The sequence below is a fragment of the Electrona antarctica genome (assembly GCF_951216825.1).
Source record: "Electrona antarctica genome assembly, chromosome: 21".
Taxonomy (NCBI): Eukaryota; Metazoa; Chordata; class Actinopteri; order Myctophiformes; family Myctophidae; genus Electrona; species Electrona antarctica.
This window is the reverse complement of record NC_136802.1, coordinates 39,496,542-39,640,720: the sequence shown is the minus strand read 5'-3', so window position 1 is coordinate 39,640,720 and position 144,179 is coordinate 39,496,542. Positions and strand designations below refer to the sequence as shown.

General features: G+C 45.2%; 2 protein-coding genes and 1 long non-coding RNA gene across 3 annotated transcripts; all 3 read left to right on the top strand.

Moving 5' to 3' along the window:
* Positions 1-75,406: 75,406 nt before the first annotated feature.
* rwdd (RWD domain containing 4) lies at positions 75,407-101,798 on the top strand (the record flags this gene model as incomplete). Its single annotated transcript, XM_079491370.1, has 6 exons — positions 75,407-75,600; positions 78,352-78,432; positions 79,208-79,317; positions 86,615-86,765; positions 88,354-88,468; positions 101,701-101,798. Exons 1-6 carry the CDS (start codon positions 75,577-75,579, stop codon positions 101,796-101,798), a joined length of 579 nt encoding a protein of 192 aa, XP_079347496.1. The 5' UTR covers positions 75,407-75,576.
* Positions 93,068-95,254, top strand: LOC306913772 (mRNA export factor GLE1-like; the record flags this gene model as incomplete). The annotated part of the gene is made up of 1 exon (XM_079490584.1): positions 93,068-95,254. One exon carries the CDS (start codon positions 93,068-93,070, stop codon positions 95,252-95,254), a length of 2,187 nt encoding a protein of 728 aa, XP_079346710.1.
* A 4,885-nt stretch (positions 101,799-106,683) lies between the features above and the next one.
* Positions 106,684-107,951, top strand: LOC306914109. Its single transcript, XR_013788645.1, has 2 exons — positions 106,684-107,129; positions 107,238-107,951. It is a non-coding gene; the product is annotated as an uncharacterized lncRNA (long non-coding RNA).
* The last annotated feature ends 36,228 nt before the right edge of the window (positions 107,952-144,179 follow it).

The window sequence follows — 144,179 nt, the reverse complement described above, 5'->3', positions numbered from 1 at the left end:
AATTCTTGGGGAGAATACCTTGTCGTAATAGGGTGTCAAGTTACAATACAAGACAAGAACAGATCTACAAGCTCGCATCGCGTCACAACAGCTTGTAGATCTTTCCTTTTGAACAAGCGACACACAGCAGAGCGATACGCTTCAAGAGTACGAGCTTCGAAAGCCGCACGAGCGGTATTGTAAAGTACTCTGTAAAGTACTTTTTTTGGGATGCAGCATCTCATTTTAGAGGGGGTCATAATAGCTAAACTACCCTATGTTCAAGCTCACAGCACTTGCATAGTGACAAGTGAGCTTGTAAAGAGATCTATTTTTAGGTAGTTGAAAATATCAGGATATGTCACTCCTCAATTTAATTAGGTAATTATAATTATTTCCCCAACTATTATCGGGTTGTATTATTGAGAATTCCACCCTTCAAAAAAAAACCCGTAAGTCTCCCCTCTGTTAATTATGTTAACATAATGGATAACCCATTCAAGTGGTAAATTAAATGAGATACACATCCTCTAATGGGAAAATATTTTGCAGATTTGTTGACACTCCATACATTTGGAAATCAATCAAATCAATATAGTATTCAGTTCATTTCGTATTATTTTTAAAGGTAGGCTAACTACAGTTGAATTTCAAAAGGCTTCTATATGGCTGCAGGCCTGCAAGGACATCGCAATTGCATTGTGAGCTTGTAGATTGAGGGCTGTATCTTGTGTGGCTTACCCCTCATCCCCAAACCTATTTGCCATTTTGAAAAACTTTTTTAAAATAGTCCAAATAAAATGTCTTTCAAAATAGTCAAACTAGTCCTAGTGAATTCTCCAGGTTAGTATTAATTTTAGTCTAGCAAGATGCTGCTTGGGTAATTTTCTACAAATAAGTAAATAGCCTGTAAAACAAAATCGTGACGCGATCGTGACGTATACCAGAGGTTCCCAAATTGGGGTCCGGGGACCCCTGCTATGATGGATAGTTAGGAACCAAATGGACCCATGGATCTGTAACTCTGAGAGTGTACAAATAGTACAAATCCATTTGTACACTCTCAGAGTTAAACTAGCAGTGATTTTACAATATCAATAAATTGGTGTTCCAGAGATAGAAATGCCATTAAATGGGGGGGGGGGGGGGGGGGTCCGTAGACTAATGCATGTCAAACTGGGGGTCCTTGAAATTAAACGGGCTGAGAATCACTGCTAGAGCCGTAAAAAGTATGGGAGTCCCTGGCATATCTTTTCAAATGGGGGTCCGTGGTCTAATTAGTGTCAATTTGGGGGTCCTTGGCAGTTGGCACAAAATCATTTGGTAACCACTGGTGTATATGAGATTCACGATGCTAGCAATTTTGACACACTGGTGGATGTTATAGTTGTATTTATATCATTTATCATTTTGCGAATTACAATCACAGTCGCAACACTGACACCTTGTGGTTAATACTCACAGTAGTACAGGTGGGAAAGTAACTACAGTGTGAGGCCATCGATATTGTCCTTTTCTTTTTGCTGAGGTTTGCGTGATCTGCGCAAAAGGACAGTTAACCCATTTTGGGCGGGAACCCCTTTTGGTGTTTTAAACATTATGTTATAATTTAGTTATTGAAAAATAGCAGATCTACAAGCTCATAGCGCGCCACCGAGTGGCGCGCTATGAGCTTGTAGGTCTGCTATTTTTGAAAAATCGTGAAAATATTTATTTCAGAAAACTGGAGGATTTAGAATGGGTCAAATGATAAGGGACAATATCGGTGGCACCCAACTGTACATACATTTAATATAGTTACGTTCCACCACTGCAACCTGCACTGTGCTTAAGTACACTTTTGAGGTAGGCCTACTTTTACTTTACTAAAGTGTTTTCAAATTTCAATACTTTCGCTGCTATACTCCACTATATCTCAGAAGCAAATATTGTATAGGCTACTTGTAGTTTACACATTTATTTTAAAACGTTTAGTTTAGTTACTTTGTAGATTGTGATTATTACTGCATACGCACGCACGCACGCACGCACGCACGCACACACACACACACACATGTATAGAAAATAGCTACAAGTACATTGTGAGATTTTAGAACTGGATTTATATACATTTTATAAATTTGAAAACGTGTGAAATGGGAAATTCTGCATATTGAGTACTTTCTAGATTTTGTTACTTTAAGTACATTTTGAAACCAATGCTTTTGTGCTTTTACCCAAGCAAAATTTTTAATTCCGGACTTTGATTGATACTTTTACTCAAGTAACAGATGTGAGTACAGTACTTCCACCACTGTCAATGTCATCGCAAGCCGTCACCCGAGAACACACTTGGAGACAATGCGTGTCAAACCACCTGGACCACAATGGAAACGAGCTTCTGCTTTTATGTGTTTAATCCATTTTGGCGCTTTTCATTGCTATGGAAAAATGTCCAATCACACAATAGCCTGCGACCTGCGTGGTAAAAGAAAACATCAAATCACGCAACCGTGTTCTTCTCACAACATTGAACCCGCCACAAACATGGACACAGCTGTCGCAGCCCATGCAAGACCCGGTGATTTACCACGTCCAAATGGTAGTTAAGCATTTCAAAAAATATACACAACTTAAAAAAAACTTAAGTACTGAGTTAAACTACTGGCGGCATGCACAAGAACTGTGGCACCGATCGTGTCCAACGGGGCGTGTGGGATTATCCTCGGACAAAACAGACATGCATGCATGTGTGTGTGTGATCCTGTACGACGTGTTCCAGGACACAGGAGGCTACGCTACTGCATGTCCTTTCTCTGGCATTGGAGACACTGAGGAGTCAACATGAGACTACTGTATGTCTTCTCTCTGGCATAGAGACACTGAGGAGTCAAAATGAGACTACTGTATGTCTTCTCTCTGGCATAGAGACACTGAGGAGTCAATGGTCCAGCACCAGATTGCACAGTGGAGGGGTTCCGTGAACGCACACTCGTAGGTGTACAGGTGCGTCCGCCTGTCAGAGGAGACACAGTAGAAGGACAGTTTGCCGGCGGGCCAGTCCAGATACACCCCGACTCTGTTGGAGCCAGAGGGACTGACGGCGAGTTCCTCTTTGTGGTTGTTGTGGCGGACCGTGTACTTGTTGCCTCCGGGGATTCTCTGAGCCCCGTAACAATCCAGACTCCACGACTTGTCGTTGAACCCGAGCAAACCGATATCGGCGTGACCTCTCCGCGGTATGCCTTTGTATGCAACTGCTATAGAAACCTGTAGAGTCCACTCTACCTCCCAGTAACAGCGTCCAGTCAGACCCTCTCTACACATAACCTGTGACCAGTAGTCAAATCTGTCCGGATGATATACATATGACTGATTCTCTGGCACATTTGTCACCCTCCTGTTGTTCTCGGACAGAGAGAGGCGCTTGCTTGCCGTGCATGGGTCCAATGTGAGTTGACAGAAATGAAGCATCAGGTTCTCCAGCTCAATATCCTGCATCTTCTCCTCCACTTGTAGGTGCTCCGTTGTATGTGTCTGCACGTTTATGTCTTCATCGTGCTCGGCAGTGAGCTCCCGTTGGGAAGAGATCAGTTGGAGACTTGGAGACTCTCCTCTCTGCTCTTCCTCCATGTTCTTGATCTTCTCTTCGATTTTCTGCACGTTGTGAGCCATGGTCTTCATCTCGTCCTTCATGTGTTTTTTCCTCTGCTCAGCGGTGAGCAGCTGTTCCTTCATGGCCTCCTTTTCTCGAATCAGCTGTTTCATGTCAACCACCGTCGCCGTAATCTCGTCCGCCAGAGGGTCTCCCTCTGCGGGGGCGAGTTGGAAGGTCTCCTCCCTCCTCTTATTGCCCTCCAGTGCCTTCAGCTCGTTCTTCAGGGCTTTGTTCTTCTGCTCGACAGAGAGCATGTGTGACGTCATGGCTTCCTTTTCTCTGATCAGTTGGTTCCTGTCAAACATTGCCTCGTTGTCCCTGTGATCCGTCGTCTTGTTCGGCACGGAAAAATAGGGCGTCTTGTTCGCGTGAGGACTCTGCTCTGCGGGGATGACGTGGGGTCTCTCGTCCTTCCACGTTCTCCCCTCTTCCCTCGGCTCTTCCTGCTCTTCCGTTTTCTGGACCAGTCGTTTCACACCGAGCGCCGTCGCTGTCTTCTCCTCCGCCTTCAGGACCTTTGTCTTGTTTGGATGGTCATCATGCTCTGCAGTGAACCGTTGGAGTCTTTTGTCCGCCCCCCTCCTCCCTCCGTGCTCCGAGACATTCTTCTCTGTTGTCCTCGTTCGTTTTGGTTTAGCCACCGGTGTCATATCTTCTGATCCCGGAAACTTGTTCTCGGTCGTCTTGATTGGCCCTTCTTTAACGTCTCTAAACCTCTGGACATGTTTCTCCGGTCCCTGAACCCTGTTCTCTGTTGTCTTAACATGTTTCTCCAGTGTCTTTGTTTCTTCTATCCTGGGCTCAGGAGAGGGCGCCGGTCCTCTAAAAGCCTCATTGTTTCTAATCCTTTGTTTCACGCTAACCGGTGTCTCCTCCATCTCGGAGGGGACCGGCTGTTCGAGAGAGGGCAACTGTTTGTTTCTGATCTGTTGTCTCGCCAACCACATTGGCGTCGTCTCCTCCTCCGACTTCGGGACCTTGCTGCCGCCCTCTGTTGTCTTATACGGCTCTTCTTTAATGTCTTTAATCTTCTCCATGTCTTCATTCCGCTCGGAGAGCAAATTGTCTGCCAAAGTCTCCTGGTTTCTAATGCGTTGTCGCACGCTAAACGTCGGAGTCATATCCTCTTCCTTGCTCTTCCTAGTCGGCTCTTTGTTGATGCTAAACATCGGAGTCGTCTCCTCTTGCTTGCTCTTCCTAGTCGACTCTTTGATGTCTTTCATCTTCTCTTCCACTTTGCGCATGCTTCTTGCAGACTTCATTTCTTCAATCCTGGGCTCAGGAGAGGGCGACGGTTCTCTAAAAGCCTCCGTTCTTCTAATGATTTGTTTCACGTTAATCAGGGGCATCTCCTCTTCTAATTCAGATTCCTGTGCCCTGCTCTCTGCTCTCTTCATCGGCTCTTCCTTCTTCCCTTCCGTTCTCTGAACATTGTAATCCCTCTTCCCTTCCGTTCTCAGGACGTTGTAATCTGCCATTTCTGGACTTGGCTCAGGATAGGGCGACTGTCCTCTTAAAATCACATTTCTTCTAATAATTTGTCTTACGTTAACCGGAGTTGTTTCCTCTCCCCTGCTCACTGTCGCCTTAATCGGCACTTCCTTCTTCCCTTCCGCTCTCAGGACATTGTAATCCGTTGTCCTCATTTCTGGACTCTTGGGCACAGGAGAGGACAACGGCTCCGCCAAAGCCTCCTTTTTTCTGATCATCCCTTTCACGTCAATCATCGGCGTGAGCTCTTCTGGTTTCTGGAACTTGCCGCCCTCTGGCGTCTTACTACGCTCCTTGATGTCTGCAAGTGGCTCCTGGATTCTTGGGACGTTGTAGTCTGCTGTGGTCGTCTTCTTGAAGTCGTACCTCATCTCCAGATGTTTGGGCTCGGGAGAGTCCGACCGTTCTCTCCAATCCCTCCGTTTATTCATGCGTTGTTGCGACGTCACATCGACTATGGGCGACATCCGCTCCAGTCTCTGCACTTTGCTCTCCGTTTTGATCAGCTCCTCCTTGATGCCTCTGATCTGCTCTTCCATCATCAGGACGCTGTCCTCTGTGGTCTTCATCTTGTTCTTCATGTCTGCGTTCTTGTGCTCGGCGACGAGCAGCTGTTCCCTCAAAGCCTCCTTTTGTTTGACCAGTTGTTTCACCGTGTTGATCTCTGTCATCTCCTTCCCCTCCGCCACATTCATCTTGTTCATGTCGCTCTTGTTGTGCTCTTCTGGGATTTGTTCCCGTCTCTTCCGCTGATCCTCGTCGTCCTTCGCCCCCTCTAACCCTAACCCTCTCTCTTCCACGACTGCTGTAATGTCCTCTTTCATTTGGGAGAACATTGTCTTGATTCTGTGGACCTGGTTCACTGTTGTCTGCATCTTGTTCATGTCTCTGCCTTGATCTGTGGAGATCCGTTGGAGTCTTTCCTCCACGGTTTTCCCCATATCCCTTGGCGGTTCTTCCCTGGTGTCTTTAAATGTGGCTTCCTGTTTTTTCGTGTCCTCCGGTGTCTTTGTCTCACTCTTCGTGTCTTTAGTCATCTCGCTGGTTTGAGATTTCTGCTGTGCCAAAGCCTGCTTTATTCGTTTTGTTTTGGCGGTAACCACCATTATCATTTCCTCTTCTATCCTCTTCACCTTGGCCTCGGTGGCCCTCATCTTGTTGACGTAGTTGATCTGCTCCTCCGTGATCTGCTGGAGCTTCTCCTCCCACCGCCGGCGCTCCTCCCTCCTCTCCTCCTTGAGGAGTCTGATCATCTCCTCCATCCTCTCCACGTTGCTTTCCGTCGCCTTGATCTTCACTCTCATCTCCTGGTTGTGGTGCTCCGCGACGCGCAGCTGTTCCTTCAGGGCCTCCTTGTCCCTCAGCAGTTCCGGCACGTTGACCATGGTGCTCACCTCCTGCTCCATGCGGTGCACCTTGGTCTCGGCCGTCCTCATCTTGTTGATGTAGTCACTGTGCTCCGTGGAGATATGCTGGATGGTGCCCTCCCACAGTTTGCTGTCGTCCTTGATGTCTCGCAGCTCCGCCTTCATCTTCAGCATGCTGTCCCCGCTGGCCTTCATCCGGTTCTTCAGCTCCTCGTTGCGCTGCTCGGACACCGCCTGCTGTCTGACCATCTCCTCCCTCCTCTCGCCCTCGATGTCCGCGTGCGCTCGCGTCGTCTGAACGTGGTCCTCTGTCGTCTTCATGCCGTCCTTGAGCTCTCGGATCGTCTTCTCGGCGTTGAGCAGCTCCTCTGTCATCACCCTGTTCTCTCGTATCAGCTGTTTCATGACGACCGCGGGCCTCTCTTCGTCGTCGTCGGCGTCTTTGATCTCCTCTTCCCTTCTCGTGACCTCCGGGGTCTTCGTCCTGTTCTGCTCAAAGGAGAGCGGTAGCCGTCTCTCCTCCCGCCTGTATCCCTCTTGCCCCCTGACTTCCTTAATATCTTTAAAGTGTTCTTCCCTTTTCAGGACGTCCTTCTGTGGTGTTGGTGTCGGTGTCCTCATCTCGCTCAAGTCTCTATTCTTTGGCTCCGCAGGGAGCGTGAGTTCTTCTGCCATGGCCTCCTTTTCTCTAATCAGTTGTTTCACGTTAACCATGGTTATTGAAATTATGTAGCTATGAACACATGTGGTGAAAACTTCCTAATGGCCCATTGCAGCGTCGACCCGTCTTTCTTATACCGACAAACTCCCGGGTTGGTGCGTCCCTGCTGTGCGCTGATTGGGCACAGTATTTTCACGTCATCGTGGTTACTGTGGCAGCAGGGATCAAATGGGCAGTTTGTTGGGCCTCTATGGTGCAAACAGTCTAGTTCACGTTCAGTCTAGACCCCCTCAAAGGTCCAAAGACCCTTAAGGGGCCCACCAGGGGTGAATACAGGGTCTGATCGGATGCTGTTACTGTGTGGTATAGAGTGGACTCTACAGGTTTCTGTAGCAGTTTCATACAAATACATATCACATAGAGGCCACTATGATATTGGTTTGATTGGGGCGGTAGTGGCTCAGGTAGAGTGTCCTTGAGAAAGACACTGAACCCGTAATTGCTCCCGATGTGCAGGTTGGTGCCTTGCATGTTTTCCTCCACCGTGTGTGTGTGTGTGTGTGTGTGTGTGTGTGTGTGTGTGTGTGTGTGTGTGTGTTCGTGCGTGCGTGCGTGCGTGCGTGCGTGCGTGCGTGCGTGCGTGCGTGTCAATGTAAAGCACCTTGGACAAATTTACAAATGTACCATTTATTGGATTCAATAACGAGTCGCGGAGTTTGGATTGTTACGAGGCTCACAAAGACCTCCAAGACCCCAGAGGCAACAGGTACATGGTCCACGACAATGACCTCAAACACCGTTGACTCCTCAGTGTCTCTATGCCAGAGAGAAGACATACAGTAGTCTCATGTTGACTCCTCAGTGTCTCTATGCCAGAGAGAGGACATGCAGTAGTCTCATGTTGACTCCTCAGTGTCTCTAATGCCAGAGATAAGACATACAGTAGTCTCATGTTGACTCCTCAGTGTCTCTAATGCCAGAGAGAAGACATGCAGTAGTCTCATGTTGACTCCTCAGTGCCTCTAATGCCAGAGATAAGACATACAGTAGTCTCATGTTGACTCCTCAGTGTCTCTATGCCAGAGAGAGGACATGCAGTAGTCTCATGTTGACTCCTCAGTGTCTCTAATGCCAGAGAGAGGACATGCAATAGTCTCATGTTGACTCCTCAGTGTCTCTAATGCCAGAGATAAGACATGCAGTAGTCTCATGTTGACTCCTCAGTGTCTCTAATGCCAGAGAGAGGACATGCAGTAGTCTCATGTTGACTCCTCAGTGTCTCTAATGCCAGAGAGAAGACATACAGTAGTCTCATGTTGACTCCTCAGTGTCTCTATGCCAGAGAGAAGACATGCAGTAGTCTCATGTTGACTCCTCAGTGTCTCTATGCCAGAGAGAAGACATGCAGTAGTCTCATGTTGACTCCTCAGTGTCTCTAATGCCAGAGAGAGGACATGCAGTAGTCTCATGTTGACTCCTCAGTGCCTCTAATGCCAGAGAGAAGACATGCAGTAGTCTCATGTTGACTCCTCAGTGTCTCTAATGCCAGAGAGAGGACATGCAGTAGTCTCATGTTGACTCCTCAGTGCCTCTAATGCCAGAGAGAGGACATGCAGTAGCCTCCTTTGTCCTGGACGAACACACACTGCTGCTGAAATGATACTTTACTATGTACATATTCATACACACATGCATGCATGATATCTGTATGTCCGAGGATAATCTTACACGTCGCTGGACCAGATCAGTGCCACATTACGCGTGCATGCTGCCAGTGAAATAGAGTAGGGTTTAATAGTTAGGGTTTTCTTTGTACTGTATTTAATTTGTAATGCTACAGACGTTTGTGTACAGCAACACTATTTGAAAACAAAATGTTGCATTGTGAGTTTGAGCTTACAGGCTCCTTAATTGTCAATCAATCAAGTCACCTTTAACTCAAGTGGCAGATGTAGTGGCAAAAATAGTTTTTTTGAGTGGTGTAAACCACTCCTACAACTGGCTTTGTTAGTCTGTGCAGAAAAAATGAGCATGGTTGCTATGTTCACCCTGTTCACCCGGGTGTGATTTCATTATTGAGTGGTGTAAACCACTCCTACAACTCGCTTTGTTAGTCTGTGCAGAAAAAATGAGCATGGTTGCTATGTTCACCCTGTTCACCCGGGTGTGATTTCATTACGTCAGACATGATTTCATTACGTCAGACAGGCTATATAAGACCTTACACCACTCAGTTCACACGGGTGTGATTTTTATATATTTAAATTAAATATGTCCTGTGATCTACTTTGTGATCTACGGGTAGATCGTGCTCTACCTTTTGGGCACCCCTGCTTTACAATATTTCTCTTTACGCTGTATATTTGAGAGGCGCTAGCCCCTCCAACGTCTGGCTTTCGGGCAGCCAAGTCTATGGACTTTTAATGTTTTGTCTTATTCATGCCTCCCCAGAAAACAGCAAGCCCCCCAAAATCAACATGCCCCATCAAAAATCAGCATGCCCATGTGAAAGGCAAACGTAAAAAAATCCATATACTTTAAGGACATTTTATGTTTGCTTTAAGGTGCACACACATAGAATAAAATCACACCTGTGTGAATATCTTATCATCACACATCATCTCACTCTGGCCAATCACAATTTGCGCCCCCATTTTTGTCTTTGATGTATGTGTTTACGCAATGTTTGTGTTTACACAAACCCTCAAAGCTGGACATAGGAGGGACGAGCGCTCCTCAAAAATCGAAAGGCTTTATGGACTTTTTCTCATACATCATGATGGAAGGCGCCCCTCACTTAACGGAAGTGTGATTTCTTTGTAAAATAATAATTACTTTAATTTTGTCATGGTCAATCATCGGGGCTTGCACTTGCTGGGACTGTGTCCACGTTTGTGGCTGGGTTTAATAATGTTGTGAGAACACTATTGTGTGATTTGATGTTTTCTTTACCACAAAGGATGATTGGATGTTATTGATTGATTGATTGATTGAAATATTTATTAACAGTTTGCAGAATTACAGTACATTTCAAGTACAAACTCAATACAAAGACTGTTAACTGTGAGTGGACGACCCAATTAAGCATTACACTTGTTTACAAGGGGGTCCACCTTGTTCAATTCATCAAAAACATTTAGAGACGTACAAATAGACACTTCTATATAGTCAAAGAACAAAACAGGAATTCATCATAAAAGAAACATACAGGGTGGGGGGGGGGGGATTCAGATTGTACGGGGGCCAGTTTCGAATTGCAGCCGTCCGTAGTTGCCCTTTGAGAGCGGTTTTGAAGGAGTCAAGGGATTTGCATGTCTTAATGACTGCGAATCCCTTGACTCCTTCAAAACCGCTCTCAAAGGGCACCTATTCCAATGGTTTTACGGATGTTTTTTATCTGTGTTCTTTAGGGGTGCATGTGTTTGGTCCGACGTACTAACAGTCCTACAGCCATTAGTCGGACTAATACCCAAAACCCAACCTCACAGGAAGCCACGGGTTAGTTGTAACCTGCCACACATGTCGGGAGCTACGGGTTAGTTTTAACCGGCCGTGCATGTCGGCAGCGACAATGTATGTCTAACAAACGTATGCACCCTGTTTTTTAGTGGCTCCGCCACAATTACCTATAGCCTTTTAACCAGCATATTTGTACAAATTACCTCCTTGTGGTTCTTAATAGGCCTATCTCACAGCATTTCCCCGCCCCCTTTCTACGCCCCCTTTTGTTGATAGTGGTGTTATTTCTTTTGCGGTCCATAGGCTTCCATGTTAAAAGAGGTATTTTCACAAGCCACAAACTACCGTTTTGTAAAGGTAAGGTTTATTCTACTTATTTGAGTTGTTATACCATTGTGTTTTCTTCATATTATTATCGGTCTTTGACATTTTAACATTAGGGAATGTACTTAGATTCTCCAGAGGAAAAAAGTGGTAATGCCTAATGTTAAATGACACCACTATCTACCGGAAGTGGGCGTGGAAAGGGGGCTGTGAGATAGGCCTATTGCCAGAAGTGACAACGCCTAGTTAAGCTTCCTTTTTACATTTTGAATTGAACAGTTGACATTAAATGTAATATAGTTTTGTTTTTATGCCATGAAAACGTCCGTCTAGAAATAACCCACTGAGCAAATTGTTGGCTTTTAGACGTCTAAATGAAAAATTAACGTTTTTTTAGCAGTCTAGGCTTAGATTAGACGTTGAAACAACGTCGTTTCAACGTCTATATATATATATATAGACGGTCTACATTTAGACCTTGATTAGCCAGGCTAAAAAAACGTTTTTTTACCCCAGTTTTTAGACCATTTTTGTTGGCCATTTAGTATATTAGACTACAAAAATGCTCATTGGGAACGTTATCTGTTTATTAGCAACAATAACATAATTGCACCGCTGGTAAAAGGTGCATTTATATAGCACTTTTATCCAAAGCGCTTGTGCATTACATTCCCATTCACACACATTCATTCATGCATACACCGATGGCGGAGGAAACCATGGAAGGCACACATCAGGAGCAATTAGGGGTTCAGGGTCTTGCTCAAGGTCACTTCGACACTAACTCTGGGGGGGCCCCAGTTCAGGATCGAACTGGGAACCTCACGGTTCCCATCCGGCCATTGCTTCTAGCGGCCGCTGTACATCCTCCATCTGACACAGGGACACCGAGGAGTCTGCCATCCAGCACCAGAACGCACAATAGAGTGGTCCGGTGAGCGTGGTCCGGAAGGTGTGCAGGTGCGTACACGCGTCAGGGCAGACGCTGTAGAAGGACAGAATGCCCGGCGGGCCAATCCACGTACACTCCAACGCTATTGTTGCCAGAGGGGCCGACGGGGATCTGAATCTTCGTTCTGTCGTGACGGGCGATGTACCTTGCGCCCTGGAGGCCTTCGTAGCAAGACTTGCGGACCTCGTAACAGTCCAGGCTCCAGGACGTGTCGTTGTATCCTAACAGACAGTCGTTGCCACGTCCTCTCCTTTTGATTGCGCTGTATGCCAGCGCTATGGAAACCTGTAGACTCCACTCTACCTCCCAGTAACAGCGTCCGGTCAGAGCCTCTCTACACAGAACTTGTGACCAGTAGTCAAATCTGTCTGGATGATCGGGATATGACTGATTATCACGCATGTGTGTCACCTTTCTGTAGCTCTCGGACACGAAAAGGTTGCTGTTTGCCGTGTTTGGGTCCAGTGTGAGTTCACAGAACTGAGTTGTCCGGTTCTCAAGTTTCAGGACCTCCACTGTCTTCTTGTTCCCGTCGTCATTGTGCTCTGCAGAGATCAGTTGGAATCTATCCTCCTCCGAACTTCCACCCACCTCTCTCTGCTCTTCCTCCTCTTTAAACCTGTCCCATTTTGGTGACATTGCTCTCCGTTGTCCTCGTTGTGTTCGTCATGTTTTTATTCTTCTGCACTACATTGAGCAATTGTTCGGCCACTGCCTCCTCCTCTCTTATAAGTTTGAGTCTCTCGACTTGTCGCTTCTTATCCTCCCCGTTTGGTTCCCCCTTGAGGGATCCAATCGCCTCGTTTGTCCACTTGCACTCTAGCTGAACATCCCCCATTAATTCTACATTCAGTACCTTGATCTTCAACTCATTCTTTGTGTCTTCCTCCCGTTTGTTGATCTCTGTCCTCTCTTCCTTGGGGGCCGCAAGCACCTGGCAGATCCTTTTCTCCTCCGCTTCCAGTTCCTCCAGCCTCTTTTCCATTCCCAGGAGCTTGACGTCTCGGGTCTTCCTCTCTTCCTCCATGTCTTTGACCTTCTCTTCCTGCGAGAGGAGCCTCTCGATCACTTTCTCTTTGGTCTCCTCCCAGTCGTTCTTCTCCTTGCTGAAGACCCGGTCAATGTCCTCCACGGCCTTCAGGAGGGTGTTCTCTTGTCTTTTTTCTCCTTTGTGCTGCCACCGTAGACACGGCACCAGCACTGAGCCCTTTCACGTTAAACATTACTGTCGCTAAGTTTCTATGCTTTGGGGGCTATCACTGCATGTGCAAACCTATTAATAGTAGTTAAAAGTGTCCTTGAGTGGGTTCCGAATGGCCCTGTACGGGTGTGTAACTCTCTGTAAGTTATGGGGGTCCTTGAAATGTAAATGTTTGAGAACCACTGTACACTAAATGGAACAGAGCCTTAATTAGTATCCTTGGTAACACATGTGAAGGAAGTCTGAAGAGGCCCAAATGTCCTATGTACTATGTGCATAAAGCCTAATAGTCGGGCAGCAGACAGACTTATTTTGTTTAAAGTGGGAAATTTGGTATATAGTATTTTTTATTGGCCTAACATATTGTCTATGTACATGAATCCACTTGCTGACCGGCTGTCACTATTGGGCAATTTCTTTTTGAGTGGTGCAAACCACTCCAACAACTGGCTTTGTACCCGTGTTGGTTCGTACCAAAAAAACGAGCATGGTTGCTATGGTTAGTGTGTGACGTCACTGACATAGCTGATCAGACTATATAAGACCTTGCACCACTCAGTTCACACGGGTGTGATTTTTTCATTAACATCCTACGGCAGGCAAAATTGCATGTGACATGTCAAACTAGGGGGTTTTCATGATTCAGAGTCCATTCCAAGCATTAGTTTTGCACAAAAAACACTCCTTGAGTTAGAAATAGCCATAGGCGTCATGACAAATGTGATGAGGTCAGCACAAATATGATGAGGTCAGCACATTTTGGGCAAGTGGCTATGGCTGTTTTTACCCAAATTTTGTGCAAAACTAATGCTTGGAATGGATTCAGAATCATGAAAACCCCCTAGTTTGACATGTTACATGCTACTTAAAGCAAAAGGAAAGTTTGACATTTGTGCCTGCCATAGGATGTTAATGGTAGGGTCACAAGAAACCCATATAAAATAATTGCCCAATACCGACAGCCGGTCAGCAAGTGGATTTATGAATATATTATATAGACAATATTTTAGTAACTAAGTACATTTACTCGAGTGCAATTTTGAGGTATGTTTTGATATATTGAAATTCTTTATTTGGAATACCCCTTGAGATACAATATCTCGTTTTCGAGAGGGTCCACACGTATACAGTCCATAAACGGTAATAACAGAAAGAAAAAAAAGAACATCAAAACACAAATCAAGCGGTTAAAAGACAACAAAAAAAACAACACAAAACAACACAAAACAGGGTATTACACTAGACAAGCAGAGTACAGCAAGATGGATCATTTGTTCCGTCAATATCATTGTCACTACCACAGGTCAGCTAATAAAATGGAGTGAGATGGTCATGTAGAGGTCGAAGTATAACATATTAAAAGATGAAATGGTTCGATTGTGGGTTGGTAAATTGTTCCAATCAGATCACAGCACAACAATGTAACAAACCAATGTCCTCTAAATATAAAATGATTATAGTGTAGGAGTCGGACACATTGCATGCAGCACAAGCATGCATCAGGTCATGATATCCATATACTGTAAACTCTATATTTGGAGACGTGCAACTTTGATCTGTGACGCACCGTTCCTAATCTCTGAGTATTGGATGAGAGAAAAGAAAGAAAGGAATTTATAAACAAGAATTGTTGACATCAATTAATTACCAGCTGCTGCCTTATATCCATAGAGTATATAAAGGATAGAGGCCGAACTGGAGCACTAGCCCCGCCCCCAAGCTATTCATTTCGATGAAGTTGCTCAGTGGCGTTTTGAAGCACCCGGAGGACTGCCTCAAATTTGAGGTCCGGGGTGACGTATGGGTGACGTAGGGAGTGATGGTCCTACGTGTCCGCCTGCAGTCCTTCCTCTTACCACTAGGGCCCAGAGCTTCAACGTTGGAGCGCCTCACTGGCCCCTTGCTTATATCCCATGGCTGAGAGGCAGAGGCAAAAAGTGTGTGGTTGCTTAGAGACGAGGCAGCCAATCAGGACGATAGGTTGTCAGTACAGCCAATGAGAAACAGGTCTCAACTACAGCAAGTGAGCGTGAAAGCACTGCAGAGAGAACATTGACCAGCTGTGTTTACACAGCAGCTGGTCAAAAAGGAATGGACACAGCGATGAGCATGTGTGAGAGACTCAATGAAGTGAACAGGAACCTATGGCTCATGCGTCTGTTCCTTCTATCCAAACCAAGCCCCCAGAATGGCTGGCCAACGTTGAAGCACTCGGCCCTACTGGTCAGAGCTGGGACTGTGGGTGGGCCTGTATATTTAGCACGAGGAAACTCATGCAGCTGGGGTTTAACATGGAGCACTTCCGCATTTTGGGCAACAGATTTTGGTTCTTCCGGGTGCTTCAAAATGCCACTGTGCAACTTCCATCAAAATTAATAGCATGGGGGGCGGGGCAGTCCGCCCTCTATCCTTTTATAACTTTATGATCCAAACACTCTGTGTCTATGCGCATTACGTACATGACGCAAGCTTCCTGTGCCTGTCGCTTTTTTCTTCTATGGTCCCAATTAGGAGATATAAAATGGTAAATGGTGCATTTATATAGCGCCTTTATCCAAGGCGCTTTACATAGATTGTGCATTACATTCACCCATTCATACACCGATTGCGGCGGAAGCAATGCAAGGCACCAACCAGCACATCGCGAGCAATTTGGGGTTCAGTGTCTTGCCCAAGGACACTTCGACATGTAGACAGGAGGAGCCGGGATTCAAACCGCTGACCCATGGATCATTGGACGACCTGCTCTATCTCCTGAGCCACAGCCGCCCCATAGGTATGCAGGCAAACATTTGCAAGAGGCTCTCCCTGGTGGAGAGGTGGAACATAGTGTTGTGAACACACTGTGTAGAGAGGGAGATAGTGAATAGAGGAGAAATATATATATTTTTGAGTGGTGCAAACCACTCAAAAATATAACAACAACCAGCTTTGTCTGTATGTTTGTGTACCTGTGTACGTGTCCGTGCACCTGTGTACGTGTCCGTGCACAGGTGAGCATGGTTACTATGGTCACTGACATTACGTCAGACCACAGCTGATCAGGCTATATAAGACCTTGCACCACTCAGTTCACACGGGTGTGATTTTTTTATTACAACAAAGATGGACCATTGGCCAAGCAGCGCAGTGATTTTGGATGGTGACGTATTCACCGCCTCCCCAGAAGCGGCAGAGGTTTGAATGCGTTGTTATAGCAACCACAGATAGCACTTATGTGTGAACCTAGAAGGATCTGACCATGCAAAAACTTTTACAAAAAAAATGTATAAAGAAAAATACAAGCATAAATAACTGCATAAAGCTGAACATCTTGAAGTTTGAAATAGATTTCTACCACAAAGTATGTGGAAGTAGTTAAATGCCAAAAAAATGACTGTTGTGAACTAGTGTGTGCTAACAGTCTCTGATCTCTGCAATTATTTTGGGGGGGTCACCAAATTATATAAATGGTGTAAGGTCTTATATAGCCTGTCTGACGTAATGAAATCATGTCTGACGTAATGAAATCACACCCGGGTGAACAGGGTGAACATAGCAACCATGCTCATTTTTTCTGCACAGACTAACAAAGCCAGTTGTAGGAGTGGTTTACACCACTCAATAATGAAATCACAAATGAAATGAAATGAAATGATTACTATATTTACCCAGGGTATCTGGGCTAAGCTCAAGAACTTGTTTCCAGCCAGGCCCTGCTCATAGAACATTTCATCGTAGTGGTTCAATGCCTTGTTCAAGGGCACTTCAGCGGTGGTAATTTTAATGTGTCGGACCGCTGATTCGAACTGGCGACCTTCCGGTATCAAGACCGCTCTGCAATCCGTTCGGCCACCGCTGCCGCTAAACACCCGGGTGAACAGGGTGAACATAGCAACCATGCTCATTTTTTCTGCACAGACTAACAAAGCCAGTTGTAGGAGTGGTTTACACCACTCAAAAACAAAAAGAGACATGGCCAAAGCATTTCCGAGGGTCCCCAACCAAAAACGTTGAGAACCCCTGACATGGCAACCGTGATGTCATCATAATACTCAGTGTGCGTCTGTGATGCACCAACTTGAGAGAGTCTGGGGATATTAAATAATCGTGATGGGTCATAAGTAGGTTTGCACCGGTAACGACACCCGGGCTACAGAAATATAGTAACGATGGTTAGTGTGAAGGAATTGATTAGAGAAAAGAATGCTATGACAGAACAATTGCCCACTGCCGGGCATAGACATACAGACATGAAAAGGATAAAGACAACAACGAAAAAGGAAGAGATTACAATGCCAGTGGCGAAAAGGGAAGAGGAGACGACGGAGTCGAGTGTCAAGCGACTGATTAGAGAACAGGAGGCTATGAGGAAAACGTCGTTCCCTGCTGAGCAGAATGTTAAGGAGGAGAGGAAGGCGAAGGGGAACAAGTGGAAAGTGGAGAAACTGCAACAGCCCTCTGGTGAGCGGGATAAAGACACAAAAAAGGTGGAAGGGGACGTGACGTTAACGATAGTTAACATGAAACAACTGATTAGAGAACGGGAGGAAGGGAAGCCTGCGAAAGCCGAGAAGCTCCTCTCTGCCGAGAAGAAGGAAACGAAGAACCAGACGAAGACACAGACCAAGATAGAAAGCAAGACAATAGAAACTATTAAAGGCATCGCAACAGAAACAAAGGCCATTCGAATGGAAGGGGAGATGACGCCAAAGGTTAACATTAGACAGCTGATTAGAGACAAAGAGGCCATCATAATGAATAATGAGATGAAGACGACCGGCAACCAGAAAATCAAGCACAAGAGGACGGTGTTGAGGAACAAATGGGGGGAAGTACACAAAGATGACGTGAACATGAAGAGGACAGTGGAGAGAGAGGACGAAGTGAAAAGCACGACTAATGTGAAACAACTGATAAGTAGAACGTCTATGGAAGAAGAGTTGCTCCCTTCCCTGAGGACAATGGAGAGTACCATCCAAAAGATCAGAGAGTCGGTTAAATGCAACGTGAAACAGCTGATCAGAGAGCGGGAGGCGATGGATGAGGAATTCATGAAGAACGAGGTGGTGGACGCGAAGGAAGAGAGGAGGGAGGAGAGACACCAACAGGTCTCCGCAGAGCAGAACAAGGACGCAAATAAGTTGAAGAACACAGAAAAAATTGAAGAGGATGTGAAAACCATAGTTAACGTGAAACAACGCATTAGAGAGAAAGAGCCTTTGACGGACCACTCGCCCTCTGCTGAGCAGGAAAGGAGTGAAGATATTAAGAAAGAGGGGCGGAAGAAGAGACTCCTGTGGATGCCTGTACAGCAGAACGGTGATGTGAACAAGACCAAGTCGACAACGGAGTGCGGGCTGCTGCGGATGGAAGAGGAAATGACCCAGATGAGTAACGTGAAACAACTGGTTAAACAAAGGGAGGCCAAGCGGCTCGCTGCCATGAAGAACAAACAACGCATGGAAAATGAGATGAGCATAACGGAGCACAATGTTTCGAAAACGGAAGAGAAGGTTACAGATATTATGGAGGAGAAAAGAGAGGAAGATAACGATGGAGAAAAGCTGGAGACCAAGATGGGGACAATGGGGAACGTCCTGAAATGGGATCCAACAGTTAGCGCTGCATCACTGACTGGAGAAGGGGAGTCTACAATGTTACCCTCCTCTGCTGAGCAAAATGAAGACGCAAGGAACAAAAGAAAGACAAAAAAACTAGAGGACGATTCTGTGAAAATGGAATGTAAAATGAAAGACGTCAAAGAAGAAAGGATGGAGGAGTCTGAAAAATTGGATGAGATATTCGATCTGATCTCTGTGGAGAGACCTAAAGACACGAAGACGACAGAGGCAATTGAAGAGGAGCTGACGATCATGGTTAACGTGATTAGAGAAGAGGCGGCCAGGACGGAACACTTGAATAATGTCGTGGAGAACGACAAGAAGACTACAGAGTATGACAGTGGTGTGAAAACCGAAGAGTCGTTTAAAGACACGAGTACTACAGAGACTGACAGTAGTGTGAAAACGAAAGAAACGTTTGAAGACACAAATACTAAAGAGATTGACAGCGGTGTGAAAACAGAAGAGACGTTTAAAGACATGAAGGAACAGCGGAGGGAAGACGAAGACAAACGGGAGGAGGAGAGACTCCAACTGATCTTTGACATGAACAATATGACAACAACACAGAATGAGACATTTCTGAGAATGGAAGAGGACATGACGACAACAATGGCTGACGTGAAACAACTGACTGGGGAAAGGGAGTCTGTGATGTTACAGTCCTCTGAGAAGGAGAATGGCAATGTGCAGAATGAGACGAAAACAACCGAGGACGCTTCTGTGAAAATGGAAGAGAAAATAAAAGACCTCAAAGACGAAGGGAGGCAGGAAGCGGAAGAATCAGAGGACAGACTCCATCTGATCTGTGAAGAGCAGAAGAATGCCATTGACAAGATGGAGACAACAGAGAACATGGACCCAAACAGGGAAGGGGATATGGGAACGACGGTTAACGTGGTACAACTGATTAGAGAAAAGGAGGCTTTGACGGAACAACTTATCTCCACTGTTGACGTGAAGGTGTTGAAGACAACAGACAACAATGTACTGAGAATTAAAGCAAACACTGAAGACATGAATGAAGACAGGATTGAGGAGGGGAACAAATGGGAGGGGACACTCAAACTGGTCTCATCAGTGATTAAAATAGAGGAGATTGAAGAAAAGGCGACTTTGAAAGATCAACCAATTGAAGAAAAGGATAAATTGATAAAACAACTAATTGAAGAAAAAGACACTTTGAAAGAACAACCCATTGAAGACAATGTGACTTTGAAAGAACCGATTGAAGACAAGGCGACTTTGAAAGAACCGATTGAAGTAGACACTTTGATAAAACAATCAATTGAAGAAAAGGACACTTTGAAAGAGCAATCAATTGAAGAAAGGGACACTTTGAAAGAACAGCTGATTGAAGAAAAGGAGAAATCAACAGAACAACCAATTGAAGAAAAGGACACTTTGAAAGAACAGCTGATTGAAGAAAAGGACACTTTGAAAGAACAGCTGATTGAAGAAAAGGAGAAATCAACAGAACAACCAATTGAAGAAAAGGACACTTTGAAAGAACAGCTGATTGAAGAAAAGGACACTTTGAAAGAACAGCTGATTGAAGAAAAGGAGAAATCAACAGAACAACCAATTGAAGAAAAGGACACTTTGAAAGAACAGCTGATTGAAGAAAAGGACACTTTGAAAGAACAGCTGATTGAAGAAAAGGAGAAATCAACAGAACAACCAATTGAAGAAAAGGACACTTTGAAAGAACAGCTGATTGAAGAAAAGGACACTTTGAAAGAACAGCTGATTGAAGAAAAGGAGAAATCAACAGAACAACCAATTGAAGAAAAGGACACTTTGAAAGATCAACCGATTGAAGAAAAGGAAACTTTGAAAGATCAACCAATTGAAGAAAAGGTGATTTTGACAGAACAACCAATTGAAGAAAAGGATAAATTGATAAAACAACCCATTGAAGACAATGTGACTTTGAAAGAACCGATTGAAGGCAAGGCGACTTTGAAAGAACCGATTGAAGACAAGGCGACTTTTAAAGAACCGATTGAAGTAGACACTTTGAAAGAACAATCAATTGAAGAAAGGGACACTTTGAAAGAACAATCAATTGAAGAAAAGGACACTTTGAAAGAACAGCTGATTGAAGAAAAGGAGAAATCGACAGAACAACCGATTGAAGAAAAGGAAACTTTGGTAAAACAACCGATTGACGAAATGGAGACGTTGACAAAACAGGTGCTCCGTGCTAAGCAGAATAATAAAGATGTGAACGACCAGATGAAGACGACAGAGGACAAGCTCCTGGAAATGGAAGATAATATTGCAGACATTAAGGGGGAGAGGGCGCAGGGGCTGAACAAACAAGAGATCAGGGATATTGCAGACATTAAGGATGGACAGAAGGTGGACGGGCCAGAATGGGAGGAGACCCTCCAGCTGATCACTGCAGAGCAGGACATGCACACGATAGAGATGACAGAGAAAAAGATCCTGGAAATCGAACAGCAGGTGAAGAGGACGCAGCAAAAGGTCCTGGCAATGGAACGACAGATTAGACACATCAAGGAAGATCAGAGGGAGGAGGAGGACAAGTGGCAGGAGAAGAGCCTCAAACTGATCTCCTCTGCAGAGCAGAATAATGACATGAGCACCTTGGACACACCAGAGGATAATGTCCTACACACAATCACCTTAGAGACACCAGAGGACAGTGTCCTAGACATGAACACCATGAAGACACTACAGGACTTTGTCCTACACATGATGAAGACACCAGATGACCTGAATTGGCAAGAGGAAATCGCAACAGTGGTCAATGTGAAACGACTGACGGGAGAAAGGGAGTCTATGCCAGAACAGCTCTCTGCTGAGCAGGACGAAAGCGGCGTGATAGCCAAAGAGAAGTTTAAAGACGCAAAGGAAGAGAGCAGCGAGGAGGAGATACTCCAACTGATCTCGGAACAGAAACTGAAGAGTCTGGACATGGAACAGGAGATGAGAGCGATGGTTGACGTGCTAAAACTGATTAGAGAACGGGAGGCGATGGCAGAACGGCTGCTCACTGCTGAGCAGAAGATCAAAGACCTGAAGGGCTCCAAGAGAACAGAGAATAATGTCCCGAAAGTGGAAGATGATTTTGAAGACATTGCGGAAGAGATGAGGGAGAAGGGGAACCAATGGGAGGAGAGACTCCGGCTGCTCTCTGCAGAGCATAATAATTACATGAACCAGATAAAGACAACAGAGCAGGAGGTCCTGAAAATGCAAGAGGAAATGAAAATGATTGTTGACCTGGCACACAAGATTAGAGAACAGGAGGCCAGAGCAGAACAGTGGCTCTCTGCCGAGCAGAATGTCAAAGGCCCGAAGAAGCATGAGAAGGAAGCAGAGGACGGTGTACTGGCAGAGGAAAAGATTAAAGACATTGAGGAAGTGAGGACAACAGAGGAGGCGAGCCTCCAGCACCAAGTGATCGGAGAAAAGGAAGAGACAAAGGAGAACCAGGTCCCGGAAAAGGAAGAGCTGTTACGACTGGTCACAGACGACAATGCTATGACAGAGGAAAGGATTCAAGACATTGAGGGAGAAAGGGAAAATGTCCTGGTGGAAGGAACGATTCAAGACATTGAGGGAGAAAGGGAAAATGTCCTGGTGGAGGGAAAGATTCAAGACATTGAGGAAGAAAGGGAAAATGCCCTGGTGGAAGGAACGATTCAAGACATTGAGGGAGAAAAGGAAAATGTCCTGACGGAGGAAAAGATTAAATACATTGATGGAGAGAGAATGGACTTGGAAAGCGAAAATGTCCTGACAGTGAAAAAGATTCAAGATATTAAGGGAGAGCGGACGGAGGAAGAAAAGGAAAATGTCCTTGTTGAAGGACTGATGGCGGGAAAGATTGAAGACATTGAGGAAGAGAGGATGGAGGAGAGCCTCAAGGAAGAGAGAACGGAGAGCAATCAGACGGAAAAGGAACAGACGTCAATGGAGGGGAATGAACAGGTGGAGGCACGCGGACTGGTCCCATCAGTGATCAACGTGGAGGAGACTGATGAAACCAAGATTTTGACAGAACAAGCTATGGGAGAAATTGAAACATTTACAGAACAACCGATTGCAGAAATGGAAACATTGACAGGACAACCGATTGAAGAAGAAAAGGAAGAGACAATGGAAAACCAGGTCCTGGAAAAGGAAGAGGCGTCAATGATGGTCAACGTGGTAGGTCTGACCGGAGAGCAGTTGCTCTCGGCAAAGGAGGCGCACACATTGGAGCAGGACAGCCTCCAGCACCAAGTGATCAGAGAGAAGGAAGAGATGTCGGTGGCGGTCAACGTGGAACGACCGATCACGGACGATGAGACCGTGACAGAACAGTTGCTCACAGCAGAGCAGGAGAGTGTCCAGCACCAAGGGATTAGAGACGAGGAGAGGTCAGAGAGTAAGCAGCTGGAAAAGGAACAGTCAACAATGATGGTCAACAGACTCAATGTCCCCCACCAAAACGATGTACCCCCCGATGAAGCGGGTACCCCAGACGTGGGTGAATCAAGTGGAGGGGCAACAGGAGGTTCTGTCACAGAGCTGGTTGACGTGGTACGACTGATCACAGCAGAGGACCAAGTGCTTAGAGAAAAGGACGAGACAACGGAGAACCAGGTCCTGGAAATGGAAGAGGTTAGCGTGATACGACCGATCACAGAGGCCATGACAGAACAGTCACTCTTGGTTGAGCAGGAGCACAAATGGATCTCCGGAGAGCAGACCAATGACACGGACGACATTCAGACGACAGAAGAGCACAAGCTCCTGAACATCAATGCGGATCTGAGCGAGGCTACCCAACTGGACGAGAACTGGACAACTCAGTTCTGTCAACTGACGCTGGACCCGAACACGGCAAACTCCTCCCTCGCTCTTTCCGAGAACGACAGGGGGCTAAGGAACGTGAGAGACGAGCAGCCATATCCTTATCACCCAGAGAGATTTGACAGTGCAGCTCAGGTCCTGTGTGGACAGGGTCTGACAGGCTGCTGCTACTGGGAGGTGGAGTGGAGCGAACAGGCTTCTATAGCGGTGGCATACAGAGAAATCACCAGGACAGGACACAGTGACGACTGTCTATTAGGATACAATGACATGTCCTGGAGTCTGGACTGCTACGAAGTTCATAGGTCCAGCTATGAAGGCCTCCAGGGTAACAGGTACATTGTCCGTCACAACGGGAACACAACCATTGTCCCCGACGGTATAGTGGTCTCCAACCGAGTGGGAGTGTATCTGGACTGGTCCGCAGGCATTCTGTCCTTCTACAGCGTCTCCCCTGACACACGGACACACCTGTACACCTTCCAGACCACGTTCACCGAACCACTCTACTGTGCATTCTGGTGCTGGATGGTGGACGCCTCAGTGACTCTGTGTGAGATAGAGCAGTGATTCTTTCAACAAGACCACAAAGGAAATGTTGCCTATTTAACTCCATTGATGCTGGCACAACTGTGAACAATGGATGGTGTCTACTTTTTCATAGAATTGGCTACCAGCACTTCTAAAAGGCGTGTCTTTCTGTCTGTCTGTCTGTCCGTCCGTCCGTCCGTCCGTCCGTCCGTCCGTCCGTCCAAAGATAATCTCTCAAACTGCTGCACCACATTCCTTGTGCATGCTGCCAGTAGGCCACCTTTTTGTTAATATTGTATATATCTTTTTTGAAATATTTAACTTTAACGGAAGTCATTGGGGTCCGAAATGTGCCCCAAAAACTATTTGGTAGAAAACAACCCATGAACACAAGCATCCTACATCCCCAAAATTGTAATCACACATTTGAGGGGCCTCTAAACAATGCCTAGCCAAAAGCAATTTCACTTCCACTCATAGGAGGATAGGACAAATAACAAATACTACACCGTCACTGTTTGGTGCGAGTCATGTGACTATGACCATCAAACTGATTTTGGTATTCCATAATTCTTGGCCTTAATTGCCTTCAACTATTTGCGGACTGGACCGCAAATAGGACACAGCCCTGGGTAGGCCACCCAGCCTGGTGAAGACCTGAAATGCACCCTGTCGAGCTGCCAACTTTCGCATTGCACACAAGTATGGCCTACTTGTGCGCAAGCGGAGAGTGCCATGAGGTGCGCTCACCACTGCTGGTACGACTGCTGCTCTGAGTCCTAAAGCTCTCTGCTTGAAATACAGCAGTGGTCAGTGGTCCCTCATTGCCCGGTGGAGTACACCGTCATACACACATACCCCCTATTTAGTACAGGAAATCTATGGAAAATACAGGGTCAACCTCAATCTAATTGCAAAAAAACCAAACTCGGCTGATTTTGCATCTTCATTATCCTGAATAAGGTTGCCTGGAATTGTCTGAGGGGAAAGTGTTGAAAATGGCCTGTACAGTATGGCCACCATTGACATCCTATTATAAGGCAATATTTTCTAAATTTCCTTATGCTTTAAGTAGCATGTGACATATCAAATTTGGGGGCTTTCATGATGCTGAAGCCATTCCAAGCATTAGTTTAGCACAAAAACACTCATTGGGCTAGATTTTGCCATAGCAACTTGCTCAAATGTGATGATGTCAGCACATTTGGGCAAGTTGCTATGGCCAAATTTAGCCCAACGAGTGTTTTAGTTACGTAATCGAGAACAGTGGTTTCTCATTGGCTGGGGGAATGTACTGACATACATACCCAGCCGATCGCTGTTCTTGGTCCCTGATTGGCCGAGCGACGCCACGGGCATACGCCGCCGATTACAGTACTTGCGTGCTCTGCTTGCACAAGTAATGATAGTCATGAATCATGCCAGCCGCATCATGCCAGTCATAAATCGTGCAGACCTTCAGAGCAGTGCTTTCTGTTGTCGTCAGCGGTGGATGCTCCGATGGCCATGTAGGGCTGATCGGCGTTGTAGCTGGCGTTGTAGCTGGTGTAGCCATCTGGGCACCCTAGCTAGGCTGGTAATCCAGCCGTGTCGCAGGTTCGACTCCCGATCCTCACTTTTGTCTTCAATGTTTGTGTTTACAAAAACACTCAAAGCTGGACATAGGAGGGGCTTGCGCCCCTCAAAAGAAGTGAGGGGAGTCCACTGTATTTATATCGGCCACATGCCGTCTTACGTCGTGATTTAGTGCCCTAGACAAACATTAACGTCCATAGACCTGAATGGCGAACCACTTACGTCATAAGCACTCTAAACAAATAAGTCCATAGACTTGGCTAGCAAACAATTTACATGCTCTAAACATAGAATTCCAGTACAGCACCGTACACAGATCACTTTTTAGTGGGTAGAGAATCGAGATATTTAATGGCTGTTGGTAGGCCATTCCATCTATATTTAAAAAATTACACCTGTGTGAAGTGAGGGGCGCTCTTATCATCGTACATCATCATGCATCATCTCATACTGGCCAATCAGAATGCCTGTTGAGGCCTGTGAGTGGTTAGCTGATGTGCTTGTTTACATATGACGTACATTTTCAATGTCAATGGCGTTGAATGTTTAATTTACGTCATTTGACCTAATTTCTCAGTTCATTGTCAATGGCAAATCTTGAGACGTGTGGGAACAAAGGAGGGCGGAAAAAATTACACTCTGGGGTGGAAGTGCGCTGGAAGTGTGGAAGGCACGCTATCACGCTGCCACTCAAGTGACTACTGGCCAAACACACCGCATCTTTTCCGGGACTTGCTTCCGCTATGCTTCGCAAGGAATCTCGGGAAAGCTTTGACCCCTCTCGAGAACACACGCCCCAGAGCCGGAAGAGGCATCTACCTTTAAATGTCTATGGGCCATTCCACATTTTGGTGGCAGCACAGTAGAATGCAATCCCTCCCCCCACCCCCCCCACCCCCCCCCCCCCCATCTCTGAGCTGAATCTATAGGCGAACAAGATCAGAGTAGCTCCCTCTGGTGGTATGACCAATGGGCATCGCTCACTCTAGCCCATTGAGACCTGGTGCCACCTTAGCTTTTAACTACTTCAACCATTATTTTAAACTTCAGCTGTTGAAAAATAGCAGATATACAAGCTCATAGCACGCTTGTAAATCTGCTATTCGTTTTAAATTGTAAAAATGGGTGCAAATCATTGAATATATACTTTCCCAGCGAGCGTTTTTAACTAAATTATATTTTATATATATATATAATTGGCTTCATTGACATGAACACGCTTGAGAACCACTGACCATTTCTTTCTTTCAGGAAACTGGATTTAGAAGACTTTTATTCTTTATAGAATTGGCCTCAGGTCCTAGTGGACTAGAGAACAAGGGCTCTGTTCCTTTGACTATTTTAAATAATATATATAAAAATCACACCCGTGTGAACTGAGTGGTGTAAGGTCTGTCTGACGTAATGAAATCATGTCTGACGTAATGAAATCACACCCGGATGTGATTTCACAACTGGCTTTTTTTGTGCAGAAAAAATGAGCATGGTTGCTATGTTCACCCTGTTCACCCGGGTGTGATTTAATTACGTCAGAAATTATTTTGAACATAGCAACCATGCTCATTTTTTTCTGCACACAAAAGCCAGTTGTAGGAGTGGTTTACACCACTCAAAAAAGCACTACTTCTATGCCATTCCTTCGGTGGGAAGGCACGGCATGGAAGGAGGAAAAAAAGAGGAGCCCAGGCGGGGCGGGAGGGGAGGGGAGGGGAGGGGGGGTTCGTTTGCGAAGGTGTGCAGAGGGATATGTATGTGTCCATGAGAAAGTTCATGTGTCTATGAGGGTAAGCCTTCATTCATTCTGGAATGAATGCCGGGTCACGTTGTCTCAGTCCACGGTGTCAGTGTTGGAAACTGCTATGGAAACGTCCTTGATCATGGCCCCAGCCCAGAGACACAACATGAAGAGCCATGAAGAGCAGGGGATGAGGGCAGAGGAGCTTTCTTTCTGCGTTGTCTCTTCTGTAGGAAATGTTGCCAATGGTGGGGGGGGGGGGGGGGGGGGGGGGGGGAGATTAGATTAGATCCAGGATCGTTTTTAGAGCGAGGGAATCTTTGTCTCTCAACAACAAAGTTCCTTTCAGGGCAATGAGTCGCTCCCAGCTAGTATCCAACTTGCAATCCTGGGCATTGAGTCTGTCTGAGATGGTGTCCAGCTTCCGATTTATCTCCGTGATCGCCACAGACTGAGCTCCCACTGCCCTGCTCAGCTCAATTATCATGACGGGCAGCTTTGGGGCTGCCGTCTTTCCAATTTTCCGATACACAAGGGCGATGCCCACGTCAATTAGCAAAAGCCCTGTTATCATAAAGCCAAATAGATATACGTCCTCTATGTCCTCCACAGACAGAACAGCCAGGCACGCAACCCTCCACTTATCGTAGTAGTCCATCATGTATCCGGCCGCAAACGTCCCGGGTAGCGTCGAAGTCGCTTTCCGAACCTCTGAATGACGTCACATTGTAGTCTGGACCAAACTGACTTAAATTCGGCTTTAAAAGTGGGGTATGGTTCAACCCCAAGTGGTAAGTAAGTAGCCTTGGGAACCAACGGTTCTTAAGCCATCTGGTTCAAAGGCGACTTACTACTTATCTTAATTACTACTTACCCCGTCCAATCAGCACGCAGTGGTGACACACCAATTAGGGAGAGCTTGGTGATGTTAAATTAATGTGTCAGGTCTGCAGTCCACATTAGTAGATTTGCACCAGCCATGGATGCTGAAACGCCCGGAAATAACAATACTGACCACAACAGCAACGACAACAGCAACAACCCTCACCCCAAGAAAATGGTTAATGTCAAACAGCTGATAAAAGAAAGAGAGGAAATGGACAAGCTCATGATGGACAGGTTGATGAAAATGCAGACTAAGACGAAGGAAATGAAAAACGAGATGAAGGTGACGGAGATCAATGTCTCGAAGATTGAGGACAAGATTAAAGGCATCAAAGAAGAGCGCAGGGAGCAGGGCAAGATATGGGAGGAGAGACTCCGACGCCTCTCTGCCGAGCAGAATGGCGGTGCTGTGAGCACCGCGCATGAGCAGAGGATGGAGAGGAAGATCGCAGACCTTACACGAGAGCAGAAGGAGGAGGGCGGGAGGTGGGATAAGACGCTCCAGCAGATCGACGCGGAGCGGAGGAAGGACATGAAAGTGATGAAGCTGACGGAGGACAAGCTCGCGGAGATGCAGAACAAGATGGAACAGCACAGGCAGGAGGTGAACAAACTGAACAAACTGATCAAGCACGGCGATGACACAGACCCCACGAACGCAACGGAGGATGCCGTCGTGCCCCTGAAGACTACTGTTAACAGGAAACAGCTGCTAAGGTTGAAGGACGCCATGTCGGAGCAGTTGCGCTCTTCTCGGAAAAAGTACGACGAGCTAAAGAACGAAATGAAGTCGACAGAGCACAAGGTGCAGAAAGCTAAAGAGGAGATGACGACAATTAATAATGTGATACAACTGGCAGAAGAGTTGCTCTCTTCTGAGCAACATAAGGTCACGAGGACAGCAGAGATACATGGCGTGAAAACCGAAGAATATACTTTGGACAGTATTAAGGAAGAGAGCGGGGAGGAGGAGGCACTCGTCACTCCTGAGCAGAGATCTGTGGCCAAGGAAACGTTAGGGATGAGAAAGACAGATAAACTTGAACTCATTAGAGAGAGGGAGTCTTTGCCAGGGGAACCGATGAAAAGGACAGATGAACTTAAACAACCGATTAGAGAGAGGGAGCCTTCGACAGACCGCCTGCTCCCTGCTGAGCCGGAATGGAGCCATGTAATACAGAAAGAGAAGACAATGGAGGAAGATGTCCCAAAACAGAAGATGAAAGGCTTTAAGGAAGAGAGGGCGGGGAAGCAGAAGCCGGAGGACGTCCAGGGACACGGGGACCAGATTACAATGGAGGACAAGGACCCGAAAATGGCCAATGTGTCTGAGAAACTCCAACGGATGTCTGCCGAGCAGCTACCGAAGCTGGGGTCAGTAGTGAAAAATGACATGATGACTATATACAACCAAGTGCAACAACTGAAACATCTTCTGCTGAAAAAAAGTTTTCAAATGGACAAATGCAGAATTTCCGTGGACAGAGACATGAGGACCAAGGCCAAGTTGACATTGGAAAAGACGCTTGAGCAGACCAGGGACGAGATGACATTGGAAAAGAAGGTTGAGCAGACCAGGGACGAGATGACATTGGAAAAGAAGGTTGAGGAGAGACCTCAAGTGACCCCTGCCGTGCTGAAGCAGGAGAGTCCAATATGTGAGGAGAAAACCCAAAGGAACCCTGCCGTGCAGAAGAAGAGGACAACAGAGACCAAATTCCTGAAAAAAGCAGAGATGTTTACTGACGTGAAGGAACCAATCCAAGAAAAGGAGACTTTGCAACTTCTGCATTCCGTTGAGCATAGAAGGAACATCCAGAAGCAGACATGGATAACTGAACACAAGACGACGGAGATGAGGCAGGGTTTGGACAAATGCGAGAGAGTCCAACCGAGTCCAACTGTGGAGCGGAAAGTTAAAAGGGAGGAGAGAGTCCAACCGAGTCCAACTGTGGAGCAGACCAGTGACTTGTGCAATTTGAAACTCCAGCAGATGGAACTGGAGGTAAAAACCATGGACGACAACAAACTCCAGCAGATGGAACTGGAGGTAAAAACCATGGACGACAACAAACTCCAGCACATGGAACTGGAGGTAAAAACCATGGACGACAACAAACTCCAGCAGATGGAACTGGAGGTAAAAACCATGGACGACAACAAACTCCAGCAGAAGGAACTGGAGGTAAAAACCATGGACGACAACAAACTCCAGCAGATGGAACTGGAGGTAAAAACCATGGACGACAACAAACAAGTGACCAGAGAAAAGAAAGAAAACATGACGGCCAAGCGGTTGGACTCCGCCAAGGAGAGGAATAAAGATATAAAGGCGACCAAAGTCAAATTGTCCAAAGTGGAGCGGAGATTCAGAGACCTTAAGGAAGCGGGACAGACACTTGGAGAAAAGTCTGACGCTGTAGGCGCGGTAGAGACGATGGAGGATGAGCTATCGCCAATGGCTAACATTAAACAGCGGAATAGTAAAATCATGGCTATAGCAGAACAGCGGCTCAGAGAGCAGAAGATTGTGACACCGAAAGCAGCGAGCCTTGTCCGAAAGAAGGAACCGAACAGGACTGACATCAAGGCTCCTGCCCAAGTGGAAGAGGTGAAGGAGAAAGTCCCCTGGATGCTACGATCCCCTAGAGGGCAGGAGACATCGGAGCACAAGGAAGAGGAAAATAAACCCATGGCTACTAAGGAACCACTTGAACGTCTGCTGTTGAGACGTGAGAGTAAAGACAAAGTGAAAGAGGGCATTAAAGACATTAAGGAATACAGGACAGAGGAGAGACTCCCGAAACAACAGATGGAAAAGGAACCTTTGCCAAAACAATGGATCGAAAAGGATACTTCGTCAAAACAGCTGAGAGAAACTGATACTTTACAGCGGAACAAAAAGGAGACTGTTAAGAAACAAAGAATAGAAAAGGAGACAACACAACCGAAAGAAAAGGAGTCTTGGACAAAACCGATTGTACTAAGCGAGACGTTGACAGATCAGCTGCACCGTGTTGAGCGAAATAATAAAGACGTGAATGACCAGATGAAGATGACAGAGGACAAGCTCAAGGAGATGGAAGATAAAATTGCAGACATTAAGGATGAATGGGAGCAGGAGGTGAACAATCAAGCGGTCGGGAATATTCCAGAGGGGGTGTTTGGGGCAGAATGGAAGGAACCCCTCCTGCTGATCACTGCAGAGCATAAGAACATGGACACGATAGAGATGACAGAGAGAGCGAGGGAGCAGGAGCTGAACCAACAGGGGGACGAAAAGATTGCAGAAATGTCTGCAATCTTCTCCGAGCAGAACGATGACATGAATGTGGATGAACGGAAAATGGAAGGCATTATGGAAGGACAGAAGGAGGGAGGGGATAAGTTGGAAGGTGAGAAGGAGGGAGGAGAGAAGGAGGAAGGGGATGGATGGGAGAAGAGACTCCAGCAGATCACCGCAAAACAGGTGAATGACATGGGCATTTTGGAGAACACCGCAAGCAAGGTCCGGGCGATGGAAGACAAGATGAGGCACATCAAGGAGGAGAGTCTTGAGCGGATCGCTTTAGAACAGAGAAAGGACATGGACGTTTTGGAGTTTACAGAGAAGAAGGTTGAGGCTATGGAAGAGCAGATTAAACGCATCAAGGAGGAGGAGGAGGAGGAGGACAAATTGCAGGTGATGAGCCTCACATTTCTCTCTGAAGAGCAAAATGAAATGGCAACAATTGTTAACATTGAAGAACCGATTGTAGAAAAGCAAACATTGACACAATCGATTGAAGAAAATGAGATTTTGACAGAACAATTGACTGAAGAAAAGGACACATTGATGACTTTCGTCAATTGTTCCATCAATTTGACAGAACCATCGATTGAAGAGCAGAAGGATAAAGATGTGAGGATGACTTTCGTCAATTGTTCCATCAATTTGACAGAACCATCGATTGAAGAGCAGAAGGATAAAGATGTGAGAGACCAAATGAAGACAACGGAGGACAAGGTCCTGGAAATGGAAGAAATTGTGACGCAGGAACAACATAAAGAATTTTGGCTGGGCGGAACGAGTAAATACACGAAGAACGAGATTAGAACTGAGAACAAGAAAGACATTAAGGAGGAGAGGGCGAACGACAAGAGATTACAACCGTATGGTGACGTGAGCAAGTTGAAGACAACAGAGGAGAAAGAAGTGAAAGCGGAACAGGAGCTGATGCCAAGGCTCAGCGTGAAACAACACAAAATTCTGCCGATCCGAGACGTTAAGGCGAAGACCGACGACGTGGAAATGGAAAAGATTAAAACCAGTGCCGAAGAGAAGGAGGACAGGAGACTCAAACCGATCCAACCGAATTATGACATGAACAGGACGAAGACAAGAGAGAGCATGGACCTGAAGAAGGAAGAGACGAGTAGACAAAAGAGACCTTCTACAGACCAGTCTGCTGAGCAGAAGATTGAAGAAACCAAGGAGACGAAGCTGGTCGAGATGACACCAATGAACATGAAACGAGTCGTTGCAGAAAAGGAGTCTACGGGAGAACAGTCACACTCTGCTAAGCCGGCCATCAGAGGATGTTGGCCTATGATAACAGACAACAGCAATCCCATGTGGAAAGCGGGCCCTAAGAAAGAGAGAAATCAGGTGAACAGGGTGGCCACACCCGAGAACACAGTCCGGACAATGGAAGAGGACACGAGTAAAGTATATAACGTGCAACAACTGATTAGGTTACGGGAGGCTATGACAGAACAGTTCCTCTCTGACGAGCGGAAGAAAAAGGAGCGGAGGTGACCATCTGTGGTAAACGACCGATTGTGTTCAGGGGAGGGTGTGATAGGGTGTAACAGGGGAGGGGGGAGGGAAGCAAATGGAAGGATAGGAGACACGAGACACCAGTACCAGACGGTAGCGTAGCACTGGTCCGAACACACTGGTCCTACCCCAAACCCTTACCTTAACAGCACGCGGACGCCACAGGGTGAGTCTTACCCGGCCATGGGGTGAGTCTTAACCGCCCACATCATAGTCGGACTAACAGGATGTCGGACTAATGCACACTCCCCGTAGTGGACATGAGCAAGACAAAGACAAACGGAGGAAAAATACTGTCAAAATGGGAGAGGAGATGACATTGGCGGTAAACAGCTGAAAAGTAGGCGGGCAGTTAATCTCTGCTGAGCAGAAGATTGAAGAAACCAAGGAGACGAAGCTGGTCGAGATGACACCAATGAACATGAAACGAGTCGTTGCAGAAAAGGAGTCCACGGGAGAACAGTCACATTCTGCTAAGCCGGCCATCAGAGCATGTTGGCCTATGATAACAGACAACAGCAATCCCATGTGGAAAGCGGGCCCTAAGAAAGAGAGAAATCAGGTGAACAGGGTGGCCACACCCGAGAACACAGTCCGGACAATGTAAGAGGACACGAGTAAAGTATATAACGTGCAACAACTGATTAGGTTACGGGAGGCTATGACAGAACAGTTCCTCTCTGACGAGCGGAAGAAAAAGGAGCGGAGGTGACCATCTGTGGTAAACGACCGATTGTGTTCAGGGAAGGGTGTGATAGGGTGTAACAGGGGAGGGGGGAGGGAAGCAAATGGAAGGATAGGAGACACGAGACACCAGTACCAGACGGTAGCGTAGCACTGGTCCGAACACACTGGTCCTACCCCAAACCCTTACCTTAACCGCACGCGGACGCCACAGGGTGAGTCTTACCCGGCCATGGGGTGAGTCTTAACCGCCCACATCATAGTCGGACTAACGGGATGTCGGACTAATGCACACTCCCCGTAGTGGACATGAGCAAGACAAAGACAAACGGAGGAAAAATACTGTCAAAATGGGAGAGGAGATGACATTGGCGGTAAACATTGGCAGTTAATCTCTGCTGAGCAGATGGATGTCCGAACAAGATCAGAAAACAAGGTCCTAGAAAAACAACAACTTTGGAACGAGTGGAAGTCCGATAACTTGTCTACATTTGCATGCAAACAAAGGGTCAAGCAGTTGGCACTGTCCGTAAAGGCTCTCTGAGGCACGTGTTAACCACCGTGCGCTTGTTTGTGTGTTTTCCTTTTGTTACTATTCTTACTTTTTGTTGCTGCTGCAATACATGAGGACCAGGAAGTGGGGAAAAACACTAGTCTCACACTGAACGCTGTTATGAAGTCCGCAAGTGTCGTTATGAAGGTATCCTAGGGTAACGGGTACAGACGATGTACAGTGGGAACACAGCTATTGTCCCGGTCATCCCCAACAGAGTAGGAGTGTGTCTGGCCTGCTGGCCTGATCTTTCTACTAAGCAAGGTTCGTGACATGAGATTTAGCCAAATTAGTATTTTTTGAAAGTTCCTTGGATTTTGGACATGCAAATCGCCATGGCAGTATTTGATAGTTTTTTTTTGTTGAAGGGTGAGAATGGTCTGTCTCACTTTGTTTCTGGCACCCCTCCAAATAAATACATAAATACATAAATAAAACAAAAAACACAATGAGATAGTTGAAATGTTTTACCATGGTACTGTTGCTTTATGTATGTCATTCTTAAGTGATGAATTGTAATTTAATTAACTGCCCAAGATGGAGATCTCCGTCTTTTCAAACTCATCTGTTGACTGCCCAACATGGAGATGTCTGTTTTTAATTGTTTGCTATCGGCGAGTGACACACTACTGTCTATGAGCGTCTATTGTGCTAACTTTCGAAACTACTTCCGGTTGGTCCGGCAGCAAAAGTGTTCCCCCTCCATTATAATGAACGGGAGCCATAATCTTCTCAGATCACAGATTACGATTCTAATCAAAACATGCATTTTAGAGGTTCTTCTGGAGGCTGGAACCTTGACAGTCAAACGTGCCATTGAACTAAACGACGATATAGTGGCATCACAAATATCATCCCCTCCCCCTTTATTATCATACAACCACAGCTGTGAGTGTGGCTTCAGTTCAGGTGGATCACTAGGCATAGGCTACTTAATGACCTGGTGGGTGTGGCCACATAAAAACAACATACTGTACACTTAAAAAACAAAAACAAACGTCCTCCTTATATATACAATAATAATAATACGCAATGATCATGTTTAGGGTGGAAAAAAATCATGGCACCCCATCTTTAACAGAATAACTCCAGTGAGCCATAGTTTAGTTTATTTATTTAGCACATAAAAAAAGAATAGAAAATACATATCAAAGAACAAAAATACTGTGCAGGGAAAGGAAGAAGCCAGCTTAGGAAAGTTGCTTAGGTAATGAGCAACATTGATTGATTGATTGATTGATTGATTGATTGATTGATTGATTGATTGATTGATTGATTGATTGATTGATTGATTGATTGATTGATTGATTGATTGATTGATTGATTGATTGATTGATTAACAGTTTGCAGAATTACAGTACATTTCAAGTAACAACTCAATACAAAAACTGTTAACTGTGAGTGGACGATACCATAAAGCATTACACTTGTTTACAATGGGGCCCACCATTTTCAATTCATCAAAACATTTAGAGACGTACGAATATACACAACTATATAGTCAAAACAGGAAATCATCATAGGAGGTAAAAAGGACTGGTCCGAACACACTGGTCCTACCCCAAACCCTTACCTTAACCGCACGCGGACGCCACAGGGTGAGTCTTACCCGGCCATGGGGTGAGTCTTAACCGCCCACATCATAGTCGGACTAACAGGATGTCGGACTAATGCACACTCCCCGTAGTGGACATGAGCAAGACAAAGACAAACGGAGGAAAAATACTGTCAAAATGGGAGAGGAGATGACATTGGCGGTAAACAGCTGAAAAGTAGGCGGGCAGTTAATCTCTGCTGAGCAGAAGATTGAAGAAACCAAGGAGACGAAGCTGGTCGAGATGACACCAATGAACATGAAACGAGTCGTTGCAGAAAAGGAGTCCACGGGAGAACAGTCACACTCTGCTAAGCCGGCCATCAGAGCATTTAGAGACGTACGAATATACACAACTATATAGTCAAAACAGGAAATCATCATAGGAGGTAAAAAGGGGGAAAAAAACATATACAGTGAGGGGAAAAGGGGTGGGTGGGGGATTCAGATTTTACGGGGGCCAGTTTCGAATTGCAGCCGTCCGTAGGTGCCCTTTGAGAGCTGTTTTGAAGGAGTCAAGGGATTTGCATGTCTTAATGACTGTTGGTAGGGCGTTCCACATTTTGGTGGCATAGGAGCGAAATTAATTTAGTCCCTTGTTTTTTCCGAATCTGGGTTGCACATGGTTTGGTGAACTCCCTCTGGTGGACTTCATTGACATTAAGGAAGTATTTAGACAGGTACATGGGTATCTTAGTGAAGTATTTTAGACAGGCACATGGGTATCTTGGTGGTGTAGCGAATCTTGTGGACCAGACCCATTGCAAGATGCTGTACTCTGTCGTCAACCCTAAGCCATTCTAGCCTGTCAAAGTGGGCAGGGGTGAGGTCGGTTCGGGGAGTGAGGCCAAGTAGTAGCCTGACCAGTTTGTTTTGGGACGTCTGGAGCCTTTTTTAAGGGCCTTAGAGGTGCTGTGGTACCAGGAGGTGCATGCATGGTCGAAGAAACCTTGTACGAGGGCTCCTGTTAGGGTCTTCGAGGTGTTTTTGTTGACCAGTGAGGAGATCCTGTATAGGAATCTTGTTCTTTGGTTGACTTTTTTGATTACGTTGGTGGCCATTTTATCACCGGAAAGATTTGCCTCCAGGATGGAACCTAGGTAGGTAATTTCATCTTTTCGTGTGATAATATTGTCACCCACTCTAATCAAGAAGTCATCAGCCTTGCTGAGATTACTATTTGAACCAAAGAGAATGGATTCAGTTTTTCCCAGGTGTAGAGATAGTTTGTTATCAGCGAGCCAGGTGCAGATTCTACCGAGCTCAGAACTGAGGGCCTTTTCAACCTGCAGCTTGTTCCTGTCCGAGACCAGCAGTGCTGAGTCATCTGCGAACAGGAACAAGTTGCAGTCACAAGCTGATGTCATGTCGTTAACATATATTAGGAACAGTAAAGGCCCTAGTATGCTTCCTTGTGGAACGCCACAGCTCACTTGGAGGGTGGGGGACAGTATTCCGTTCACCTCCACCATCTGTTCCCTCCCCTCCAGGTAGGATTGCATCCAGCTCACTGATGTGCTATCAAAACCAATTGCTTTCAGCTTGTTTACCAGTATGGAGTGGTTCACAGTGTCAAATGCCTTTTGGAGGTCCAGCATGACCATGGCGCAGTATTTGCCAGCATCCACCTCTTGTTTGATGTGGTCGCTCAAATAGAGGAGGCATACATTATTATTTTTGTGGCAAGATACTTTTCAACCTGTTCATAGACAATTTTTTCCATCACTTTTGAGATGGAGCTAAGAATAGAAATAGGGTGGTAGTTGCCAGGGTCTAATTTGCTCCCTTTCTTGTGCAGGGGGGTTACTTTGGCCAGTTTGAAATCTTGGGGGACCTGTCCCTGTTTGATGGAGAGGTTTATTATGTGGGTGATGATTGGAGCTGTGGAGATGGCCGAGTCTCTGAGAAATTTGGAGGGAATATTGTCATGGCCAGTGGCCTTGTTGAAGGGCACACAGTCTTTTAAGTACGTCCTCAGTTGTTACCATTGTCAGTTTAAAATCATCTTTACAAACACCTAGGTTTTTGTAGAAGGCTTTGATGTGCTCTACACCAAAACGCCCAGAGTGGGAGGGCAGTTTGTTAACCAGCATTGTTGCAATGTTTGTAAAGAAGATGTTTAAGTAGTTGTCTACGTCAAGCTTGTCAGTGATGAGGGTGTCATTCGATTTTATATTTATGTTAGTAAACCTGGTTTTTAGTTTCTGACCGCAGCCTAGCTGGTTGTTTAGTAGCTTCCAGAGCTCCCGAGGATTGTTTTTGATTTCCTCTGCCTTATCATTGATAGAGTTGCTTTTAGCGGATTTAGTCATGGTAGTTACAATGTTTCTTAGCTTGTTTCGTTGTGTTTTTAGGATGCCCAGTTGGGTTTGGAGATCACTGTCGACGCGCTTGGCTAGCTTGGACTTGCATTTGAGAAGTTCAGAGCATTTTTTGTCTCGAATTCATCCATGGTTCCGAGCGGGTTTTGACCCTGATGGTTCTCAAAGGAGCCATGGTGTTTAGTACTGATTTGTTTTTGAAGCCAAGCCATGCTTCTTCGACTAGTGTGCTCCTGAGCTCAAATCCAGACTCTCCAGTTCAATGTTAAAGGCCTCGCTAGAGTAGGTTTTGAGGACCCTAGATATGACTGTTTTGTGACAGCCTGACTTTTGTTTTTGTTTTTTGCGGGTACAGAAAATCATAAAATGATCACTAAGCCCGCATACAATAACACCTTTCTGAATTTGTCCGAGGTCAGAATGAGATCAATGACAGTTTGAGAAGAATCACACACTCTTGTGGGTTGGGTAATTAGCTGACTGACACTATGCAGATCACAGAACCTACTGAATGTACAGTTGCTTCCTTATGTTGCATGTCTGTATTAAAGTCGCCAATCAGGATTTTCTCTACACATTCCTCCCCAGCTAAGCACCCCTCAAGTATATCATAGAACCCAAGTTGGGCAGGCGGTCTGTAGACGGTGCCCACTAATACCGATTTAGCATTTTTGAACCCCACACAGTTTCAATTTCATCATGCTATAAGTCAGTACGAGTAACATATTCAGTGTCTTTGTGAATATACATGCACACACCACCACCATGCCTGTTTCTGTCGTTTCTGATGATAGAATAGTTCTCTATTTCAATTTCTGGATCTTTGGTAGACTCATCAAGTTTAGTTTCAGATAAACGATTAAGTCCATCTACAGCCGTGTTGTGCCCCCTGGATGGAAGTGGAGACTCTTCTTCACGTCTGTAGATGGTGCTGTTGACTGTGTCGTGTGCCTCGTTAGCCGTCGACGTTAGTTCCTTCTGTTAATTCCTCCTTCTCCTTGCACGGGACGCGATGGTCTCCTACGGATCCAATATTCGCGACCGGGACCTCGAGTAGGTCTCCGTGTATCTCCGCCGTGGATGTGCAGGTTGGCTGGGAAGGAAGGAAGCCAGCGGTGTGGTTGATGGCCGTCGCCTGGCTAGTGGAGATCATTGTTGAAGTTGTTGTGTCGACGGAGCCTCCATGGTTCTCCGTTACCTGTCCACAGATGAGTAGCCTTGCCGCCTGTAGACGTGTCGTCGCGGGGCCAGGATTCATCTGGATGTCGCCAGCCAGTAGTAACAATATAAGACAGAAAGATCTTCTTACGTTATTGCTAAGCTGGGGCCTGTTTCGTCGGGCTAGCAGGGAATGAATTGCTCCAGTGCCGTGCCCAGGATGCTTTCCCGTGTTGTCTTTGTTGGTGGCGCTACTGCGGTAGAAGTCACTATGGGAAAGTTGTTGTAATTCCCTTTTTACCGGTTCGTTTTTCTCCGTATCTCCGTCCCTTGGGTGTATTAAGGTAGGTGTGTGTGTGTGTGTGTGTGTGTGTGTGTGTGTGTGTGTGTGTGTGTGTGTGTGTGTGTGTGTGTCTGAGACGAGTTAAGGAATGTCGTTCCCATCGCGATGCGTTGGGAATGTGTTTAGTTATATGAACGTGTTGTTTATTTGAGTAGTCAATATAGGTTTGTAATTATTGTACACGTTGAGAACGGGTGTGAGAGGAGAGGAGCAGCAGGTCTGACGACAACACTGCAGTCAGACCGCACGGCCAGTGAGAGGCAGCTATACTGCTGCCCGCTCTGTCGGAATTACGAGCCGATCCCAGCAGCCCCACCATAAATAAGTGCTACCATAGCAACCGTGATGATGTGAAAATACTCTATCCAATCATTGTGGAGCTGTGACGCACCACATTGTGAGAGCCTGGGGATGTTAAATGAATGTGCCCTTGCTGCAATTAAACATTTAGTACATTTGCACCAGTCATTGCTTTGGCACAACAATTTAGCAAAGATGGTTAACGTACAAGAACTGATAAGAGATAGAGAGGCTATGATAGACCAGATGCTCTCTTCTGAGCAGGGCAATATGAAGAAAAAGGGGAAGGAGAAGACGCCAATGACCAATGTCATGAAAGGGAAAAATAAAGACCTTAAGAAAGAAAATAGGGAGAAGGAGAGACTCCACCATAATTCTGCAGACATGAACGAGTTGAAGACAACCGAGCACAAGGACCTGGAACTGGAACAGAAGATGATACCACAGGTTAACGTAAAACAACTCATCAGAACAAAGGAACAGCTGCACTATCCTGGCCAGAGGAATGAATGCATGAAGACAACAGAGATTAAAGACGGTAAGGAAAAGAGGACAGAGGATGGGGAGAAATGTAAGGAGGATCTGCACCAAGTGGTCTTTGCAAAGCAGACTTTTGACAGGAAGAAAATGAAGAAGACAACAAAGTACAAGTTGGTGGAAGAGGGAGAGGTGATGAAAGGACTAATTAAGTTAAGGGACGATTTGAAAGAACAGTTGCTCTATAGTGAGAAGAAGATTAATGAACTGAGAAACGAGGTGAAGAAAACAGAAAGCCACGTCACAAAGATGACAGAGGAGATTACTAAAGTCATAGATCAGATTAGAGAAACGGAGGCTGCTGAGCAGAGGGGTAAAGACGCAATGGCGACGAAGACGACAGAGATGGTCCCAAGACGGGAAGAGGAGGCGACAACCACGCAAAACATGAAGCAACTAATTAGAGAAAGGGAGGGTGTGACGAAACAGTCTATAGAGCACATGGGTAAACATGGGAAGACGAAGACAGAGAAGAAGGTCCCGAAGTCGGAAGCACAACCTACACAGGAACAGAAGAGGGACGACGGGAACAGACCGAAGGACGCACGCTCGCCCTCTGCCGAGCGAAAGAGTAAACACATGAAGAGCAAGACCTCAGAGAAGGTCCCAAACATGGAATCACAACTTCCGCACATCAAGCAGGAGAGGACCGAGGATCAGGAGAAATGCACGGCGGATCTACACAGTTTTACTCTTGCAGAGAACACCACTGGCGTGAACACCGGCATGATGCCAACAGAGAAGGAAGGGGAGGTGACGGACATGACGCAACCCATTCAGGAAAGGGTGCCTATTTCACAGCAGGTTAGAAAAAGGGAGGCTGTAATAACAGATAAGTTGTTGCCTGCCCTGCCCGATCCCACCTAAACATGGTGAAATAACACGGATTGGCAATTCCGTACATACACTACTAGAAAACCCCAGAATATGTACATATTACACTGAAATCCCCCCCATAGACCGCAACGGAGGGGCGGTGTCTCAAGCAAACTTGCCATGTTTGCTTGACATGGCGAGTGTGCTTACTGTAAATCGCTCTGGATTAGGAGCGTCTGCTAATGACCAAATTGTAAATTGTTCGATTGAGCCTACTCAGCCCTGTCCGAGTTATAACTCAAAGCACAGTATCGTAAATGTCAACCCGATCTCACCCAAACATGGTGAAAGAGAAAAGATTGGCAATGCGGTACATACAATACTAGTGAAAGCCACGCCTCCGTTGCGGTCAAGACAGTATATGTATGGATTTTGGGGTTTTCCAGTCATATATGTACGGAATTGCCAATCCGTGTTATTTCACCATGTTTGGGTGAGATCGAGCTGCCACATGTCATTTCTGAAAGTCAGGCGTTGGGAGGGGCCAGCGCCCCCTCAAAAAGGTAGACGCCTCCTCCAGCTCTGGGGCATCTGTATCTCGGCCGTCATTTCGGAGGAGGCAAACTTCAGGGGCGTCACAGAAGGGGACATTTGGCAGGCCAATCGGAGGCAGGTGAGGGCGGATCTTTTCATAATCCAGGGTGCGTTTGGATGTAGTCAATGCCATCTGGTCGTTTGTTTATTCGAAGGCACCCTATGTTCTGACAAGTCCCAGGAAAAGACGTGCTGTGATTGGCCAGTAGTCTCTTTAATGAATTGCATTTGTATAGCGCTTTTCCAAGTGCTCAAAGTGCTTTACAATGGTTCATTCATTCATACACTGGAAGGTGAAGCGGCGAACAGTCGACGCCAGCGTCCTCACTTCCCACATTTACACACCAATGGTGGCAAGCTCACACCGACCGACTCATTGGAGGCAATGTAGGGTTCAGTGTCTTGCCCAAGGACACTTCGACATGTGTACAGGAGGAGCCGGGATTCGAACCGCCGACCCAGGGATCATTGGACGACCTGCTCTACCTCCTGAGCCACAGCCTTTGAGTGGCAGCTTGCCTCCCCAAATATGGTCGGCCGCGATACAGGTCCCTCCAATGAACTGCTGCTGCAAATCAGCTATCGAGGTTTCTAGATCTATGCTCCAGATCTCTAAGTCCTTCTACAGTGCCACATGGACACACTTGTTCCAGTCCACATCCACTGAAGTCGACTAAAACTATGATGGAAAAAATGTCGACTACCTTTTTTCACTAACAAAAACTAACTATAGCGTTTGTAGGTCGGCTATTTTCAGCATGCAACCAAATCGGCCATTACGACGCCATTGAGGCATTTCTGTCGACAAAATCAGCTGCAAATTTAGTCGACTAAAATCCTATGGTATTTAGTTGCCTAAAATAAGCTAAGAAGCCTAACATCCATCTAACAGTAGAATATCTGTACAATGAAACTATAAGTACCGGTATATACAGTATATTCAATGAAATTTTGTTCAATTAGAATATGACTGAAACTGAATCAGAATTTGCTGTCAAAATGAACACACCCACTGAACCCTTTGTACTCTGGTGCCAGTGCTACTCAAACGTTTTTCACTCAGGTCACCTCCAGGGACGGATTAACCCCCACGAGGGCCCCTGGGCCGGTAATATTTGCAGGGCCCCCATAGCGCGCGTGTGTGCGCGACATTTTCGTGTTTTTCCGTGTTTTTATCATCTTTTTAACCTAAATTGAACAAAATCAACAGCCAATGAAGGGCCCCAGGAGCCCTTTTCAGGGTGTCAAACCTAGTACCTCATGGTCTAATTTCCCCGAAGGGCCCCTGAGAGCCAAGGGCCCCTGGGCCACGGCCCCACTGGCCCAATGGCTAATTTGTCCCTGGTCACCTCTAAATAACTTATTCAATCAATCTTTATTTCAGACCCAGGAGGATCCATATAACAAACAATACAATATAACCGTAAATACAAAATAAAAAGGTAAATAAAATGCACATATCCCACACTGTTCAGTTTCTGACCTACAAACATGTGCGCCAGTGGTTCCACAATCTCGATGAGAACCTGAGTGAACTGTATGGTCCGTTATTACAGCAATGATGTCGTTTATTGACTCAGATGCCCTACACATGAACCTGTACATAAGGTTACGTAGTACAGCAGAGCAGGTAGGTACTCTGATACTAACACACATTTGGCTAGCACTGGAGCTTCTTGGCACTCTCAACAGCAGCCTCATACAATCATTATAGGCCTCTGTGAGTCTTCTGATGCTGCTTTGTCTATAGCGGCACCATAGGTGTGCAGTATACAGCGGTGTACAGAATGTTCTAAAGAGCGATATCTTCACAGGAACCGAGCACATGCTACATTTTGCGACACAGCATGTTTGCTTGGGCATACAGCTTCTGTCGCTTTCTATAGATGTCCTGAGAGATCAGAGATGATATGGCCCAAATAAGTGATCTCGCTGCACACACTAAGAGCAGTGCCAGCCAGATGGAAGTCAGGAAAGACTGAATGCCTGTCTTCCCTACTTCGGATTATCATTATTTTACTTTTCTTAGCGTTGTATTTTATATTAAAATCAAGACCATACTGTGAGCATACGCCCAGAAGCTGTTGGAGACCAGCACTATAGAGCGTCGCAGTCCCGCCCCCTACCATGGACCAGGAAATGAATCCCAATGCATTTTTCCCATAGACATTTCAAAAAGTATTTATTTAAAGACGGTTACGCCACGGCCAAAGCCAACTCGAGTCGTGACAACTCATGACAACACAAACAATATTTTGGACCAAACAAATAATTACAAAGAAGAAAAACAACAAAAAAGTGTTGTAACCTGCCGTTTTTTTCTTCTTTCTAATTATTTTTTCGGGCCCAAAAATTGTGTTTGTTGTCATGATTTGTCACGACTCGAGTTGGCTTTGTCCGCGGCGTAAACGTCTTTAAATAAATACTTTCTGAAATGTCTATGAGGAAAATTAACGGAGAATCATTTCCTGGTCCATGGTAGGGGGCGGGACTGCGACGCTCTATACGGACTGAAAATGACCAAATCATCTGCATACATCAGGTGGTTAATTAGTGAGTCACCAACCCTATACAGTACACCCTGTACCACATGTATTTAAAGACAATGATAAGTCATTCATATAAACATTAAAAAGAAAAGGAGATAAAATTCCCCCCTGACGGACACCATTGGTCACATGAAAGGGAGCAGACACCCCTCTTTGTATCAGTTTAGAAAATAGCTTTTCATGATTAATGCGATCAAATGCATCAATGAAAGATACAAACATTGTAGAGTTCTGCCTACCATATTTATCTAAAATCTCTTTGAGAGCAAAAATACACAAATCAGTGCCATGTTTTCTTTTAAAACCAAATTAATTATCAGCAGACAAAATTGACCTCTCTAATATACTCAGTATAGAATTGTCTCAAGTACTTTGGACATAACGCTGGCCAGGGCTATTGGCCTATAATTATCTGAACTGTTTACCTTACCCACTTTATCTTTAATGACCGGCACAGAAAGCATGGAAACAGGTAAAAACCCATGAGTAAAAAAACCTCTAACCACCAGAGGGCAGTGTCCTACTGGCAAGTTTGAGATGTTCCGCTGTTATATTGTCCAGACCGCAGGCCTTATTATCTCCTAGCTTCAATACTGCTTAAATATTTTCCACTACAAACAGTTCACTTTTTACACAGTTGAATAGCTCTGAATACTGCTTCTTCCATAGCTGTGAAATCTCATCCGAACGGCACCTCTGAATTACATTAGAAGCTCATGTCATATATTACGCTAAGTAAATATTAGGGCCGTCCCCGACTAAGGATTTTTATAAGAAATAAAAAACCTAGTCGACTAATGACAATCCTAGTCAAATCCAGGCTTGTTTTTTCTTTTCTTTTTTTTGTTGTTGTGGGGGCTGGTGAAAGTTACAGGTACGGTGTGTGTGATATTAATTGTGAGCTTAGTTTACCATAATCACAGGGATCCGTAATCATATTATTTAATCATATTCAAGGGCCTTTGGAGAGAAATGAAACTCCATTCACTTTACTGCAGAGGAGAGGTGTGTCTGTGTCCAGCTTGTTGACGCTCGTTAATGTGTCAATGAAGGCAATTATGTTTCTGCAACTGTCAAATAGGTCTTCTACATGTATTCTAACTAATACAATAAAAAATCTGTGGCACTCAGCATGTCACCCTAGACATAATTTAGCTCTTGGGGAAAACTAATTGGGGAACCCTGCAACAGAGAATCATTCCATTTGGGCTGTGTGTCTGATTTAACATAATTGCTTGGTTTCTCCCGATACATAACCATTTTTAAACAAATATTTGTTAATTAGTATAACAAATTAGGCCAATCTCTAAGTCGAATCATGCAAAAACAATACATTGACGATTGGTAGTCGACTAAGATTTTTCGACTATTCGACTAATCAAGGTCATCCCTAGTAAATATGCAAATCTTTCCTCGTAAGATATAACATGTCACAGAGGAATATCTGTTTCCACTGGAACAGACTGAAAATAATTCAATTCAATAGCCTTTATTGTCTCCGAGGAGAAATTTGTCTTGGGCACCAAGAGACAGCGTTAAACATTAAATACATACATTTGATGTTTGATGTTTAACCACTTGAACCACGACATCCCTATTCTGGGGGAACGTTCACCAAAAATAGCAGATCTACAAGCTTACAGTGTGTCACGCCATCAAGTACAGTGCAACTCGGGTCTGTTTTTATTAAAACATAGAGGGTCTAAGTGGTTAAACCGAAGTGACATTGAGAAATTACAAATATTATCAAAGTATTATATTATTTTAAGGCACCCCTGGACTGAGATTGTTGAAGGATTTAAGAGCGTTTGCATACATGATTTATTTTAAAGAAAACACATCTCTACTGTTTACCTCTTCCTCCAATGGGAAAAGGTGTTATAAAGGCCTATTCATACTCCACTTTCAGGTGATAAGCAACTTACTTCATTGGTGATAACTTATCACCAAATGATGATAAAGAGTCGAGGCCATCCCTCTGTTTAAGATGCACAACCCCCGTGCCTACAAAACCAAGGGGACCGACCACCCAACTTCTAGACCAATCAGTGGATGAGGTGATAGCCCAGAGGAAAAGGTGAGATGTCAGTCAGTAAAACAGAGATATGTGTCGGGTGAGCGGTGTCTTGCTACTCACCGCGGTGAGTGACGTAATGTTGTAGTTTTCTAACCTTAGAAACTACACTGCGGTTCTTATCACCTAAAACTGAAGTATGAATGGGCCTTTAGCAGCCCCGCCATATAGAGTCCATTTGACCTCTGCTACCATAGCAACCGTGATGATGTGAAAATACACTGTCCAATCAACACACAGCGGTGATGCACCAAATTGCGAGAGCTTGGGGATGTTAAATAAATGTGCCTGTGCTGCAATCTACCATTTAGTAAATTCACACCAGTATTCATAGCTTTGCAACAATCTTCAGCAAAGATGGTTAACGTACGGGAACTCATAAGAGATAGAGAGGCTATGACAGGGCAGATTCTCTCTTCTGAGCAGAACAATATGAAGAACAAGAGAAAGGAGAACACACCAATGACAAATGTCATGAAAGGGAAAATTAAAGACCTTGAGAAAGAGAATAGGGAGAAGGAGAGACTCCGGAATAATTCTGCAGACATGAACAAGACGAAGACACCCGAGCACAAGGACCTGGAACTGGAACAGAAGACGACACCTCAGATTAGCGTAGAACAACTCATCAGAACAAAGGAACAGCTGCACTCTCCTGGCCAGAGTATTGAAGACATGAAGACAAAAGAGAAGATTAAGGAAAAGAGGACAGAGGATGGAGAGAAATGTAAGGAGGATCTGCACCAATTGGTCTTTGCAGGGCAGAATGTTGACAGGAAGAAAATGAAGACAACAAAGTACAAGGTGGTGGAAGAGGACGTGGACGACGAAAGGACACTGATGAAACGACTAATTAAATTAAGGGATGATTTGAAAGAACGGTTGCTCTATAGTGAGAAGAAGATTAAAGAACTGAGAAACGAGGTGAAGAAAACAGAAAGCCACGTCATGAAGACGAAAGAGGAGATTATTAAAGTCATAGATCAGATCAGAGAAAAAGAGGAGGAGAGGAGTAAAGATGCTAAAGTGACCAATACAACAGAGATGTTCCCAAGACTGGAAGAGACAACCACGCAAAACATAAAGCAAATAATTAATGAAAGGGAGGGTGTGACGAAACCGGTTAAATATGGGAAGGCGAAGACAGAGAAGAACTTCCCGAAGTTGGAAGCACAACCTACACATGCTAAGGAACACAGGAGGGATGACGAGAACAAATGGAAGGACACGCGTTCGCCCTCGGCCGAGCGAAAGAGTAAATACACAAAGAGCAATATCACAGAGAAGGATGACAACTGGAAGGAGGATCTACACAGTTTTATCCTTTCAGAGACTGGCGTGAAAACAAAGTCGACAATGAGGGAACCCCTTCCCTCATTGTCAGACATGACAGACATGAAGAAACATGTTAAAAGAAGGGAGGCCGAAATAACAAAGCAGTTGTTGAACAGCAACATTGAACATCCTAAAAAAGAGAAGAGAAAGGTAGCTGGGGACCATGTCCCAAACATTGAATCACACAAGATTGACATCAAGGACGAAAAGAGCAAATGGAAGGACGGGAAAGGCCCAAGGGAATCGACAAGCAAAATTAAGTTACGAGAAAACCGAGAAAACAAACTGGTGACGGCCGAGCAGAAGCTGAAATTCCTGCGGAACAAGCTGAAGAAAACCGAGATGCAGCTCCATGCCATGGAATTGGCCGTTAGACAAATTAAAGGTGGGACGGAAGAGAGAACCCGACGGATGTCTGGAGAGCAGACCGTGGACATGAGCAGGACGCAGATGACAACAAAGAGCAAGGGCCACCTGAAAGTGGCAGAGGACTTTCCATTGCCGGTTAACGTGAAATATATGATCGTGATAAGGGAGCATATGACAGAACAGTTGCTCACTATTGAGCGGGCGATTAAAGACCTGAAAACCGAGATGTTTTTAACGAAGTGTGAAGTGCTGAAAATGGAAGACAAAATCACAAACATTAGGGGTGATGGGGACATGGGGATGGTGGGAAAAAACCAGCCGATCTCTGCAGCAGACATTAACAAGAGAAAAACGGGTGCGATGGATAACCATGACGAGAAGCTCATCGACGTAAAACAAGTGGTTAGAAAAAAGAATGCTCAGAGAGACAGAGAATTGAAGAACCAGGGCAAGTCGACAGAGTCTTCACCCTGTCGTTCACCAGTGGATCTTGATGCCTTAGGGAGGACACGTTTGCGTCGTTTGCGTCGTTTGCGTCGTTACTCACCAATCTCGGTTAGGACATCACCAATTTCGAAGTCGCCAATTTCGCCAAATTCGCAGTCGCCTTCACCTTATCTCTCGTCAAATTCGACACCACCTTCACGTTGTCACTCGCCAATTGTGAGGTCGCCTTTACCGTATCGCGCACAAGTGTTGGTGCAAACGCCTTCGCCTTGTCGTTCACCAACGGGTCTTGGTTTTACATCTTCGCCCATCCCGAAAATGGAACCGCACACTAAAGGCCTTTTAAGGAGGTGGCAGAAGAGCAACAAATGGGAGGAGAGACTCCGACTGAGCCCTGCAGGGCAGAATAATGACATGGCCAAAGAGACGACAGAGGACATCGAAACAGATTTGACATCAGTGACTAACGTGAAAGAACAGGTTAGGTTACGCAGGGAAATGGAAGGGAGGAGGGAGGATATCCAACGGAAGACAACGGCGACGAAACAAGTGATCAAAGGAAAGATGGCACATGAACAACCAAAGGACGAGACAAAGACAACAGTAGGCAACGTCCTGAAAATCAGAGACTTCGCGGAAAGGAGAGAGCACGGGACGACCGAGAACAAGCTCCTGAGTGGACAAGAGAGGACAAAGATAACTGACGTGAAAAAACTGAGTAAAGAGCAGAAGGCAAAAGCAGAACGGTTGTTCATTACGGCGTTGAACATAGCTAAACAAAAGGAAGAGGCGAAGAGCAAGACAGCAGTGAAGAGTGTCCCGAAAATAGAAGCTGTGAGTGCAGTCAATGAGGAAGCGGGGACACGGACGAGTACGCCAGAGAACCAGGACCTGGAAAAGAAAGATGGGGTTAAGAACATTAGGACATTGACCCCACAGAACCAGGACCTGGAAAAGAACCATGGGATTAACAACATTACGACTTTGACGCCAGAGAACCTGGACCTTGAAAAGAAAGATGGGATTAAGGACATTACGACTTTGACGCCAGATAACCTGGAAATGAAAGATAATGTTAAGGACATTACATCAAAGACACCAGAGAACCTGGAAATGGAAGAGAAGCTTAAGGAACAAAGGATCAAGGACAGGAACACGTGGCAGGAGAGGCTCCAAAAGATCTCACCGGGGCCGACGGACAGGAACTGGGAGCAGAGGCTCCAAAAGCTCAACGCAGAGCAGAACGAGAAGATGAAATCGATACAGACGAAGATGAAAGTGGAAGACAGGATCAAGAACATTAAGGATAAACGGATCAAAGCGAAGACCGAATGGGATCAGAAACTCCAACAGATCCAGATCCCTGACGAGCAGAAGAATACACTCTCGAGGACCAAGATGAAGACGCCACAGAACAATGTCCTGGAAATCGAAAAACTAAAAGACATTAAAGAAGTGCGGAGGAAGGAGTGGGAGGAGAAGCTCCAACTGCTCTCCGCAAAGCACGAGGACATGTACAGGATGCAGTCAACGGGGAAACAGGTCACGAAAATGAAAGACGTGAAGGGGATATTTAACGTGAATCAGCTGATCCGGGTGATGGAGACCTCTACGGACCCGAAGGGTAAAGACGTGAACGGGAAGCTGGATGACAAAATTAAAGGTGTCAAGGAGGGCCGGAAGGAGCAGCGGAGTAAATTGGAGGAGAGGCTCCAGCAGATCATCGCCGGAGAGTACACCAAGACAAGTGACCAAACGAGAGACGAGATTAAAGACGCTAAGGAAATGCAGAGGGAGGAGGGGAAGAAAGGGCCGGAAGAGACACTCCAACCGGGCTTTGAACAGCAGAAGGATGACACGAACAAGACGACACCGGAGAACCTGAAAGTGGAAGAGGAAATGGCAATGGTTAACGTGGACCAGCTGGTTGGAAACGAGGAGGCTATGAGGGAAAAGCTGTTCTTGAACAAGGCAAAATCACCAGACAAACTGAAAAAGGAAGAGGAAATGGCAATGGTTAACGTGGACCAGCTGGTTGGAAACAAGGAGGCTATGGGGGAAAAGCTGTTCTTGAACAAGGCAAAATCACCAGACAAACTGAAAAAGGAAGAGGAAATGGCAATGGTTAACGTGGACCAGCTGGTTGGAAACAAGGAGGCTATGAGGGAAAAGGTGTTCTTGAACAAGGCACAATCACCAGACAAACTGAAAAAGGAAGAGAAAATTACATTGGTTAACGTGGAACGTATCATCGCTATGAGCGAAAAGCTGTTCTTGAGCAAGGCGAAGTCACCAGAGAACCTGAAAATGGAAAAGGAAACGACAGCGGTTAACATGTACCGGCTGATCGGAAACCGGGAGGCTATGAGCGAACAGCTGTTTTCGAACACGGCGAAGTCACCGGAGAACCTGAAAATGGAAAAGGAAACGACAACGGTTAACATGGACCGGCTGATCGGAAACAGGGAGGCTATGAGCGAACAGATCTTCTCAAACACGGAAAGGTCACCGGAGAACCTGAAAATGGAAGAGGAAATGACATCGGTTCACATCGACCGATTGATTGAAAGCAGGGTGTCTATGAGCGAACAGATCTTCTCAAACACTGCAAAGTCACCGGAGGACCTGAAAATGGAAGATGAAATGGTATCGGTTAACATGGGCCGGCTCATTGAAAACAGGGAGCTCATGAAGGAACAACTGCAGCAGGACAAAGAGTTGAGGAATGAGATGAAGCAAAAGGTACTGAAGATAGAAGAGGAGATGAAGATCATGGGCAACGTTAAGAAACTCATTAAGTTCAGGGAGTCTATGTCGGAACCCTTGATTACTCCCGAGCCCAGGAAGGAGGAAAGACATGAAGAGAAAGACACAGACGAATACTGTCCCTGACAATGGAGGGCGAGGATTATAAACAGTGGAAACTGAGCAGTCTCGCCAACATTGTAGGACCGGCTGCCACGGTCAAATTAAATTACCCCTTTGAGCTTGGTTAGCGACTCCCCCAATGATCTCACCCATGCACATTTCCCACTTTGTCTTGTAATAAATGTTTATCAAGCATGTTTACACAACAGGACTAAACGGACTAAGCTGTGTCCGGGCCAGCAATGAATGCAAATAGGCTGACACTGGATTTGACTGTGTAAGCATTGCAAATGGTGATATGTAGCCTACAGCGTGAAATGTGTATTTACATGTGTGGAGAGAGAGAGAGAGAGAGAGAGAGAGAGAGAGACTCTGCTCAACGTTCAGATGAGTTTGATATCTATGGTAACTACGTCTTGTAAACAGATGTGTACATGACAAGGGCTTCCCATACTTCACGGCCCTATGCCTGTTCTTTTTTGTTAGCTTAGCAAGCTAGCTGGTGCGACAAAGCAGTGTTTGTCAATTGGCAAAACCTATATCGTGCTTAAAGGCGTGTCCCTGAAGTGTGCTAGATTTCTGAGACATGAAATGCCTTTGTAATGAACGGCAATGTGTGGCTATAGGAAGGCTAGGCACTCTGGTAGCTTAGCAACATTTACCAGTAGCTAAAATAACACATCAGATGAGTCGAGTCCAGTTTGCAGGACATGCAGCTATTAGTGCTGACATGATGCGTTATCTACCGGGATGCTTCTGTTTGGTTACAGAAGCATCCCGTACAGTTGAGTTTCAGTCGCAGTTTCAGACACTTGATGTTCACTAATGTACATACTGTGGGTGATCTTCCTCAGCTCACCTGGACTGGACATGACCAGGCAGGAGTAGCTTTTTAAGAAAATCAAAGTGTCCTGTTGTGACGGAGTGCATGTGTTTGGTCCGACTAGTCATTGGTCCGAAACACGACAACCCACCTCAAACCCTAACCTAACCATAACCGCAAGCACGGGAGCAGGCGCTAGTCCGAGGTGCGGACGCATGTCGAACCAATGCTCCGTCGGACCATAGTATGCCTCCCGTTGTGACGAAGGACAAAACGTTTTTTTTACCCTGGCGACTAAATTCATTCTAAACTAGTAATGCACTCTGTCGAGCTGCCAACTTGTGCTTTGCACACAAGTTGGCCATGAATGGCGTACTTGTGCACGCGCAGAGCGCACAACTTACCTCCGACTCCTGTCAATTTACCGTCCCTCCCCCCTTCTGCCACCGGTTTGACACCCCTGGTCTATTCTAGACCACCCAACGTGCGAGGATGTCTTGCCTACCGGTATGTATATTCTCTTTCCCAATGTAAATTGCAAGCTTCTTTGGCAAATGGGCAAATAGAAACATTATGTCAATTTAATTTGCCATAAGCAGACTCCAATCAAGTTATTGAAACATCCGAGTTATATGTCTATATGAATCCCGTTCGAGATATCCACTACAATGGGTTCTAAATGTTTAAATTGTGCTCTATATATAAGTTTGAAACTCAAAATTGGCTCCGTATGTTGGTGCCGTTGCTCGGCCAATCTGGGATTGGCTGATGACGTAACTATGTATGTTTATGTAAAAACGGTGGTTCCTGATTGAAAAATACACAATCCCTGATTGGCCGAGGGAGTCACCGACATACGCAGCCGAAAACAGTACTTGCGCACTGCTCGCGCAAGTAACAACCAAGAATGTATACGAGTCGAACACTTGAGTGGTGCTAGCCGATCCACCGCGTGGCTTTCTATGTGCTATCTATCTATCTATCTATCTATCTATCTATCTATCTATCTATCTATCTATCTATCTATCTATCTATATTGATACATATTGTTATCGAAAGTAATTCGGGAGACACAGTAGTTCTTGACATCTTCAGTTTATTCAGTGACAGTCAGAAGCAGAGAACCAACGCCCAGAGTCCAGCCAGCTACCATCTCTCTCACGGTTCTCTGTGTCGTCCTTCTCTCTCTCTACTCCGCTCTCTCTCCCTTTATATTCTTGAATTACATAAGTGATCAATCTTTCTGGAAAGTTGCGTAACTCCAACGTTCCCTGTCTATAGCCAAAGTATGTGTTTACCAGACTCTCTGTAGCCTAACTTAAGGGCTAGTACACAATATCACGCTGCTTAGTTGCACCAGATTACACAATGCTGCATGGGTTAGGGTTGTTGGTGGTATTCCCAGACATTCTTGTTCTTAATAAAGTCCAGATGTAGACTTATACAGCCTCTCTCTCACACAGATAGAAGTATGAATTTGTTTATGATTAGCAATACATCTCTTGAACACCAGGCTTGCATAATTATGTCCAATTATGGTAAAAACCATATCAATATATTTCATAAAAAGTCTGAACCATGCTAACCTCTGAAAATAGCAATCAGTCTCTTCCAATAGAGATTCGCCATGCTCCAACACTGGACTCTTTTAAGGCTGCTGCCTTGAAAAGACACTTATTCTCTCAGGTTTATGGCATATAGTTTTTGATTGTTGTTAGTACATTTTGTAAAGCGTCCTTGGGTTCATGAAAGGCGCTATATAAATTCAAGCTATTATTATTATTATTATTATTATTAAGTACATTTACTTAACCCTTAATCCGCTGGGATTAATAACATGCCAGGATATCGCCCCATTCAACCCTTATTTTGAAGATCCAACCGGATGTTGCGTCAGCTTGTGTGTTGTCGGATCGATTGTTATTGTTTCACAAGCCGAGGAGGAGCATAGGCCGGCGCCATTACTGCGACCGCCAGGCTCCGTGCAATAAGCGTTGTTTTGACCAGAAATGCCGCCTGGGAGGGGATTTGGAGACAAAAAGCGACTGAAAGCGTGCGTGCGCGTGCACAATCAAGATGGCGCAGTCTAGTGTCTAAGCTAACAACAGATAAGTAGCCCTTCCACTAGATAGGATCAAACATATTTATACAACTGAATAAACATACGCAGGCTACGTTTTTTTAAGCGGGGAAACGGTTAAGTACTGTACTTACTGTACCTCACAAAAAACATGCAGTAATCCTGGTCTCTATACTGCCTCATCCTGGCCAGCCAGGGCGCCTAATGGAGGGGAAAGGAACTGGTTGGAATAACGTGTTACTTCCACCAGAGAAACTCCCCCCTGTCAGGTCAGGTGATAATGAATGAATGAATGATTGAATGAATGAATGAATGCCTTTATTGCAGACTCAGGGTCCATAGAGAAACATACAAAACACAAAATACAATATACATCCAATAAAAAACAGTCCAAATGTACATGTTAGACAGGCATTTGTGACAGTTATAAATAAAGGCTTTTAAGCCAATGTTTTCTAAGGCTAGAGGAGTATCTAGTGCAACTTTTGACAGGGTTATTTATACTGACTATGCTATTCACAGACTCATCCAAGCGACACATGAATCTATGCATTAAGTTCCGGAAAACAGCTTGAAAAGTATTGACTCTTGCAGCCACAAGCATTTCACTTGCACTGCACCATCTAGGCTTTTTGAGTAAAATTCTCATGGCATCATTATACGCTACTTGAAGTTTCTGAATACTTGCTTTTTTGTAGCTTGACCACAAGTGGGCAGTGTAGAGTGGTGTACAGTAAGCTCTAAATAGAGTAATCTTAACTGCTTCTGAACACATACTGAACTTGCGTGCGAGGGTGTTCGTCTGTGCATACATCCTACGACACTGTCTGTGTATATCATCATCATCTGTCAACTAAAATGTCCAAGATATTTGACTTTACTACAGACACCGAGAGTGTTAAAAGATAGTTTAAAATCAGGAAATGTTTGACTTTTGTCCTCTTTTGCTACACTGCAACACTCTTACTGGCATTATATTTGATATAATTTTCAATGCCATACTCACAAGATCATTACCCAGCATACAACCAGTGTTACAAGCATTCAACTGTTTTGACAGATCATCCATATATAAATTAAAAAGAATAGGCGACAAAATTCCTCCCTGTCTGACCCCATTGGTGACCCCAAATGGGCCTGATTCACTATTGCCCCACTTGACTCTCATGGTTTGGTTGGCATACCAATAGGCCAAGATCCTAACTATGCCCCCAGGCACCCCTCTTAGGCTTAGTTTAATAAAAAGCTCTCTATGATTAATACGATCAAAGGCTCTCGACGCATCAATACAAGACATAAGGACTGTTGAGTTTTGCCCTCTATTTGTTTACAATTTCCTTCAAAGCATATATACACAGATAAGTGCCATTCTTGGGTTTGAATCCAAACTGATTGTCTGTGGAGTCAATGTACTCATTTATCTTGTCCAACAGAATCCTTTCCAATACTTTAGACAGTATGCTGGCTAAAACTATAGGTCTGTAATTGTCAACGCTACTAACTTTACCAGCCTTGTCCTTTATAACTGGGACTAATAAAACAGAGAGCATGGAATCAGGAAGTAGGCATATACCATTGAATCATAAAACCAGTAAAACACAATCCAAGGAGAGGAGATAATTTTACACTGGCATATTTAAGATGCTCAGCAGCAATGCCATCTAGGCCACTAGCCTTATTATTAGAGAGATTATTTATTAGAGTCATCACTCTTGACGTTGTATGATTGATACAGTTCACTTTGGACACAGTTGAAAAGGTTACTATAGTGCTTGCGCCATACCTCAGCTATATGTTGTGCCCCTGATGTTCCATCTACAGAGCATGGCAATGACGCTTTACTTTGATTTAAAAGTCTCACTTCTTTCCAGAAGTCAATAACGTCGTTGTTTAATAGTTTCTTTGCCATGGAGTCAGCCCTCATGGTTTGTTCATTTTTTTTGAATGAATCTTACAGCATACTTAAACCTGGCATGGGTGAGCTTTTTGTTCTCAAGCTCCTGCCCTTGTCTAGGTCTACCGGCCCTGTCCCAGGTTTTATAAGCTTCCTGGGCTTCTGAGACGGCACCACTTGCACACAAGTGGTGCACGCGCACCACAGTTTGGGAAAGCCTGGTCTGGAAGATTGGAGACGGGACAGGGACGAGAGGACAGGTGGTAGGTCTAGTATGAAACAGCGTTCACGTGTCATCATGAACGTGTGCAATGATAGTCAACAGACCAGCGCGTTCATGTGTTTGGGCCAGCGCTGCAATACCAAATTTGGCCACTATGTCCATTTCGCCTCAGGGTTTCCTCCGGGTGCCGTCTCTATTAATATATACTCTAAGATCTGGACCTGTTATACAAAGAGGATGTCCCTGTTTGATGGGAATTGTCTCATGGTAACATCTCACTGAAGCTGACGCATCACATCCAGCTCTGTCTTGGTATTACTGTTCAAAACATGAATGACAAACAACAAATAGTTTTCATTAAGCTTGCTATATGTTATTAGCAGGGGGGTATTGTATACCTCATGTTGTGGTAGTGTTAGGGTTCCTGATAAATCATTCTTGATAGCTGTTATTAGGACTCAGGACTCAGCCATTGTATTTCTACAATGGCTGGAATTACAACTATTGTAATTCATTTTATTACATAAAAAAAGTGATAATATTAGGCTACATAAACATGTTACTTTTATATACAGCGACTCTATAGACCAATTATTTGTTTACAAACATTGGGACTGGGCGCACAGGTAACTGTTTCATGTAACAGATCTCCAAACCTGTTGTTTTGGGGAGCACTGGTTTCAGTCCATTCAACCTCCTCTTGTGTGTTGGCTAGTGAGGTGCACCCTAGGAGACATTTATACTTCAAAGCGCAACAGTATTGCGCACAGAGAACAGCTGATATACAAGATCACATCGCATCGCGGATGTGACTGTTGTGAGCTTAGAGGTCTACGTTAGAGTTCTCATCGGGCCTGAAAATTAAGGCCCGGCCCTACCCTACCCTAACTGGGTCGGCCCGAGGCCCGGCCCGACCCTAACAATTACCATAATGTCAGGCCCGAAAACCCGAAAAAGCCCGAGTGAAAAAAAAGAGAAAAATAAAAATGCCACTATATGGCCGCGGCGCCGTGGATTATTGAGACGACCGTGTCAGAGAACGCACTAATAGTCTAGTCGCCGAAATAAAGGATTTATGTAACTCACGTTAATTGGCTGATAATGTTCCATTTCCAACATTCTAATGGTTTCCAGCAATTTCCAGGGGTGAGTAAACATCTTCTGAATCAAAGTAGCAGCGATCCTGAAGTGACGCAGTTAATTATGTCCAATAGGCTACTGTCCCGTTAACAAAGTGCAACTTTTTCATCATTCACCGTTGTGCAACAGTCCCGAACAGAGCTATACAATATTATGACAATTGTCAACTTGGCTATAATCTACTAGGTTACATCGTTTACATAATCATTGCCTCTCAAACCCACATACCACGCGTAATGTTCGTTGTCTAACCAAAAGAACAGACATACAAACCATCAACATGCCGCTCGATGGCGTGTCGAGTCTGTCGACAGCTTGCAGATCTTTTATTTTGGGCAGTGGGCACACAACGAGGCGCGCTGCGCTGCTATGGGGAAATTAAATAGCTGTACAGCGCGCTGCGATACGATTTGTAAACCAAATAGCTGTAGCCTACAGTGTGACTGTAACATTGCTTGGTCATCATGTAACTATATTACGTGTATGCAGGCGCTTTCATAGTTATATGGAGCATTTACCGTGGTGACGTTGATTAGGTAGCCTAATTTAGCTTATTCACCCAGCTGGGTTCAACGAGACAGCAGTGTCTCGTTTAGCCCCGACGTTTCCAAAACGAGCTATTGCGGATGAATCGATGGTCTTATAAAACATTTAAGCATATGGCAAGTTAACTTAAGTTATATAGTTGATGCTGAGCAGTAAGCAGCTCATTTGGTTGGCAAACCAGAGGCCAGCCAGCGGTAGCAAGTTCAACAACCACCGTTCTATTCTGTCACTTTGGTGCGCTGCGCTGCTGCTGATCATCGCCTCCTCCTCCTTCAGTCACATATTATATCGCCTAAACTGTAAAAGTTAATCGCCAACATTCACCAGCTCAGCCCTCTTCATATTAAATAAATAGGCTACATTACACAAACAACAGAATTGTTATTTTTGTTATAATAAAATTATTAAAAAAAAAAAAAAAAATCACGGAAAATCACAGAGCCCGAGGCTCGGCCCGGCCCGACTAATTATCGTGCATTTTGGGCCCGGCCCTACCCGAAAATGTCGGGCCGGGTCGGGCCGGGCCGGGTTCGGGCAGAGATTGAGAACTCTAGTCTACGTGTGCGACACCATCGCGGGACGAAGCATAAATTATACTTGATGGGCTGCAGGTGCGCGTGCAGCCATGGACAAACAAACATCATGAGCGCACCTCCCGGTCTTATGACAGCGACTGGAGGTGTGGTTTTGAGGACAACTGCTTTGAATTGCTATTATTGTTCAAACAACAGAAACCAAGGATTATATATTTCAAGGGCGAGAGATCACAATAATTTTTCGTCTGTGGTACTCAACTGTTAACATCATTTCACTGTCACATGTGCAAAGTAGCAGGGGGAATTATTCGGTGTGCTGAGACCATCAGGCTTCTAATTCCTTCCGTCGACACTGTAACACACAAGGGCAGCAACCAGTTCATCCGTTCCACAATAATTTACTCTAGTGATGGTTCCACAGATAGACAGCCCAGGTTTTACCCTGGGCCCTTCTGATGATGGCATGTAGTGTTGCGGCCTCTCTACCATCTCCTCCGTTCTTAGGCCAAGTTCACCTGGCTGAACTTGAACTCTGAGCAGTGTCTCATAAAATATTCTAATTCATTGAGATAGGATTTCTTGATTTTCATGAGCTGTACGCCATAATCATCAAGATTAAAACAAAGAAAGGTTTTAAATACTTCACTTTATGCACAATGAATTGAGAACATATGAAAGTTTCACTTTTTGAATTAAATTACAGAAGAAAATGAGCTTTTACAAAACATTCTAATTCATTGAGATGGAGCTGTATATGAGAACGGACAGCTCCGTCCTCCACCTATTCATTTCAATTAAGTTGCATGAAGCACCCAGTAGCAAGGTTATAATAGTTTTGGATTTTTCATTATAGTTTAGTTTTTACTTTAATAATTGTTTCTAATTCAGTTATAGTTTTAATTTGTTTTTAAAGCAGGTTTGTGACAACGGCTAGTTTTAGTTTATTTTTGTATTAGTTTTAGTGTTAGTTTTATAGTTGTAGTTCTTGGTTATTTATCAGGTGCATGATTCAAAATGGTCAGAGAAAGTATAGGTTTATTGTGTATTAAAAACTCAACAAAAGATACCATTTTAAAACATATATTGGTGTGTGTGTGTGTGTGTGTGCGTGTGCATGTGTGCGTGTGTGTGTCCACACATCCAGAGCACACATTACAGATGTTACTTTATGTCTTCTTTTGGACACAGAGCTAACGAGGAGTCATCCAAACAGCACCAGAACGCAGCATAGAGGGGTTCGGTGAATGTGTTCTGGAAGGTGTACATGTGTGTCCGTATGTCACCGTGTGTCAGGGGAGATGCTGTAGAAGGACAGAATGCCAGCGGACCAGTCCAGATGCACTCCCACTCTGTTGGAACCAGAGGGACAGAAGGGTAGTTGAGTTTTTTTCCTGTCGTGACGGACAATGTACCTTGCTCCCTGGAGACCATACAAAGACGTTGGAACGTCGTAACCTTCCAAACTCCAGGAGTTGGCATTGTGTCCAAACAGACAGTCATCACTGAGTGTGACCAGTAGTCAAATCTGTCTGGATGGTCAAGATACGGCTGCTTCTCTTTCACATGTGTCGCCATCGTGTTGTTCTTGGACAGAAAGAGGCGTTTGTTTGCAGTGTTGGGGTCCAGCGTGAGTGGACAGTAATGACTCAAGATGGCCTCCATCTGGTTGATGCTCAGGACCGGGCTTCCTGTCGCCAATTGCCTCTCCATCTCCATCTCTCCTCCTCCCACTTGACCTCCACGTATTTCCTCTCTTTCTTGATGACTTCCATCTTCTCTTCCATCTGCACCACGTTGAGAACCAATGCTGTAGAAAACAACTCTACCTTTTGATCTCTGCCACCATATCAACCGTGACGTCGTGAAGATATGTCCAATCAGAGCCCAGCTCTGATGCACCAACCCGGGAGTGTTTGCAGACATTCAATAAATGTGTCTACGTGCACTATTAGATATTTACCAATGATAGCTCATTCGGTGAGTAAATAAGCGATGGTGAATGTCAAAAAAGAAGTTAGACTTAGAGAGGCAGCTACTAAGAAGTACCTCGCTGCTCAGAAGAGTCCGAACATGAAGAGCATAAAGAACATTCCGGAAATCGAGGAGAACTTCGGAGACGTGGTGCAAGGGATGATGGCGAAGAGGAGAGAGACGGAGATGATGGCAAAGAGACGCATGGAGGAGGACAACAAGCTGAGGGAGGAGAGCATCCAGCGGATGTGCGTAGAGCAGAACCACGACATGGAGTCCACAGAGAACCATGTCCTGGATATGGAAGGCAAGATCGAAGACATTATTTTAAAGATGAAGACGACGGAGCACAACGTGATGCAAATGGAAGAGGAATTGGACCAACTGAACCAACTTATCAGAGAAGAGGAGGAGGCTTTCGCCTTTCGGTGTGTTGCCACATACGACCAAGTCATATCCTGGGATCACTGAAAATATGAGAGAAAGTGTTTTGTCGTTGTCTCATGTTGTCCTCCACCATCAAAGTCATGCAAAACTGCTTCTTTTAGCTGCGAATGGAGGACAAGATATGGTACTACCTGTATAGTGTACACCATGGTCAAGGTCATCATCTTAATCTATGCACCTGAAAAAGTCACTAATAAGAGGCATGTCCAAAGAAGCCCTAGTGTTTAAAGCTGTGTTCGAAAAGCTAAATCTGTGAAAATATGTATCCATGTTCAAGTGACTTGGAATTGTTTTGAAGTGTTTCAGTTAGGCCTACAAAAAGCGTAATTTAAAATATTAATTGCAAAGTGTCCATCCTAATAAATGTATAATTATGGAAAATGAGACTAATTGTTATTGCTTTAATAATTAATTACTATATTGTATTGATCATTTGTATGCATATTTCTAATGTAAAGCATCTTATGAGTTAATATTTAGCAAAATAAGTTAAGTGACTATGGCACCGCAGTGTAAAGAAAATGCTCTGGTCACTACCGTAACACTGGTTGTTTTGTCAAAAATAAAAAATAGTGAGTTATCAACCAATATTTTCAGATCATGATTGGTTAGGTGTATGTGTAATGTATCATTGATGCTGAAATCAATATAATCAATATATACATTTTACAAAGAAATATAGCATTTAGATTTTGATTAATTTGAATAATTCAACATAAAAAATCTGTTAAAATATACATTTTAATCAATATAATTGTGGTGGTGCAACCACTCCAAGGAACAGCAATGTCCCTATGTCCGTCCATCCCTATGTCCCTATGTTTAGGGTACCAATAGGGGCAAAAGTGGTGCTGTTGTGCTAGAGAGAGAGAGGGAGAGAGATGTCTGATAATTCCACAAAGTAAAGGTGGTTGCACACCGGCCGCGTTTTTCTGAAAACCGATGGAGAAACGCTGCTAAAAATCAGAATTAGCATCCGATTCGCGCCAGGTGTGTGGAGACCTTAACTCTGTCATTTCTCGACCGTTTCGGACGCGGGCGGCTCGCCGGAACCCTGCATGGGCACGTTCCTGTGGGTCTGGAAGTTCCGGGGACCCACCGGGGACCCCCACACGGAGTTGCACCGCTCAGTTCACACGGGTGTGATTTTAAAAAATGGCCTGTACGGGGGGAATGGAAAGAATATACAAATAGATTAAAAATAAGTATCTTTATTCTAAAATAATCCTGTTTCGGTAGTGACAAATTTTGGGAGAGTAAAGATATTCCAAATTAATATGAAAATACAATATGATAATGTACTGTACCTTTACTAAATATGTGTTCCTTAGATCTGTTGCAACATGAATATGGTCAAAGTTTTTCTGAAATAGCATATGGATTTCACAGAATTTCCAACTCTGATGTTTGTATATATATATATATATGTAGTTAGTTATCGCTTTTGTTTTTTCATTATAGTTTTTATTTTGTTGTCTTCAGTGACCACAGCACTTTGTGTCCACAGTGCTGAGGACAAAGCTCACATTGACCTGTTGGAGATGTTTCCGGATCTGTTTGGAGGAGTTTACAAGTACGCCAAAGAACAAGACTGGAACTTAAGGACCTCCCCCTGAAGGACATGTTTACAACAGAACATGTTGTAAAGTCCCCGAACCCTGAGAGAAAGACCAGTCTCAGCCTATCAGTCAATGACTCACCGTGAAGGACTTGGAAGTTGGGACTCATCATGAGTCCAATAGACTCATGATTTTTATTCAGGCAGGCCTTTGCATTTGGGATTACATATTTGGTCTTGTAACACAGGGGTTCTCAACGTTTTTGGCCGGGGACCCCCGGAAATGCTTTGGCAACGTCTCGGGACCCCCGCCCCGCCCCCTCCCGACCCCCAATATAAATTGACTGCTACAATAACCTTAAACCATTTTGGGCGGGAACCCCTTTTGGTGTTTTAAGCATTGTTATAATTTAGCTATTGAAAAATAGCAGATCTACAAGCTCATAGCGCGCCACCGAGTGGCGCGCTACGAGCTTGTAGGTCTGCTATTTTTGAAAAAAAGTGAAAATAAAATTTAAAAATAAATATTTATTTTTATTTTTATTTTGTTTTAATAATTTGGGGACCCCCTAAAATAATTTGGCGACCCCCCGAGGGGTCGCGACTCACGGGTTGAGAACCCCTGTTGTAACATACTGTAGTCCTGTATTTATTTATTGATTTTCACCTGTGCCGATTCAGTTTTTTTTTGTCTCTTTGCTTTATTGTTTTATCGTTGACATGTTTTGCTGTTATTGTTGTGAAGCACATCGTGGCACTGATATCTGTGAAAAGGTGCTCTACAAATGAAATGGTATATATTCATCTACAAAGCTATTCGTGGTGATCCGTTCTTCCAAATTCGAATCGGGTAGGAATGGTCTACACATGTCTCTATCCGGCCCCTGGTCGTGGAACGACCTACAGACCAGACTCAAATTGACCTTGCAAATTCCAGTTTCAAAAGGATCATTGTAGATTTACTCACCAAGATTTGATGTTTACTAGCCTCTTTATTGGTCTATATGTTTGTACATCTTGTACATTGTGTGTATTCCTACTTCATGTAGGATTATTGGCCTCTTTTTTACCCCACATTTAAAGTGTAACATTTAAAGTGTATCACTTTGTAGCTACTTTTAGTCTTTTTAACTTTAATTTTGCGGTGTGTCATGGACAAGGCTACTATTGTTGTTTGTTTTGTAGTGTATGTACGCACAAAACGTCCATAGACTGGCTGCCACATGACGTCACGGTGACAGGGGGCACCCACAAAGTCAGGCGTTTTGGCCATTTGGTTAAATCTGTACACTTGCAGACAGCCTAACAGGGGTCCTGGACCCCTGTCGGTCACGGGACCCCACATTGAGAACCAATGCTGTAGAAAACAGCTCTATCTTTTTATCTCTGCTGCCATATCAACCGTGACGTCGTGAAAATATACCCAATCAGGGCCCAGCTCTGATGCACCAACCCGGGAGTGTTTGCGGACATTCAATAAATGTGTCAACACTGCCGTTGAGCACTATTAGATATTTACCTGTAATGATAGCTCATCCGGTGAGTAAATAAGCGATGGTGAATGTCAAAAAAGAAGTTAGACTTAGAGAGGCAGCTACTAAGAAGTACCTCGCTGCTCAGAAGAGTCCGAACATGAAGAGCATAAAGAACATTCCGGAAATCGAGGAGAACTTTGCAGGCGTGGTGGAAGAGATGATGGCGGAGAGGAGGAGAGAGGCGGACATGATGGCAGAGACACGGAGAGAGACGGAGATGGAGATAGAGAGACAGATGGAGGCAGACACAGAGACAGAGAGACGCGAGGAGGACGACAAGCTGATGGAGGAGAGCATCCAGCGGATGTGCATAGAGCAGAACGACGACATGCAGTCCACGGAGAACCATGTCCTGGATATGGAAGGCAAGATCGAAAACATTATTTTACAGATGAAGACGACGGAGCACAACGTGATGCAAATGGAAGTGGAAATGGACCAACTGAACCAACTTATCAGAGAAGAGGAGGAGGCTTTCGCCTTGGCGCAGCACCTGCTCACGGCCGAGGACCCCCGTGGTGGACTCATGACGATGAACCACGTGGTAGATCTAAATCGGCTGCCCTCGACAGCCCCGGATCCCTGGGCACTGCCCTCTACCGAGACTCACACCTGGGCAACCCAAGAGCCTTGGGCACTGCCCTCTACCGAGCCCAGGACAGCCCTGGGTCCTTGGGCACTGCCCTCTACCGAGCCCAGGACAGCCCAGGGTCCTTGGGCACTGCCCTCTACCAAGCTTCACACCTGGACACAACAGCCGTTGTGTACCGAGCCCACCCGTGAGGATGGGCACCTGGCGGGAGCAACATGGGAGCCTTTGGCGGAACGGCCGCCCTCTGCCCAGCAAACGAGGAAAACGCGGCCCAGACGCGTACCGAGGACAGAAGAGGACATGAAGATGAACGTGAAAAAGCTGGTCAGAGACCGGGAGGCACTGAAAGAACAGCTGCGCTCCACCATTAAGACATCGGATGACACTGGGGTCTGCATGGAGGAGGGGCACCGGAGGGACAGGAGACTCCAAGTGGTCACTGTGCAAGACAATGTGGTGTACAAGCTGACGCCGGAGGACCGGCTGCTGAGAATGGAAGAGGAAATGAAAATGATGGTCAACGTGAGACAGCTGATTCGACAAAGGGAGGCGATGACGGAGTTCTCCACCGACGACCAGAGCATAACCATAATTGAAACGGACATAACCATTCCCGAAATGGACTTTCCAGGTGGGGGGTTCAACCAACCTGAAGACAACGATGAATACATTAAGAGTTATCAAAATGTCAATCCGAGGTTGTACAAGCCGAATGGCTACCAATCAGACGACAACATAGGACCCATGAGGTGCAATCAGAATGTCCACGATTCAGAACACAGTGTTCAAAACATGAGGTACAATCACAACGTCCAACAACCTGTAGAGAACGTCCAAGACATTCATTCCCAGAATCCGTATTCTGGGGTAAAACTCGAGGAAGAGCAGAGTGACGAGGAGGAGGAGGAGGAGGAGGAAGAGGAGGAGGAGAAAACACAGGAGGAGAGACTTCAACAGATCTCCACGGAGCAGAACGATGAGACGAACAAGACAAAGGCGGCAGAGGACAACAAGCACGTGTCAGCGGAGGTCAACACGAAGACGAGACAGCCCGCCTTGTTCCTGACAAAGGAGAAGGTACTGGAATACGCCAAGGACAGGCGGACGGAGGAGAGGAAAAAGAGACACCAAATGATACCTGCGAGGCAGAACAATGACAAGACAAGGACAACGGAGGACATGACACCCATGGTCAACGTGAAGGAAATGATTAAGAAAAGGGAGGAGGCGTGGCAACAGGTGCTCGTTGCTGAACAGAAGCACAGGGATTTGTTAGACCAGCTGCATAGACCCCGGACGCCGATGTTGTGGGAGCCGACCATGTCGCCGACCATTAAATCACCCGTAGTAGAGGAGCTGGAAGAGACAATGGTGAAGACGATGGATAACGTGCACAAGCTGGTCAAGGAAGAGGAAGCCGTGCAGCAGGAGATGATCGAAGCCGAGAAGCAGATCCAGGGACTCAAAGACGAGGTTAAAGCAAGAGAGCTAGACGTGTTGAAATGGGAGAAGCAGATCACTATTATTAAAGACGATCGGAAGGAGGATGTGAACAAGTGGAAGGAGGAGAGAGAACATGAGGAAGACATCGTCCGAGACTCCAGCGAAGAGGAGACGTCGGAAGACGACAGTGGAAATGAGGAGGTGCCAACTTTCCCGTCGCCACCGGGCATCGAGTCCCCGTTGCCACTCCCGCCAAGGTCGCCGTCACGCAATAGGTTGCCCGATAGGCCCCCGATCTCCCCTAGGCCCCCAATCTCCCCTAGGCCCCCGATCTCCCCTAGGAGACTGAACTCCCCTAGGCCCCCGATCTCCCCTAGGAGACTGAACTCCCCTAGGCCCCTGATCTCCCCTATGAGACTGAACTCCCCTATGAGACTGAATTCCCCTAGGCCCCCGATCTCCCCTAGGCCCCTGATCTCCCCTATGAGACTGAACTCCCCTATGAGACTGAATTCCCCTAGGTCCCCGATCTCCCCTAGGCCCCCGATCTCCCCTAGGAACCTGAAGTTCCCTAGGCCCCCCATCGCCCCTAAGCCCCCGATGAACCATGTGATATCGAAGTTCAAGATCGAGAAGGCCGTGGCGGAGCGGATCGAAATGGCGGTGGAACAGATCAGAGAGTTGAAGGATGCAATGAAGGCAACAGTGGACAACGTGGTGCAGATGGAAGAGAAGATGGAAGTCATCAAGAAAGAGAGGAAAGACGTGGAGGTCAAGTGGGAGGAGGAGAGACAGCAGCTCCAAGAGATGGAGAGGCAATCGGCGACAGGAAGCCCGGTCCTGAGCATCAACCAGATGGAGGCCATCTTGAGTCATTACTGTCCACTCACACTGGACCCCAACACTGCAAACAAACGCCTCTTTCTGTGCAAGAACAACACGATGGCGACACATGTGAAAGAGAAGCAGCCGTATCTTGACCATCCAGACAGATTTGACTACTGGTCACAGGTTCTGTGTAGAGAGAGTCTGACCAGACGCTGCTACTGGGAGGTAGAGTGGAGAAAGCAGGTGTCTATAGCGGTGGCATACAGTGGAATCAAACGCAGAGGACTCAGTGATGACTGTCTGTTTGGACACAATGCCAACTCCTGGAGTTTGGAAGGTTACGACGTTCCAACGTCTTTGTATGGTCTCCAGGGAGCAAGGTACATTGTCCGTCACGACAGGAAGAAAACTCAACTCCCCATCTGTCCCTCTGGTTCCAACAGAGTGGGAGTGTATCTGGACTGGTCCGCTGGCATTCTGTCCTTCTACAGCGTCTCCCCTGACATACGGACACACCTGTACACCTTCCAGACCACATTCACCGAACCCCTCTATGCTGCGTTCTGGTGCTGGTTGGATGACTCCTCGGTAGCTCTGTGTCCAAAAGAAGACATAAAGTAACATCTGTAATGTGTACTCTGGATGTGTGGACACACACACACACACACACACACACACACACACACACACACAAAAGCATTCATACCGTCTCTCTTATATCCTCCGGAAGACGATACAAATACTGAGAGAAACCTTCTTTAAATGTGATGATTGCAAAAGCATATTAAATGAGCACATACAGACCGGTTCTATATGACAGATACCATTTGAACTTGGACCCCCCAGACCAAGTGTGAGGCCAAGTCAGCTTCACTTCTTTCAGCTGCTGAGAGCCTGAAGCTTGTGGCTGACGGTAGATCCCAGATCAAGAGGGGGTTTCGAGATCTGACCGAGGTTCATGACCTGGTCAGATGCAGCTACACGGACATGAAGGAAGAAGTGAAAAACCGACTTGAAGTTCAGCCACTCGTGTGGCCGGTTGCTTCTCAAAGAGAGCCCTGTTGGGAGCGAGACGATGGTATTGAGGCCCCAGAAGCAGCCAGTGGGGCTCGGTGATGATATTGATGTACCGCATGCTATTTGTAGCACTTGCCCTAGTCTTGATGACCTTACAGGCATATGCAAAGGCTCAATGTAGACATAGCACTCTATAGTGTATACTCATAGTTTCATTGTACAGATATTCTCCTGTTAGACGGATGTTCTTAGCTTACTTATGATTCTTGATTGACTATTTTTTATGCATTTGATCTATTACCATGTGTTCTTGCTTATCGTAAATCGCTCTGGAGTGTCTGCGAAATGCATCCAGAGTACTTGTAAACTGTAAATTGTATTGAGGCCCCGGAAACAGCCAGGGGGGCTGGGTGAGGGTACGAGGACGTCTATAAGTGGTTGAAGTAGAGGAACAGGAAGGCAGTCCAAACAGTTCTTGTCTTCCAAAGACGACACTGTTGACAGACGTTCTGCTTACAATGACAAGAACATGTCATATTCTCGCTTTCTAGTTCTCTTTTTTTCCCTTTTTATATTATTGTATTTTTGCATGTGATAGTGACCATGCGAGATATACAGGTATTGTTATATTCATTCTTAATTGTGTGCCTTTATGAGATCAGTGTTAAATGTCTTTTTTTAAATCTCCGTCACACAGACTGGGGGACAGAGATAATGTTTTTGCTTCCCTGTGTGTCTCTCTGTTTGTCTCCCTTTTTTCACAAAACGATGCACCGGCATTAGCGTCAATGCAGGCCTAAGTTTCTCCGCCCAAGCTCTTTCAAATGTGCCTCATGGTGAGACTTCACTAGCCTGCTTTACATGTTGGCCTATCTTGTGCTGCGGTAGGTCCATACAATCCAACATTTATTTTTCCTCTAGATTCCATAGACCCTGACAGATCTCCTTGTATATATTTATACCATACACATTTCCACCTGATTAGATTTACCTCCTCTGTTTTGCATTTTCTTCTAGACTCGCGCCAACTCCTACAGGTTTTGTCCAAAGCTCACATAAATCCCTGCACATACTTTTCTCGAGTAATGAGATGGGCATGTATGATGCAGACTTTTGATATTGCATACCATGGCTATAATTGGCTTCCAGTTTTACAGGCCTATTTTACATATTAAGGAGCCTCTATACAACACATGTCAGCCCATAGGGGGTGCTACAGATGCATCAAATGTCAGTGTTTGTTGCAGAAACATGTTTTTTTTACCCATTACCAAATTAGCTAATATATCCGCGGCGTCTGGTCAATAGAGCGCGCTAGGGTGCCGCCCCACTATTCCCAACGTCCTCCATTGAATAAAATTACTTTGAAATATACATTAACTTGTATATCATTGTTGTTGGGTAGACACCATGTATCTCCATAATTCACCCCCCTTTTTCTATAAATAAAAACTACACTGGATCTATTGAAAGGAAATGTAAAAAAAAATGTAAAGTAATGCCTTTCCCATTTCCCTTTAAAGTAAAGGTTTTGGACATACAAGGTTTCCATCAGTGGTGTACAAAGTACCGTTTTACTTAAGTAAAGTCCATAGACTTGGCTGGCAAAAAAACCCACTACCTTAAACAAACATTAAAGTCCATAGACTTGGTTGGCGACCGGTTATTTTGAATTAGGCTCTAAACAAACATGGAAAGTCCATAGACGTGGGCGTGGCTGTCATGACCTAATTTCGGGAAATTAGGTCACGTGTGGGCTAGCGCACCTCAAAAAACAACTGGAACAAAACAATCTCCAACCCCAGTAGAGATAAATACCAGATGTTTGATCTCTATTACCATATCAACCACAATGTCGTAAAATAAACTTGTCAGCCTTGGGAGAGTTAAGCGACATAAATACGCCGCCGTCAGAGCTGTATCGAACCATTCGCACCGTTACCCAAATCACAGACGTTTTATTCAAAGTAATGATGTTTAATGTGAAAGAGTATGGCGTTGGCGTTGCCTCGGTGGCGTCGGCGGTCATGGTCGGTTACTGTTACATGCAGAAGAGAGAGAGAAGACAGAAAAGCCTCCTGAAGGCCATGCAGGACATTAACCAGGTCTTCGCCAAGGAGAAGAATGACTGGGAGGAGACCAAAGACAAAGTGATCGAGAGGCTCCTCTCGCAGGAAGAGAAGGTCAAAGACATGGAGGAAGAGAGGAAGACCCGAGACGTCAAGCTCCTGGGAATGGACAAGAGGCTGGAGGAACTGGAAGCGGAGGAGAAAAGGAACCGCCAGGTGATTGCGACCCTCAGGGAAGAGAGGATGGACGAGACAAACACACTGATCGCCTCCCTCCAGGAAGAGCTGAGGAGGGAGAAGCGGGAGAAACAGGAGGAGAGGAAAGAAAGGGAAGCCTTGGCCGACAAGTGGGAGGAGGAGAGACTCCAGCTGATCAGAGACAAGGAGGCTTTGGTGGAACGGTTCCTCTACGCAGAGCGGCAGAGCGAAGACACGAGGAACCAGGCGAAGGTGATGGAGACCCACGTGCTGGAGATGGAAGAGAAGATGAAATGCCTGGAGGACGAGAGGAGCACATGGGAGCAGGAGAGGCTCCGACTGATGCCCGCAGAGCACAATGACGACATGAAGAGGAAGACAACCGAGAACAAGGTCCCCGTGCAACCGGAGAAGATCAAGAATGTTCAACTAGTGAACAACCTGAAAACTCGGTTCTTTGAACTCACACTGGACCCAAATACAGTCAACAGAAACCTCTCTCTGTCTGAGAACAACAGAACTGTGACGCGTGTGGAAAGGAACCAGTCGTATCCCGATCACCCAAACAGGTTTGACATCTGCAAGCAGGTCCTGTGCACAGAGGGTCTGACCGGACGCTGTTACTGGGAGGTCGATTGGAGCGGCTCCATTTCGATAGCGGTGACATACGGCGGAATCAACAGGAGGGGGCGGGGCGACGACAGCCTGTTCGGGCATTACGACAAGTCCTGGAGTCTGGACTGTTACGAGGTGCCCCAAGGCAGCACGTGCAAAGTACCCGACAGCCTGAAGGTCTGTCACAACGGAGAGCCGACTATCCTCTGGCCTCAACAGGACCTCGTCCGTCCCTGCTCCAACAGGGTAGGGGTGTATCTGGACTGGCCCGCAGGCACTCTGTCCTTCTACGGAGTGTCCGCTGACGTGCGGACACACCTGCACACCTACCGGTCCAGGTTCACCGAGCCGCTCTATGCCGGGTTTGGCTTCAGGCCTTATTCTTGGTCCGACTCCTCGGTGTCTCTGTGTCAGATAGAGGTACAGTAGCGTGGTGTCTCTGTGTCAGATAGAGGTACAGTAGCGTGGTGTCTCTGTATCAGAAAGAGGTTGTATGGTGCATTTACATAGTGCCTTTATCCAAGGCACTTTACATAGATTGTGCAGTACATTCACCCATTCACACACACATTCATACACCGATGGCGGAGGAAACCATGCAAGGCACCAACCTGCACATCAGCAATTAGGGGATCAGAGTCTTGCTCAAGGACACTTCAACACTAACTCTGGGGGAGCCCGGGATCGAACTGGGAACCTCGCAGTTCCCATCCGAAGTAACATTGTCTCTGTCTGTGTCAGAGGTACAGTGACATGGTGTCTCTGTCAGCCTGGGCACACTTGAACTTCCATGCGTGGACAGAAGAAGCTGGGTTTTGCGTCATTTCCGTTTTTTTAGACAGCTGGCGGATGGAAAAGAAGCTCCACCCACGCGGCAGAATGCCGCTGGGGCAAGCTTTTCCGGGAATCTGGCCGACGCGGCAATCTGCCGTGTGGGTGGAGCTTCTTTTCCATCCACCAGCTGTCTAAGAAAACGGAAATGACGCAAAACACGGCTTCTTCTGTCCGCGCATGGAATCTAAAGTGTGCTCAGACCCAGAGTCAGATAGACGTACAGTAACATGGTGTCTCTGTGTCAGATAGAGGTACAGTATAGTGTCTCTGTGTCAGATAGAGGTGGTTACACAACAGCATTCCTAACCCTAACCCTTAAACCGCACGCGGAAGCCACGTAGTCCGAATGCCACTCTGTACCCAGATAGATCGGTTGAGGTCCAGCAGTATCCAACGTACATCCCCGGGGAACACTCAGTGCTTCTGAAATGTGTTCATGCACGTTGATGAAAACTGACATAAGATTAAGAACGATATGAGTGAATGATACATTTTAGATATCTGGAAAATTACTTAAAAAAAAAAAAAAAACACAAAACAAAACAATAACATGGAAACTTTATAGTGTTTACAATTGCTAACTAAAACAACAGACAAATGTCCTTAGTTTTCATCTTTGTTTTTCATATTTTACACGTGGATATTAAATTCATCTTCCGATTCCTTTTAGCCGTGCCAGACAGTCTTACTCCAGCTTTTTAATTGTTGCCCCTGACAAATCACAAAAGACAACCAAAGATATTGCTGCAAGCTGCGATAAGACAGGGCCAAGCCATAAATGCAATAAAACAACTAGAAAAGCAGTTCCTGCAGAAACCCGCAATGTATATGATGTAGCCTACAGTAGAAAATGTATTAAAGCTGAAGAAAAAGTTAAAAATAAATACAACCAAAATGGACTGTTGGCCTGGCGCCGTGATGATGGATGGTGACGTATTCACTGCCGCCCCAGGAAGCAGAAGAGGTTTGAATGGGTTGTTATAGCAACCACAGATGTGTGAACCTAGAATGATCTGACCCTTCATGCAGGGCTGGCGGAAGGCACTGGCAAAGTGGGCAATTGCCCAGGGCGCCAACTACAGACGGATGGATGGTTTGTCCGTCTGTCCGTCTGTCGTGTTTACGGTGACAGTTGTCACTCATGCTGTTAAGTATTGTTGATAACAGTGTGTTCACATCTTTCAGCCAGTCTGAAAGTGCTGTATGCTGTTCATGCTTTGAAATCTAATAATACGCTGTTGATATTTTATGAAGGGGGAAGAAAGGCCGAACATTTTCGATTGGGGGGGCGCCTCAGGGGGGGGGGGGGGTTGCCCTGGACGCCAGTTAGCCCAGCCCCGTGCCTGCCTTCATGCAAAAACTTTTACAAAAGAAGAAATTGTAAAAAGAAAGATCACACCACATCTTTTTTGTGTTTACACAAACTCAGAATTGGCCATTCATTATCAATGGCATTTAATGTTTCCAAGCATATCAATAACTGCATAAAGCTGAACATTGAAGTAGATTTCTAACACAAAGTATGTGGAAGTAGTCCTGTGCCAAAAAAGTGTCTGTAGAGAACTAGTGTGTGCTCGCTGGAGCGAGCCCACAATAAAGAAAAGAGCAAATCTGGTTGTAGACTATGACGTCACCTTTTTTTGTTACCCTGATTGGCTGAGGGGTTAATTTGTCTGTCAACGCTTTACTCCCGCAGCCAAACATGCATTAGGTTCCTGACTCCACACAAACGAATGGAAATGTGATTTGCAAGGGGGGGGGGGGGGGGGTGGTTACCAGGCTACGAAAATCCCAGGAGTGGAAAGTGTGGATGATATACTTTATCAATCTCATCTATACAATCATATACTTGCAAGATCACTGTGAGAAATAATGGTCAGAGGTCCTTTGACAAAATGACCGTGAGATTCAATTCTTGACCATTTCCCATATGAGCCTCTACCATATGGTCAAATCTTGTGACAGCACAGAATGGCACAAGCAGGCCATGCATGGCCTACTTTGTGCACAAGCAGAGCGCACCAGTCGTGCCACTGCTGGTACGACTGCTGCTCTGAGGAAGAGGAAGAGGAAGAGGCTCTAGGACTCAGAGCAGCAGTCGACGCCAGTCGTACCCAGACAGACAGCAGAGAGCTCTAGTACTCAGAGCAGCAGTCGTACGTTGGAACACATATACATTATAGGCCTACATACATACCCCCTATTGACCTTATACCAACCTTGAAAATACTATTTTACGTCATCAAGAATGGTGGTCCCTTAGTACATTCCCAGCCGATCGCATAACTGATAACTGATAAGAATGGTGGTCCCTTATTGGCCGGTGGACAACACCGACATACATACATACATACATACATACATACATACATACATACATACATACATACATACATACATACGCATCGCAGTACTTGCGTGCTCTGCTTGCGCAAGTAATGAGGGGCATTTTCCCCTTCTGGCTTGACCCCTAATGAAATAGACACAAACCATACACTTCTCATCTCTATTAAACCTGACATTATTCTCATTCAGGGGGTCAAGCTGCCTACAACATAGCTCTCAACCAGTGGTCCCGGGACCACCAGTGGTCCTTGGGGGAGGGGGTTCCACCAGTGGTCCTTGGGGAGGGGGTTCCACCAGTGGTCCTTGGGGAGGGGGTTCCAGGTGGGGTCTATAACAAATATTATATATAACTCTTGAGAGTGTAAAATGCTCTCAAGAGTCCAAGGAAGGCTCTGTAGAAGTCGCCCCTGCACGTGAAATGTTGGCTATTTTGGAGGTTTTGTGCGGTTTTTGGGTGTTTTTTTTTGGCTACACAGCGGACAGCGCCCCTGGCTGACTTAGCGCCCTAGGCGGGGAACTGTTCCGCCTGCCCCTCGGCCGGCCCGGCGTATGGGTCCATTTGGTTTGTGTAAAATGGTTTCATTTTACACTCATACAATGTAAACACCACTGAAGTTGATTTGACTTTTCACTAGAAATTGTTTGCAGTTGCGACGCCGTTATGATCCAGCAGATGGCGCTAAAGCAACATCAATGCCAACCAGTAGTGCTCTAACCTCCATTTCTCGAAATGAACACAGGACAAAGTGTCCGTGGAATATCTGAAGATCATTTAGAGAATTTTGTTTTCTTTTTTCTTTTTTTAATCTTCGAATATGTTATATACTAGTTAAATTACATTTTATTTGCCTAAATAATGGTGAAATAATCCAGGAACAAATGTAAGTGGTGGATGGATATTTGAAAGAGACAAGATTTTGTCATATATATTTTTTTTGTCATCTTTAAGTATTACTAAAATAGAATCTAAGCATTATTCCTCTATGTTTATTAGTGAAATAACCATAGACTAGGAAATAACCCTGCGCGACATACTCCGCTACAGGAGGTGGCGGTAGCTGCTATAGGTACAGTATGTATGTGGTTATCCGGCCGGCCTGGCGAAGAAGCCGGAAGTGTAGCCAGTACGCATGCATGCAATGTACGCATGCGCGCGACGGCATGGAGGTTGCGGATGTTGAATCAGCGTGTGTGTATTATTATTATGGTTCGTTCAATTAATTAACACCTAAATAACCAATGTTTTGAGTCACAATGAGCTCATAGACACGAACACACACCGCACAGCTAATGACGGCCAACGAGGATCAAGAGGTAAGCGGAGGAACGGCCATTTTTCCCCTCACTGTATATATTTCTTTTCCCTTTTTACCTCCTTTATGATGAATTCCTGTTCTGTCTATAGAAGTGTCTATTTGTACGTCTCTAAATGTTTTGATGATTTGAACATGGTGGACCCTATTGGAAACAAGTGTAATGCTTAATTGGGTCGTCCACTCACAGTTAACAGCCTTTGTATTGAGTTTGTGCTTGAAATGTACTGTAATTCTGCAAACTGTTAATAAATTCTTCAATCAATCAATCAATCAATAAACCCACCAAAGAATAACTACCTACCGGAATAATGCTAGACTGCTGAAAATAGCAGATCGGTGCCATCTATACCAGCCTTGTTCTGGCCGGGCTAGCTCTGCTCCATAGCCCTAATGCACAATTCTGCCTTAATGCAAGGCAGAATTAAGCATTAGGGCTATGGACCAGAACTATAGTTCTGGGCATAATAGCCCCATATGTGTCCTCTCCCTACGCTCATGTCCTCTCCCTACGCTCATTCTGTAGCTCCGGAGCTACAGAATGAGCGTAGGGAGAGGACACATGGGGCTATGGGCATAATAAACATTAGGCAGTACGTGGTGTAAAGTAACTACAAAGTACTGTAAGTACATTTAAAGTTCTATTTTCAAAATATATTTTTATACATTTGAAAACTTGGGGCATTCTTAGCTCTGGTTCATAGCCATAATGCTATGCAAGGCAGAATTAAGCATCAAGCAAGGACCAGAGCTAGGACATTCTGCATAACTTATTTTGGTACTTTACCCCTCTGTACTTTACAGTACTTTTACAGTCGCAGTTACAGTACCCTCTGTACTTTACAGTACTTTACAGTACAGATGGGTCAATGCAAATGCAATGTAAAGCTATAGCCTACGATTTAGTATTTTTCGATTCTGACGTCTGCTCTCTACGAGAACCTAAGTGATCATTACTCATGGTGTTTTTCTCTTCTGGCAGTTGGATATAAGGCGATTCCATAGTCTGATCATTTCACATCTCTGCCTTGTCAGGCAGAGATTCAATGGCCAACTTAGTGGTATACTTATGCAGCTTGGTAAATGTAAGCAAAACCTAAGGCATGGCAAAATACTGGGCAAATCATACTGCAAAAAGGGTTTTCTCCACTGCTCTTGGAGGGCTCGACCCATTTCTATTTTAGAAAAAAGAGGCTTCAAAGTTCAAACCTCCCAGAACAAACAAATCCGACTGCTTCTAGGCCTAGGGCCCATGACCCACCTTCATGCAACGCATTGTGATGGCATAGGATGGCTCCGGGTAGAAGACAGTCAAGCGGTTGAAAATGGGACTGCCATTCAAAATTGTAAATACCCCCTATGCCCTCAGGGCCCATTTATTTAACTGATTACCTCACAAAGGTGAGCAACTCCCAGAGCCACAGCACTAGAGGGAGCATACACATAATGATCTGGTGCCACGCTGCCACCCACATTTAGAACTAATGGGTAAATCCACTTTCCGCAGCGCTGCCACTCGGGTGTGGAATGCCCTGCCCCCTTCCCTCAAAACAAGCAAATCACTGGCTTCCTTTAAAACTGGTCTGAAAATGCACCTATCATTGTCAGCGGGTCAAAAGGAGAGAAGGTGATGGCCCCAACCTCCTTATACCCCCCTCCAATTGATATTTGTGTATTTCGATGTATTTGTATTTCATAGTTATCATGTCTTTGAGATATCTCGATTGTCATTGTTGTGTTTGTGAATGAATGCATGGGACCCGAATGGAAACAAGACCGCAAGGTCTTTTTTCGGTGCCATCCTTTTTGTCCAATGTGCTTAAACCCATTTAGGCCTGACCTCAAAATTTAAAAAAAATCTTCTAAATCCTCCAGTTTTCTGAAATAAATATTTTCACGATTTTTCAAAAATAGCAGACCTACAAGCTCGTAGCGCGCCACTTGGTGGCGCGCTATGAGCTTGTAGATCTGCTATAACATAATGTTTAAAACACCAAAAGGGGTTCCCGCCCAAAATGGGTTAACTGTACCATGTACTGTTTGCATTTTCTATTGTCTAATACAATAATCAATCAATCCTGACATAAAACCTCTTCTCTGAGCTAACAGCAAAAGGTGAGGTTCCAAATGGGGCCCAACGGGTCTTTAAAAAAAATCACACCCGTGTGAACTGAGTGGTGTAAGGTATTATATAGCCTGATCAGCTGTGGTCTGACGTAATGTCTGACGTAATGAAATCACACCTGTGTGAACTGGGTGACCATAGCAACCATGCTCATTTTTTGGTACGAACAGACACGTAAACTAACAAAGCCAGTTGTAGGAGTGGTTTACACCACTCAAAAAATATATATATATTTCCAGGGACTCCAGGGGTCCCTGAGAGGGTTCCAGGGGGTCCGCAGCTAAATGATAGATTAGATAGTGGACCCTAAACATAACTCTAACTAGTGTACAAATGTAAACCACATGGATGGACCCTTACAGGTCTTTAATTTAATTTAATCATATCTATCGTAAATGTTGGGTAGAAACGGAGGCTGATGTTAAAGCCGCGTCACACACATCATATCCTGCTCTATTGATGTGGCACGATACAATACGATTATCGGGAAGGAATGCGATACGATCATTGCCGTATCGATTAATCGAACCCACCCCTAGTTTCTAGTATAGCTAGTAGCTACTGTTGTCGTGTGTGTTTTTACCAAACCTTGTGGTGTTGTTCTAACCTCTGTCGTGTCCACAACAGATGGAGCTGGAGGCTCTGCGCTCCATCTACGAGGGAGACGAGTGCTTCAAGGAGAACAGTTCCGTTTCTTTCCAGTTTAGGGTGAGTTTTATCATAACGTTCAGTTCATGGTAAGGAGGACAGTCAGTTATTATCCTTCATTATGACATCCATTATATGGATTTCAGATGAATGTGTCCAGTCTATAAGGACCTTTAGTCTACATAAAGTGCTATATTTAAAATACTATCTAAGTCTACATGAAGTGCTATATTTAAAATACTATCTAAGTCTACATAAAGTGCTATATTTAAAATACTATCTAAGTCTACATAAAGTGCTATATTTAAAATACTATCTAAGTCTACATAAAGTGCTATATTTAAAATACTATCCAAGTCTACATAAAGTGCTATATTTAAAATACTATCCAAGTCTATATAAAGTGCTATATTTAAAATACTATCTAAGTCTACATAAAGTGCTATATTTAAAATACTATCTAAGTCTACATAAAGTGCTATATTTAAAATACTATCTAAGTCTACATAAAGTGCTACATTTAAAATACTATCTAAGTCTACATAAAGTGCTACATTTAAAATACTATCTAAGTCTACATAAAGTGCTATATTTAAAATACTATCTAAGTCTACATAAAGTGCTAAATTTAAAATACTATCTAAGTCTACATAAAGTGCTATATTTAAAATACTATCTGAGTCTACATAAAGTGCTATCTAAGGGGCTAGTGCTACGGGCATTTGGAGATTGTGGGATAGTCGCCTGGCTACACGATGACTAATGTTGAAGTGACAATGTGATTGTTGCCATTACAGAGAACTAGAAGGCTTGTTGATGTGTGTTTGTATTGTAGATAGGAGAGCTAGAAGACTCCAGGGCCTTCATGTTGGACGTGTCGTGGCCAGAGGCGTATCCTGAGTCTGCCCCTCAGATGTCCCTCGATGGCTTCTTTAACAACAGGATGTAAGTTCCACCTATACCTGCATGTTCATAGTATAGCGTGTGAAAACGTGTACGTCACCAAGAGGGGGGGCGGCGTCTGAAAAGCCAGGGACGGCCCTCTCGTGGGCATTAAATTCTAGCCCACATCACTCAGAATAGAGTGACGGTGGTATGTTCTTGTAAATATTGAGCTCGTTCTTGGCGATAACATAGTGAACAAACACCAGGATGGATAGAAAGAACGTCGGGCCCAAATGCATTACAAGGACAAGGAAAATGTTGTGAACAAACACGGCTGTGCTTAGATACTTTGTTGAACATTATGTCTCTGCGCCCGTGCGCCGTACAGCCGAGATCCAAGCCATTCTACGTCTTTTTGTAAACTCGTCTATCTGGGTTCCTTGGTGCTGTCTCCATGCTGGAAAGCTGAACATCTAATTCCGTTTTCTGGCTCATTTCCTCGACGCGACCTGCTGTGGCACTTATTTACTGAGCAAGTCTGCACCATTGTGAAGTCAGTTTAAAAAAAGAACGTATACAAGCACACGGATAGTTGCTCAATGTAAACAAACCAGACAAGCCAGCAAGTATGGCGGCCGCTACCACGTGACACATATGTTGGCGCCCCCTCCAACAGTTTTGGTACACCCTAACTGGGCTCCTGGACTAGGGCTGGAAAATTGAGATGTGAGATCAGATATCGTCTTGGACATCTTAACAACATTGGGTGATTCAGAGCGTTTTTCACCAACCTTTGGAAAAATCATGGAATATTTTGCGTCGCTTCATTCTGTGCACGGGTGCCCTCACATGACGTGCACAGATGTGCTAGAATCGGAATATAACCCATTTTGAGGCGGGAACCCCTTTTGGTGTTACATACATTGTTATAATTTAGCCATTGAAAAATAGCAGATCTAAAAGCTTATATGAACTTGTAGGTCTGCTATTTTTGTTAAAATGTGCCTCAAATCTTTCCGAAAACTGTCACGATTTAGAAGACGTTTTTTTTTTTATTTCGACGTCGGGCCTGAATGGGATATTTATTTTATTTTATATATATTTTTTTTTATATCACTTTTTTTATTGTGTTTTTTTCCATTAAAATACAGGACATACAAAGACACAAAAGGAACAGTGCAAAACATAAAATAAGGTCAAAACAGATTTACCCGCCCGCCCTGAGGGGAGAATTATAGAGAGATGCAAAATTGAGTGTGTATAACAGTAATAAATATAGCTGCAAGCAGCGATAAAGCGGGACCAAGATAGAAGAAGAACAATGCGCAATGAGAACAACACGCACAAATGAGACCGACGAGCTGAGTTGTCGGTACCGGGATTTGAACTCGCAACCTTGTGGACCGAAGGCGGGAGCTCTACTGACTGAGCTACACAGAGACAATCAGTGACTATATTGTAAACAGTAAAACCATGCAGTGATTTGGTAACAAGAAGGTGTGTCCTCATTTTGGGCATGTCTTTATCCATTACTACAGTGTGTTTTCACGCACAGTTAAAGTGTGTGTGTGTGCGTGCGTGCCTGCCTGCCTGCCTGCCTGCCTGCCTGCCTGCCTGCCTGCCTGCCTGCCTCTGCGTGCGTGCGTGCGTGCCTGCCTGCCTGCTTGCCTGCTTGCCTGCCTGCCTGCCTGCCTGCCTGCCTGCCTGCCTGCCTGCCTGCCTGCCATTCTGCCTGCCTGCGTGCGTGCGTGCGTGCGTGCGTGGCTGCATGGGTGTGTGTGTGTTAGGCAGACAATCGTTCATAACCATGGATTTGGATTGAAGATCATCTCTTTAGTTTTTGTGGTGTTTAACATAAGGTGGCTATTATCACACCAGTCTTTAAAGTTATTGATCTCACTGATATGGCCCACAGGGCGTTCAACAATATGTACAAATAAGACTGACGAGCTGAGTTGTCTGTACCCGGGTTTGAACCAACAACCTTGCGGTCCAAGGGCAAGAGCTCGACTGACTGAGCTACACGGAGACAATCAGTTACTCCATTGTTAACAGGAAAATCATTCAGTGTTAGTTCAGCATAAGTACTCAGACTTTTAGAAATTAGCAGATCTACATGCTCATAACATGTCCCGGTACGGTACGGTACGGTACAGTACGGTACAGTATGGTACAGTATGGTACAGTACAGTACAGTACAGTACAGTATGGTGCAGTACAGTACAGTACGGTGCAGTACAGTACAGTACAGTACAGTACAGCACAGTATGGTACAGTACAGTACCATATGGTACAATACGGTACAGCACAGTATGGTACAGTACAGTACGGTATTACACATTGCACTTATTACACTATTACACTACTATTACACTATTACACTAAATACACTTATTACACTATTAAAAAATTTGACTCAATACACTATTTCAATATTACACAATTACACTATTTCAGTTACTAGTATCTCTATTATTGTGATGCCATGTCCTAGTGCCTGATGGGTCAAATGTAATCTACTTCAATATTTATATAGTTGAGTCATCACAAATCTTGCAGCACACAATGGATACACTGAGTTGTCTTTACCGGGATTTGAACACACAACCTTGTGGTCCAACGGCGAGAGCTCTACCAACTGAGCTATGCAGACACAGTCAGTTGACTCATTCTAAACAGTAACATCATTCAGTATAAACTTTAGTGTGTGTGTGTGTGTGTGTGCGTGCGCGCGCAATTTTCATTGGCTCATAAAAACTTCATTTTTTCACTTAGAAAAAATGTGCTACGATTATTTGTCCGTATCGGTCCAAAGTTCACGTGTAGAAGTTTTCGTGCATTTTGAGCAAAGATTCTGGGAGGAGTTACATTTGAACTGTTTTTCATATAATTCAAAATGGCGGGTGATCTAAAGGTCAGAGGTCAAAAGTCAGAACACGAAAGTTGTTCGGCATGAGGAGACACATATGTGTATCAAAGTGTCATTGCCAACGGTCAAACGGTTCATGAGATATGCACGTTCAAAGTTTGCAAGTTTGCAAGTTTTGCATCAATTGAGTGCTATAGCGCCACCATTTGGCCAATCATGATGGGCTTCTCATAGTCACCGTTTGGCATGGTCCTCTATCATGTTGACAAGTTTTGCGCAAACCGACTGCACGGTTCAGTCAGAACAGCTATTTTTGGCGGAAGGAGAATAAAATAAAGTACTGATCATATAATTCAAAATGGCGGGTGATCTAAAGGTCAGAGGTCAAAAGTCAGAACACGAAAGTTGTTCAACATGAGGTTACGCATATGGGTATCAAAGTTTCATTGCCAACGGTCAAACGGTTCATGAGCTATGCACGTTCAAAGTTAGCATTTTCAATTGAGCGCAATAGCGCCACCATTTGGCCAATCGTCTTGGGCTTCGCATATTCACCGTTTGGCATGGCCCTCTACCAGATTACCGCGTTTCGCGAAAACCGACTGCACCATTCAGTCAGAACAGCTATTTTTGGCGGAAGAAGAAGAAGGAGAAGGAGAAGGAGAAGAAAAATAAACACAAAAACAAAGAGTGACCAAAGTCACTGCGTGACTTCTTGGTCCCTAATAATAATATTGGAAATTAAAGATAAGGTAAGAAAAACATACAGATAGATTTTTTTTTAAAGGTAGAGAAAGACAAAGTATATATTTAAAAAAAAAAATAAGTCAAACAATCTCAGTGAGAGAGTTAATATATGCGAGGAAAGGGTCCCAGGTTCTGTGGAAACCATTCAAGGAGCCTCTGACTGCACATTTTATTTTCTCTAAATGAAGAAGTGATGACAGGTCTTTTAACCAGGATGTCGTGGGAGGGGGGGGGGGGCTAGGGCTCTTCCATTGTAGCAATATGCGCCGTCTAGCTACGAGAGAAGCAAATGCGATCAAATCTTTCAGGCCTGAATGGGATAATTATGGTCCATATGTGACAAGCCGTTGGCTGTGATTGAGATTGCGTGCTTTGCCGTGCTGTACACAGTTGTCCATTGGAATGCATTGTATTGCTCTTTGGGGAACGGCGATCTGCAGGCTGGAGTGGAGTTTTGCGTCTCTCACAATATCGATATTGAGGTATTCAATAACGGCAATCCGTCAGTGAGGCCTTTTTTTAGTATTCTTTTATCCAACACCTGCTATTGTATTGGATGTGGGATGTGCTTGTCTTTTTATTGTTTCTTATCGTGGGCTCGAGTAGCGAGTCCACTATTGTTATCGTAGCCCCCCCCCCCCCCCCCCCCCCCCCTGGGCTGTGACGTCATGTGCGTCAACCAATAGGAAGACAGAGGGAGGGGTTGTGTGACGCCATGTGGCATAGTTAGTTAGTTACTTTATTGACACAAATGTATAAAACATTGGGTCCAAACAATAATAAAAAACCCATGAATCAAAAACTTTAAAAGGTACAATACATTCAAATATACAATACACAATACAGAATCCCTTTACAACAGGAGCTTTCTATTGCGCCACAAGTGACAGGCAGCCATGTAGCATACGCAAAGTCTCTCTGTTAGTGCCCACAAAGAGTGAGCTCAAATCAATACCCTCATGTCCATATTTCACTCTGATATCTTGTGTGAGGGCACACACCAGTATGTGCTGTTCGTTTTGTATACCAGTCTCACATTGGCAAAACCGCTGTTCAGGTGGTATGCGGCTCCATCTTCCCATTTCCACACGCAGTCTATGAGCGGACAACCGAAACCGTGTAAAGGTTATCCTCAAATAGTCCTCAATGTAAGGTGTATGGTGCTGGTATAGAGTGGGTGAATAAATAGATCTGGGTTGATGGCCCTGGTATGTCTTATATCTTGTTCCCTCTTTGGATTGTAATTTATGAATCATGTCCCTTCGGTCACTCTCAATATGATCTTGTTTTTCCATTATCTCAGATAAATGAGAATACATGACTTGGTTCTCCTTCTTCAGCAATTGAAGAACATACCACAAGGGGTCATCAAGCATGCCATTTCGCTGCTGTATGTTGGTGAAGAACCTGGCTTGCTTTTCTCTCACCAAAGCTTGCACTGAAGGCAGTCCTGCTTCTAACAGGCAGGTTACATTAGGGGTAGTAACCCTTACCCCAAGTAGGGATTTCACTCCAGACATGTAGAGAGTTTCAACAGACTTTAAGGGGATTTTCAACCAAGCCTCGGCTCACACCCATACAATATAGCTGATGAGAAAGCAGCCTCAAAAACCTTGCGTTTTACACAGAATGGAGCATCATAGTTGGTGGACAGGAAGATAATCAGTTTGTTTAGGTGCTTTGTCTTCTCCTTTACATGTAGGGCAAGTGAGTTTCGGGCATTTCCATCAGCAGTGAAGATGGCTCCAAGATATGTATAACTGTCACAATGCTTCACTGTAAGGGAAGCAAGCTGAATAGGTTGCCTGTCTTCATCAGATCCCGATATAGCCATAAACTTGGTTTTACTTTCATTAACAAGCATGCCATATTCGTCACAATATTCCTCCAGATATTTCAGTTTTTCAGTCAGCCTTTCCCTTGATGTTGCCAGGATAACAGCGTCATCCATTAGCATTAAAACATGGAGCCATTTTAGGAAACCATCGTCCCCACATTGTTTCAACTTTCTGATGAGCATGTCGACAAACATTACAAACGGGAAGCAGGATGTAGGGGATCCTTGCCTCACTCCAGTGGATGCTGTTATTGTGGTGGATCCCAGGATACTTGTTGTCACACTGTACATTGACATCAGGGCCAAGATCATAGTAACTCCACACCCCAGGCTCTTTAATACTTTGAACAGTTTTCCTCTTGGCACCCTGTCATAGGCTTTGGAATGGTAAATGGTAAATGGTGCATTTATATAGCGCCTTTATCCAACGCGCTTTACATAGATTGTGCATTACATTCACCCATTCACACACACATTCATACACCGATTGCGGCGGAAGCCATGCAAGGTACCAACCAGCACATCGGGAGCAATTTGGGGTTCAGTGTCTTGCCCAAGGACACTTCGACATGTAGCCAGGAGGAGCCGGGATTCGAACCGCCGACCCATGGATCATTGGACGACCTGCTCTACCTCTTGAGCCACAGTCTCCCCAAAACGTCTATAAAGGCAACATACAGTTTCAGCTTCTTTCTGACACAATGTTCAATTATAAGCCTAAGTGCCACAATGTGCTCTATGCAGCTTGTTCCATGTTGAGCTCCTGCCTGCGCTCGGAATGGCTTATACCAGCACATCAGTCTGTTATTAAGCACATAGTCATATACTTTTGCTGCACTATTGATCACACTTATGCCCCGATAATTGTCACAATCAAGTCGATTACCCTTCTTAAATAACATCATCAGCAGGGGCCCAGTTAATTGGATAGCCAGTTAGAAATATGGAATTAATATATATATATATATATTCATACATCATGATCATCGAGTAAACATGAGGTCAGTCTATTGCTCTCCCCAGGTTGGCAGTTGGAAGTGTAGCGCCCAGGATTACATTAGATAATTGACACTGGGTGAAAGAAAATGGGTTGCAAAATCAAAAATATCATCTTCGAGTAGAGAGCTACTCGAGCCCACACTGTTTCTTCAGGAACAGTATTTTCTAGTCCACGGTGATATCATGAATGTTTTCGACCAAACTGTGCATGCATTATGTTGTGTTATACCTTTTATGGGAAGACGTGTTTTGTCATTTTAAATGCTGATACTGTTACTGTATGTATTAATTTATTGGCCTCTGTTTAGCTGATTGATATGACATAGAAATATTACTATTTGAGAGCTTCAAGATTGAGGGCCGTGGCCCGTGATCCCCCCCCCCCCCCCCCTTCCCCCCTAAAACATGATCATCAGGTGCTATGGTTATACTAGTAGGAATGTTTTTTTTCCCTAAAATGTGTACAGAAAGTGTTAAAATTATGTTTATAGACTCCTATCCGAGACTCCCTCCAGGTGGTCTCGGGAACAGTTGGATGATGATCTGCTCTCGGGAACATTACGCAGCATTCACACTACCACAACATCTGCCAAGTGGTCCCGACTCCCATCGTGGCACTCCATCTTTAACCCATTTTGGGCGGGAACCCCTTTTGGTGTTTCAAGCATTATGTTATACTTTAGCTATTGAAAGATAGCAGATCTACAAGCTCATAGTGTGCCACCGAATTAACTTGTAGGTCTGCTATTTTTGAAATATCGTAAAAATGCGGCACAAATCTTTGAATAGGTATATATTCTTCTTTTTATTTCGACGTCAGGCCTAAATGGGTTAAGCCTTTGGGTTAATGGTTATCACTGATAATTACTTTATTTAGACGTTCTGTGTGTGTTTTCCCTTCTCAGAGCACCGGAGACCAAGCAGCTGATCCTGACCAGGCTGGAGGAGCAGGCGGAGAGCAACCTGGGCACCGCCATGATGTACACCCTGTTTGAGTGGGCCAAGGACAACCAGCTGGACCTGATGGAGAACCACCAGCCTGTCAGCAACGCTGTGGTACGTTACTCTATAGAACCACCAGCAGTGGCGTATCCAGGAATTACGTTTTGGGCAGGCAAGATGTGTTAATTGTTGTCTCCCCGCACACAATCGTAGAACTAAAGGTTTTCAAAGAGATATACCTGCCAGACGAGTATATACAAAGGCTGAAAGGCATGCATTTACATTCCAATGGGTGATTGAGGGTTGCACTCTACCGCAACGGCCAATCAGCTGTCCATTAATAGTTCTCAGGTCTTGTTTTTGTCCTCTTTTTTTTTGTCTCATTGTATGGATTTTGGCCAGGCCAGAAATGGATTTGGACAGGCGGACGCCTGCCCTCGCCTTATTGTAGATACGCCTCTGACCACCAGCCTGTGGTACGTTACTCTATAGAACCACCAGCCTGTGGTACGTTACTCTATGGAACCACTAGCCTGTGGTACGTTACTCTATAGAACCACCAGCCTGTGGTACGTTACTCTATGGAACCACCAGCCTGTGGTACGTTACTCTATGGAACCACCAGCCTGTGGTACGTTACTCTATGGAACCACTAGCCTGTGGTACGTTACTCTATGGAACCACTAGCCTGTGGTACGTTACTCTATAGAACCACCAGCCTGTGGTACGTTAATCTATAGAACCACCAGCCTGTGGTACGTTACTCTATAGAACCACTAGCCTGTGGTACGTTACTCTATGGAACCACCAGCCTGTGGTACGTTACTCTATGGAACCACCAGCCTGTGGTACGTTACTCTATGGAACCACCAGCCTGTGGTACGTTACTCTATGGAACCACCAGCCTGTGGTACGTTACTCTATGGAACCACCAGCCTGTGGTACGTTACTCTATGGAACCACCAGCCTGTGGTACGTTACTCTATGGAACCACCAGCCTGTGGTACGTTACTCTATGGAACCACCAGCCTGTGGTACGTTACTCTATGGAACCACCAGCCTGTGGTACGTTACTCTATGGAACCACCAGCCTGTGGTACGTTACTCTATGGAACCACCAGCCTGTGGTACGTTACTCTATGGAACCACCAGCCTGTGGTACGTTACTCTATGGAACCACCAGCCTGTGGTACGTTACTCTATGGAACCACCAGCCTGTGGTACGTTACTCTATGGAACCACCAGCCTGTGGTACGTTACTCTATGGAACCACCAGCCTGTGGTACGTTACTCTATGGAACCACAGGCTGATTTAATCAATTTGCGCTTGTTTCTTAACCCATTCTGGGCGGGAACCCCTTTTGGTGTTTTAAGCGTTACGTTAAACTTTAGCTATTGAAAAATAGCAGATCTACAAGCTCATAGCGCGCCACCGAGTGGCGCGCTACGAACTTGTAGGTCTGCTATTTTTGAAAAATTGTTATGATTTAGATTGTATTTTTATTTATTTTTACGTCACGCCTAAACGTGTTAATAATAAAAATAATAATACAAATTTGGCGACCCCCCCCCCAGGTTGAGAACCCCTGCTGAACCACCCCAGCAACGGGGGTAGACGATAAGCCACATTTGCCACTGGCCCTCATTTTGGTCCATGCTTTGCATCAGCGCCGGTGCTGACGGTGTGACTGGTGTTTTGCAGACGGCCATCTCGGACAACAACAACATGACCAGTAACGCCCCGGCGGCGGGAAAGAAGAGGGAGAAGAAGGAACAGCTGTCCAAGTCTCAGAAGAGAAGGATCACCAGCAGAACAGGCGAGTGACACGTTGTGTGATTTAGCCCATTCTGTACGGGAACCCCTTTTGGTCTTTAACACATGTTGTGCCCAAAACGTCTGTGGACGTCCTGGGTATTACCGCACGTGCATAGCCCAAGACGTCTGTGGAGGTCTTTGAAAAAATATATATATATTTTTTTTTATTTATTTTTTATTTTTATTTATTTTTTTATTAATTTTAACACGTGGTGCCAAAGTTTGTGTTTTCGCCATTGAGAATGCATTTGGCGTTTAAATTAAATAACTCAGAAACTATAAAACATTTCAAAGTAAAAAGTTCCAGCATGTGTCTCCACAGTCAGCTGAATTATAAAAAATGTGAATGGATTTTCTAGGTGAAAGTGATTTTGGGCAGTTTTGCGTGGGCTCTCAATGTGTTAAGCATTATGTTATACTTTAGCTATTGAAAAATAGCAGATCTACAAGCTCATAGCGCGGCACCGAGTGCCGCGCTATGAGCTTGTAGGTCTGCTATTTTTGAAAAATCGTGTAAATGTGCCTTTTTTTTGAGAACCACTGATACAGAAACATAAGGTTTTTCAGAAAACTGTCAGGATTTCGAAGACATTTTTAAAATGTCGACGTCAGGCCTAAATGGGTAGAGCCTGTCTGTCATTTTGGACGATTATAAAAAACTCTGAGGCACGCTTTTGTTTTCTCTCGGCTTGATTACGGCATCGTACTTTTTTTTCCCTGGCCTCTCAAAGACAACAACTTGAAAGATTAGAGATTACAATTTCAAAACGAGTTCAAAATGCAGCAGCCAGAGTTTGAACTAAAACTAAGATGAGAGAATACTCCAGTTTTAGCTTCACTGCATTAGCTCCCGGTTGTTTTTAGGGTTTATTTTTTTTGAGTGGTGTAAACCACTCCTACAACTGGCTTTGTTGTGCAGAAAAAATGAGCATGGTTGCTATGTTCACCCTGTTCACCCGGGTGTGATTTCATACAACTGGCTTTGTTTGTGCAGAAAAAATGAGCATGGTTGCTATGTTCACTCTGTTCACCCGGGTGTGATTTCATTACGTCAGACATGATTTCATTACGTCAGACAGGCTAAGACCTTACACCACTCAGTTCACACGGGTGTGATTTTTTACAAATATTGTACTTGTTTATAAAGCTCTCAATGGTCTGGCAACTTCCTACCCCTCTGACTGCCTGCCTATACTTGGAAGTTACGCGCGGAACGCCCACTGAGTGGCAAAAAACGACTTTCTGGCCTTGACAGCCCATTCATCCAAACAGAAAGGTCCTGTCTGATTGCATTAGACAATGTCAAACTCACCAACATTGCAGCTGAACGAAAAGCTTGAATTATTCTCTTTCTATCTGCAAAGTTTTTGTTTCATGAAAAACCACCATAGAAACATTATGAGCTACTTTCTGTCAAGAAATGCCCTGCATTTGATTATTTTTCCAAGTGTCAGAGTTTGGAAGTGCTTGTTTTCACTAACATTTTGCTGCCTCCTGCATTATGTGACATTTAGAAGGTGGTACGCAGGACGGTTGAGTGATTTCCAACGAGCGCCAAACTCCAACACTCCATGCTCCTCAATGTTTTGCCACTCAGGCTAGATGAGGGGGGCGTGTCCTGATGGGAAAATCATGCATGTGCATACTCTCTATATGTCCCAAAACGCCCCCTCAGGTCCTCCACTACTGGCCTGCTCGATGTGCCTAAAAACACAGTGAAGCAGCATTCTGCTTCTACGGCCCGAAGGCTTGGAATAAATTGCCATTAGACCGAAGACAGGCAGCCTCTGTAGACACATTTAAAGAACATCTCAAGACATATTTCTTCACTCTTGCTTTTAGTTCATTTTTTATTATTTATTGTGAGGACATGTTATTCATGTCCTCATTGTTTTCCCAGATTCGCTGTTCTTTTTTTTATTTCTATTGTTTTAATGTTATTTCATCTTTTTTCTTTCTTTTGTTGCTCTGTAAAGCACTTTGAGCTTTACAAAAACCGGAAGTGAACCTGAAGTGAAAAGTCCGCTCCATCCTCCTCCAATAATAATAATAATAAATAATACAACTTTATTTGTATAGCACCTTTCATGACATGAAATGCAGCTCAAAGTGCTTTACAGAGCAATGGAGAGGGAAAAAAAGAAAAAAGCAAGGCATAAACATTAAAAAACAAGAGCAGTAATGCAATACAGTGAGGACATGAATAACAAAAAAATAAAAAAAACAAATCAATTAAAAGCAAGGGTGTAGATGTGTAAATAGATTTACTAAAAATGCATTTATCCTGGATTCTTTCCCAGATGCCCTATGCCCAGCTTTGTGTGTCTGCGTGTACCATATTTGTGATGATTTGATTGGCTGAGCACTATAGGGCCGGGCCTTAATGTTCGGGCCTGTTGAGAACTCAAGGTTTTCGCCAGCTGCCGGGCGCGGCTGCGCTAATAACTTTGGGGCGGGCCTATCTAGAGTTTGAATGGACAGGTATCGGTCAAAAGGGAGACATCGAAGAGGAAGGACGGGTGGGGGAGGATCAACATATGGAATGTCAGAACCGATCAGCTCCATAGAGCAGTGTTTCCCAACCTGTGTGGCGCGGCACTTTACTGTGCCGTTTGATGTGTCCAGGTGTGCCGCCTGATTTGACCGAAAATAACACTAACCCTCCCCCGAAAGCAATATTATAGCTACTGGGCTGCAGGCTTCCTATTGTTGCGCCGTTGTTGTTGTCACATGTCTAACCATTAGACGTGCGATAACGACGGAACAATAGACTCTAACGACCCTCGGCCATTGAAATGTTAATGCAAAAGAGATGCATCCAGAAGACGCTACATTTCGCGCATATGCACGTAGACAGCAGACACATACAGTCCTACATGTCCCGACCCAAACACTGAGGAGGTAAAGTAAACGTGACGTTGTTGTGATTAAACATAATGTGCCACGAAAAATAGCTGTCCAAGTGTCCATACATGATCACCTCGTTCGGCCAACACAATATATCTCCCTCCCTCCACAGAAGCGCAGTAATGCCTGATTTATTCTTCGTCGTACACGTGTTCCATGCTGAAAATGGCTGATTTACAAGCTCACAACGCGTTGCGGACGCAACGCGTTGTGAGCTTGTCGATCAGCTATTTTTAGCACGTGGAAATATTCAGGCTGTGAGAACTGAGACCCTTCACAATAAAAGCATGCAGCTTTCACAAGTTGGCCCATAATAAAGACAAGGAAAAGGATTAAAGGCGTAGTGAAACGGAAATGGTGGACATTTTATTTTGAAGTTTCAAGTTGAAACACCGCTATGAAGTTTCTGAACCAATCAGAGCGTTGCATCCCTTCAGGGGATGGGACGGTAGCTAGGGACGGGTAGCTATGCTACGCAGGACAGCGTGTGGAAGTTTGTTTACAAATCAGATAGTCTGCCAGCTTTACCAGTTTACACTTAATGTGGCTTATTTCTACCCTATAATGTTTTCAGATACATTTTTAGCGTGATGATTACGTTGAAACCGAGTAATACACTCTCTGGATGTTATCTTGAATGGGAATAAAAACGGAAGATTTCTGTAATCAGTAGCAGCTGTGCAGCCTGTGCTGGACGGATGCGGAGATATGGGGAATTAAACTGGTGAGCTTCATTTTTATTGGCTTTTATCGATGTTGGCCTCGACACGTCATCACGCAGCACGTTTTCGTTTTCAGGAAGTAATACAAAATATTGTTTTATGGACTTTTAATATAAAAACACACAAAAATGAGAATTTTCACAGTTTTTTGGCATCCATTGTTAGGTATGCCCATATGATGACCATGGATATGGTCTTAAAGTGTGAAAAACGTATTTTTCTTTTCACTACACCTTTAAGAATTAGGTGGCATTTCACATTGCATATGAGCTATTTTTTCTCCAAAATGTTTTTAGGCTATGAAAAGTGTGCCCTGGGACAAAAAAGGTTGGGAAACACTGCCATAGAGATCTAAGGTTTGAGGTCAGATGTAGAGTTTCTGGCCGGCTCCATATATGCAGATCTAGGTGATGATCCAGTCTTCATGTATGACTATCCAGGGTTTGTTGAGGTCAGTGTCGTGATCTTCATATGTGGAGCCGGCCATATATGGAGCGTGTCACGAGGCATGACGGACTGACGGCCATATATGGAGCGTGTCACGAGTTGTGACGGACGGGCTGACTGGCTTTGCAGGTTTTCATAACCGGTGGTCGCAATAATGTTTACGTATGCCATTATCGCAAAACATGATGTCATGCGTGTGTCGTTTCATGTCATTGTTGATGTAATGACACATCTGATGTCAACGTTTTGTGACGTCAGCCTTTCATAGAGAGAAAAGAACACGGTTCCTTGCCACACCACTTTATTAATCTGCTCGCCTCGGAGGACTGGGAATCGGGTTCCCTTGTTTTTGTTTAACGATGTAACGGCGTCCGTTTGTTTACATTTGTAACACGAGTTACAAATGGACACTGTTATCAATGATCATTAGACAACGGGGTCGTTCTTCATGTACCAATATCGACAGCCAGTGCCAGGATAGCGGTTTCACAGAGACTAGTTTCGTTTCATCGGCTCCCATCGACATGCATGCTGGAAGTCTGCGGGAGACATTAGAAGCCTTGGAATTCTCCTCAAAGGGACGACTCAAGTATGATGCACGCTGGCTGGAAAGGGGCGAGGACGTTTTAGCGGGTTACAACGAGCCTTCCAGTTTGCTCGCCCTCTCCCGGCTCATCCTGAACAGACGACTCTGTCCCCGATCTCAGATCGAGCCCTGCTCTCTCGGATCATTTTCCCGTGACTCGATTCCGCGCGAGGAGTGCCGGTCGCCACGCTCTGCGAGCTCATTATCGTTTACCACCCTTCAAGAAAATGGTCTTTCAACGCCACTTGTGACCCCTTCCGCAAAGACAGGCAATGAACGGGTTTCTGGTGATGTCCGGAGGAATGCTCCAGGAGATGGTCTTGGCAGTCCTTTCCATCAGAGACATGCTGTCTCCCTGCTGTCTCCCAGAGCGACACGAACAGTGGGTTGCCTCCGCATCCTGGAAGAGAAGCACCGCGCCGAGGCCAGCGCCGAGCTCGCTCTGAGGCAGGAGACGCAGCAGCGGCTGTCGGCCTCAGCGGCAAACATCGCGTACGAGCAGCTCCGACGTTTCGAAGAACGGCTGGATCTGAAACACCGCCAGGAGCGTCAGAGCGAGACGGACGCGGCGGACCGGGAGGCGAAGGAGATCGCCGGGCGCCGCGAGAAGCTGAAAGAAGAGCAGACACGAAGGACGGAGATCCTTCAGCAGCGCCTGCGGGAAGCGGAGCAGCAGCGCCAGCGGGAGGAGGCCGAGGCGGACAGGCGGAGGCGAGCGGAGGAGGAGGGCAGAGAGAGGCTGCGGAAACTTAACGCCGTCCAGGAAGAGATCCTGAAACTCGGCACGCTCATGGAACTGAAAACGGGTCCAGCCGCCGCCTCCGACACCCCGTCCTACGTCACCCGTGCTAAGCAGCTCTGCTCCCAGGTGTCCGAGGTTGTGCGCGGCGCGACCGGCGCCGGCGAGTTCCCCTCCGACGAGGACGTGGCGACGGTGAAACTGGCCCTGCAAGAGGTGAGGGACCTCGTCAAGGCGATGCAGGAGGCCTCCGAAACCCAAGAGATGAAGAGGAAGGAGGAGGAAGAGGAGGCACAGCGGAAGAAGCAGGAGGAGCAGAAGAGGAAGAAGGCGGCGTCCGTTTCAGCCCCGGAGGAAGCGCCGCAGGGGAATGGTCTGCAGGCCAAGGACGGCGGTACTCTCCAGTGGTACCAGGAGCTACAGGACAACGCCGCGCACTGTGAGAGCTCCTTCCGGGACTTGAACGACCCCAAAGACCTGCGGACCAAGACGCTGAGGAGGGAGCTCCAGAAGGCGGCCGCCATCCCGGTCAGCCAGATCTCCTGCGTATCGGGCTCGACGCTCCGTAATATCTACAACAAGCTCGACGCGCTGCTGCGCGGAGCCACCCTGCCGTCGTCGGCCTCTGCCGGGACGTCCTTCTCCGCCTCCCACCACCCCGCGGGGCCGGACTACGTCGCCTACAAGCTGGCGGAGAAGTTCGTGAGACAGGGCGAGGAGGAGGTGGCGTCGCACCACGAGGCCGCCTTCCCCATCGCCGCGGTGGCCTCGGGGCTCTGGGAGGCGCACCCCAGAGTGGGCAAGCTCTTCCTTGCCCACCTGCACAGGAAGTGCCCTTACGCCGTGCCCCGCCATCCCCCTCCCCCCGCAGCGGCGGTGGGCGGGACCGCCTCGGCGGAGGAACGCCAGAGGCTGCTCGGCTACCGCGTGGACAGCGGCGGCGTGGAGGGCCAGGACGCCTTTCTGAAGAGGATGTCCGGGATGATGCGCCTGTACGCCGCCATCATGCAGCAGAGGTGGCTCCACGACGGCGGGGGGTCCGCGAGTGACACGCGTCCCCCCCACCCGCACGGCCTGAACCACGCGTGGCGCTGGCTGGCCCAGACGCTCAACGGCGAGCCGACGCCAGACGTCACGGCCACGCTGCTGCTGGACGTCCTGGAGGTGTGCGGCCACGCCCTGGAGAGGCAGTACCAGGGGCAGTTCTGGAAGATGCTCCGGCTCGTCATGGAGGAGTACCTGCCCAGGATCGAAGCCGCTGGTGCTGTCGCCACGGGCCACGCAGGCGCCGTGGTCCGGCTCAGGGAATTTCTGGAGACGTCGCTCAGGAGCAGACGCGTGCTTCTGCCCAAAGGCCAACTCAGCTCGGCTTTCTGGAAATCCTGATTGGTAATGTCACTGTTCCGACCTGCTGTTATAGAGGGTATGCGCGTGACATCATCGTACCTGGAAGGTATGCGGGAACGCCCACTGAGTGGCAAAAAACTACTTTCTGGCCTTGCCAGCCCATTCATCCAAACGGAAAAGTCCCGTCTGATTGCATTAACCCATTCAGGCCTGACGTCGAAATAAAAAAAACGTTCTGCTCTGAAAGAATATATATTCAAAGATTTGTGCCGCATTTTTACGATTTTCCAAAAATAGCAGACCTACAAGTTCATAGCGCGCCACTCGGTGGCGCGCTATGAGCTTGTAGATCTGCTTTTTTTCAATAGCTAAAGTATAACATAATGCTTAGTTAAAACACCAAAAGGGGTTCCCGCCCAAAATGGGTTAAAAGCTATAATATGACACAGATGCGTCCTCAGGTCTAAATGGGTTAAACAACGTTAAACTCACCAACATTACAGCTGTACGAAAAGCTTGAATTATCCTCTTTCTATCTGCAAAGTTTTTTTTCATAAAAATTCCACCATAGAAACGTTATGAGTAGGGCCGGGACTTTAACGCGTTAATTGAGATTAATTAACTACAGAAAAATTAACGCGTTAAAAAAATTAACGCATTTTAATCGCACTATTTTTTTCACCGCGGAACGTTGTCACTGGACAGTTTTCAGATGGACCGGCGCACCACCGAGTGAAGTGTCCATTGTTACAGGGAGTGGAAACCACCCCCCTTTAGAATGGTATGCCCCAGCAGCATTGGGGGAACAATAACACCACCAGACAGTTCACCAGACCGGGGGAAGCCACTGAGATCACTTTGCTTGTCCCCTTGGATTGGAAATAGGATTTAAAAGGCTATCCGATGATAGCGTGGATTACAGCACAGTTGTGTGCAATTATTCAATAAAGAATTCACATATCACCAAAGACCGCACCTCGTCAAGCCTCCAGTATCGGCTCGATGCGAAACATGTTGCACCGAGCCTAGCCTGGAAGCTAACGTCAACAACAGTAGCTCTGGTCCTTAGCGTAGTTAGGACTCAGGAGGAGTTCTATGGTACTTAATTTGATCCTTTCCCCTCACACCCACGGAAGTGCAGGCTGTGCAGCCCCTCGTTTTTAGCACAAAAAAATATGTGAAAGCCTACTTTCCTCCTTCTAACACTATGGATCAGAGCTAACGTTATTCCAACTACCAGTAGCAATTCAAGGACCCGACCAGATGACATGGTTTCTAACTAAACGGTTATGGCCAAATAAAATGTAAAATCTGTTAATGGCTGTTACTGTATGTCCACGGAAGAAACACAGAGGTGCTTTGTTATGGTCATGTCACATATTTGCTGCACCAAGCCCCCCCCAACCCTGTGGAATGCATTCCTTAAACTCTCAGAGACATGCCCCCACCATCCAAACCTTCAATATTGCTTTCCCCAGCTATTTCATCTATTTAATTCCTTAGTGTTTTTCCTCTAATAAAGTTGTTTTTGATTTATCATGTCCCCCTTGTCAAGCATTTTTGGGTACTCAGAAAAGCTTTATATTAAATTATTAAATTTGAGATATTATTATAATTTATTACCCCTATTATTACTACAAAAACAATGTTTTATTGCTTAAACTTATGTATTCACTATTCATTGATTCACTAGTATACCAAAATCCATTTGAAAAAATAGCTTTCTCACTGTTCTCGGGTCAAATAATGATATGCGATTAAAATGCGATTAATCGAGATTAATTAACTACAAAGCCTCTGATTAATTAGATTAAAAATTTTAATCGAGTCCCAGCTCTAGTTATGAGTCAAGAAATGTCCTGCATTTGATTATTTTTCTAAGTGTCAGAGTTTGGAAGTGCTTGTTTTCAATAACACAACATTTTGCTGCCTCCTGCATTATGTGACATTTTGAAACAGGACGGTTGAGTGATTTCCAACGAGCGCTTCCAAACTCCAACACTCCATGCTGCTCAATGTTTTGCCACTCAGTCTAGATGAGGGGGGCGTGTCCTGATGGGAAAATCATGCCTGTGCATACCATATATATATATATATAAACTCTAGATAGCTCACCCGTGCTGTTGGCCAATGGAGAGTGACGTCGTTACGTGGCGGCCATCTTACCTCGGGACACATAACATTGTGTCTATGGGGCATGTACTCTTAAATGACCATAACTTGCTCAATTGTCAACCGATTTTCAAACGGTTTGGTTTGTTATAAACGTCAGAGACGTCCGCATACTTATATGCTTTTATACGACGTTCATATAAAAACATTATATTAAGCAGATAAGTGTCCTGAATCATAGTCACGTTGACAACGTTTGTAATAAACCAACCCGTTTGTAAATCCGTCAAGATTTGAGCGAGTTATGACTGTTTCTGTTTGAGCTGCCATTGAACATACTGTACTGTAGCCCCGAAGTAAGATGGCTGCCGGGTGAACGACGTCAGAAACTCCGCCTTGAGCCATCTAGTGTTTATATATATCTATGGTGCATACTCTCTATTCCAACCGATTACTAACCAGTGTTTCCCCTAGCCAGTAGCTGATAGTGTGGGGGGAGCTTTCACCCATGCACGATCGTGCAGCGTGCCTGCATGTGCCGGACCCGTGCACACGCGTGCAGTCTTTTTTTTGGCCTTTTATTCCGGGCCTATTTGCGACTGCCTTCTTAAAATCATACTGTGGTGGCTGGTGATGATTGTGTGGTTGCCCGCCACACAATAATGCATAAAGGGGAAACAAATTGAGCTGTATTTGGGTAAAGTGATGATAATGTAAGCACACATTGAGCTGTATTTGGGTAAAGTGATGATAATGTAAGAACACATTGAGCTGTATTTGGGTAAAGTGATGATAATGTAAGAACACATTGAGCTGTATTTGGGTAAAGTGATGATAATGTAAGGACACATTGAGCTGTATTTGGGTAAAGTGATGGTAATGTAAGGACACATTGAGCTGTATTTGGGTAAAGTGATGGTAATGTAAGCACACATTGAGCTGTATTTGGGTAAAGTGATGATAATGTAAGGACACATTGAGCTGTATTTGGGTAAAGTGATGATAATGTAAGAACACATTGAGCTGTATTTGGGTAAAGTGATGATAATGTAAGCACACATTGAGCTGTATTTGGGTAAAGTGATGATAATGTAAGGACACATTGAGCTGTATTTGGGTAAAGTGATGATAATGTAAGAACACATTGAGCTGTATTTGGGTAAAGTGATGATAATGTAAGGACACATTGAGCTGTATTTGGGTAAAGTGATGATAATGTAAGGACACATTGAGCTGTATTTGGGTAAAGTGATGATAATATAAGAACACATTGAGCTGTTTTTGGGTAAAGTGATGATAATGTAAGGACACATTGAGCTGTATTTGGGTAAAGTGATGATAATGTAAGAACACATTGAGCTGTATTTGGGTAAAGTGATGATAATGTAAGCACACATTGAAGCTGTATTTGGGTAAAGTGATGATAATGTAAGGACACATTGAGCTGTATTTGGGTAAAGTGATGATAATGTAAGCACACATTGAGCTGTATTTGGGTAAAGTGATGATAATATAAGAACACATTGAGCTGTATTTGGGTAAAGTGATGATAATATAAGAACACATTGAGCTGTATTTGGGTAAAGTGATGGTAATGTAAGGACACATTGAGCTGTATTTGGGTAAAGTGATGATAATGTAAGCACACATTGAGCTGTATTTGGGTAAAGTGATGATAATGTAAGAACACATTGAGCTGTATTTGGGTAAAGTGATGATAATGTAAGGACACATTGAGCTGTATTTGGGTAAAGTGATGATAATGTAAGGACACATTGAGCTGTATTTGGGTAAAGTGATGATAATGTAAGGACACATTGAGCTGTATTTGGGTAAAGTGATGATAATGTAAGGACACATTGAGCTGTATTTGGGTAAAGTGATGATAATGTAAGGACACATTGAGCTGTATTTGGGTAAAGTGATGATAATGTAAGGACACATTGAGCTGTATTTGGGTAAAGTGATGATAATGTAAGGACACATTGAGCTGTATTTGGGTAAAGTGATGATAATGTAAGGACACATTGAGCTGTATTTGGGTAAAGTGATGATAATGTAAGGACACATTGAGCTGTATTTGGGTAAAGTGATGATAATGTAAGCACACATTGAAGCTGTATTTGGGTAAAGTGATGATAATATAAGAACACATTGAGCTGTATTTGTGTAAAGTGATGATAATGTAAGGACACATTGAGCTGTATTTGGGTAAAGTGATGATAATGTAAGCACACATTGAGCTGCATTTGGGTAAAGTGATGATAATGTAAGCACACATTGAGCTGTATTTGGGTAAAGTGATGATAATGTAAGGACACATTGAGCTGTATTTGGGTAAAGTGATGATAATGTAAGGACACATTGAGCTGTATTTGGGTAAAGTGATGATAATGTAAGAACACATTGAGCTGTATTTGGGTAAAGTGATGATAATGTAAGGACACATTGAGCTGTATTTGGGTAAAGTGATGATAATATAAGAACACATTGAGCTGTATTTGGGTAAAGTGGTGATAATGTAAGGACACATTGAGCTGTATTTGGGTAAAGTGATGATAATGTAAGGACACATTGAGCTGTATTTGGGTAAAGTGATGATAATGTAAGGACACATTGAGCTGTATTTGGGTAAAGTGATGATAATGTAAGGACACATTGAGCTGTATTTGGGTAAAGTGATGATAATGTAAGGACACATTGAGCTGTATTTGGGTAAAGTGATGATAATGTAAGGACACATTGAGCTGTATTTGGGTAAAGTGATGATAATGTAAGGACACATTGAGCTGTATTTGGGTAAAGTGATGATAATATAAGAACACATTGAGCTGTATTTGGGTAAAGTGATGATAATGTAAGGACACATTGAGCTGTATTTGGGTAAAGTGATGATAATGTAAGGACACATTGAGCTGTATTTGGGTAAAGTGATGATAATGTAAGGACACATTGAGCTGTATTTGGGTAAAGTGATGATAATGTAAGGACACATTGAGCTGTATTTGGGTAAAGTGACGATAATGTAAGGACACATTGAGCTGTATTTGGGTAAAGTGATGATAATGTAAGGACACATTGAGCTGTATTTGGGTAAAGTGATGATAATATAAGAACACATTGAGCTGTATTTGGGTAAAGTGATGATAATGTAAGGACACATTGAGCTGTATTTGGGTAAAGTGATGATAATATAAGAACACATTGAGCTGTATTTGGGTAAAGTGATGATAATATAAGAACACATTGAGCTGTATTTGGGTAAAGTGATGATAATGTAAGGACACATTGAGCTGTATTTGGGTAAAGTGATGATAATGTAAGCACACATTGAGCTGTATTTGGGTAAAGTGATGATAATGTAAGGACACATTGAGCTGTATTTGGGTAAAGTGATGATAATGTAAGCACACATTGAAGCTGTATTTGGGTAAAGTGATGATAATATAAGAACACATTGAGCTGTATTTGGGTAAAGTGATGATAATATAAGAACACATTGAGCTGTATTTGGGTAAAGTGGTGATAATGTAAGGACACATTGAGCTGTATTTGGGTAAAGTGATGATAATGTAAGGACACATTGAGCTGTATTTGGGTAAAGTGATGATAATATAAGAACACATTGAGCTGTATTTGGGTAAAGTGATGATAATGTAAGAACACATTGAGCTGACACTACATACCAGATGCAAATACTGTACTTTTTACTCCAGTGCAATTATTTGAAAACCTTGGTTACTAGTTACTAGTAGATTTTGATTATTAACGCGACATACATTGACCACTTCAGCCCTATATACATTTTGACCATTTGAAAATAGCCAATCTACTTGTAAATCTGCTATTTTCACAATATTGTCTAGACATTTTACCCATTTGAAAACTTGTGAAATGGGACGTGTGTGTGTGTGTGTGTGTGTGTGTGTGTGTGTGTGTGTGTGTGTGTGTGTGTGTGTGTGTGTGTGTGTGTGTGTGTGTGTGTGTGTGTGTGTGTGTGTGTGTGTGTGTGTGTGTGTGTGTGTGTGTGTGTCCGTCCTTAGTACAATTGTTCACAAACTTTTTAGGTCGATATTTTGTGTTTTATTCACAATATTTCACAATATTGTTTAGACATTTTACACATTTGAAAACTTGTGAAATGGGACATTTTGCATAGTGTGTGTGTGTGTGTGTGTGTGTGTGCGTGCATTTGATTGACTGCGCATGGGATGTGATGTACGGTGATGTACATCAGTGATTTTTTGATACTTGTACTTGTAACAGGGTATTTCTGCATTGCAGTATTGATACTTTTAACTTTAAAAACATTAAACATGCGAGTACGTTTTCCACCCCTGTCCATAAGTGTCCATCTGTGCTCTCTTCATCAGATAACAAAGGGGAGCTGCCCAGAGGCTGGGACTGGGTCGACGTTGTCAAGGTATACCGTCTTCTGCATTTACCTTCTCCACCCATCTTTGATAGATAACTTAACATTATTAACCCATTGAGACCTGGGACGCATCCATCGTCACGTTAGCGTTTAACACTTTGATTGCTGGAAGATCTCAACAGGCCTATTTGGATGTTGCTGCCGTTTAACATTGCACAAAGGCCTTGTTCGGGGGCCCACAGTAAAATGTTTTCTTATAGCGAGAATCACACGCCTACATCAAAAGAAAGCTGAACTTGTCCACTTCAATTAAAAAAATACGTTTTGATTTTACCATGTTCCATTCTGGAGATATTGACCTTTTTGCAACACCTGCATTTGCCTGGAAGTGGTTATCTTGAACAGCGAGCAGAGTTATGGATGGTTTAAAGTCAGAGACATTGACAGGCAGATATAAAATTGAACCCAATAAATATCCTATACATCCTATACACCGAATGAAAGCCCTGAATGTGTACTTTTACGAGGAAAACAGTAAACATTGATCCCATCTACAGTTAGACAGTAATTGGTTATTGAATGCAGCTTGTGCCCACCAGATAACTTCAGAGAAGACATGGACGTGAACTCCTCAATATTCACAAAATAAGGCCTATAGCGACATATAAATACTATATACCGTATGAAACAGAAGACTCTCTGCTTTCATAAGGAAAAAAATTGTACTGTAATAATAAAAAAATCACACCCCTGTGAAGTGAGCAGTGCAACTCTACTTCTCTACTTATTCACTACAGCTCGCTATATACGGACTGAGGCAGAAAGTCATGTAAACCTTTTATTTACAGTTTGGTCTGTAAACTTCTACTGTAATAATAAAAATCACACCCCTGTGAAGTGAGCGTTGCAACTGTTCTGTACTTATTCACTACAGCTCGCTATATACGGACTGAGACAGAAAGTCATGTAAACCTTTTATTTACAGTTTGGTCTGTAAACTTCTACTGTAATAATAAAAATCACACCCCTGTGAAGTGAGCGGTGCAACTGTTCTTTATAGTTGCGCGGTGCAACTGTAGAGAACAGTTGCACCGCTCACTTCACAGGGGTGTGATTTTTATTATTACAGTAGAAGTTTACAGACCAAACTGTAAATAAAAGGTTTACATGACTTTCTGTCTCAGTCCGTATATAGCGAGCTGTAGTGAATAAGTACAGAACAGTTGCAACGCTCACTTCACAGGGGTGTGATTTTTATTATTACAGTAGAAGTTTACAGACCAAACTGTAAATAAAAGGTTTACATGACTTTCTGCCTCAGTCCGTATATAGCGAGCTGTAGTGAATAAGTAGAGAAGTAGAGTTGCACTGCTCACTTCACAGGGGTGTGATTTTTTTATTATTACAGTACAATTTTTTTTCCTTATGAAAGCAGAGAGTCTTCTGTTTCATACGGTATATAGTATTTATATGTCGCTATAGGCCTTATTTTGTGAATATTGAGTTCGGGTCCATGTCTTCTCTGCAGTTATATCTGGTGGGCGCAATGTGCATCCACCCAGTATCCAATTTATGACAAACTGTACATGGGATCAATGTTTACTCTTTTCCTCGTAAAAGTACACATTCAGGGCTTTCATTCGATGTATAGGATGTATAGCATATTTATTGTGTTTATTGTTATATCTGCCTGTCAATGTCTGACTATAAACCTTCATAACTATGCTTTCTTTTTGATGATGATTGCCGCCTCGCCTAATCTATCTCACTGCTTTCATTGTTTTGATCGCAGTAACATTGGGGGGGGGTCATGGGCACATTGGGCAGCAAAAGTCTTGATCCGTACGGCTATAAAAAGTCCCATTCCACCGTTCGGTTCAGAACTATAGTATAACGGTGAGACGCGTTGTCATCAGCTGATTTTGTTTTTCAAGCTAGTGTAGGGGAACATGCCTGGGCATGCTAGCCTGGCACGGCCAGACTCATAGCGAGGGTTCACTGATGTTTCCTCCGGGGAAGAATCTTCAGTGAATCCCCGCTATGCCCATAGCCTGGCCAAGCCAGGCTATGGGCATGCAGCTTGGGGGCGATGGAGGGGGGAAAAAGCGTCACCCGGCTGTGATGTCGACGAGAAGGAAAAAATGACTTCCACAGATGACAACACCACGGTTTAGGTCGCGGAAAAGTTCGTTATACATTACACCCGGGTCGATTACGTCCCCGACGCGTTCATTGCGGTCTTATCACTACAATTATAATGAATAAAAAAGCGTTACAATCACACGTCTGAGCGATCTCCGATTATGACGGCTCTGCATGGCGATACGTGATCCACCAACGGTAGACTGTCTGTTGTCATGGCGGCCCCTCTCGATACTGTGGTTCGTTTGTTAGTTCGTAGTATTGTAGGCTCGGGGATCGTTTGGTCGCTACAGTATGAAGAAGTAAACATGCATCTGTCCATGTGTGTTGCCGATCTGGTGCAGAATCTGCAGATCATGTGTTAGGCAGCGTAACAGCGTTCCGTATGTTTTTTTCCGAGACATGAGCCCCCGTCTCGCAAGGCTCTCCTCCTGCAGGAGAAACAGGAGGGGAGGGGGGAATCGAGTATAAAAGCCAATAGGTGGAGGAAAGCCTGGTGAGGCGAGGTTAGGTGAAATATGATTCTTTTCACACACGGGCTACATCGGCATGGGCGCAGCCATTCTACACTGGTTTATACACGTAAAGCGGTCCGCCCTCCTGTTTTCAGGAGGGGAGGGGTTTTTTTTTTTTTGGTTTTTTTTTCTGATCACGTGAGCGGGACTAAGCAGCAATGATAGGGCGATGGTTCTTCATTGTCCGGGTGGGTAAAAAGATGAATGAAAGTATGCTATAAAAAAGTGATTGAAACGTATTGATACGTGATCCGCACCCGACGTTTGATTAATTGATAACGTATTGATACGCGATCCGCGTTGGGAGTGTTAACCACATTAACCATTAACCCATTTTGGGCGGGAACCCCTTTTGGTGTTTTAAACATTATGTTATAATTTAGCTATTGAAAAATAGCAGATCTACAAGCTCATAGCGCGCCACCGAGTGGCGCGCTACGAGCTTGTAGGTCTGCTATTTTTGAAAAATCGTTAAAATGTGCCTCAAATCTTTCCGAAAATTGTCATGATTTAGAAACCTTTTTTTTTTTAAATTTCGACGTCAGGCCTGAATGGGTTAAGGCAGTCTTCTAAAACATGAAATTAAAAGTGCATTGAATGTTGCTGATTAACTCTCTCTCTCTCTCTCTCTCTCTCTCTCTCTCTCTCTCTCTCTCTCTCTCGCTCATGCTCTCTCGCTCCTCAACGATTCATGACGGTCCAGCATGTAAGTACCATCAACTTGATTTTGAAAACACACTGGCAGCCCCGGGGTTGTGGGTTGGGACATTTTTTATATAGTTCATTTTTATTGGCCTAAATGATTGTCCCTACTGTATACCATAGAGTATATAAAAGGATAGAGACTGAACTGGCGCGAAGCTCCGCCCCCTCCGCTATTCATGTCAGTGGAAGTTGCTCAGTGGCGTTTTGAAGCACCCGGAAGACTGCCGGAAGTCCCTCCTCCGGACCTCAACTTTGAGGTCCGGGGTGACGTAGGGCAACCGAGCGCTCAATGTTAAAGCCCAGCTGCACGGGGTTTCCCGGTCATGAATCCACGGGTCCGCCTGTAGTCCCTCCTCCTACCACTAGGACCCAGACCTTCAACGTTGAATAGCCTCACTGGCCCCTTGCTGTATACACACATTTCTGAATCCATTCCAAGCATTAGCTTTGCACAAAAAAAAACACTCCTTGGGCTAAAAAAAAACGGCCATTGCAATCATCACAAATGTGATGAGGTCAGCACATTTTGGGGAATTTGGGCAAGTGGCTATGGCCATTTTTAGCCCAAGGAGTGTTTTTTGTGCAAAACGTATGCTTGAAATGGATTCAGAATCATGAAAACCCCCTAGTTTGACATGTCGCATGCTACATGAAGCATAATGAAAATTTGAAAATCTTGCCATATATAGGATGTTAATGGTATGTATGGTCACATATGAACCGCTATTAAAATAATTGCTCAATGCCGACAGCCGGTCAGATTCATGAATGTATGTATATAGACTATATTTTAGGCCAATAAAAAATACTATATACCAAATTTCCCACTTTAACCCATTTTGGGCGGGAACCCCTTTTGGTGTTTTAACTAAGCATTATGTTATACTTTAGCTATTGAAAAATAGCAGATCTACAATCTCATAGCGCGCCACCGAGTGGCGCGCTACGAGCTTGTAGGTCTGCTATTTTTGAAAAATCGTAAAAAAATGCGGCACAAATCTTTGAATATATATTCTTTCAGAGCGAACGTTTTTTCAGGCCTAAATGGGTTTTACACAAAAGAAGCCTGTCGGTTGCCTGACTGGTGGTGGTGGTTGAGACTATATCTTCCAGTAGTGAACACAAAAGTACGAAAAGAAAAAAAAAGAAAGAACAGACTCTTTAAAAGAAATGATATCACCTAGATAGAGCCTGTCACCCTGCAGTAATAATAATTAATTATCATAATTAGGGATGTCTCGATCACGTTTTTTTTTCTTCTTTTTATTTGCTCCCGATCCGATTCCGATCATTTGAGTATCTGCCGATCCCCCATCCGATATTTATATTTTTATAGAACACGTTTATGCCATAATCCAAAATATCCAGTCTGGTATCATGATATGGTGGTTATAACATTCATACTAGGGATGTCCCGATTATGTGTTTTTTTTTGCTCCCGATTCGATTCAGATCATTTGAAAATGACGCGATCGGCCCCCGATTTCTGATCGCGTGATCGGATCGGGTCGACCTTAATCGTAATCCTCATTTAGGTCACTACGATACAAGAACGTGGACGCTTGTACGTGTCACTGCCTGGTTTTAACTCTCTCCTCTCTCCTCTGCTGTTTCAGCTGAGCAAAACGGGAGGAAAAGATGACGGTTAAGAAGAAGATGTGCGGAGGAGCAGTTTCCCCCCCTCCCATGACAGACAGACCCCCCCCCCTTCACTGACCACGCCACTCAGACGCTCTGAGAGCGCTCTCCGGGTTAAATCGAAATTGGGGTCCCGTACATTTAAAGAAAATCCTATCAAACGGGGTGGTATAAAATGCATATCTTTGAAAAAATAGGTTGAGAATTGCTGATGTATATCAAATCTCACCTCACTTTACAAAAAAAAAAAAAAAAACACTTCAACCCCAGAATCCGTATCAAAGCTTGGTCGATCTGCTATTTTCAGCTATTTTCACAATAACGGAAAGCAGGAGAGACTAGTATTGAGCCTTGAGAGACTTCCGGTTATTCCATACTTAAAAGATGGCCACCTCCACGGCTCATTGTGATGAACACACGCACACAGGCACACACACACGCACACAGGCACACAAGACACACACACACAGACATACACGCACACAGGCACACAAGACACACACGCACACAGGCACACAGACACACACGCACACAGGCACACAGACATACACGCACACAGGCACACAGACATACACGCACACAGGCACACAGACATACAAGCACACAGACACACAAGACATACACGCACACAGGCACACAGACATACACGCACACACTAGGGCATTCACTTCTAGTAATTTTTACCAGTTACGGCCGGGCTCCACCGGGCGCGTCAGCGTCGCGTCTCCGTCACCGTCAGGGAATGTTCCCTTTTTAATCAATGAAGGGTGGCTACACAGCCCGCGTTGACGGAGACGCGACGCGTGCATTAAAATTGAACCGGTGCGTTTTTTGACGCGACGCGACGGAGACGCAACGCGTCCGGTGGAGCCCTGGCGTTAGACTAGTTGCCTAGTTTACTAGTCGACTAGTTGTTTAACCACCTATTATGTTTTTCTTTTTTTTAAATATTTGTACATTTAAAAACTGTGTACATTGGTGACTATAACTATAATCTACCTGATCTTGAGGCCTACAAAATCGGGGAAAAAAAAAACTAGTAAACTAGTCGACTAGTTGCTTAATGCGCTAGCTGCACACACGGTTCTACAAAGTTCAACAACAGTCCTTTCTCTCTCTTCTGGACCCGTGGGTGCCGTTTGTTTTGATTGACGACATTGCTTGTGGCCGCCGCCAGACAGACAATTTACAGTAGACACAATGAATTAAAAATAAATGACCTATACTGTATGTATGTGGACACAATGTTTTTATTTTTATTTCATTTCTGCCTTTGACCTGTGAATCTGCCATGCTTCGCTTAAGCGGATCTCCTGCCTCTCCACCCACTTCAACTTGTCCTAACACTACATTTTAACCCATTTTGGTGTTAGCATTATGTTATGCTTTAGCTATTGAAAAATAGCAGATCTACAAGCTCATAGCGCGCCACCGAGTGGCACGCTACGAGCTTGTAGGTCTGCTATTTTTTGAAAAATCGAAGAACGACTGACATAGAAACATAGCTTTTTCAGAAAACTGTCAGGATGTAGAAGACATTTTTAGAATCTGATCTCAGGTCAAAATGGGTTAATAGCAGGCGAACGGCGGCGACTCTGCCCGATTAAAAACCTCCAAGTGGGCGTTCCTGCTGTCATTACCGTACGTAATGTCAACGTATCACCGCTCCACGTGGAGGGTAAGCGAAGCAGCACAGGAATTTGATTGGCTGTCGCCGGATGATGTCGTCCCAAACTCCCAAAGATGAACTATTTTCATGTTTTTGGGGCGACGTTCCTCCGCCCCCCTTTTCGACTATCGCCTCTTTGCCTGCTATCGCCAGTAGTTGCCGGTCCCATCTTAGAGTATATATGAATAGAGACGGCACCCGAGTTCTCCTCCCATCAACTTGCATTAAGTTGCTCAAAAGCGCATGAGGCGATTTCACTGTGCATTCTGGGATGGATTGGGCCCAAACACATGAACGCGCTGCCGCTGACTATTTGCAGGCATTCAGCGTTCACGTGTCATCGTGAACGTGCACAATGATAGTCAACGGACCAGCGCGTTCATGTGTTTGGGCCCACGCTGCAATACCAAATTCGGCCACTATGTCCATTGATCATTTCTGTGGTTTATTTGGATTCCACGCAACAGTTTGTTTTTGAAAATTGGGGGAATGCACATGGTTTCTGTTACACTGACCTGGAGCTTAAATCTTTGATAGATAACTTTATAACATTATTAAGGCCTCTAAAATAGTGGTTTTCAAACCTTTTCACATCAAGGTCCACTATTTATTCAGCATTTGAGCCACGAACCTCCGTTTGATGAGATTTAGTCTTGCAGATGCAAAACTAAAGATTTTGTCCACAATTCCATGCTGTATTTATGTTGGTACCATTAGGAGAGATAACTGGTCGAAATAACAATTCTAAGGGTCCATTTGGTTTCATTTTACACTCGAGAGTTAAAGATCTACCAAGGGTCCATTTGGTTACCAACTCCATCATTTAGCTGGGGACCACCTGGAACCCCCCTCAAGATCCACTGGTGGTCCTCGGAACTTTTTCATATTGAGGTCCACTATCTATTCGGCATTTGAGCCACAAACCACCGTTTGGTGACATTTAGCCTCTTTGACCCAAGACAGTAGACTAAAGAATATTTAGTTGTCGTTGGATTGGGGGAGGGGCGGGGTCCGCAGCCAAATAAATATAATTTGGGGGGTCCTTGGCAGTTGGCACGCAATGTTTTAGAGGTACTGATTTTGGAAGGCCTTTGTTGAATCGGGTTAAAGGACCACTTCACCACTTTTCAACTTCTCTTCCTATAATTGGTCCTAACTAATTGTTCATGATAAAACACCACAATTTTTTCCTACTCAGTCTGTGTCTCATAGGAAGGCTGTGGGCAGTTCAGAAACCCGTCCACCAGTGACATCATCGATGGTGAATCCAAGCTAATAGAAACGGCAGGCTTTCTTTTCCTGAAAGTTTGCAATGCAAAAGTTGAAGCCATCGTTCTCACGATAATAAAAATCTAAATATATTTTAAAACAAATAAAAAAATTAAAAAAATCTGCCTAATGATGATGTCACTGGTGGACGGGTGTCCGAACTGCCCAAAGCCCTCCTATGAGACACAGACTGAGTAGGAAAAAATGGTGGTGCTTTATCATGAACATTAGTGAGGACCAATTATATGAAGAGATGTTGAAAAGTGGTGAAGTGGTCCTTTAAGACAGAATTCCTGCTTGGCAAAGGACATCACTCACGCAGTACTGCTAGTCAACCACTAGGGGTCCTACCAGACTACTAGACAATGTAAACGTCTCAGTGATGGAGTAAAGACCAGACCACCTCTAATAATTGACTATTGATAGATTGACTGCCTTCGTATTTTTGAAAATTGATTATTCTACTTATTGATTTTTTTTTTTTTTAATTATTTGATAGCTTTATTTACAGTAACGTTCACTGCCATTGTAATGGGGGCACGACGGGTGGCTGGATGCCAAGCTTCACGTAAAGCAAATGTACTGTAGGCTATATATGGTAACACACTATATATATATATATATATATATGCTACTGTATGTGACTTTGTCTGCTTACTATCAGACTAATCATAATTCCTATAAGAAGTGTGATCATGTATCAAATGGTTGTATTCTGACGTATACAAGACATCAACATAATATCTGGCTTTTGACCTTTTTTCTTAAGAAAACAAATGTGTTCCTCCCTGTGAGCTGAAAAACGGAGCTGAGTTTTTATATCAACTATAAATTAATTTAAAAAAAAAAACGTTCATTTCATTGTATCCTATCTGTTCATATTTATTGCCAAACATGTCTAAAGCACACAAAAGTGGTGTCTATTTTTTGGAATATCTGGGGGGAAAATGAAATAAATTGTGTCCTAATCTTCATAGTTTTATCACACGTTTGACCTGTGTGTTACTGTGTTACACCAACATTAGTGACATGGCATAGCAGCTGGTGGACGTGGTTTTCTGGTTCCACTGCAAAATCGGCCATTCATTTCCCCCCATAGATATTAACAAAACGAGGCTATACCAATTTTAAGCCTAGAATCAAGCTATCTAGGATACTGGTGAATCATACCCATAAAACCTTTGATTCTGTGAAAAAATAAACATATAAACAGCTAAACAACTTGTAGGCCTAGTATAATATAATTAAACATTCAATTTTTTTTTTTTCACAGAATCAAAGGTTGTAGGCCCATCATGAATCACCAGGATCCTGGATGGCTTGATTGTAGGCTTAAAATAATTGATATTGATATAATATTTTTGTAAACGCCCACTATATGTTCGGGTCACACTGACACACTCATCATGTGTTACAAGTTTACAAAATTCAAAATGTCACTGTTGTTGGCATGTAGATTTGGTTTGAGAATTAATTTGAATTAGGTCTGATCTGATGCCATTATGCAAGTTAGATTAGCCTTCGTGGTGATAAGAACATTATTCTAATGATTGTGTAGCTCAGATACTGCATGCATTTCAGCTTTAAGTGCCTCGATCGTGGGGTTTCCTCTATTTTTCATGAGTCTCAGAACAGAATACCTGTGTGTGCGTGCGCGCGTGTGTGGGTGGGTGCGTGCGTGTGCGTGTCATGAGTCACAGAATAAGATAGGTCACGTGTGTGTCATGATCGAGTCACAGAATATATAGGTCACCTGTGTGTGTGTGTGTCTGTCATGAGTCTCATATACCGGTAGCCGGTAGGTCGTGTGTGTGTGTGTGTGTGTGTGTGTGTGTGTGTGTGTGTGTGTGTGCGTGTGTGTGCGTGCGCGCGCGTGCGTGCGTGCGCGCGCGTGCGTCATTAGTCACACACAGAATACGATCGAATTCCTGTGTGTGCGCGTGCGTGTGTGTGCGTGCGTGCGTGCGTGTGTGTGTGTGTGTGTGTGTGTGTGTGTCAGTCAGTTGCAGTCAGCGCTGCAGCGATGTGGACCTACTATAGAGGTGCAGGAACTGTTCCCATTCCCAAGAGGAGAAACAAGGTAAGAGAAGTATATACATGTTTGTGGTAATTTGGTATTTATGGTAATTGGTTTAAACAAAACGTTTTTGGTAAAAAAGTGTGTTCAGTACAGATAGTAACAGAACTACAGGGGTCTCTCTAGCTCAGAATATAAATGTTCAGGTGAGTTGCTCATTTCAGCTAATCGAGGAGAAAATCAACATTTGTTTTTATAGCCTACTTTGGCTTCTTGGATAAACAAAATAAAGTAGGCCTATCTCCTTTTGCATGCTAAATGGACACAGGATTTTACACAGTAGAAGATATAATAATAGGCCTACGACTTTATTTGTATAGCACCTTTCATGACATGAAATTCAGCTCAAAGTGCTTTTCCAGAGCAATAAAGAAACAAAAAAAGCAAATTAAAATAATAGCAGTGAATAAGACAATACAGTGCATGGGGACATGGATAACAAGGATTTTAAAAGCAGGAGTGTATAGGTCTTGACGAAGGTATAGTGGGAGTTTGTTCCGGCCGTCTGCTTGTAAGGGTTCCAGATAAATCATATCAAATGGGGGTCCTTGGCCTAATGCATCTCAAACTGGGTGTCCTTGCAAGTTGGGAATTTCTGGTTTAAAGCCTGTGTTATTAATAAAACATGTTTGTAATTTTTTATAAGTGCCTAAATAATAATAAATTACAGTAATATATTATATTACTATGATAGTTTTTTTTTATTTTTATATAATAGCCTAATCATTAGTGACATGTTGCAGGTTGACAGAGAGGCGGTGATATTCCCTGCCATCGCCGACAGTCCAACATCTGTGCATCAGGTAATCTGGTTTAGATATAAAACAGTAGCCTATCAAGTAATGTCATTTAGATATTAGAAACATCTGTGTAGTAATGCCAAGCAAGAGTGTAGAAGTATAGGTCTTGCTTTAAAAGTGTCACAGAGGCTGCCTGTCGAAGGTACAGTGGGAGTTTGTTCCCCGCCGTCGGTCCGGAGAAGCAGAAAGCTGCTTCACCGTGTTTTTTGGTTGCCATTTTTTTAGGCGGGCCAGCAGTGGAAGACCTGAGGAGTCGGTTTGGGACATATTTAGGCAGGCAGTCATGTAGGTAGGAAGGTGCAAATTGTTACACAGTATCTCTACAGTCATGTGTTCAAGACGGATCTGTCCAATATTTCATATTCCATCATAATTGGCTTTCAAAGTTTGCAGGATTGGCCCGTGTTGAACAAAAAGCCTCAAATCATGAACGCAGCGTGCAATTTACGTGAAATCTTTCACAGACTTTCCTACTAGGCTGAGGAATATATCCCACCCTTTTCACATTGGCCTGTTATAGCGCCACCAACAGGTGGATTTTTGCAAAACACATTTTTGGAACAAAAAGCCTCAAATCATCCAATTGCCATCCAAGGCGTAAGAAGAAAGGGCACACTTTTCACATTGACCTATTATAGCGCCACCAGGAGGCCACAACCTGACCTGGCCTGGTGGAGACCTGTGCCCCGAGGGGCACTTTATCTAGTTTATTTGTCATTATACGAAGCCTAAAAGGCAAACCGAAATATAAATTCACTCCAATGTTCAATGCAGAATAATAATAATATAGCTGCAAGCATCGATAAGACGGGACCAAGCAATAAGCCCTTTTAGGCTGCTCAACAGTTACTTACTTACTTACTTATCCCCATTACGCCGGCTGGCGCATAGGGCAGCAACAAAGTTCCTCCACTTGCATCTGTCTTTGGCCATCTTCTCTATGGTCCCCCAGCTCTGATGTTGTTGCTGGAGCTCCTTCTCGACCGTCCTACGCCATGTCGTTTTGGGCCTGCCTTTCTTTCTCTTTCCCTCTGGGGTCCAGTGTAGTGCGACTCTTGGTATAGCATTGATGTCCATTCTGAGCACATGTCCAATCCAGGTCCACCTGCGTTTATTGACTATACTGTGCATGTTGTCTTGTTGGGTGATGTTGAGGAGGTTTATGTTTGAGATGGTCTTGGGCCAGAATATGTGTAGGATCTTTCGCAGGCATGATGTGTGGAAAGTGGATAGTTTATGGATGTCGTTTTCTGTTGTTTTCCAGCATTCTGCACCGTACAGTAGTGTTGAGAGTACACAGCTTTGGTAAATCCGGAGTTTTGTTTTTGTGCTATATTGTTTTGATTTCCAGATTTGCTTAAGTCTTATGAAGGTTGTGTATGCTTTGTTGATCCGGTTTTGAATGTCCTTACTAGCTCCCCCATCATGGTGAATGATGCTTCCAAGGTATGTGAAGTGATTTGTATTCTCCAAAACCTGCTCCTCTATTGTTATATGTGTTGGTGTACTGGTGTTGATGGGCATGATTTTGGTTTTATTGTTGTTAACGATCAGTCCGACTTGTTGGCCATAGTGTTGTAGTCTGTCTGTTTTTTCCTGAAGATGTGTGTGTGTATGTGACATAAGGGCAAGGTCATCCGCAAAGTCAAGGTCTTCAATGGTGGAATGCAGGGTCCATCGTATCCCTCTTGCCTTGTCCTCTGTGGCTCTCCTCATGACCCAGTCTATTGCAAGATTGAAAAGTAATGCTGACATCACACATCCTTGGCGGACTCCGGATTGTACATCAAAGCTGGTGATGCTTGTTCCCACAGTGCAAGAAAAGCCAGTATAGAACTGTTGGATGATTTTAACTATGTGGGAGGGGATTCCATAGCTTCTCATGATCTTCCAGAGACTATCGCGATGGATGCTGTCAAAAGCCTTCTGGAAGTCAATGAAGTTTATGTATAGCTGTCGTTGCCATTCACTGCACTGCTCGATGATGTTCCTGAGAGTGAATATCTGGTCGACGCATCCCTTTCCTCTCCTAAAACCGGCTTGTTCATCGCGAAGTACTTTGTCAACTGCTGGTGTAATACGGTGTATGATGATTTTACAGAATATTTTGCTGGGAACAGAAAGAAGTGTGATGCCCCTCCAGTTGTTACAGTCGGATAGTGTGCCTTTCTTTGGAACCTTAACGATCACTCCTTTTGTCCAGTCCGATGGTATCTTCCCTTCCACCCAGATGTTGGTGTATAGTGGGAGTAGGATGTTTGCGGCTAGCTCTGGATCGACTTTAAAGAGTTCTGCGTTTAGGTTATCAGCACCTGGGGATTTTCCGTTTTTGAGTGATTTAATGGCCTCGATTATTTTTACTTTTGTTGGTGGGTTGATGTCAATGTCCAGATCTTCTACAGCTTCTTGTGTTTCTAACCCTTCTGCTCAACAGTGTCACTTTATATTAGGTCACCCAGCGATATTGCAGATGTTCGTATCCCAATTGGCTCATAAAACCATAATTTCTTCCCCAAAAAAAAATCCCGATTTCTTGCCTGTATAGGTCCAAAGTTCACATGTAGAAATCTTCGTGCATTTTGATCAAAGATCCCCGGAGGACATAGATTTGAACAGTTTTTATATAATTCAAAATGGCGGGTGATCTAAAGGTCAGAGGTCAAAAGTCAGAACACAAACGTTCGGCATGAGGAGACACATGCGTATCAAAGTTTCAGCCAGAAATGCTGTTTTTGGCGGAAGGAGAAGAAAAACAGAGACAAAAACAATAAGGGACCAAAGTCCCTAAGGGCTTGGTCCCTTAATAATTAATCGCAATTAATCGTCAACTTTTAAATCGTGACAACCATAGACACAAGCTCTCCTACTGAAGCTGAAGTCTTGGTGACCCTAAGGATGTCTCTTCTTCACCGGGTGTTGAACTGAGAAGAACAGCAGTATAGTGTAGGCTTTAGAGTTTTAGAGAGCATTGTTGTGTAATAATAGTAGTGTTTCTCAAACCGTGGTGTCCTGAACAAAATCTGTTTCATCATGATTATCATGTGTCAATGTTTTTGTCACAAATCTGTCACACATCCGTCAAACTGGCCCGCATGGCAGGACAAGACCTTCCAGATCTTACCAGACGTGAGCGAACGAGGGAAAGTAACCATGGGTGAGGTGAAGGTACCGAAGAGTCTGGTGAGCATTGTTGTGTAATAATAGTAGTGGTTCTCAAACCGGGGTGTCCTCAACGAAATCTGTTTAGATCATCATGTGTCAATGTCTTTTGTCACAAATCTGTCACACATCCGTCAAACTGGCTCGAATCATGGCTTTGTTCTGACAGGACAAGACCTTCCAGATCTTACCAGACGTGAGCGAACGAGGGAAAGTAACCATGGGTGAGGTGAAGGTACCGAAGAGGCTGGTGACACTCAAAGTAACCATGGATGAGGAGAAGGTACCGAAGAGTCTGGTGACACTCAGGGACGAGGACGAGGGGACGGAGAAAGACCATGATGACGGTGTCTGCAGCACAGTGACAGGTAGGGGTGGGCAACAGAAATGATGAATATATAGCGATTTTTTTTAATGCCACGATATCGCAAAGTTCAGAATCCATTTTTCTTTCTTTCATTATTTTTGTTCGTTTATTTTTTCACGTCATAAACACTGACTGACGTTATCTGGCTGCATTGAAGTGTATGATTGAACTTGTCATGGTCTATGTTGTTTAGAATTGTTTTAAAATGTTCTAGTATAAAAGAAATGTAGCTTGTGGGGAAAAAATTGCAATAAATTGCAATATCGAATCGCAATCGCAATGTAATAATTGCAATATAAATGGAATCGGCACCCTAGGTATCGAGATCGTATCGAATCGGGAGCTAAGTGAATCGTTGCACCTCTAATGACAGGAGGCCGGACGCATCTGTCTGCTGGGTCTCATCGGGACGACGTTAAAAGCAGGCAGGAGGAAGAGGAGGAAGCAGTCATCCCGCCTGCAACAGCAAGTAGTCGCCCCTCGTCCAATGACGTGGCCGGAAGGGTGCGTCGGAAACAGGAAGTCCCGCCTCCCAAGTGTTCTCAGAAGAGGAGGTTCATGGTGTATGTCTGTGGAGGGTACAAAGGTAACAGAAAGAAAGCACCTTTCCTCTTGTGTGTGTGTGTGTGTGTGTGTGTGTGTGTGTGTGTGTGTGTGTGTGTGTGTGTGTGTGTGTGTGTGTGTGTGTGCGCGCGTGCGCAACTTTCGTTCAACTTTGACCCCTCTACCACATGGAACTATTTTTTGGGGCTTAGTGATATGGACACAAAAACCATTGTTCCGTTTGATAGAGGGGTAAAACATTAACGAAAGTTGCACTATATGGTGAGAGGAGTGCGCTCATGGAGGAGGGGTGTGTGTGTGTGTGTGCGTGTGCGTGTGCGTGCGTGCGCAACTTTCGTTCAACTTTGACCCCTCTATCACATGGAACAATTTTTTGGGGCTTAGTGATATGGACACAAAAAACATTGTTCCGTTTGATAGAGGGGTACCGTAAAACATTAACAAAAGTTGCACTATATGGTGAGAGGAGTGCGCTCATGGAGGAGGGGTGCGTGTGTGTGTGTGTGCGTGCGCGTGCGTGCGTGCGCAACTTTCGTTCAACTTTGACCCCTATATCACATGGAACATTTTTTTGGGGCTTAGTGATATGGACACAAAAACCATTGTTCCGTTTGATAGAGGGGTAAAACATTAACGAAAGTTGCACTATATGGTGAGAGGAGTGCGCTCATGGAGGAGGGGTGCGTGTGCGTGTGCGTGTGTGTGTGTGTGTGCGTGTGCACGTGCGCGCGTGCACGTGTTTCAGACACGGTGGCAGAGAGGAGCGCCCTCATGGAGGACGTGTATCCCAGACTGTACCTCTACTGTAAGCAGAGAGGTTACGACTTCAGGATGCTGGACCTGCGCCGGGGCACGGGAAACCCCGTAGCGGACCACCACGACACGGCACAGCTGCACGTGGAGACCCTGGCCCAGTGTCAGGAGAGCCCGGGGCCCAACTTCATAGTAAGATATCACTCACTCTGTGTCGGGAGACTCCGGGGCCGAACTTTATAGTGAGAATTCTACATTAAATGTGCGCGACTGTAAAGACGAAACGGTGGGGAGGAGGATTCTCTTCCGCTTTATCACTTGCTGACTACTTCAACATGAAGGCCTTGGAGTTTTCTAGCTCTCCCAACGGCAATGAAAACATCCACACGAGATGACGATCTAGATTCAGACACCTGTGCGATCTCATTTCTAAATTTGAGCAAGAATTGTGCAGCACTGGTCGGCTGTCCAATTCATTTGAGTTCATCTCACTGCATGTGGAGACTCTCGCTCTGTGTCAGGAGTAGGAGTAGGAGTGTCATGGAGATCTTTAATTTGTTATTGATAACGAGCACCTTATCGATCAGGCTTATCGAGCAGGGTTCTTATCAAGCCCACTATCGAGCATTTTCCATTATTTAATGGAAACACGGGAGACGACAATAAATTCTGAACAGAACCAGTAGCCTATCTTGTACCATTTGCCTTCAAATACAGTACTTTTCTGACAGACGGGAGGCAATTTACTTTTGGAAAATAATATTGAAGAAACTGTTAACTGGTTAATGTGTGTACTGTCACTTTAAAAGCATGATTTTGTTTACCCGGTCAGCGCTGGCTGACAGGTATCGATACACTTTTAGACCGACAATGGGCGATTTGATTTTTCTTTCTTTTATCCCACGATTTTGCAACCCATTTTTTTACCCAGTGTCAATTATCTAATGTAATCCTGAGCGCTACACTTCCTCTGCCAACCTGGGGAGGGCAGCGGACTGACCTAAAATTAGGTTAGGCGATTAGGCGATTATGTAATAATTGTGACAGGGATACACGTGCAGTGAGTGATATCTTACTATAAAGTTTCAATCAGCAGCAGCTAGAGGCGGGATAGCTGCTGCTGATTGGCCAGGCCGTTTTGTGGCCGGGCATCAAGTCTGCCTGAGAGTTCCCAGATGGGAGCAAGAGGGGGGAACCCAGTGTACTCTCTGCTGCCCCATCTGGCGGAGTCAGGTTACTCCTGACTAGGGATGGAGCTTGAAACCCGATAAAACACGATAACAAGCTTATTGATTATCCGGTATCAAGCTTTGGGCTTATCAAGCCTGTTATCGAACATAGCGGCCCATGACGTCATATTTAAACAATCAACACAAGAGGCCATCAAGAAATAAATCTACAAATAAATGTGCATGTTCTCCCCGTGTCCCCTAGGGTAGGTGCTGTTTTCCGAAAAGGCAAAACAGAAATCCAAATTGCAACGTCCCAATGTTCAATGCAAAAAACACAATTCAATCGTTAATTGCAATTATTTGTGTGCCAATTAATGGTCAACTTATGACAGCCCTATGCATGTGGAGACCCGCGCTCAGTGTCAGCAGACCCCAGGCCCAAACTGTATGGCAAGATATCACTTACTGTATGTCATAGAGCAGTGGTTCACAAAACAGTTCCCCCTTTTCCTGATTTCTGGATCAAAGCACCCCCCGGCCTTTACCTGTGTTGCTTAGAAAAATCACACCCGTGTGAAGTGAGTGGTGCAACTCTGTGTGGGGGTTCCCGGGGTCCCCAGGGGTAGGGGGGGGAGTTCCAGACCCCCAGGAACGCGCCCAGGGGGCCGGGCGGTTCCGGCGTGCCGCCCCGCGTCCGAAACGGTAGAGAAATGACAGAGTTACCACGTGGGGGTCCCCAGGGGTAGGGGGGGGGGGGGGAGTTCCAGACCCACAGGAACGCACCCAGGGTGCCGCCCCGCTTCTGACGAGCCGCCCCGCGTCCGAAACGGTTGAGAAATGACAGAGTTACCGCGTGGCGGTCCCTCTACTGTACCCTCTACTGTACAGTACTTACTGTCACTGTACTTTACTGGCACACCCGAAAGCATCATACAGTTAATACGTGCGTGTGTGTTTGTGTGTGCGTTAGGTTGCGCACAGGTGGTGAAAAACAACCATGCTGTTTTCGTGCTCATACCCAGCCAGCCAGCCAGCCAGGCACCCACCCAGCCACACACATAGCTCCGTAAGGGAGTGGTTGCACCACTCAAAAAGTTTACATTTCAAGGACCCACATAACTCTGAGAGTGTACAAATCTGTACCCATTTGTACACTCTCAGAGTTGCACACCAGTACGGGTCCATTTGGTTCAATTGGTACACTCTCAGAGTTATGAACCCAATCAAGGACACTTTTAGACCTACTGGTGTGCACTGCACTGGCACTGGCTCCCGGTCGCTGCCCGCACAGAATACAAAACTCTGATGCTGGCATTTAAAGCAACCAAAGGTATGGCTCCCCCATATCTTGCCAGCATGATTGAACCCTACAAACCCTCCCGCGCACTTACCCTACCCCCTTAGACAGCACTTCTTAGACTTATATAGCATTTGAAACAGACTTATAGCATGTCATGTAGACAGCACAATAAGTGCATTGTATGTAGTCATAGCACTTCATAGTATATATGTACATCATAGTATAGCATATATGTATAGTTTATATGTATAGTGTCATTATATAGATATGTTCTAGTTATGTTCTTAGCTTACGCATGTTTCGCGATAAATGCATTTTACATATGTGATGTATTCCCATGCTTTTTGTTCTTGCTTAATGTAAATCGCTCTGGATTAAGAGCGTCTGCTAAATGCCTAAATTGTAAATTGGTGTAGCAGAGTGATATTGACCAGTGAGGACTCATTTCGGGTAATGATTCCAGGGTTGTGTCGTTGTGTATTTTGCTCAGCTGTTTTTAGGACAGAAGCTCGAGGTCCAGACCCTTCCTTCCACCATGTCCCCAGAGGTCTTCCAAGCCCTCGCCCGAGTCCTGGAGAAGTACGGACAAAACACGTCCCACGAGACGCCGGGCCCGGAAGTCAGCCCCTCACACTCGCAGCCCAGCGTCATCGCAGCCGCGGCGGCCACAGGCACTTTCACCCGAGAGTCCGTTTACGGGAATTATCTGAGTTTCGGAGAAGAAGAAGAAGAGGAAGAAGACGCTGTGAGTTCTGACGGGGCGTCCAGTCACAGTTCTTCTTCTTCCCAGAGTTCCATTTCGTCGCAGGAGGCGGAGCTTAGCACTGCAGGGAGGGTCATGGCGGAGGATTTGACTCTGCTCCGCATGTGGTACAGGCTGGACGAGAACCCCCTTCCTCCTGTGTACCGTCTACTTCCTATCAGGTAGAACCCTTAGATCGGCTATTTTCAAATGGCCAAAATGTATATTGGCAATTTGGGCTGAAGTAGCTATTGTATGTTTTGTAATAACTAGCCCTTACCCGTTGTGAGATATTGGAAATACTCAAGTAAAGTACAAATACCTCAAAGTTGTACTTAAGTACAGTACTTAAGTAAATGTACTTGGTTACTTTCCACCACTGCTCTCACAGCTCTCACTACCCGGACGTCCTGAGCGAGGACAGCCAGCGGAAGCAGGCGGCCAGAAAGGAGTGGAGCGCTAGCCGCCAGCGCCTGTGGAGAGCGCTGCAGCGCTGTGCACGGGAGGCCGTGGGGGAGGAGGGGGCGGAGCTGCTGCTCAGAACCGGTAGGTTGGGTTGATTCTGTAAACGTATGTAATCATGAAAAAAGTCAAAGAACTATTTAAAGGTATGCTAGCAAGGCACTAGGGGCAGTATTATGCGTGTCTTAAGTACCAGGTCTTATGACCTAACTTAAGACCTGGAGGCGTGGTCAATGCTGTCTGGCCACTCAGAATAGCCAAATGGCATTGATCACGCCTCCAGGTCTTAAGTTAAGTAATAAGACCTGGTACTTAAGACGCGCATAATACTGCGTAATAGGTGTGGAAGACTGCCGTTGCTGAACAAACGCAATGATTACTATTACAATATAGAGCTATTTAACATTAATTTTAACAAAAATAAATATCACACACTGCAACCTCTGCAAGTAAAATCACTAGGGCTGGGACTTTAATTGATTAATTAATTACAGAAACAATAACGCACTAAAAAAAAAATCACACCCGTGTGAAGTGAGGGGCACTCTTATCATCTTACATCATCATGCATCATCTCATACTGGCCAATCAGAAAGCCTGTTGCCTTTGATTGGTTAGCTGATTTGCTCGTTTACAAACGGCGTACAATTTCCCTTCAATGTCAATGGCGTTTTAATGTTTTGATGTTTAATTTACGTCATATTTAGCGGAATTTCTCCGTTCATTGTCAATGGCTATCTTGAGACATGTGGAGACAAAAGCTGTATATAGGAGGGGCAGGGGCTAGCGCCCCTCAAAGAATTCGCATTTAAATCACGCTTCGGTTTTGTACCACAGAACCTTTCTCACTGGACGAGGTATAGGCGTGTGTGTGTGTGTGTGTCTGTGTGTGTGTGTGTGTGTGTGTGTGTGTGTGTGTGTGTGTGTGTGTGTGTGTGTGTGTGTGTATTCTTTTTAATCGAGTCCCAGCCCTAAAAATCAACACAACCAAGAGAAAGCATCAGAGATGGAAAGTACAAGATCCAACTCACCAAAGAGAGTATTATATTAGATCAACTGATTGTCTCCACCAGGCCGAAGGCATGGGGAGAGAGTATGTTTTGCACTCCGTCCGTGTGTGTGTCCGTCCGTGTGTGTGTGTGTCCGTCCGTGTGTCCTTCCGTCCGTCCGTTACCAGCTAATCTCCGGCACCGTTAACCCGGTCGATGCCAAACTTTGCACACACACTCCCTGGATGCCAACGATGAACCTCTGCCCCCCATTTTCCAGAACGGCCTGTTATAGCGCCACCATGAGGCAGCTTTTCACATTTGTTACCTAAAACTGCACCGATCTGCGTGAAACGTTGCATGCACACTCCCTAGAGGCCAAGGACAAACCTTTGACCTGCATTTTCCGCATCTGCCTTTTATAGCGCCACCAGGAGGCCCACTTTTGTAAAACACATTTTTTGATATTACTCCTCCAGATTCTGTCCAAAAATCTCACAAATCGTTACACAGTATCTCTATGGTCATGTGCTCAAGTCGGATCTGTCCGATATTTCATATTCCATCCTAAATGGCTATAATTGGCTTTCACAGTTTGCAAGATTGCCCCGTTTTGAACATAGCCTCAAATCATGAACACAGCATGCAATTTACGTGAAATCTTTCACACATTTTCTTACTAGGCTGAGGAATATATCCCACCCTTTTCACATTGGCCTGTTATAGCGCCACCAACAGGTTGATTTTTGCAAAACACATTTTTGGAACAAAATGCCTCAAATCATCCAATTGCCATCAAAGGCAAACATGTTTATATTACTCCTAAACATTTTGCCAAACATCTCACACAGTCCTATCCTCCTGGTGGAGACCTGTGCCCAGAAGGGCACTTTTTCTAGTTTCGATTGTTTTCCACATTATCATTATGTCTTCAATGGGAACATCATGGTGCTTTCCCTGTCTGACCACCTGTAGTTGTGGACTGGGAGGTGGAGCAGGGCCTGAGGCCCCTGGGGTCCCGGGGCCCAGCGGAGGACCACTGCCACTGCTACAAGAGGATGATCCCGGACCTCCTCTCCAACGTGCGGAGCCGGCACGCCGCCCGCTACGTCGACCTGCTGCCGGGACGGGCGGCCGTCGACCCCGCGCTCTGCAGCGCTCACCAGCGATTCATGGAGCGCGTTCACAACAAGGTGTGTTAGTACAAGGTTGTTATACAGTCTTGCATGTTTCATTCGTTCTAATTTCCTTTTCACTCTCTGTCTACAGAGCAATCTTCGTTCTTATGACCGAAAGAATAGAGCACCGAAGTCTGACGTCAATATCGGTAGAGGGCGCAAATCCACGGGTTCATGTACTTTTTATTTGCATTGTAATCCCCAATAGGGGGATTTTAGATCGCCTCTCATAAGAACTGTGTTTGAAAAATAAACAAATCATCCAGGCTGCTTCACTCATATGGATATGATGAATCAACTGACTGAGAGAAAACGCTATTGTTACTGCTACTGAATTAGTTAAATTTTCGCTAGAAACAGACTGTATCATCTATGAGTGACTGACTGTCGCAAACGATACAGAGACACCTCCCTGACAATAACGCAGAGACAGCTTGTTTATTTTTGGACCACAATGCTTATAGTAGACAATATTAAGATCACCCCATGTTATTCTCCATAGAGAAATTACTTCCGTGAACCAGGGGAATCGAGGGGATGAGCGAGTGACGTCAGGACTCTATAAGGTCACGGATACAAGTGGCCAAAATTAGTTTTCTCAGACGGGTGGCTGGCATCTCCCTTAGAGATAGGCTGAGAAGTTCAGTCACGTGTGAGAGACTCTGAAGTAGAGTCACTGCTTTTTGGCTTGGAAAGGAGACAGCTTAAGTTTTCAGGCATCTGGTTAAGATGCCTCTCGAGCGTCTCCCTAGGGAGGTCCTCGATGCGAGAGATGTGGAGACCCCCTGTTGTTACTGCACTACTACTACTACTACTACTACTACTACCACTAATACCACTGCTATAACTCTCATTTTTCTAGTTGCGTCACACCAACATCTATGAGCGCAACGTGGGCTGGGGGAGGCGGGGCCTGAACCCAAAACGTAACCGCTCCCACCGATTCTACACCCAACGCATCTGCGCTCATGTCCAACGCACGCTCACCAGAGCCCTCAACAGGTAGGAGGACCGCTCACACACACATACAGCAGTTTGGAGTCAGAACTATATTTTGCCTAGACTCCAGAAGGATTTGGTCCGTTCACTTCGCTTCAGCCCGGCCGTCTATCATTTGGGAACTACAGCAAAGTTGGGTGCTATGGGGGCTGTAGTTCTAAACATTGGAACTACAAAGTGGGGTGCAATGGGCTGTAGTTCCAAACATTGGAACTACAACAAAGCGGTGTGCTATGTGGGCTATAGTTGTAAACATTGGAACTACAACAAAGCGGGGTGCTATGGAGGCTGTAGTTCTAAACATTGAAACTACAACAAAGCGGGGTGGAATGTCCTCATTGAGATAGAATGAGAACTTCTGTATTCCATTCTCACCCTGGCTATGCTAGTGACGTAACTATCTCTCTCTCCCTCTCTCTATGGGTCTGGTCCAAGAACGGCCCGTTCACTTACGGCCGAGCTACACCGAGCGAGTGTTTGCGAGCCCCGCACACGTGCACTTTAAAATAGGACTGGATCTATAAGTGTGTTTGTGCATATACGCGCAAACGCACGCTGAAAAGCCTGGTGTAACTCAGCCGTTAGGAAGCTTCCCAGACTGAGAAGCGAAGTGATAAAAAATAAGGTTCTGGCTGCCCAGGCGGTGGCGTAACCGTCTGGGCACCCGACTGGTAATCCAGTCGCAGTGTGCCGCGGGTTCGACTCCCGAGCCCGACACGGCCTTTACTGCATGTCTTCCCCCATCTCTCTCCCGTTTCCTGTCAGCCTACTGTCTGTCCCTTCAAAAACCAATAAAAGGCGTAAGCCGCAAAAAAAATATCTTAAAAAAAATAAAAATAAATAAGGTTCTGCTGAACGGCGTGAATCTGTCTGGATATATATTCTCAGCTAATATGAGCTGTAGGGGTGGACTGACATGTTCTGACATGTCCTGGTCCAGTGTCATGCAGGTGAGCGTCTCCAAAGGTCCGTTTGACATGGTGAGGAGAGAAGCTGAGAAGATCAGGGTGCAGGAGGAGATCCAACGCCACGTCCACCATGGACTGACCATGTGAGGACGTCACCTTCTGGAACTTTAACCCATTTTGGGCGGGAACCCCCCTTTTGGTGTTAGCATTATGTTATGCTTTAGCTATTGGAAAATAGCAGATCTACAAGCTCAAGTGGCGCGCTACGAGCTTGTAGGTCTGCTATTTTTGAAAAATCGAAGAACGACTGACATAGAAACATAGCTTTTTCAGAAAACGGTCAGGATGTAGAAGACATTTTTTAGAATCTAATCTCAGGTCAAAACTCTGTGTTGTGATAGTAAGCATTGCGTAAAGAGTGTTTGTTCAGTAACGTTGGTCAGAAAGTACAATACGGTAATTGTCAGGAAAGGTTACACTTGTATCTGCTATTGTGATTGGATAACCTGACCTGAACTGATTTTTTTGTTTTTTCAAGAGCTGGAGAGACAGATCGGAATATAGAGCTCTTTAATTATCTGTCCGTCCGTCCATCCGTCCATCTTGTCTCATTGTACCTCAGCTGTGTTCACCCTGCTACTGCCGACTTCCAGTCCAAGTTAAAGGGGCATTCCAATCATTTTCAACATTTTACTATGTCATTAATATACCTTAGAGCTGTTGTGTGGAAATAATATAAAAGTTCCCCCATTCTGTGTTTCCTAGAACTAGAGGTCTGATTTTTTTTCCCCATAATTACAGTTCTAGGAAACACAGAATGGGGGAACTTTTATATTATTTCCACACAACAGCTCTAAGGTATATTAATGACATAGTAAAATGTTGAAAATGAGTGGAATGCCCCTTTAACGTCATTGTGTCATTTCAGAGAGAAGCAGTGTGTCCTCAGGCAGTCCTTCCTTGCTGACGTGAGGAAGGCCGTGGAGGAGGGATCGGAGAGCAACAGACCCACCAAGGAGGACTGTGGGGGGAACGGACCCACCAAGGAGGAGGTCTCTGGGAGGAACGGAGGACCCACCATGGAGGAGGTCTCTGGGAGGAACGGACCCACCAAGGAGGTCTCTGGGAGGAACGGAGGACCCACCAAGGAGGTCTCTGGGAGGAACGGACCCACCAAGGAGGTCTCTGGGGGGAACGGACCCACCAAGGAGGTCTCTGGGAGGAACGGAGAACCCACCAAGGAGGTCTCTGGGAGGAACGGAGGACCCACCAAGGAGGTCTCTGGGAGGAACGGAGGACCCACCAAGGAGGTCTCTGGGAGGAACGGACCCACCATGGAGGAGGTCTCTGGGAGGAACGGAGGACCCACCATGGAGGACTCTGGGAGGAACGGACCCACCAAGGAGGTCTCTGGGAGGAACGGACCCACCAAGGAGGTCTCTGGGAGGAACGGAGAACCCACCAAGGAGGTCTCTGGGAGGAACGGACGCACCAAGGAGGTCTCTGGGAGGAACGGAGAACCCACCAAGGAGGTCTCTGGGAGGAACGGACCCACCAAGGAGGTCTCTGGGGGGAACAGACCCACCATGGAGGAGGACTCTGGGGGGCACAGACCCACCAAGGAGGTCTCTGGGAGGAACGGAGAACCCACCAAGGAGGTCTCTGGGAGGAACGGACCCACCAAGGAGGTCTCTGGGAGGAACGGAGAACCCACCAAGGAGGTCTCTGGGAGGAACGGACCCACCAAGGAGGTCTCTGGGAGGAACGGACCCACCAAGGATGTCTCTGGGAGGAACGGAGAACCCACCAAGGAGGTCTCTGGGAGGAACGGACCCACCAAGGAGGTCTCTGGGAGGAACGGAGAACCCACCAAGGAGGTCTCTGGGAGGAACGGACCCACCAAGGAGGTCTCTGGGGGGAACGGACCCACCATGGAGGTCTCTGGGGGGAACAGACCCACCATGGAGGAGGACTCTGGGGGGCACAGACCCACCAAGGAGGTCTCTGGGAGGAACGGAGAACCCACCAAGGAGGTCTCTGGGAGGAACGGACCCACCAAGGAGGTCTCTGGGAGGAACGGACCCACCAAGGATGTCTCTGGGAGGAACGGAGAACCCACCAAGGAGGTCTCTGGGAGGAACGGACCCACCAAGGAGGTCTCTGGGAGGAACGGAGAACCCACCAAGGAGGTCTCTGGGAGGAACGGACCCACCAAGGAGGTCTCTGGGGGGAACGGACCCACCATGGAGGTCTCTTGGGGGAACAGACCCACGCTGCTTCTGGGACCTCCAGGCTGGGGGAAGAGCACCACGCTGGCCAGAGTGGCCCAGCTGGCACCCCGCTGGCTGACGGGGTGAGATGGTGCTCTAAAGCAGGGGTTCTCAACCCGTGGGTCGCGACCCCTCGGGGGGTCGCCAAATTATTTTGGGGCTCCCCACATTTTTTTTTTGTTTTTTTGTTTTTTTTAACTGACTGGCTGGAAAATGGAAATGAAGGGTTTACATATAGTACACATAGTACATGCATACACCTTCCCTAATGATTATATCTGGTTTCAGTATTTATTTATGGTGTATTGTCTCTATTATTAAGGTTATTGTAGCAGTCAATTTATATTGGGGGTCGGGAGGGGGCGGTGCGGGGGTCCCGATACATTGCTTTTCCGGGGGTCCCCGGCCAAAAACGTTGAGAACCCCTGCTCTAAAGGGCCACTTCAACTCTTTTATTTATTTTTTTAATTTTTTTTTTATGTTTAGGACACAAGAAACACTATTTTAGTATTTGAAATGTCTGGTGGCGTCAGACGGGTCTCACTTCCTCCCTGGACTACATGTTGTCACGCAGCCTCCCCCTTCCCACAAGGAGGAGGGGGCAGTGCACCAAAGCATTATGGTCATTGTAGGAATTCAGTAATCCAGTCAAACCCTAGTCAAACACACAGACTTCACTATTTTTCAGGCCACATAGGGTGCAAGTTTCAAATTGTACTACTGTTACCTTACTACAAATACTATTAACATTGAGTCGCTGCTGTTTCTTCCAGCTGTGAAATGCCCCTTTAACGATGCAATATTAACCATATTAATTATGGTACTTACGTGATCCAGCAGCAACATAAAACAAACTCCACCCACGATAATGCTCACAAAATGATGTTACTATACATATAGTGACTATCACAGAGAAGCATAAAGTGTAAACAACAAAGCCTCAAAATGCACTTGATCGAGCATGGCAAATAAGTAATTGGAAGTTTTATTATCTACCATTCTTTCCTTTCTTTGAACTGAGAGGTGCTCCCAACTCGTCAGGCTTCAGAGACAAGATTATAACGCAACGTGGAATCATTGAACACCTCTCTCCTTTTATTGCCAGTGAAAGGAGAGAGGTTCAGTTCACTGGATACCACTGTGTGATCTGATGCTTGATGAGACTTATGGACACAAATCCATGTCTGACCCGGGAACCCCTTTTGGTGCGCTAAAGCATTATGTTATACTTTAGCTACTGAAAAATAGCAGATCTACAAGCTCATAGCGCGGCACCGAGTGCCGCGCTATGAACTTGTAGATCTGCTATTTTTTTTAAATCGTGAAAATGTGCCTCAAATCTTTGAATATATATTATTACAGAGTGAACATTGACTCAAATCTTTGCTTCTGGTGGGGGTCCCTGGAATAACATATTTTCAGATGGGGGGGGGGGGGGGGGGGGCGTAGGCATATTACATATAATTATCGCGGTCCTTGACATGAAATATTGAGCACCACTGATACAGAGACATAATGTTTTAACTTTTTCAGAAAACTACTCAAACTGTTGAAGACATTTTTTTTTAATTTCGACATCAGGCCTGTTTGGGTTAATAGAAACAAAATAATGGCCGGAGCCATGCAGCCATTTACGGGCCGGGCTGGGACCCATCAGGCTTGTAGACCTCTAGCTATTAGCGATATGGGCCATAATACGGGTCCATTCGGTTACATCTGTACGTTGCAGTTGTTGCGAACGCAGTGAGCACTAACTATGACAGGGGTTCTCAACCCGTGGGTCGCGACCCCTCGGGGGGTCGCCAAATTATTTTAGGGGGTCCCCAAATTATTTTCCAAAAAAAAAAAAAAAAAGATTTTTTTTTCAAAAAAAAATTTTCACGATTTTTCAAAAATAGCAGACCTACAAGCTCGTAGCGCGCCACTCGGTGGCGCGCTATGAGCTTGTAGATCTGCTATTTTTCAATAGCTAAATTATAACAATGCTTAAAACACCAAAAGGGGTTCCCGCCCAAAATGGTTTAAGGTTATTGTAGCAGTCAATTTATATTGGGGGTCGGGAGGGGGCGGGGCGGGGGTCCCGAGACATTGCCAAAGCATTTCCGGGGGTCCCCGGCCAAAAACGTTGAGAACCCCTGAACTATGAGACCTACTGTGTGTCTGTCTGTCTGACTGTCTGTCTGTCTGTCTGTGTGAAAACTTAAAGAACAAAAGAAAACACACACACACGCACGCACACATACACACTAAAAAAAGAACTTAACAAAAACTTAACTTAAAAAAAAATCTTTAAAAAAACCTTAAACCTTAAACGTAATTTATTCTAATTGTTGTTATTGCAATTCACGAGCTGCGTTCGCTTCCCGCGTTTGCGCATCTTACTTGTGGTTAAAAGTAACACATCGTATTGTGTGTATCTCATGGTGTGTGTGTGTGTGTTCTAGGAGCGTGAAGGTGGTGGTGTGTTTCGTGGGTCTCACGGCAGAGAGCAGCAACGTCCGCCTGGTTCTTCAGAGCGTGTGTGTCCAGCTGGCAGAGACCTACCTCCCCCACGCACACCTCTCTGAGGTATGTGCACTTTCAATTCACAATGTAGGCATTTAGCCAGACGTTTGGTGGACACCAGTTTTGGTCCTCCTGGGTGCCACACTTCCCATTATAAATAAAAGAAAGAAAATGTAATTATATTGTGCATGTCATGTGCATGTCATCACCTGCACACCAGATTAGAGGAATTTTCAAAATATGGATTAAAAAAAATAATAATACAAAAAAAATATATAAAAAATATATATATATATAATTTTTTTTCTTCAAAAAACTCGTCTTCTCGTCCCTGGCAATCAGTGCATAATTAGATTAATCTCGTCTTCTCGTCCCTGCCACTTAACCCATTTTGACCTGAGATCAGATTCTAAAAATGTCTTCTACATCCTGACAGTTTTCTGAAAAAGCTATGTTTCTATGTCAGTCGTTCTTCGATTTTTCAAAAATAGCAGACCTACAAGCTCGTAGCGCGCCACTCGGTGGCGCGCTATGAGCTTGTAGATCTGCTATTTTTCAATAGCTAAAGCATAACATAATGCTAACACCAAAAGGGGTTCTCGCCCCAAAATGGGTTAAACAGTTAATCCAAAGCGATTTACAGTAAGCAAGAACAACACGTGGTAAGTAAGTAATCCTACTATAAAAGCGCCACGTCTCTGTCTGCGTGCGTGTGTGCCGCGCGTGTGTAATGCACGTAACTCGAGAACTCAAATTCAACACACGCGTTCCACACCCCCGCAGGGAGTGCAGTGCACGGCCTCGAGTCGGTCTGACCAAAGGGCCAGTGGGGCGCTCCAACGTTGAAGCACTGGGCCCTAGTGGTAAGAGGAAGGACTGCAGGCGGACCCGTGGATTCATGACGAGGAAACCCCGTGCAGCTGGGCTTTATAACATTGAGCGCTCGGTTGCACTTCCGCATTTGCCAACCAAAATTTGGTTGGCAAATGCGGAAGTAGACGGTCCTTCCGGGTGCTTCAAAACGCCACTGAGCAACTTCCACTGACATGAATAGCGGGGGGGGCGGAGCTTCGCGCCAGATCAGTCTCTATCCTTCTTTATACTCTATGGGTCTGACCCACGGTTCCCCAGAACCACCACAAAAGGCTCTGGTCAGGCTCTGCCAGTGGGCCTATAATCAGCCTAAATCCCCTCACCTGTGCCATTTCCAGCCTCTGCCTCAGCCAATTGATTGCCGTGGCAACCCCACACCTGACAATTGATTAGCCTACTTAACCATTCCACTTTTCGCAGTCAGTCAGTGCCCTCTTCTCACACAGGCAGATACAGAGATCTCCCTGTGGGACACATACAGACAGTTAAAAGGGGTGCTATGACAAGTTGACAACGGGTATTATTAGGTTCCCAAGTTGCATCGTTCTCAAGTAGGCCCGGTGGCCGACGGGCACGTACAGGTCTAGTACATCAAATACACGGAAATAGTGATCTAGGATCATAAGTAAGCTAAGAACCAAACATTCGTCTAGACTCTAACAGTAGAACATCTATACAATGAAACCATGAGTATACACTATAGAGTGCTATGTCTACATAATATGCTATTATACGTTTAGCCTTTGCATACCCCTGCAAGGTCGTCGAGGCTATAGGGCAAATGCTACGGGCTAAGATGGAGTCTGAAGAGGTGAGTTTTCAGAGTACGGCGGAAGATTGGGAGTGAGTTCAGGTAGCAGAGACCTATAGCTACCTTCACTCTCTGAGGTACTGTACAGTTGGAGGCCATCGATATTGTCCTTTTCTTTTTGCTGAGGTTTGCGTGATCTGCGCAAAACCCCTTTAGGTGTTTTAAACATTATGTTATAATTTAGCTATTGAAAAATAGCAGATCTACAAGCTCATAGCGCGCCACCGAGTGGCGCGCTATGAGCTTGTAGGTCTGCTATTTTTGAAAAATCGTGAAAATATTTATTTCAGAAAACTGGAGGATTTAGAAGGATTTTTTTAAATTTTGAGGTCAGGCCTAAATGGGTCAAATGATAAGGGACAATATCGGTGGCACCCAACTGTAGCAGTGACAAAGCTCTCTGAGGTTTGAGACCGTCTCTCGTCCGTGCCTATTCAGTATTTTAGCCGTGACGTGAGCGCCCCCTCCAGAGATACTTCCGGGTCCTACTTTTGTGTCCCCATAGAGTTATACTGTGACACTTCGTCGGACTAAATCTGAGACGAAAACGACCACGAAAGTCTCATTTTACCGGCGCTTTCCTCGCAACAACAAAGCTGCTGCTCTCCCAAATCTGGCTGTGACAGGCCGTCTGCCTCACACGGAATACTATCGCCATTTTATTTCATTGTGTCAACTAAATCCTCATTAATGCAAACTAGATTCAACATACTCAAGCCTGCACACATTCTAAATATGCCCCCGAAATATTGTACTGAGCAAATTCAATAATAATGATGATAATAGTCTTTATTTTCTCCACATCATATATATTTTTTTGTCATGGACACAACATTAATAATTCTACTCGAGTTGGAAGCATTAAGACCCATTTTAACCCTCAATGGCTTCCTTTCTGAAAAATAACGTCATTGTAAAAAGATTCACGCGTTTAGATATTCTATTTACAATGAGATGCGGACGGGAGCTGGTGCCACTTGGACCCGGACGTAACGTAGCAGTACTACAAAATGACCAGTGGTGGAAAAAGTACTCAATTGTTTTACTTAAGTAAAAGTACCAATACTGCAATTTAGAACTACTTCGTTACAAGTAACAGTACGAAATTTAAAATGTACTTGAGTAAAAGTACAAAAGTATCGGCATCAAAATGTACTTAAAGTACTAAAAGTAAAAGTATTCTCATTGCAGAATGTCACATTTCACAAATTCAAAATGTGTAGAAAATCTATTGAAAATAGCCGATCTACAAGCTCACAATGCGTCGCAACGCGACACATTGTGAGCTTGTAGATCGACTATTTTCAATAGATTTTCAATAGATTTTGGCCAAAATGTATAGGGTTGAAGTGGTTAATGTACGTTTTCTAATGAAAAAATTAAAATCGCCAAAGTAACTAGTAACTAAAGTTTTCAAATAATTGTAGTGGAGTAAAAGTAAACATTTTGGCTCTGAGATGTAGTGGAGTAGAAGTAAAAGTATTGGAAATTGGAAATACAGTAGTACAAATACCTCAAAATTGTACTTAAGTACAGTACTTAAGTAAAATTACTTAGTTACTTTACACCACTGAAAATGACGTCGGACTTAAATACTGAATGACAACATGGAACATGCATTAGAACATTGTTTCTCACATGGGGGTTCTCAGTGGTACGAGAGAGAACGTGGGAAATGGAAACATTGTGTGTTGACACATTTTGTTGAAAATCTCTCTGAAAATGACCCCAGATGTGTTTTGAAGTGAAATACCCCAAATCTCATCTGAATCAGAACTGTGCCACATTGAGACTGGAATCCGATTTGTTTACATTTATAAGATAGAATAATACATTTGAAAATCGGATTCCATGTGACTTGTTTAGTGTTTAGTCTTATTTAAACAAATCGGATTCCAATCTGGATGTGGCACAGATCTGATTCAGGCTGGATTTGGCTGCCTGTGTAAAATCAGTCTGAACACAGCGTTCAGACTGAACTAACAGTCGGGCGGAAATATCGGATTTGAGAAATATATCTCTAAACGGGGCCTAAATGTCCCATCACACTGCCGCATTTTCGTACCCGAATATCGGAGCGAATTTTCCACCGCCTTTCCGAAAAACACACCAGTCTGCAAGGACCTTATCCGAAAATCGCAGCAGTGCACATCGTGTTGATTTTGACAGGAAATTTTGATTTTAGATTAGTCATAGTCTTGAATAAAGATCATAAGAATTTAATAGTCGACTAAATCTGCAGTTGATTTAGTCGACTAAAATGAATTTTGGTGGGCCTTGATGTCGTCATAATGGCTGATTTTACACTAGGTTGTGCTCTGAAAATAACTCAAAGTGCAACCAAACACAAAATTACTTTTAGTCTTTTAGTTACTGGATCTCTTCTCAACTAGTCCCTCCCTAACATTGGAGTCTAGTTCTTATTTGTTGACGAAATTGTCGGTACATTTAGTCTCAGTGTTAGTCATCGTAGCTTAGTTTAGACTTAGTTTTCGTCCGTGAAAAACGTTCGTCATAGTTTTGGTCGACGAAACCAGTGTTGGCGTACATGTTTCCCCCCCCCCCTCTCATCCCAGGGCCTCCCTCAGCTGGTCAACGAGTTCCAGTCTCTGCTGGAGCGGGTGGACGCCGGGCGCCCCCTGGTGCTGGTGCTGGACGGACTGGACCATCTGTCTGAGGAGCACGGAGCCGACCTGTCCTGGCTGTCTGTCCCGCTGCCACCGCACGTCTACATGCTGCTGTCTGCTACCACCGACTGCCCCTGTGCTGCCACGCTACAGGTCAGTCTGACTGCAACCACCGACTGCCCCCTGTGCTGCCACACTACAGGTCAGTCTGCAACCACCGACTGCCCCCTGTGCTGCCACGCTACAGGTCAGTCTGCAACCACCGACTGCCCCCTGTGCTGCCACGCTACAGGTCAGTCTGACTGCAACCACCGACTGCCCCCTGTGCTGCCACGCTACAGGTCAGTCTGACTGCAACCACCGACTGCCCCCTGTGCTGCCACACTACAGGTCAGTCTGCAACCACCGACTGCCCCCTGTGCTGCCACACTACAGGTCAGTCTGCTACCACCGACTGCCCCTGTGCTGCCACGCTACAGGTCAGTCTGCTACCACCGACTGCCCCCTGTGCTGCCACACTACAGGTCAGTCTGCAACCACCGACTGCCCCCTGTGCTGCCACACTACAGGTCAGTCTGCAACCACCGACTGCCCCCCGTGCTGCCACGCTACAGGTCAGTCTGACTGCAACCACCGACTGCCCCCTGTGCTGCCACGCTACAGGTCAGTCTGACTGCAACCACCGACTGCCCCCTGTGCTGCCACGCTACAGGTCAGTCTGACTGCAACCACCGACTGCCCCCTGTGCTGCCACGCTACAGGTCAGTCTGACTGCAACCACCGACTGCCCCCTGTGCTGCCACGCTACAGGTCAGTCTGACTGCAACCACCGACTGCCCCCTGTGCTGCCACACTACAGGTCAGTCTGACTGCAACCACCGACTGCCCCTGTGCTGCCACGCTACAGGTCAGTCTGACTGCAACCACCGACTGCCCCCTGTGCTGCCACGCTACAGGTCAATCTGACTGCAACCACCGACTGCCCCCTGTGCTGCCACGCTACAGGTCAGTCTGTCTGAAACCACCGACTGCCCCTGTGCTGCCACGCTACAGGTCAGTCTGTCTGAAACCACCGACTGCCCCTGTGCTGCCACGCTACAGGTCAGTCTGCAACCACCGACTGCCCCCTGTGCTGCCACACTACAGGTCAGTCTGTTACCACCGACTGCCCCCTGTGCTGCCACGCTACAGGTCAGTCTGACTGCAACCACCGACTGCCCCCTGTGCTGCCACGCTACAGGTCAGTCTGCAACCACCGACTGCCCCTGTGCTGCCACGCTACAGGTCAGTCTGACTGCAACCACCGACTGCCCCCTGTGCTGCCACGCTACAGGTCAGTCTGACTGCAACCACCGACTGCCCCTGTGCTGCCACGCTACAGGTCAGTCTGACTGCAACCACCGACTGCCCCCTGTGCTGCCACACTACAGGTCAGTCTGCAACCACCGACTGCCCCTGTGCTGCCACACTACAGGTCAGTCTGCAACCACCGACTGCCCCTGTGCTGCCACGCTACAGGTCAGTCTGCAACCACCGACTGCCCCTGTGCTGCCACGCTACAGGTCAGTCTGACTGCAACCACCGACTGCCCCCTGTGCTGCCACGCTACACAACATTTTCACGATTTTTCAAAAATAGCAGACCTACAAGCTCATAGCGCAAAAGGGGTTCCCGCCCAAAATGGGTTAATCTCTGTCATCAGCCCTTATCAACACCATGCAATGGAGCCAGAAATGGACATTTCCTACATATTGGCGTTGTTGTTTGTCAGCCATTGTCCGACGTCACGTTTATTGGCGCGTTGTCCAACTACTAACCTCTATTACTAAACCTAACCCTAATTCTAACCTACTACAGGTAGGCCCCCTTTTCCACCATTTGGTTCCCAATGGGAACCGGTTCGGTTCTTTTTGGTTCTTGGTCCATGAGCCAGAGCTCCAAAACTGGAACGTTAATTATGAATCGAGTGGGCAAAACCATACCTATATTAGATTGGTAACACCATGACACTTCCCCAATTGAGTACTTACACGAACAAAATGATTTATTGTATTACAAATTTTACATGTTTAAATATGCAAATGAGGCATTATGTAGGAAAATATGCAAAATAATCGAAAATATGAAAAGGCTACTACTGTGGAAGGGTTATCATGTATTCATTTACTTTTATTGATCCTATAAACAATTTAATATAGGTCTAGTTTTCCCCACCAATTTTGGAGCTCTGGCTCTGGAACCAAAAAGAACTGAACCGGTTCCCATTGGGATTGGGAACCAAACCGGTGGAAAGGGGGTCTTAGAGTGCTCAACGGGCCTGAAAATGAACCCCGTTGGACCGGTCTGAGACCTACTCAGACCCCAAACCCTGACAAGTATGCCCTTGTAGTCACGCATCCAACAAGCTTTGAACTGAGCAGATTGGACCTTCTGTTCCACAGATAATGGCCAAAACATCTTGAAAACTGTGATTTTTGATCGCTGATTTTTGATGCGAGTTATGGCCCATTGTCACCCTTTTTTTTCAAACTCATCTATCTCTCTCCATCTCTCTCCCTCCCTCTCTCTCTCTCTCTCTCTCTCCCTCCATCAGAGTACATGTCATCCCACGGTGCTGTCCCTGCCTCCTCTCAGCGAGGATGACATCGGCGCTGCGCTGGCGGCCAGACTGCGGGCGTCACAGCGCCGTCTCCAGCCCCACCAGCGTGAGGCGCTGCAGGCGGCCTGTGTGTCGTGCCCCTCCCCTCTGTACGTGGAGGCCGCTCTGTGGGAGAGCCAGCGCTGGACCTCCTTCACGCCAGGGTTAATGGAGTTCAAATGACCATTTCACCACTTTTCAACCTATCTTCATATAACATATTTTGTATATATATTGTTTAAAATAAAACTGCCTATAACGATGATGTCACTGGTGGACGGGTTTCTGAACTGCCCACAGCCCTCCTGTGGGGGGGGGGGGGGGGGGTATTTTATGATGAACATTAGTGAGGACCAATTATATGAAGTAGGTTGAAAAGTGGTGAAGTGGTCCTTTAAAACTAAACTGAAAAAAAAGTTACAAAAATACAACAAAAGAAAAAGATTGGGAAAATGCTAATCTATAATGTGTTTTTCTTCAGTCCCCAGGACCCCCTGGATCTCCCGGCCAGCATGGAGGGTCTCTACCTGGGCATGCTGGCTCGTCTGGAGAGGGAACACGGACGTAACCTGCTGAGACGGGCCGCCACGCTCATATCTCTGTCTCGCGGAGGCGTCACCGAAGAGGTGGGTATGGTGTTATCTCTGTCACGTGGAGCTGTCTCTTGTCACGTGGAACGTTTCGACAAACGGGTTCAACTCACAAAAGTTTGCACGCGGAGGTGACACTACTGTGCATGCGAGACGATGCAAAACGCGTTACATATAGGACCCAAATAGGCCCCGCGCGTCACACTTCTCCAACTCGGAAGAATCGGTGAAAAGGGAGCATGCGGGTGGACTGCCCATAACCCCGACATCCCATCACTGCAAGGCTTTGCGCGTGGTTGGGGTTAGTAATGCGCTAGTCGGACCAACCGCTGGAATAATGAGCGGTCAGACTAAAGACACAGCACCGTGTGTGGTACATGAGCAACTCCATACAAGTGAATGGGAGGGGATTTTGAGCACTAACTATAGAAGGTGGCCTAAACTGTCTGTGTGTCTGTCTGTGTGTGTGTGTGTGTGTGTCACGCTGTAACACCACCGGCCCGCCACCAGAGGGTGCAGCTGTATCACACACAAAACACACACACACACACACACACACACACACACACACACACACACACACAACTTAACTTAACAAAAACTTAACTTAAAAAGAAAAAACTTAAAAAAAGAAAAAACACATACACACACACACTAAAAAAAACCTTAAAGTACGTAATTTATTCTAATTGTTATTGCAATTTACGAGCTTCGTTCGCTTCCCACGTTTGCGCGTCTTACTTGTCTGTGCTGTGCCCTCTCTATTATTCCTTCTCTATGTTCCTGACCCACTGTTTGGGAAGCACCGGTGTAACGTAACCCTTTCCACGTCCATCATAGGAGTTGCTGACGCTCCTGTCCAAAGACGAGAAGCTGCTCCGGGAGGCCTCCTCCTCGTCCCACAGCGCTCCCCCCTGCAGGGTGCCCTACGTGTGCTGGGCCGCTCTGCGACGGGCCCTGGGTCCTCACCTCAGCGAGGCGGAGAGCAACGGGACGTGGGTGCACCGCTGGAGCCACGCCGCCCTGGGCCGCGTCTGCGCCCGTCGCTACCTGAAGAGCCAGCACGCGCGCATGGCCGTGCACGCCGACTACGCCGACTACTACCGAGACAAGTCCCTTCACGGAGGTGTGTGTGTTAACGGTCGGACACAATTGTTGTTCTCCACGCAGAGTGAATTTAATTAAGGTTTTATTATAGTGTCGTAGTACTGCATGGAGTCCTTGACTTGTCTCGAGTCCACATTTTCATTTACTCGGTCTCGTCATAATTTGACTCGGTCTTGACTTAGTCTCTGACCAATAGGCCTATCTCACAGCATTTCCCCGCCCCCTTTTTACGCCCCCCTTTTTGAGATAGTGGTGTTATTATTTTATTTGCGGTCCATAGGCTTCCATGTTAAAAGAGGTATTTTCACAAGCCACAAACTACCGTTTTGTAAAGGTAAGGTTTATTCTACTTATTTGAGTTGTTATACCATTGTGTTTTCTTCTTTTGCCTAGCCAAAGCATGCCTACCTGGGAATTTTGGCCGGGAATAGACTAAAATAGAACAAAATAAATAAATATAACGCCAAATTCGGTGGGCGTGCGTCCCCTCCCCACGCTCATCCCCCCCCACCTTCAGATACCCTGTGACACCCCTGGTTGGAATGGCGGTGTGTCGGAATGCCTGCACTCTGTCCCCCACTTGACCTATAGGCCTTGACCACCCATTTGCAGGCTTATAGCCAAAAATGTTATTTAGATAACATGTTGTGTAGACTAGACAGATGCCATGTTCATTATTTTGTTGACCTGGCATCCTACCTATATGGTGTATAGTTTCAATGTACAGATTATTATTATTAATATATTATATATTTGTATTCTACTGTTTAAACTGATGAGGACAAAATAATTCCCTGGTGCTATCTTGGGCTCTGTTGGTTTAGACCACAAACACGCATTCAGAGCAAGAAGTAACAACAGTAACAACATATTACAGACGTAATATGTGCTTTATCTATTGAAAAATAGCAGATCTACAAGCTCATAGCGCGCCACCGAGTGGCGCGCTATGAGCTTGTAGGTCTGAACCACTGACATAGAAACATAGCTTTTTCAGAAAACTATCAGGATGTAGAAGACATTTTTAGAATCTGATCTCAGGTCAGAATGGGTTAAAGTAAACATAATCGTTTACATATATTAGTATTGTCACATTTGTCGCCACAGGTCGCATATTCCAGCCTCTGGCGTGGACCCTGGGCGATGAGAAGGAAGAGGAGGAGGAGAAGAAGGATGGCGGTGGCGAACGCTGCAGGAGTCTCCGAGTGTTCAACCTGAGGAAGCTCCACGGCCTGCCCTACCACCTGGTCCACTCCGGACAGATCCTCCCATTGTTCTACGAGTGTGTCTTCAACTACGAGTTCCTGCTGCACAAGACCTGGGCTCTGTCTGTCCATGACGTAGAGGAGGACCTGAGAGGAGCCGTGCTGCCTGACAGGTAAACTACAGTGGTGTAAAGTAACTATAAGTGCATTTACTAAGTACTGTATTTGAGTTAGGGCATTAAGCAGCTAGTCGACTAGTAAATCCACTAGTCAACCTTGTTGACTAGTTGACTAGTTGAATTTTTGTTTGTTTTTTTGATTTTGTAGGCCTCAAGATCAGGTAGATTATAGTTATATTCACCAATGTACACAGTTTTTAAATGTACAAATATTTATTTATTTTTTTCCTTTTTACATAATAGGTAGTTAAACAACTCTCGACTAGTCGACTAGTAAACTAGGCAACTAGTCAACTAGTAAAAATGACTAGAAGTGAATGCCCTAATTTGAGTACAATTTTGAGGGGCACTAGCCCCTCCTATATTCAGCTATCGGTGTACAGTTTCGTCTTACGCAAACATTACATTCCCATTGACAATGGATGGAGAATCTTACGTCAGTGTCTGAGCAAATTTGCTTATTTTTGTACTACACAAAGATCTAATTGCCATTGACAATGGATGGGGAATTTAGACGACGTCATAGTGTCTGAGAAAATAGACATGTTACATCATGATGATGTACTTATCATAAGAGCGCCCCTCACTTCACACGGGTGTGATTTTTACTTTACTTGAGCATTTCTGACACTTATACCAATACTTTTTACTTCCACTCCACTACATCTCAGAGACAAATATTGTACTTTTACCACATTTATTTGAAAATGTTGGTTACTAGTTTCTTATATTATTACAGGGAGGTGTTATGTAGACCAGTGCTTCCCAAAGTGGGGTCCGGGGACCCCCAGGGGTCCTTGAGGGAGTTCCAGGGGGTCCCCAGCTAAATGATAGTTTGGAACCAAATGGACCCTTATGGGTCTGTAACTCAAATGGAATCAAATGGAATAAAATGGACCATGACGGGTCCAGTTGGTTCCATTTGTACACTCTCAGAGTTAAATTAACATTGATTTTACAATATAAATTGGGGGTCCCAGAGATAGAAATGCCATTGAATGGGGGCCCATAGACTAATATGCGTGTCAAACTGGGGGTCCTTGAAATTAAACGGGCTGAGAATCACTGCTAGAGCCATAAAAATCTTCTCTTATGGGGGGTCTCTGGCATAAATGGTAAATGGTGCATTTATATAGCGCCTTTATCCAAGGCGCTTTACATAGATTGTGCATTACATTCACCCATTCACGCACACATTCATACACCGATTGCGGCGGAAGCCATGCAAGGTACCAACCAGCACATCGGGAGCAATTTGGGGTTCAGTGTCTTGCCCAAGGACACTTCGACATGTAGACGGGAGGAGCCGGGATTCGAACCGCCGACCAGTGTTGTTTTCGTCGACTAAAACTAAGACGAAAATTATTCGTCGACTACCTTTTTCTACTGACAAAAACTAAATGGAAACTAAATGAAAACTAAGCTGTGATGACTAAAACTAAGACTAAATATACTGACAATTTAGTCAACAAATAAAAACTAGACTAAAATGTTAGGAAGGGACTAGTGGACAATAGCCGATCTACAAGCTCACAACGCGTCGCAGCTTGTAGATCGGCTATTTTCAGCAAATGTAAAATCAGCCATTATGACGGCATCAAGGCCTGCCAAAACACATTTTAGTCGACTAAATCAACTGTAGATTTAGTCGACTAAAATCTCATGACATTTAGTCGACTAAAACTAAACTAACACTAACACATTCCAGGTGACTAAAATGTGACTAAAACTAAGTGAAACTATTCAAGAGACTACGACTAAAACTAAAATAGAAATTTGATGCCAAAAACAACACTGCCGCCGACCCATGGATCATTGGACGACCTGCTCTACCTCTTGAGCCACAGTCGTCCTACACAAAGATCTAATTGCCATTGACAATGGATGGGGAATTTAGACGACGTCATAGTGTCTGAGAAAATAGACATGTTACATCATGATGATGTACTTATGATAAGAGCGCCCCTCACTTCACACGGGTGTGATTTTTACTTTACTTGAGCATTTCTGACACTTATACCAATACTTTTTACTTCCACTCCACTACATCTCAGAGACAAATATTGTACTTTTACCACATTTATTTGAAAATGTTAGTTCCTAGTTTCTTTGTAGATTTGTGTTATTACAGGGAGGACCCCAGGGGTCCTTGAGGGAGTTCCAGGGGGTCCCCAGCTAAATGATAGTTTGGAACCAAATGGACCCCTATGGGTCTGTAACTCAGAGGGTGTACAAATGGAATCAAATGGACCCTGACAGGTCCATTTGGTTCCATTTGTACACTCTCAGAGTTAAATTAACATTGATTTTACAATATAAATTGGGGGTCCCAGAGATAAAAATACCATTGAATGGGGGGGCCCATAGTCAAATGTCAAAACTGGGGGTCCTTGAAATTAAACGGGCTGAGAATCACTGCTAGAGCCGTAAAAATCTTCTCTTATGGGGGGTCTCTGGCATAGTTTTGGAACCACTGATGTAGACATGTTGTTGATGTGAGGTTCTCTCTCTCTCCAGGGAGGTGTTGGACGTGTCCATGCTGCGTGGAGCTCTCCAGATGTCCAGAGCCGTTCTGGAGCAGGACCCGTGCCAGCTGGCCGGTCAGATCATGGGTCGTCTGGGGCAGTTGGTGTCTGAGGACCGTCCCGTAGCCCCAGGTAACAAGAAACGTAACCCGCGCCACAATCTCACCTGTATACACTTTAAAAAGGGCATTTGACCCACAGGAACGCGCCCAGGGTACCGGTAACGGTCGAGAAATGACAGTTACCGTGTGGGGGTCCCTGTGGGGTTCCCCGGAACATCCAAACCCCCAGGAACGGGCCCAGGGGGGGCAGCCCGGTTCCGGCGAGCCGCCCCGCATCCGAAACGGTCGAGAAATGACAGAGTTACCATGTGGGGGTCCCCAGGGGGTCCCCTCTACTGTACAGTAATGTAAAGAATTGCCTGGTGCAAGCCAGTTACCGTGTGGGGGTCCCTGGGGGGTTCCCCGGAACATCCAAACCCCCAGGAACGCGTCCAGGGGGGCGGCCCGGTTCCGGCGAGCTGCCCCACGTCCGAAATGGTTGATAAATGACAGAGTTACCATGTGGGTCCCTGTACTGTAATGTAAAGAATGGCCTGGTGCAAGCCAGTGCAAAAACAAATGAAGGCCTGCCACAAATGGCTGCCTGGTTCCTTTTAAACGCCCTGGGGTCCAAAAAGTAAGACGGTGAAATGTACCTCCATATATAATAACACTGTTGTCCTCCTGCACGGCCTCCAGGAGACCCTCTGAAGTTCTCCTACCTCCACACCCTGCTGGCTCAGTGTCCTCTGTCCTCCCTGCCCGTCCTGGTGCCGTCCTCCACCTGTCTGCTGCCCCCTGGAGGACTGACGCACACACTGCTGGCCGGTAACGAAGTATACATTTAGTTCAGTACTGTACTTAACACTTCTGATGGCCAGGACGTCCACACACGTCTTGTCAAATAAAACCGCGGGGTGCCTGGGATCGCTAAAATCCTTTTTTTATGGAAACGGCCGTTGCTATAGGCAACACCTTGCTCAGCTCTGCCCGCGCACCCATTACTTCCTTGTTTACAGCCCGACAAAAGACCATATTTTCTCCGAATCTACGCTGCCTCCGCGCAGACTGATCATACCGGCGATGTTCTGTTCTAATTTCTGACCTCATCATGCATCTCGGTTACAATATTAACGCTTCTAAAGAGAGAGAGATCAGACTTACACCGGGGCTCCACCGGGCGTGTCAGCGTCGCGTCTCCGTCACCGTCAGGGAATGTTCCCTTTTTAATCAATGAAGGGTGGCTCCACTGCCCGCGTTGCGTGACATTAACGCATGCATTAAAATTGAACCGGTGCGTTTTTTGACGCACGCGACGGAGACGCAACGCGTTCCGGTGGAGCCCTGGCGTTACTAGCTCGATGTAGTAATGGAAGAGGGAATAGGGAAGGCGGGCGTTTTCAGAATAGAATTTCCCTCATCTGCTTGGCACTCTAGCGCCTTTATTCTGAAAGATTCCCCGGCACCAGACGACTTCACCCATTGTCATTTCTACTGTACCTATCGTCATATAATTGGTCCACACTAATGCTCATTATAATGGTGTCATTCTCTTCTACTCGGTCTGTAGCCTGGCACAGCCTGTGTGGTTTCTGGTCTAGAGGGGCGGGTGGCTCAGCCTGTGTGGTTTCTGGTCTAGAGGGGCAGCTGGCCCAGCCTGTGTGGTTTCTGGTCTAGAGGGGCGGGTGGCTCAGCCTG